We start from the raw sequence: 133,888 nt of genomic DNA on the forward strand, positions 1-133,888 counted from the left end.
GAGCCAGTCTTTGGGGTCATGGAAATGTTCCTCACCCGGCATATTGAACTTCTTCCAGAATGCCTCGGACTCCTTGGGCCACTTGCCGAACGGTGGATCGATGTCAGACTGGCAGAGTACGCCGACTGGGAATCGTCCGCCATGAGCAACAAGGGCTCACTACAGAAAACATCGGCTTGGGAACTGCTGTGCTTTCTTGACAAAACAAGGAGATATGACTGGATTCACACTGGAAAAGGTGAAGAACAACCGGTGCAGAACATGGACTACACTGCGTATATGCGACGCAAGATCCGCAGCATCTTTGTGTCGTTCAACCCGCGGATGGAGCCGCACATCTTAGAGTGCGATGGACACCAGTACCTTTGCCTCGTCCCTTTTAAGGATCTGAGTCCGACAGACCGAGCTTGTTTCAGCTCAGAAGGAGTCTCACACACAACGTTTCTTCAAAACTTGATCGAGGAGTACACTACTCCCCCGAGCTGTGAAGAAAAGGCTTCTATATCGGCCAGGTTCTCGGATATGGAGGCTTGGCCTTGTAGGCAAGAACCAGGAGATCCTCACGACGACACTATCGAAACAGCTACGGCCACTGAAGACACATGGTCCATGAAACTGAAAGTCCTTGAGTTTACTCGGAGGACTATAATGAGCGACGTAGTCTCAGGTTTTAAGCCAAAAACTACAGAACAAACGGGTCAAGGATGTAGAGATTATGGGGATATTACCATTTCACATGAGATCTCTTGGCGACTCGCCCATGCGATGCTCGGGATGCCGTTTACTAACACTTTGGCAGAACTTTTGCATACATGTGGTGTTGGTTTCACAGAGCAGGTTGAGGATCGAGAGTTTGTCTGAAGTTTGACAACCTCGGATGCGATAGCTGGAATTCTTCGTATCTCTCAATTGAATTTGTAGGCTTCAAAAAGCCATAACAATACACGTAGAAAGGATGAATGTTCCTCTTTTAGAAAACCGCAAAATACTTGGCCGGCCGCAATGTAACCGCCTGCATCTCATATCTCGAAATCTGGATTTGGCAATCAGTAAGCCCACTATCTCTCAACATTTCGCAATCGAACATAGTTCTTGATCGGTTTGTGCGTGACAACATCCCTCCCTTCGTATCCAGATATGGCCTCTGGACACATGAGTATTTCAAAGTTCCACACAATCAAACTGACGAAGATTCGCAGCTCCACGTACGCAAGCCTTCTACCAAAGCAACTTCGTCTGCCTTGGCCAAAGGCAATTTGAGGTCCAGCTGTGGAGTCAAACTCCAATTGACTACCATTGTCTGTTAATGCGCCGCCGAATTGTTCCTTGTTCGTGTTTTGATCATTGTTTGGCGGGCTTCCGGAAGTGAGCCACCGCTCAGGCTTGAAGTTAGCGATGTCCGCGGGATCCCATTCTGATACCCTCCCTTTGTTCTTCACCGCGATTCGACACGTTTCGTTTCGCCTCATCTCATCGATAGCATACGCTGGCTTACGGAGACTTGCGCCCTGTGTGAGACAAAAGATCTGAGTGCCTTTTGGGATGGGATGACCCAGCAGAACGGTATCGCAAAGAGCTTCTCGCTCAACCAGGGGCGCAGTGCCGGCGCAACGAAGAATCTCCTCCATCGTGGCGTCAAGGTAGGAAAATTTGATTCGCATGATTTCCTCTACTGAAGGTGTCCTTGCTTCTCTTGATGCTTCTTGGTATCGTGACTCCATGCAGGTGCGAAGTTTCGACTGAGCCGTCGGGTGGTCTGCTAGCAACTTGAGGCCCCATAGTATGGTCGTGCTGGTTGTATCGTGGCCTCCAGTAAGGATTCCGAATAACTAGTTATCAAGATTAGCGCTATTTGTAGAGCTCCCTAAATGTGTATATCTACCTCGTCTCTCATTGTAGGCGAAAGGAAGTCGGGCACCCTCCCGTCATCTTGAGCTATCTTTCTTTCTCTTTGCACCATCAGGTCCACTGCCGACCGCATCCATGTGTCGTTGTTGCTGTTTGCCAGCTGCCTAGATGTCGCCTTATTGAGTTCTCCAACAATGAACTCGTTCTTGAGCCTCATGGTTCGGCTGACCGGTGGGAGCTTTTCTATGATCTTCCACTTGAGGACGGGCCAGGGTGAGCCATGTAAACGTTCAATGGCGATAGTGACATCAAGGATGGTCGATAGGACCTCGTCGCATTCCACAGTAGGAAACTCAATCGGATCGTCAATGGTTCCGGACGCCCGCAGTTCGTTCAATCTTTTGCCATCGAGACCTTGAATAAGATCTGCTACAGGTTTTGTAGCGTTGTGTGGGAAGTCGCCACCAAACGAAAAGGCTGTAACGGCATCCAAAGCTGCGTAGAAGATATCTTCGGACACGTCAAATGGTCTACCGTCAGCTATGCGCGTCTTGTGTCGCCAAAGATCGATCAGATTCGTCACGTTCGAGTAGATGGCTGGTGCCGCGACGTCTTGTAGAAAGGGGGGCGACATGAGATCCTGCAATAGTCGTCGATGCGCTTTCCACTCGTCCCCGAGTTCCAGAGTAATTTGGTGGTTCGGCGTAGGACCTTTGAAAATGTTCTTGATGATTCGTCCGCGATCGAATTCCTTCCGCCGCATGCAGAGATCCTGCATCTCGCGGAAGTCACTCAGTATCACCACGGGTGGCGACATGGGACGAAGGAAGATCTGGCATACTGGCGAGTCGTGCTGGTCCGCCTGACGTTGCAACCAAGTAGCCAGGTCGCCCGTCTTCAAAACCTCGCTGGCGAGCTCTGGTAGGTCACCGAGGATTCGGCCGAGGGCTTTTGGGTTATACGGGATGCCGGGGATAGGCTTCGGCAGGGCTTTCCGATAGAGTCTGTACAAGAGGTAAACGGAAAGTATGCCCGTGAACAGTAGGAAACCATAGGCTTTGCTTGGAGAGATCGTCTCCCTCATGAGATGAGCCGTGTCAGATGAAGTTACGAAAGGCATTGTGGCTATGGTTCTTCCAGAAGAATGGCTGCACGAACGCCAAAGTGCTAAACCGGCGTGGGAAGAACCGACAGTTTATACGTGACGTCGCGAAAGTCAGTTTGTCACAGATGGTGATGCCCAAAGAGGCACGCTGTAGTCATTCGGGTTTGAGGACTCGAACTCCTTCTGCAGACTCCCGAAGGAACCCAATTTGTCGGGTCTGGGAGTTACCGCAAACGGCATTCGCTGTGGTGATGGGAAGTCGGTAACTAGAAGCGGTTCCCCACGTGCCATGGAAGCTTCCCACCATTGTGCTACGACGTGGATTCCTAATAAGGTAACTAGCTCATTGCGAGCAGTCTTAGCCGTCAGCTCTATGGGGTGACACTCAGACCACCACCACCACCACTTAACTACTGGAAGTTGAGGGCAATCGACGAATCTGTAGCAACGATGCTTTATGAGCCTCGAGAGTACGGCCACCATAAGCCTCGTTACACATGTGCAGCGACAAGAATACGCAAGACAGAGATCGATAACGACTAAATGGCAGGTCGTCTGCACAAGGTTTAGCTATGGTTGGTCCCGATGACCATATGTACTTTGGCCTGATGAATGAGTGAGGCAACACCTATATTGGCGATTATGGATATTGTATGTAAGATGATGTTTAGAATCGTTGGTTGAAAAAGTTGAGCTGTTCAAATGATAAAGTGCCAAGCATGCGGTGAGTGATTGATCTGCTTGTGAGTTCACGTTACCCCAGAGTTCCACGTACAATCGGGCACCTGAATGCAGGTCAGTTGACGGATGCACATCAGCGACCGAGGGAGTGGCAAGAGTCAATTTCAGGATGGAATAAGTCATCATGGCTTGTTCACAAATCTCTCAAATGGTGTCAGTCAGTATCGGCAACGCAGAATTCGTGTGATCACTTGAGAGGAGACTTCCGGGGATGCAGAGGGGCGAACTGAAGAACTCGGATGAGCATCATCATCATCAGGTCGAATGATTGAAAAGCAACGGCACTCCAGTAGTATATGGAGCATATTCGGGTCCGATTGGGCATCGCAGCGCTGTTGTTTCTAGCAAGTTCATCCGCCCGCGAAAACGAAGTTCAATTCCTCACTCTCGCAACACTTGCCGGAAAGGAGTCGGACAGAAATAGTGATCTATGTCTTTACCAATAGAGTGAGATGTGCTCGATAAAACTGGTACCTGGCGATTCAAGAACCCGCAGAAACTCTGTTCGGTAGAGTTTCGGTGGCGGCGGTGACCACAGGAGCCGAGGGGTTCACCGAGACCGCCGAAAACATGTTCATAAAGGCCTCTCGTCTCTGATAAGCTTTCTCCTTGGAGGTTGCTCCGATAGGTGACCCCCATGTCACTGTCAGAGTTCATTCAAGAATCAGTAGGTCGGCTCCGATAAGTCATCATCCGGCCGGTTGTGTCGCCCAAAATTCAAAGTCTGAAGGTTATCAAGTATCGTAAGACTTACATCCATAGTTGCAGGGATGCGTATAGTAAAAAAACAGCAATCTTGAGGAATGCGCCGACTCGATCAGATATTCTGGGAGTCTGGAGTTTCCGTCAAGCAGCTCACGGGGCCGAATCACCGTAGCGTCCTAGTCAACCGGTGACTGGATCTGCCAATCCAAACACTCCTAACCTACTCATCTTGTCAACCTTTTTCTATATTAACTACGACTGCTAAGTTATGGAGGAAGACATTCAATGTAACGGGTTACAATCTCGAACTCTTGAGCATGATTGCCAAACGAGTAAGCAGATATCCTAAACATTGCCCACCTGTCAAAAGCTTCAGAGTCATAGGCATACTCTAGAGGTCTCCTCACTGTTACCTAGATGATAGACAAATAACCAGCGCATTCCAATATTTCGCAACTTTTTAACTGAAACCAATACAATTAAGCCGACTGGTTTAGTGCCCAACATCTCCGTGGCCCCCTCCTATCCACATTTGGGCATGATCCACATAGCACTCTGTTCCACTATGAGCATTACTTAGTCCGATCTGGTATAGTGGTCAAGTTGATGCCCTCTCATACATGATTAGCAATTTGAGAGGATAGGCATAGCCCCGAAGTCGATTGTCGGTTTCGGAAACGTGAACACGCGTATTGCGCGGTTTCGCTTTGGATCAGCATTTTGTTCAGAGCTGGCAAATCCAGTCTCGTGCACCTTTTGCAAATGGGGACTCGCAACACCCTGCTCATTCTTTATCTCTAATCTGCTTTCGAGTACTTTTCAAAGCTAATGGAGAGGAGATATCTGGTATTTTGGAAAACGATGTCACGGTCCTGCCTTCTGTGGGACGTAGTCTGTTCGTAGTGAATGACTTTAAATATCACTTTCTCCGCCCCTTAATTGATATAGATTAAGCCATCTCCGGCAAAGATTCTCACAAGTTCCCATCAGTTCATCATGTATTTCCTCTGTGCTCATTCACAGGTCTAAAACTCATAATTCCGGCTTTTCCTGAACCTTTACTGGGTTTTGCGCCACCAAGATTGGAACAGATGGCCAGTGCTTATGGCTGTTCCATGTCCTGTACGGTCCACACCTCTAGGCTGCCGGACCGCTGCCTAGCGCGTCCCTGCTTTGCACCCTTGTCAAGCCAGATGATAATTAGAGGCAAAACCAGCGTACAGAGTCCTACTTCCATCCAAAGAACCAATTCTCTAGACACTCTTCCGACCTCGACGAATCGCGATACCTATGTAACTTAAGGAAATAGCCAATGAGATCCTCAATATGATCATCGGGCAACTATTCCGACTGAAAAGTCCCAGGGACCCCGCGAATATTCGTGAAGTTCGCAAGCACCTTCTCCCCGCTCGCCTCGTTTGCCGACGATGGAATTCTATTGTGACTGAACACCTGTATCAAACCCTGGAGCTAGCACACACTGGAACCGTCAACGGCGACGAGACTGGGTTTGAAGGCTGGAACAAGACTCTCGATATCGAAGCCGCCAGGAATGCTGCTGAACCCGTCATCATCCAGAGCTGCTCCGAGAAATCAAGGCAATTTGGGGACTGGGAAAACTGGAAGAATGGAGAGTATGATGCTTTCACATCAGCCATTAAACGGATCAAACAGTTGCCAAACATCAGAGCTATCGAACTGCACTTCAGCGAGAAATGCAAAGGCCGGTGGTCCAATCTCCATAACCCGTGGAACGACGTTGAGCCTAGCGAGACCCGACTACCTTAGACACACTCAAGGCAGTTTTCGAGGCCATTCGGGAACGTGCAGTTCAGCCTAATGCCGAAGTCAGCACAATTCAGTCCTTGACGATTCATAACCTCCAAAACATGCCGCATCAAGAATTCGTCAACTCTGGTCTTTTCAAAGACGTCGCCAAGGACATCGATCGTCTTCACCTGTTGATCACAGAGGAGTATGATGAAGACGGCCCAGACCGCGACATATTGATGGAAGAGCGCCTGGAGTTTGAGAGCCATCTGCAGCGACAGTTTCTTCCTCGCTTCGCGGCCAATCTCACCGCTCTGACTTTGAACTTCCACGAGTGTTGGGGCACCATGCCGGGATACTTCGACGGGGCAGGCCTAGTGTTCCCTCGCCTAAAGACGCTGAACCTGGGAAACTTCGTCATCAGCAACAACCGTCATTTTGACTGGGTTCTCTCACAGAAATCGCTTAAAACTTTGCGTCTGGACAGCTGTCATATTGTTTCTCACATTCAGGTTGACACCGAGGAAAACAAGGATTGGGATCTTCACAGGGAAGATTGGCAGCGTCTGCCCAAAGGCTCGTACGGCATATTTCATGACAGTGCCGAACTATACAGGTTCGATGGCACGTGGGAGTCCACTTTCGATAAGATACAGAACAACCTTCCCCACCTCAAGGACTTTCGATTTGATAGGCAGTCTTACAGACTTCACTTTCTCAATCCTACGAGGATCGGCACCGTGCTGCACCCGAGTCGATACATCAACTTCGACGCAGGAACCTTTCCTAGTCCATGGTTGACTTCAGATAGTGAGACTGGTGAGATGTACTTTGGAGATTACGAGTGTTCTATGAACCGTTCTGAAGAAACAAAGCAGGGCGACGCCAGAGCGTTCAGAGATCTTCTCAGTGCCTGCCATGAGAGGCATGAGTAGTGTAAGGTAGAAGTGACGGCGGGGCGATACCTACCTTACATCGTGCTGAATTTAGAGCAGGCAACAGATGCAACAAATTGGAAGGATCACATGAAGACTTAAAACTTTCCATAGCGTACCTAGATTGATCTGGGTTACAAGACTCTAAGTGCTGTTCTTTTTCGATCCAAATACACGCTGTTACATATGCAGAAGCAAAATTTGCAACATGCATTGCATGTTTGTCACAAACACCACCATCTAGCTTAGCTGTACCAAACAACATTGGCCGGTCCCGATGCCAATGCCAGGTGCGCGACAGCTGCCGCAGTCGTGGATGAGCCAGTAGCGTCGATCTTCCATACTTCTACGAAGTTAGAGCCGCTGTCCGTAATGGCAAAGTAATCCTCGCTGAACTTGGCGGGGGAGACGGCATTGGCGGAGCCACCGCTGTTCGTGGTGGGAGTGAGGAACAGCTGCTCGGTAATGGCACCGGTGGCGCTGTCGAGAGAAAAAGCGGAAACGTAGCCCGGAACACCAACGGTGCGGGAGCGGGTGGCAGCAATGAGGTACTTGGGTGCAGTAGCGCTGGCGTTGCTGCTGGGAATGGAGAACATGACTTCGTCGGCCCAGTAGGACGACGTGTTGGTGTATCCTGAAAAAATGTTACTCATTGGCTACAACAATACTTTTTCTTTAGCACATACCTGAGGGCAGGAGAGAGTAGGTGGTGTTGGTGAAAATCAGCTTGCCGGTAGTCGTGTCGCGCTTGTAAGACGCGATGGAATTGGCCTCCTCATAGACGACATAGACCCAGTTGCCATTGGGGTGCACAGTCAAGTGTCTGGGGTTGGATCCCTCGGCTGCGGCAAGGTACTGAACTTCTGTAACCTCTCCAGTGGTGTTGTCATAGGAGTGTGCCCAGACGGCGTTGCCCATGTCATCGGCGGAGTAGATGAAATCGTTGTTAGGGCTCATCCATGTTCCGTGGACACCTCCGGCGCTGTCATATGTGACATTCGCAGTGGCCTCCTGAAGCACACCAGCGTCATCGACGGTGATGGCCAGGCTTGAGCAGCCACCTCCATAGGGAGTCCCGAAAACAGTGTAGGGAGAGGCAGAGGAAGACGTGATGTAGTTGGCGTTGCTACCTATTCACTGTAAGCAACATGCTCATCTCAAGACATTCCACTTCGGGGGTGCTCACAGTCTGAAGACAAGCTGACGTTGCTGCTGTATGTCAAGCTGAGGTCGTCTGTGATGGCATAGCTCTGAAAGTAGCCAGTCGTACCGACATACAGGTTCTTCAGGCGGGACTATCGTCAAATTGTCAGCATCCGGCCTGGTTGTCGCATTCTCAGGCATTCTTACATCGATGTGAATCCACTTGGAGCCCGAGCTCGCGTCTGTGCTGATATTGTTCTTCAAAGTGAGCGACTCTGTCTGGTCATCGAATTCGACACCGACAATAGTGCTGCCAGAAAAGAAGCCCGAGAAGAAGTAATGACTGTCGGCTAGAGCCGGAGCAGCGGCTGCCGCGAACGAAAGTAATTGGAACGAGCGCATGTTGTTGGGCTTTGGCAGATCTGCAGATGGGATGAACAGGCATGGAAAGGCAACTACAGACGAGACTGGTACTTGGCATATTTAAACGTCAATTTGTAGAAACGCCTTTACAGCTAAGATGACGACTCCCGAAGGCCTCTATCCCGCCGGCGGGAGACTGTCCACATCACGAAGATGCTAAGCCCCATATCAGGGGGCCGTTGCGCGGCTCGATAAAGTATACCAAGCTTTTTGTCATGGGGGACGTATGCCCAGGGGTTAGCAAATACCGCTATGGAGTATGGAGAACAGCAGCCAGTGGCGGTGGAGAAACAACATGGAGTTATGGACAAAGGGTTGACGTTTGGAGCGGTAAAGAAGGCCTCGCGTTCTCTGCAAATGCCAAGAATAGTTTCAGAGTGTGGCTCAATACCAGAGCTGACGAAATTCAAGGGGCCGGTCCTACCGTCCTATGAGCGACTACGCCTATGTTCTGACAGGCGCACGCGTAATCCCGAAAAGTCGGCCAAGCCGTATTCAGTAAAAGTCGGGTCGGGATCTCCATTTTTGATGGGGGAGAAATTCGTCCCGCGGCTAGGCAATGCTTGTTTCAATCTAAGTGCCGCTGGTGGACGAGTCCGGGCTCAATGTTTTCCCTAATTTGTTAGAGTTCATCCTGTGTACTGCCCACATCCCGTGCCACGGCTCTGGTAATAATTGTCCGGCGGGATCCACGGAGCTGACCCCTACAGAAAGCCGGAAGTGCCGACTTTAGATCATCTCCAGAGAACCTGCTAGCTACTCATTCAGGATGTATTCGAACCGATCTAAAGATTGGAAGGGCATTTATGCCGCCTCGTCTCCTGTCATAGTCAAACTCATCTTGAGTAAAAACCTTTTGTCTATTAAATAAGGTCTAAGTGCGACGTGCGGACATTCAGGATATCAACCAAGCCTTTACTTCAGCGTCCCGGCTCTCCTCTTAGTAAAATTACATGTCAATCCCGTATTGATAACAAGCACTTGGCAGCTCAATTTTACTATCCCGATCCCGTTGGAAAGAACTCAAGATCGGCGCACTTCGTTCAGCTCATCCTCTACAGGCTAAATACTGACTCTTTAGTTTCCAGGCCGCCTGGATGAGGAATCCAGGAAATCTTCAGGTGAACAAACGACTAGAATGCTATCATTTCTTTCGGTTTGACTGCAATTCCCAACCGAAAGATTTGAAAAGTCATAATCGAATGTCGGTTCAATAGCTAGCTCGACCATCCACGCTGATGCCTTCGAAAACCTTGAACGAACCAGGCTCTACCGGCTTCAGTAACCATTGATTCAAGGCCACCTGGAATCAACGCGCAAAAAGTGGAATACCCCCGCGGATTGAACGTGACAATGGATATGATACCTCAAAACTTGACATTTTCCCACGTCTCAGGTTAGTAAAGATCGCTACCAAAAGCCTTGCTTGATATAAGTCCCGTAGGATCGGACAGCCTCATTATGTTGGTCGAGGCACACCAACTCTCAATTGTGCATAACGATTCGTCGAATCAATAAAATGAGCATGCGCGTTGCAATATTTCGGCTAGCAACATGCTGCATAATCATGGATCAAGCAGCAATATTGCATGCAATAAGGTCCATCCGGAGTGAAAGTGCACTTTTGTCAGCCTGGTTTTGGTGTACCCCTGTTATGCAGTGAGCCCGATCCGCCATGCCGCTCGCCATCATCATTGGATTTCTTCTTCTTAAAGTCCAAGATCTGGGTACCCCCAATCCGTTTGATGGCCATGAGCTTCTTGCTAAGCCTTGAACATTTGATAGAGCAATGGAGGAGTGCATGTTCAAAAAGCACTTGGCGAAATGTCGCCATGTCACTGAAGCAACGACTTATCTCACGCTCTACAACTACACAGCAAGTCATTGTACCCATTGATTCGCTTTCTTGCAACAATATCCTGACCGTTCTGGCTTGACTTAGGATCCATCTTTGAACGCGTTAAAAGAAGGAGATTTGACTCTTGACAACTTCAATGACTTTATATACGAGCAGGTGAGACTTTTAACCCCCTTTAATTCTCTGACTACACTTACCAGCCATCATTTTGCTACAAAAAGATTCCTTAGCACTAAGACTATCGAAGGGCGAGTTCCATCCACCGGTCGTAGAAGAAGAAAGCAAACTTTCGAGCAAGCTTCGTTTAATGTCAGGACAGACTTCGAATGGTGAATGCCACAGTGACTGACATTTCGAGATAGCATTCAGAAAGATGCCAAGGATTTGGAAACATTCACACCGCTGAAGATTCCACTGCCACCAGCACATTATCAGCAAATGCTCAAATGCCTACGGCTCCCACTGCACGCCGTCGAATTGACCACCTTTCTTGGGCCTCTCTTCTGGTACAGATATGTTCTTCTTGAAGACGATGATCCTCACCTTCGTAAGCTTTCACCACCTGATACTCATAGCCTCAAAGCTCTGAACTCACTTCGTATTTAGAGATGGTCTTTGGAAAGCATGATAGCCGTAAGAAGACCGGAACCCGCGGCTGGGAACTGATTCTATCATATTCTTTCAAGCGACGCGAGACCACAGGCTTCGTCAAATGGACACCTACCGCCGATATCGTTGAGTGCTTGTCAAATTTGCGAGATTGTGTTCTTGACATATGCCATCCACTTCTCATCCCCAGCATCATCATGTCTGATCTCGTAGCGACATCTGACGAAGTGAAACAACGAGAAGCCCGAACTAGCATTCGACAACTAGAAAAAGCAATCAGTGTCAATGACGATACAACAGGCTTTTACTACTCAAAGGACGGCACCATCGACTTACGCACAGTCGCAAGTGATCTCACAGAACACCACAGAAGAATTCTTCATAGACCACCCAAACTTTACTCCAAGGTCATCGATGCTTTGGAAGCTGCCACAGATTGCTTCTGGGCACATATTGACCCTACTGATAAGACCAAAGCGTTGGATCGGCTCCATGCGACTTTGAAGGACCGTTTTCATTGCCACAGAGTACGACTCGTCGGGTTGGAGAAATACGTTTCCATATCCGTGGAACGCTTGAATATCCAAAGAAGCATGGTCAGAGATATACCTACTCATTATGTACTTTTAGCTAGTAAGGGTCGCGAAACGTTTACTAACTAGAAGTAACTTAGGTTTCTTTCATTACGGCCGAAATTGCACAGAAGGATGCGAAATTGAACCTCAAGATAGCAGGAGATCAGAGAAAGATAGCTCATGCTAGCAAGAGCGATAGTCAGGCAATGAAGGCCCTTTCTCTTCTCGGTGCTGCTTTTCTGCCTGGCACATTCATCGCCTCCATTTTCAGCATGTCATTTTTCGACTTCCAGACTCGTTAGTATCAGCGCCCTTTTAATTGTTTCCGTATTGTTCAATACTGAGACTTTCATATGATAGAAGCTCATGTTTCGTCCAAGATTTGGATTTACTTCGCGTTTATGGTCCCGTTGACCACGGCAGTCCTTCTTGGTTGGCTCTTCTGGGATCATAAGCGAAGAAAATTGCAACACTTGACAAGGTCATCTTCCAATAACAGCGGCTCTGACACAGAGAAGGCAATCATGTTTGAAATATCCAAGAGAGCGTGAACAGACTCGGCAGTTGTGTTCACTAGCTTCTAAAGGTCGTTATTTTGTTTGCAGGCTGCGAGAAACCTACCCTAGTCCAAAACCATTTGGGAATTTCCGTATCTTTTCGGTCGCATTTGTCCGATTTCTCCAATACAGTCACTCAGAATTTCAAGCTCACAGGTAGTTCACTCTGCGCCTCTCTTTGCGACTGAACATAAACTTCAAGGTCATCATCAATCGAGACCCGGAGCCGAGAGTGGGGCTGGCGGGTGACTTCGGGCCCATACTGAAGTTTGAGCCGAGAAGGCCGGCTGGACTTTGCAAGTAATGGATGGGGTCTTGCGCTGTACATGCCAGCTCGTGCTGCCTCTTCTGGCTGTAGGCATTGAACATTCGTTCACATCGGGACATGCCATAACAGTGGAGACTCGGCGTAGTAGCATAGGGATGTTGCATGACTGGGACGCGCAGCAGTGGCGACGATAATGAAGCAACAGAAGGAATACCTTATTTCATCAAGGTTCCCCGTTACCTGCGAACAGATACGTCGTATCGAATCGAGCTAGTCGCCGAAGCATAAATAGGAATATGGGGGGTTCAGTTACAGAGAAGGAGCTGAGAGTATTGGGATAATCTGCCCATTGTCGGTGGGCTTGTAGGCTTGTTCGATCTTGGCGATGAAGACAGCAGTCTAGCACAGCCACGATGATTGTTGGTATCTCTATTACAGGGTAATTGGTTCGAACCGTGGATTGACGAAGAGATCAATTGAACTATATGAATTTCTGCGTAGGTGTAAAAAGGAGGTTCCAACCGTAGGTTGGGCAGGCCGCGATAATCGGAAGTAGGGGCCGTAATTGGCCCCTGCCCGGTCGGCCGTACGCCGAGGTCGAATTGGACTTCCAATCCGACAATGATTTCATAACCGCGTATGCTGTCCGAGAGACGAGAGGAATCTCCACGCCTATCACATGGCACTGACCCCTTCACTTCTGTCTGCCCTGAGTAGAATATCTGACCTTTACGCAGTACAACCTGCCAGTTTTTGGGATAATACTCTACAACATTCTTATCTATAAGCCTGAAGAAGGTAAATTCTTTGAATCGCCCAGTCCAGCTCGGCTGCCGATCGTATTGGAGTCGACTTCTGAGGGTTGGCATGAATAGCGAACAGCAAGAGACGGACTTTGGGAATCGGCGCAGCTTTCGGACAAATAACACCTTGGTTCATTGATTGAGATTCGGGCAACCCGATGTAGGGGTAGCGGAATTTTATCTCAATACCTTCAAGTTTCCACAAGGAGTTGTTCTGGCAAGAATCTTTCCTGTTTACCTACAGCGGCTATGAAAGACGGCTGCAAGGATCTATGCGGTCGTCCAATTGGGAGGCCATTCTATGCTCGATTCACCTTGTATTAGGACAAGTGGGCCGTTGCCAAATGCAATACCGAGCGAACTACCGCGCTGATATGTTGAACTAAGCTTGGGTTGGCATATGCTTAAATTCGGAGGTGGGTACGGCCTCGGTCCGTTCTCAACCTCGATGGCACCATCACTATCAGTGGACAAATGATAGAATCACAACTTTGGGCGTTTATCATTCGTCAACAAGAACAGCTACTGCTGCCGCGTCATGCCCATACAGACGTTGCTATGCTCTGCAGATCATGAGCCTCAAGTTGAGTTCCGAACCTCCGAGGACAAGAGCCGAATAGACCGAGGTTTGTTCGTTATTTAATCCAAATACTGCCTGGCTTGAGGGCTGAAAATGCAGTTCAATCACCATTGTCAGTTCCTTGACCTCGAGAAAACGTCTAAACTTGGACACTATGTCGCTTAGCTTTCTCAACAGCACCATGCGCGCTGCCGTCATGACGGGGCCGTATCAAGTTCATATTGATCAGTTCCCAGTGCCACGCATCATCAATACGACTGGCGCAGTAGTTCGGTTCACAACTTCGGCGCTTTGTGGTTCAGACCTGCACCGTTATCATGGGTTTATAGGAGGGGAGCCACCGTGTGCGCGGCGCCACGAAGCTAGTATGAACCTACTTCTCGGGCAAGAGTATGTCCTACTCAACCACATGAAAGCTAACAGTTATACAGTGGGATATATTGAGTTCATTGGTAGTGGTGCATCATATTTAGAGGTGGGGCAATATGTCATCATTCCAGATAATGGCGCTACTTGACACATCGATATGGGAGTTGTGACTGGACCTCGCATGGGCCTAGCCTTCGGAGGTCTAAACGGAGGTCTCCAAGGTTTTAACTCAGATTCTCCTCAAAAGTTTTGATTCTTCGTTACTAATGATGCTTGACCAGCTCCTTACGCCCGAGTACCGTTCGCCGACATGGCGCTTATCCCCGTCCCCTTGACCGCCGAGACCACCAACACCAGCATCGAACAAGACTACCTGACCGTTTCCGATGTCTTCTCCATCGGATGGATTGCTGTCACTAGATCCGGCTTTGAGCCCGGCGACACTGTTGCTGTATTTGGCGCTGGTCCCGTGGGCCTGCTTGCTGCGTACTCCGCCATACTTCGCGGGGCATCTCGGGTGTACAGTGCAGACCATGTCCCCATGAGACATGAGAAGGCCGCATCCATCGGAGCCGTGCCCATCAACTTCATGGACAGTGATCCTGTACAGCAGATTCTCGCATACGAGCCCGGTGGTGTCATCCGAGCCGCCGACGCCGTCGGTATGGAAGCCATCACTGCCAACGGTACAATGCAGCAAAACATCGTGCTGAATCAGATGGTCGAACTCGTCGCTGCAGGGGGCGGAATTGGCCAGATTGGAATCTACCTGGCCCAACCAAACACTGGTTTGGCTCCGAATGCAGAGAGAATCATGCCGGAAGTCTCGTTTCCCTCACCCAGTTCTTTTCGAAGGGTATCAGATACGAAGGTGGTATGGCAGATCCCGAGACTGTTGCTGGGGAGCTCGTCAACTTGATTTCCAGAGGTATTTCGTGGCTAGCGCATCTATCGACATTGAGGAAGTACCTACGTACTATGAGCGATTGAGCAATCAACAGGAGCTCAAGTTATTCATCAAGTTCCCTTGAATAATGAACTCGATGACCGACTAGCCTGTTTAAATCGGCTGAGTGCATCTGCAGAATATCCAAGCACCCTTTCTGGTACTTGGAGTCACGGGTTGTATCCATCCTCGCGACATGTAGACTCAAAGAGTTTACTTGCGAGGAGTCGACGGGCTTTGCGGAAGCCCAAATTTCAAGAGCACGGTATATCTGACTAGACTTGGCTCTCACTAAACTTCAACTCCTTGTACATATTACGTAGTTGGAATAACTTGAGACTGGCTGCCTGTTCTCATCAAGACTTGTCCATGACCAGATCCAAAATCGTAAGATTTGGCCCAGTCCATCTCTTCCCTTTGATGAACCATAGACCTACTGCAACCAGCAGGACGAAGACCATGACTGGTCCGCAATAATTCATGTTCTCTGCAGTTACAGGAATCGTCGAAGGGAAAGGTAGGAATACAATGACATAAAGGGTGTAATCAAGGCAAACGAGTTGATATAAAGACCGAACCGACCAAGGTTCCACTCTCCTAGTTCAACACCTCCTTTGGATGAGAAGCGAGCGTACAACATGCTGCTGATTGCGATCGCATAGCTGAGGTAGAGAGCCATGGATGAGAGGGAAGTGATAGCGCCGAAAGCAACGTAACTCGAACTTCCAATGTTGAGAAGACAAAGAGCACAAACAATGAACACCGTGACGATAATGGCGCGAATCGGTACGCGGTGCTTTGGGTGGACGTATGCCAGATAAGCAGGCATGCCTCCGTCCCTGGACCAGGCCCAAGTGAGACGGGATACCGATGCGATGTTGGCCAAGTTGACGCTAAACGAGACGACGAAGAGGCCGGTGATCATGGCCGTCGTGGCGCCCTTGGAGCCGGTAATGCTGAGAAGAATGGTGAGAATTGGACTAGCCGAGTTGAGGGCGTCGTCGATTGAGCCCATTGAGACGAGAATGACGCAGACCATGATGAATCCAAGGCATCCGTTCATAAAGATGGACCAGAACATAGCACGAGGTACCGCAGACTTGGCCTTTCGGGTTTCCTCGCTCATGTGAATGGCACTGTCGAAACCTGGACAGATTGTTAGCCAAAACGTTGGATTATCTTTGGATGATCGGCTCATACCGGTGAAACTCCAAACACAAGTCAACATGCCGAGATTCCAAGCAATGAAGTTATCCGTCCATCCAGACGCAATGTTGGTTTCCAAGAAGAAGCTGCTCGAGTGTCGAGTCCCCATCACGGCCAAAACCACGACAAAGACGACGAACAAGCAGACATGAAGAACTCCAGCCACAAGCTCAACCCACGGGATCACTCTAAAGCAGTACGTGTTCATCAAACCCTGAATAACGCACATAGCGATGACGAGCACCGAGGTGTGCCAACCTCCCGGCACATAGTTGGGGTGATTCAGCTCAATCATAGACTCCAGGAGAATGATGGTGACGTTCGCAATGCCAGCAAGGAGCGACACATAACCAAACCACGTCGACCATCCCTGGATCCAGGTAGCGAAGCGCTTGACACGTGCGGGGGCGAGGTGGAACGTCCAGTGGTACTGGGCACCGGCGACAGGTTGGATTGAGGCCATCTCGCCCAACGAAGCGGCTTGTGCGATGGCTCCGCAAAACACTATGACGAAGCTGAAGATGAATGTTTGAGGACCGCCGTTGTAGAGTGCAAAGTACATGTTTCTTGGGATGGAGTCAGACCAAGCACGGCCATGAATCTTTAGAGCGGATCGACAGTATACTTACGTGCACATGCCTTCCCATAAGGCCATGTAGGTCAACGAAAATGCGAAGAGCTGGGAGAAGGAGAACACTCTCCGCGTCCGCGTCTGGTTGTAGACTTCGGATCCATGTTTTGACTCGTTTGCGTCAATCTGACTGGCGTTTTTGGCGGCGGGCTGCAGCTCGATTGCTTCTGCGGGAGCCATGACGAGATGCTCGAGAGACCAATTGAGGCAGTAATAGAAGGGAAGTCAACAACAAGAAAGCGTTCTGAGTTTTCTTGATGTAAAAATGAGGATGAATGATATGCTTTCGATCCGCGGCACATGTAAGAGTCTCTTCAAGGAGTCGAGTTGGGGAAGATTAAAAGAGCCGGGCAGCACCTCCACAGCCTTGGCCAAATGCTGCACCATATGCACATAAATATCAGCAGGTGTAGCCACAGACGAGAGAGATGTGAGACAATGACCCCAGTAGCCGCAGTAAGCTTGCAGATGGATGGGCGACTCTGAACCTAGGGAATGATTGGCGAAGGGAGTATCCGGATCATCTCCTTTGATGCAGCTACGGCTGGCGGTTGGAAATCAGTACCAACGAGGATTTAATCAAAAATTCGGACTAGGTTCCGCTGAATATGCATGTTGAAGCAAACACTGCTTCCTCGATGGGAACTATTACCGACCAACAGGTGGCCTCCGCGGTGGGTTCGAGCCGGGGTTCCTGCATGCCGGGAGGGGTTCGACCACACGGACTCTAACCGTACCGTTCCCGGAGCTACTTGGCATCACCGGACCCTCCAAACTTTGCAGTTGGATCGACCACATATGGTCTCTGCCGGTCAGATTCCGTTGTGGCCATCACTTCGTTAGTCGTGGGCTGAAGAATACCCGGGTACCAGGGTTACGCTGCTTTGCGCCCATGTATTCGTCACTTCTCCGTGCGATCTCCCAGCGCGACTCAGGGTGAGGGAATCGATATCCAAGGTACCTGCAAATATTCTAACTCCGATCCTAGGTGAATCTGGTCCGGATGTCTGAGCTCCTCTGCAGAGAATGTAATCCGACTCATTGATCGATCTCACAACGATGGTCTGGATGCTTGCATGTGGCTGGGGTTTAGGGACTGCTGTCTTCTGAGAGGCATGTGTCCGAGCCAATGAACGCAGTGAACACTAGTTGGGCATAATCAAGTTGGAGAGCAAACTTTGCCAGGTTACGCGCGGAAGCTTACTACTTTACGTGTCATTTCAAAAAGTACGCACTAGAGTCTGGATACGGACACATGAAGTGTGATGTTTCCAACAGTCCCAACGAAGCCTGCCATGTTGACCTTAAGGACCAGACTCAAGATGAGTTCAATTTAACTGCTCGACATCTCATTTGGTCTTTTGACTCCACATCATATGTACCACGAAACTTCTCGTCACATCAGATGTTGGCCCACAGGCAAACTTCGCTTCCATCCTTGCAACACGTAACAGAACCACAATGGAAATTTCACCCCGCGCACACAGAGAGGGTTTTTTGAGAACCCGACGGAAGGACTCAAACTATGTAATAATCTCAAAGATTTGGTAGGCAGTCTGTCACCCTTCTTACGCACGAAAGACAAGGCTCCGTCATGTGGGACTTTCAGACACATGTATTACCTGTACTTAGCAAGTGCACATGTATGTTTAACTCACTCAAGACATGACGGAGTTCACACACTAGCATGTTTGGGCCTAGCAACCCTACTTCAGATTCTGTGTTGGTTGATTTGCTCGACACATTGCACGGAGCTGCTGTGTAGATCTTCGCAAACTACTCCGGATTCTGATCAGAACGCCGGGCTGTTGGATCGATGATGAATTGCCCACACAATTACCATGGGCCTGCCACCCCCCCCCCCCCCCCTTGTAGCTCATGGTGCTTATTGATTACAAAGTTCAAACACTCTGCAACCCCATCAAGGAAACAGTAAAACCACGAGGATGAGGCTCAACTAAATCCTTTTAGCGAAAATCATGTCAATGGACCAGCCGAGTATGGCAGTCGACATTCAACCAGATCCTCCATTCTACGCATTGACGGAAGACGATCAAGCTGCGCTAGTCGTTGTTGCCTCGCTCATCTTCCTCGTTTACGCCATCGTCGGAATATCTTTGAAGCTTATCATTCGTCTCAACATCACCTCTTTGAAGAGCCACGATGTAATACTATTAGTCGCGACCGGATTACTTCTCTCACAGACAGTCTGCATCATCATTGCTTGCAACCACGGACTAGGCCATCATCAAGATATAGTAGAGCCTCATAATCTCGAGGCATTTCACAAGGTATGCAGCCATATAGCAAGAGCAGAAGTAGAGACGAAATTGACCAAAAGTCATAGCTCTTCTACGCTTCCTCCATACTCGCGATTGCGATTGTCGCTAGCACGAAGATTTCACTATGCCTCCTCATTCACTCCATCAATAATCACGGACGACTGAATCTTGCAAACAAAGTACTCTTCGGTGCCATCGTTGCTTGGGGCATCTCTGGAATAACGATGACGGCCTTTCAATGCTCCCTACCGCAGCCGTGGCTTGCCACTGCTAGTAAGAAGTGCCCAGGCCGAGAGGGTATTTTCCTCTACAACGGCGTGATGGACATCTTTACGGATGTTTGTCTATGTCTGCTTCCCGTCGCTATGATGTGGAAAGTGCAGACTGCGTTGAAGAGAAAGGCAATGGTTGTTGCCCTTTTCACCACGCGCATCATGTAAGTTGCTCCGATATTTCAATTCAGCGATGTATCAGTTGACAAATCTTTCGCACAGCATTCCTATAATCACGATTCCGAGACTGATTCACACACATATCATGGTAACAGACTACACTGACACGACATGGAACGCTGTACATCACATCATATGGTTACAAGTCTCACTAGGCATGTCAATCCTCACAGCATGCATCCCAAGTCTGAAGGGAGTCATCGACAGCCTCCTCGGGTCCACCTCCGTGGCCGCCATTCAGGCACCTTACCATTTGTCCTCGTCAGGCAAAGACGGCGGTAGGCTTCAACCAACGACTTGGCCGATCGGCAGCGGGTCCAACACGAGACCGGGGTCTCATCTGGCGAGCGGCGCAGGAGATTCGAGGATCGCGAGGGCTGGTTTGGCTAGAGTACCCGAGTGGTCGATCGGATGCAAGGTTCACGGTTATGCAGAGAACGTAGCTTCCGGTCGCAGCGAGAGTGTGAGGAAATTGACTGAAGATGGAGAATTTGGGGCGTCTTCTGATGAGAGGCGGAGATCGAGCTCACAAGAGGGGTCCATGAAGTCTGCTGAGGCTGACTTGCGATTGTAAATTGAGATCATCTGATTTATTTGCATAAGTTACAAGAACTATGTTAATTGAGCTCTTGGGGGAAATCATCTCGGTTTCGAATCACAGCTCTGTGTATTCGGATAGTCTTCGGAGAGAAAAAGCATTTGTGACTCATCTCACTAGATTTGGAGATAGAATCAGCCATGAGTGAGCTTGGCAAGACAAAATCTCACAACTCTCTGGTCCTGCCTGTACAAATCCAATTAGATGAGTCAAATATGACCTGCAAGACGCTGAAGATCCGCGACAAATCGTTCTAATTCATTCGCGTACACGAGCACGGGAACTTTGATGAGAGCGAGTGGGCGAATGAGATCTCACACCAGTAACCCGAGGTGGCGCGATCCTACATAGTGCTGCGGGTTCGGGGATCCGGAGTAGTGGAGATGTATCCACCAGATTGATCCGCTTAGAGTACGTACAGTATCCGGAGTCGACGGGAATCGGAATGCATTGCCGGCGTGAAAACTTTCTCTTCTTGTTGCAGTCGCACGGACAGTTGTGTAAGCTGGCAGGGCTGTGTTCCTGACCTTGTCCTTCCCATTTCCATCCCTTATTATCCCTCGCATTCGCGGTGCAGAACGGCCCGATCCCAAGACGCGTTTGACACCACCCAATCCAGACGGAGAAAGTAAAGGAAAAGGAAGACAAAGGCAGACAACCATCCTGGAAGAACACACAGACTCCCTCTGATGCACCTCAGCTTTGGGCTAATCAAAGCAAACCTTACGGGAACCTAAAATCCTCAGCTGGGCCCCTGGCTGCTACCTTGAAGACTTAACTGAAAACCCAACACCTGCCACCTCACCTTTTCTCCGCCCTACCCTTCCCGTGTCATCTCACACCCTCGTTCTGCGACCGAAAGTAGAGCCGTCCCCCCCGCCATGGACCCCCGCGACCGAGACGACCGCACCGGCGAGACCACGCCGCTGCTGTCGGATCAGCCGCATCACAAGCCGGACATTGAACCGGCGGGTAGCGGTGGTTGGCTGTCGGAAGCATGGCTCCTCTGTCGATACTCATTACCGCTCATCGCCACCTATCTGCTACAATACTCGTTCACCGTCATCACAACATTCGTGGCTGGCCACCTCAGCGCCGATGACCTCGCCGCCGCTAGCATTGGTCTGACGACCATGAACATCATCGGCCTAGCTATCTACGAGGGCATGGCTACCGCCCTGGATACCCTTTGCGCCCAGGCCCACGGCTCTGGTCGCCTTACCGCCGTTGGCCTACATGTCCAACGCATGCTCATTCTCATGGCCCTCGCTACCGTCCCCATTGGGCTCTTCTGGGTCTTTTCGCCATCGGTTCTCTCCCTTTTCGTCAAGCAGCACCACTTGGCCGTCAAGGCCGGCACGTTCCTCCGTGTCAGTTTGATCGGCATGCCCGGCTACGCCGCCTTCGAAGCCCTCAAGAGGTTCCTCCAGGCCCAGGGCGATTTCAAGAGCGCCATGGTCGTCCTCATTATCTGCGCCCCCATCAACGCCCTTCTCAGTTGGCTGTTCGCTTTCAAGCTGAACATGGGCCTGGAAGGCGCTGCCCTGGGCCAGGCTCTGGCCAATGACCTGCGTCCCATCCTTCTGCTCATCTACATCGTCGTCTGGGGCCAGTGGTCGCACCAGTGTTGGGGTGGATTCTCTCGCAAGGCCTTCACTGAGTGGAGCGTGCCGGTGCGACTCTCCATCGCCGGATCGGCTGTCAACCTGGGCGAGTGGGCTGCCTTTGAAATCTTGACGCTCAGCACATCCTACCTGAGCACCGAGCATCTTGCCGCACAAACTATCTTGACGACCATCTCCGTCGTCATGTGGCACATCCCCTTCTCCATCTCGGTTGCCATCAGCACCCGCATCGGTCACTTGATCGGCGGCGGGCTCGTAGCGACCGCTCGGCGAGCCACAACCGTATACGCCATCGTCTTTACCGTCGTCGGTATCCTGGACGCCATTCTAATCTTCCTATTCCGCCACCAGCTCGCCCTTGTATTCTCCGAAGACGCCGAGGTCCAAAGGCTCACGTCCGACTCCATGCTTGCGGTTGCGGCTTTCCAGCTCATCGACTCCATCATCAGCGGATGCAACGGCGTGCTGCGGGGTCTCGGCCGGCAGGCGGTCGCGGCTTTTGTCGTATTTGCCGTGAACTATCTGGCTGCAGTACCGCTCGCGGTCTGGCTCGAGCTGGGATCACCAGGCCTAGAGTTGGATGGTGCCTGGATAGGCCTTGGTGGCGGCATGGTTGTCATCGCCATTATCGAGTGCATTTACATGAAGGTGATCCGCTGGCAAGACTGTGTCGAAAGTGTGAGAGATAGAGAAGGCATGTAATGGATTCATTCCAATTCAACAAAAAGCGGACTAGCATAAAAATACCATAGACAAGTTGATTAGACTTTATTATTCTCACGATACCTCGGCCCCCCAACTGTAAGGAAACTTCATCTTGACCGCACCGCTATCCCTAGTTCCCTCTTGAGTGCGCCGCTAAAGAACACTATTTCGGTGACGTATGCAGCATGACAGCATTTGACATATGGTGGTGTTGAGACGGAGTCGCGTAAAAGAGAGACCACCTGGCAGGGGCCACCTCAGCCCCTTTTCAGTGGGTCTTTGCCTTATGTCAGCGAGACTCCATTAGAACAGTGCGATGCACAGTCTTCGCATCCAACCGTCGGCATGTTGAATGGACGACTTGCACCTTCACGTCTGCAACTATCTACACCCTGAAAGCACAACCTCAAACAGCAACCTGCCGGCTTGCCCTATTCCGACAACAAAGTTATCCAGGACTTCTAATCAATATCGAAGTCTTTTGACCACTGCCGCCGTTCAAGGCTGCCCAGCCAATCTCGCATCGCCACTAAATGGCGGTCCGTCGACGTTGAGAATAAGTACACGATGCCCGGCACCGGGGTCCAAGCCCATCCCGATGCTGCCCAGGAGCGGCCGCCTTGTACGGTCTGCTGCGATCTCGACAAGGCGCATATGCCTGGATCTGTCGACTCCAGGGATTTTTCCCGCGATCTTAGGAGCATTATTAAGGCCGGTAAGAAGGGATGCCAAATATGTTACGCCATCAAAGTTGCTATCTTTTGGGGCAATAATGTCAACGTTCCCAAGAAGAGGCTGATGCTTGATGATTCATACGCCGTCATTCACCTGTACGAGGCTATCTCTATCCAATCATTTGTCAAATATCGGAACTTCGCGAACAATGTCATTCTCGTGAAGGGCATAGTCGACTTGTTCACGAAACCAGGTGAGAAAGTGATGAACCTTGAGGGGGCTTTCAGGATGGATATTGACACATTCACAGGCAAGCCGCTGCCGTGGAAGTCTATCGGAGTCTCTAATGAGGTTCCTCTCAAACTACACTCTAAGCATCGGCAGAAGACGATCCGTGGATGGGTCGATGAATGCAATGCAACACACAAGACATGTGGCACGAGGATGTATCCGTCTGATCCCGGTCTTGCTCCTCGGCGGTTTCTGGATCTTGGAAAAAGCCCGCGGAACGGTATCAAACTGGTCGACTCTTGTTCAGTCTCCGGGCCCTACATCACCGTCGTCCATGGCTACACCGGCCCGTTACCGGCTCCTTCATCGTTGACAACCTCGGAAAACTTCGACCAGCGCCAAAAGTCTTTGCAGTGGTGGCAAATACCTGTGGCCCTGCAAGAGACCATGACGGTCGCTAGCGAATTGGGTATCCAGTATGCTTGGGTCCAAGATTTCTGCGTCATTCAAGACATCGAGGAAGACGTAAACTGGCACTTGGCTCGAGAGGATATCATCTTCGGACGGTCATACCTCACTATCGCCTTGACAAGCGTTAAAGATCTCAGGCTGAGCAATTTCGGCCCCGAGCGACAGAACAGCATAGCCGGCGTCGAAAACGCGGGTAGATCCGTTGCCATTCAAGTCAGTAAATTTGGCCGCACACACTACATTTATGCTCGGCAGAGTATGCATTGGTATCACGTGGCATTCGCCAACAAGACCTTGTTGCGGCCCATGGATGATGACGAAGAATCAAATGTCTTTGAAGAACACCATGGACTCTTCCAGCATGCCCCTGCTTTCCAGCGCCTTTTGCTGTCTCGCAGGGTGCTTTATCTGCACAAGTCAGAGCTAGTGTGGGACTGCCTTGAACGGCCCAGATGCGAGTGCGATGACCCAATGTACTTTGGACAAGGACACAATTTTGTACAGAACATCCTGAAGAAACCCACCTGGATCTCGCGCGGGGCCGTCGGGCCTCCCGACTATGTGCTCAAACTTTACAAAGCCCTAACGCCGGCCGACCCCGAAGAGAAGCTGGCAGTTGTCGCCGGCCTCTTTCGACACATCCTTCGTCTCAATGGAAGATCCCACTTCGCCGGGATCGCAGTAGACACACCTGAAGAGCTGTCGCTTGACCTTCTATGGACCACCCTGCCGCCTGAGAGGGCGCAACTGAACCAGCTTGACCAAGATTCCCCATCTATCCCAGACGCATATCGACATCACACCAGTCGCATCCCGTCATGGTCCTGGGCATCCATGGTTCTGAGCAAGGGAACTACATTTGGAGGAGCCTCACAGCTATCGCCAGGCTACACATTCGACTCGTTCGATCGCAGTATGTCATTCGGCTCAGTGGGAATGTTCTACGACGAGTTGCCCGGATCCGACGATGGTCTGCTAGCCACCAACTACCGCATAAAAGCCAAAGCGGCGATTCGACCGATCACTGCCGTGCCACCGATGGGCAGAAGACCCCTAATTCCACATCTGTTTAGCTGTTACGACGGTGATCCCTTGGATCGCAATTCTCACATGATCTTCCGGTTTCTGCCGGATTGCGCGAGGCTTCGCGGTTCGTTCCAAGCCAGTGATGGGTTCAAATGTTACATTATGCTGCTAGGCGTCGTGACGCCAGTTGGGCATGACCGGGAGGGACCAATCAACCAGTCTTGTACCTGTGCAGATACTGAAAACCACATGCAAGTTGGCTTGGTCCTGCGAGAATCGCTGCGGAATGAGGGTGCATTCGAGCGGATTGGGACGTTTGCAGTACCGGAAAGTCGCGGCATGTTCTTGGGAGTCGTGCCGCGTGACTTGACCCTAGTCTGATGCAGAATGGATGGCTTTTTTTTAGCTGCTGGGGGGACTTTTTGTTATGCCAAGGTCGGCATAGATCAATCCCAATCTCCAAAGAATGACAAGACAACCTCGATGATTGTTTCCTTCATGGAAAGAAAGTAGGACGACTTCTAAAAATGCTAGATATGCTGGTAGTCGAAGGTCGTCGGAAGTGGGGTACAGCCCGGCCATGAAGTGACATGTCCGGCTCTCTATTGCAAGTGATAGGAAGCACGCAACAATGCAAACATTGATAGGCGTCTAAATTCTTTTAACTTATCTCAAGTGTTGATATTTGACGTTTCCGTTATGCCTTTGAGCACTTGACACTAGGCACACAGTTACAATTCGATGCACATGCAGAGCCTGACCACGCTCCTCTCCATGCATATGCTAGTAGCTGCCAGTACCTACTGCCAACTGCCGGACAGTCACAACACCAAAAGGGAGGACACTGCAAGCGAGAGGTGAAGTATCTCAAAATGCAAAAGAAGAGACGCGATCGGTGGGACTCGAACCCACAGCCTTCCGATGATCTTTTACTCGTAAAAGTCGGACGCTCTGACCAAATTGAGCTACGAAAGCAACCGCTGTTGGATGACGATTCCCGCTCAGATTGGGGCTTAGGTATTGTTTGCTGTAGACTGGTGGAGCAGCCCCTCCAATGGGTCCATGTCCGTCCCGGTCAAGTCCGTCAGCCGAGAAGCCGGTGTCTTTGTTCGTTCTACTGTTGACTCATCTTTCCAGGTGACACCAGAGTTTGGGTGTGAGTAATTTCGTTGCTATTGTTGTTATTGTCAATGACTCTATGAGACGTCAGCATAGTTTTTGTCAACCAATCTCGTTGCTCGGAACACGGCGAAAGTGGCAAGTTGTTAGCCCGATTGTTTGTGGGCTGGAAATCCTCCCTTGCAGAAGCTTGCAGAAGATTAGCATCCATGAATCCAACTACGAGCCACAGACACCAGCAATAACCACTTGGATCGATAGCTCAGTGGTAGAGCGAGAGATTGCAGTTCCTCAGCTGTAACTATCTCTAGGCCCCGCGTTCGAATCGCGGTCGGTCCTTGGATTCCCTTTTGACATTTGCTGCAGATTGACGGTGAGCAGAAGTGAGAGAGTTTGCTACGTTTTTGTTGTGTGTGTCTCCGCAAAGGGATGGGACTCGCTTCGCGTGCATTTTGGGGTTGTCCACTTAGAGTTGAGCTAGGAGGGTCCACCGATTATGTAAATGACTCGGTCGGACCTCCCGACTAGAATTACTTCGTAGAGCGGGGATGAATGAGGCGGAATCAGTCTTCATAATTGTACTTCAATGCAAGTATGTAATGAGATGTATGCAGGTTCATGAGAAAGAGAGTATTTGTGTGATCGGCGGATTTGTCAATATCAAAGAGGCACCATGAGAGCGGCACCCGCCATTACCGCAACTCCCCAAACAGCCATCATAACGCCATTAACTATAGACGAACCGGCGGCCTTAGAAGAAACTCCAGAACTGGGCGTCTCAGTCGGGCCCGTAGACGAACTCTCTCCAGAACCAGCAGCCGAGGTCTGAACTGCAACCTCAGAAAGACCCTTATTCACAAGCGTGATCCCAGGCGTGATCAACGCGCCAACGTAACTCGTGCTGTCCTTTGCCTCAATAGTCACTGTGTTCGGTTGCAACGAAACAACCGAGCCCTTGATCGATATGGAGCTGCCTGTAACGACTCTCCCGTGGAAAGTAAACGTGCGGTCTACCACTTCCACATCGTTTACATTGTACAACTTGCAACCTGTAGACGCAGTGTAAACCTCTCTGGCGGTGGAGGAGTAGCAGTTCCCATATAGTCCCGCGGTATACCCACTAAGAAAAAGAAGAACACATCATCAGACCTTTCCCAGCTTTCGAGAAGGAGAGCTCACTTCAAAAGGGTGCTGAGCTTACCTCGGACAACACGCGATCACAGTCTCCGAAGGCTCCATCGCAGACATGAACAAATCCGCCCTCAACTCAAACGTGGGGTTAATCTCCGACGCAATAGACGTGGTCGTCCCGGCGTCGAAGGTCAGCGTCGGGTCGGCAAAGACGCCGCTCAATGAATGCGACGATGTCTCATCGCGGATACCGTAGCCTGCGGTGACCCATCCGGAGGGACACTGGCTGCCCGGGGAATAATGGAAGAGGAACCGCTCAGTAGAGGTCCGGCGTGAGTGGTATTCTGAGTTCATGGCATCGCCGGAGGGGATGCAGTCGTCGTATGGGTCGCGGTCGACTTCGCAGGTTTGTTGCCAGTATGCCACGCCCGGATCAAATTTGCGAGCTAGCGCCGGGGTTGGGGTTGAGGTTGCGCATGATGCCGGGGCTGTCCATATTGTCGTTAGAGGTCCTAGGTTGAGGAGGACTGTCCCGGAAAGAGTAGGCGTCGGCATGGTGAAGGTAAATGGTAACTGGATGTGTGACAAAGATCCTGAATTGGGACTGTCATGGCGCGAAAAGTCGAGGGAATCGCGGAATTTTGGGTGGTTTTCATGTTGTTGCCTGGATAAGAATCTAACCTGATGGTTGATATTAGCTCCGGCGCAGCCCAATCATCACGCAATATTACTCTAGGTTATAATATCCTTGAGAAAATGGACAATTTTGATTGCTGGAATCTGCCGATGCAACCGCAATCTAGGACAATGATACATGGATCTCACGCCAAAGGGACTTTGGTAAGTGCCATTTGACCTCGGTCACACGAAGGATCAACATAAAGCAAATTTAAGCTTAAAAGGTTGACAAATGTCTAATATTGAATAGCAGCATCAACTCGGACCAAAATTCCATCACTCACTTGGTGGCAAGTGAAGCTCAATCGCTGCAACCGATCTCAATACCCTTGGCAAACAGCTTGCCTCCAACAGGAATGAATCCAGCAAGAGCACCAGCAATGCTCCCAACCCAGCCGCATCCACCGCTCTCCGAGTTGGCAGTAGCCGAAAACTCAATAATCAAGTCATCAGGCTGCAGCTGACCGTCAATGTACGCCGTCACCCGCAGCGACGACGGCACCTTGTGGCCCCAAGTATGGTTCATGCACTGCGCCAACCCGGGCGAGTTCTCCCTGCGGCACGCGTACTGACAATTTCTCGAACTCTGGGGACCACACGCCGCGTCGGGCGTGTACCCGACGCCCTCCATCCACGTCAGTCCCCGGCAGCCGTTGAAGACCTCGTATCCGTAAGGGTCCGAGACTCTGCTGAGAACCTCCCACATGGACTGGACGAGGCCGTCGCGCATCTCGTTGCCCTCGAGGCCTGGCGTCTTCCCCCAGGCTCCGTTCATCTTGACTCGCACCGTCACGTCCGGGTCGTAGTCGTCGGCGTGCGTGCACTCGTTGGTCTGGGCGCCGGCGGAGCGGTCCGTCATGATGGCTCTGGTGTTGCCGGTCTCTCCGTAGATGGTTTGCCACGTTACGGCGAAGAGGTCGAGGTTGCCGACGTCGATCATCCTGTCGCTGAATCGCACTTCCATCTGGACCGCTGCCGAGGCCTGGCTGGCCAGAGTGGCGAGGAGGAGTGTACCGATCGTCTTCATCTTGGTTCTTACACTGGCTTCCAGGGCATGATGTCAGCTTTAACGTCCTAGTAAATCAATATTGTTGTGTTTAGGGCTTACAGAAAACTGCAGTAAAGAGATTAGAGAATATTCCGATCACAGGACTCTAGCGATGGCTTCCACAGATGTCTGAGGGTAGCCTGCATTCGAATTTGAGCCAAAAGATGGGCTTCAAGCCCCTATTATACTTATGCTCACATCAATTCATCGAGTGGCTCCATCCATCTCACGATAATCCGAAGCCTGCCTAGTTATTGAACTCAATCTGCCATGCTCCAGATATCATACTCGAAAAAGGGAATGCAGTGTGATGGCCTGAGAGGCAAATACCCATAACCTCCATAAGTCTTCCATTCACAAGCGCCTCCTCGGAAGCTGATTGGAAGCAATTTAAGCGTGCCCGACAAAAGTGCTCCTGAATTTCTCGTTACCAACTTTGAAGCTACCTAAAAAGGTGCCCCGGTTGCTCAGCCGGTCACAGCATGGGAATTGCGCACCTTGAGGAATAAGGATTTTACGGCACATGCATGCCACGTTTCTGACATGTCAAATCCCATCGGCTTAAGATACCAGGAATGAAAGGACCCTCTCCACGTTGGAACCAGGGGCGTAGCTGGGGAGCATCCCATAAAGGAAGCCTGGAGTTGCATTGACGTACAAAATTGGGAAGTCTTCCCCATTTAAACCACTATTTACGGTCCAAATGGCAGGAGGCTCAATCCAAAAGTTCCCCCTGACAGGTTGGCCAAGAATATCGAGGGCATGCGCGTTTCAGTTGTTCAAATCAGCACCCTCCAGATCAGGCATCTCGAGTCATGAAAAGAAGCAGGTGGTGAGCAGGTTTGCTAAGAGCTTCTTCGTTGTTTCTTTTGCACAGCACTACTGCAGTACGATGGATACTCAAACGACATAGAGTTCATATTCACAATTGCTCGCTGAAAACTGCGAGCATTTCCTAAGGTCAAAGTCTTATACACAAAGTTCATCGTGACAAGGCAAGCAAAAACTGGCGTTCCAACGTATGGCGAGACTGCAGACTTATTGCTCCTCCTCCAACGAGTTCTCGTTGTCGTGATATCCAGGAGCAGACCCTTATCAAAATGGCAATCTTCAACCGTCACACGGACCTCCGGCCGCATTTCCAGAAATGTGCTGCCCACCACATGCAACTGTGGGCACCTCGTCCCATATCTCACCTAATATTTACGCTTATCCGCTTAGATCCGTTCCTGAAGTGGTCTTATAAGGAGCCGGACCCAGTCTCCATCGTGGCATTCCGATCCCAAGTCCTCGCCCACTCGGGAACTCGGTCTTGGTATGCCCAACTACCCGCAAGGGTTGAGGGGCTGCGAGTCATTCAGAGCTCCATAGGGCTGACTCGTGTAACAACGGCGGCGAGATCCGATGCGATGTTGGTTTGAGTGGAAGGTGATTATACTCCATGGGTTCCTCTCTGAGTTAGTCGACATGTACCTATGTTGCTGTGTCCAAGCAAGTGTGCAGCACAGTATCTATTTCGTATGTCAGTACTTCTTTTATCAGTTTCCTTTTGGCCCTACTAAAGCAAAGGCAACTCCGACTGCTGCTGCTATTATAAGTGGTCTTTCTTCTAGTCTTCCACATACGCTCTGAAGAGAAGCACGCGGTGATTCTAGTGCTAGTGGTTCTCAGAAAGGGGTCACTCGTGTGTAAGCCGGTCTCATTATCCATCGCCCGCTTGCTACGATAAAATAGATGAAGCTTGGTCTTGAAAGGGCCAATGTCTCAACGGCGGGGCTTGATCGAAGGCCGAAGTCATTTGCCTCATGAGTGACGAGCAAAACAGACCCTTTCTAAGGGCTAGCGCTCACTCTGCAACCTTAGTAGGGCGCCAAGTCATTGTATTTTTATTGGGGGTATTCGAGATGATCCATGATGAACCGCCTCCCTCAAACCAGTAGATTTACGCATAGAGACTCTTGTGTCTTCGAGTGATACATCTCCATCAAGAACCCTAGGAAAGATACCAGCTCGATGATTCTAGATACTTCATGATTCTAAACATCCTGACTTTCTGTCAATGAGAGCGTTTAATCGACCACCAATCACCAAAACTTGAGGATTAGGCATGTAGCAATGACTTACATGATCTTTCTCTATCCATGTTTCACTGTCGTCTCTCTGTATTCATTGCATTCCGAATTACTGCCTTGGCTCAGATATTCGTAGAAAACGTTGGCAGATGAAAGCAGCGTGAACTTTATGCTCTCGCGTGGCTTGGGTAGGCGCACTTTATTGGCGATTTGACTTTTAGTATGTAACGGCGAGGAGTCATCAATTAAGGAGGCATCTTTCTCCGGAACGTGTACCTTTCTGATGTTGTGGTCGTTCCCATGGTTCAATGTTCTTTCCTTCTGTGTATATGTTCAATTCCGAGGAAGGAAAGAACAATAAGACAGCAGCCTGTGATCTTGAATACATCAAAGCCACGACGAAACAAGAATCAGTCAGACAACTTTAAAATATGTCTCCAGCAAAGAAGAAGCCCGGCAAAAAACAGCCATCCCCCGATCCTCCCGATAGCGATGACTCTAGTCTACCCGTCTTCTTCCACATGCCGCAAGAGAAGTGGCCATGGCACCAATTCTGTCAATGGTATCCCTCCGTCTTCACCGTCTCGAAACAAGAGATTTCCACCCTTTGCGGCCGCGAAGTTGACCCCGCCGACCCGTACGGAAGCATCACCGTCACCTGCGCGGAACAGTTCATGATGTACTGCAAGGCAGCCTACTTCGGCGACACGCAGCGACAGGCGCGTATCATGCAGGAGAAGGACCCCAAGGAGCAGAAGAAGCTCGGCAAAGGCACCGTGGGCTTCAACGACGCGAGGTGGGATGAGGTCAAGAGCAAGGTCGTGGAAGTGGGCAGCATTGCCAAGTTTGGGCAGAATCCGCACCTCAAGGCGATTTTGATGTCCACAGGGGAGAGGTTGTTGGTCGAGGCATCGAGGACTGACCGCATATGGGGCATCGGGTTTAAGGCGGATGAGGCTATGGTGAACCAGGCGAATTGGGGCGAGAATCGCTTGGGTAAAGCGCTAATGGAGGCGAGGAGGACCCTGAGAGAAGAAGAAGCTCAAGAGAGAATGGGAACGAAATCAAAGAGCGAGGAAGATGTGGAAGAAGAAGAAAAGACTGGGGGTATGGCTCACGCCCAATACCTGCCCTGACAATATTGCTAAAGTCTACACACAACAACTATCTCTGGTTCCAAGCAAACAACTCTATACTTGAGCTCCGTTCGACTCCGCAAATCCGCTGTCACCCTTGGCTAGCATTCTCCTCGCATACACTCTCTTCGCCCACTTATAGGCTTCGACACCAGCCATGAAGATGAAAACATCGACAAACACAATCGCCCACTCCCAGCTGATTCCATGATGCATAAACACCACATGATCCAACACGGGTATGTACAGCGTCGGAAACACAACAAAAAAGACAACTGTCACAGACAAAAAGAGAAACTTGTTACCCCACAGATGCTGGCCCCAAGCCTTGAAACCCGCTGGCATGTAGAAGAGAGACCGGCGTGAATCAATAAGCTCCCATGCGAAGAGGAGGAAGATCCAGGTCATGGTCGTATAACTCGTGGCACGAGCGCGGAATACGGGCTCGCAGGCTGTAGAGTAGGCGTTGTTGCACTCGATACCGAGGTTGCCGCCGTTGAAGCCGAATACAACCAGGGTGAAGGCTCCGAGGACGCAGCCTGCCATAATGAGTCCATAGACCACCATGTCGAGGATGAATTCGTGCGTGAAGACGCCGTATTTGAGCTAGGATATCATCGTCAGTATTCAGTTTACTACTTCCACCAACACATCAGAGTAGGATGCTCACATTTTGTGGCGGTCGTTTAAGAATGTCTGGCACCGCCTTCTCAAATCCAAGTCCAGTCTCACAGAAAGCACCCGTACCAAGTAACATCCACAGAATCTCCACAGGCGACAACAGAAAGACCGACGTATCAGTCTCGTCCTTGAACGCCAACCCCGTAAGCAGCGCAATCACAAATCCAATGTTTGCCGCCAGGACGTGGAGGATAAACTTTTGGATATTGTCAAAGATCCGGCGGCCTTCTTCGATGGCGTTCAGAATGGACGCAAAGTTATCATCCGTCAAGACAATGTCGGAAGACTCCTTCGCCACGTCCGATCCGGAGCCCATGGCGATGCCAATATCGGCCCGCTTCAGACTCGGGCTGTCGTTGACTCCATCGCCAGTCATGGCTACGTACCGACCGCGGCGGTGAAGCGCTTCAATCATTCTAACTTTGGTACTCGGTGCGCATCGCGCCACCACTAGAGGCAACTGCGGCAGCTCATCGATCTGGGCGTCAGTCAGGGCGTCAAAATCGTGTGCGGGCATGACCATTGCCTCGGCAACATCGACAGCGAGGAGCCGGAGCTTTTCGGGCGGCGGCAGGATGCCAACCTCTGTGGCGATGGCTCGGGCGGTCTGGGGGTGGTCGCCGGTGAGCATGTGGACGACGATGCCAGCTCCTTGGCACATCTCAACACTAGGCCGGGACTCGGGACGGGGAGGATCGTAGATGCCGATGAGGCCGCGGAAGGTGAGATCAGTCTCGAAGTTGTTACGATTTGGGGCTTTGCCATCTGCAAATTGGGCTTCCGAAAGGTCACTGCTAAGAGTTCGATGTGCGAGCGCGAGAACACGTAGACCTTGGCCGGCCAGCACCTCCATGTTGGATATGATGTCTTCTCTATAGCGGTCGGTCAGAGTGCGGGTATCGTCACCGTACGCGATAGTGCTGCAAGAGCTTAAGACGCGCTCGACAGCGCCCTGTAGGGTCATGTTAGTCTATTATAGATATACGTTGATTGATGTGTGCAGCTTAGGCTCACCTTTGTGAAGATATGCATCTCTTCCGAGGCCACATCCTTGAAGATGACAGACATCTTTTTGACATCCGAGTCAAAGGGAAACTCTGCAATTTCTTTCCAAGAAGCTTCTGAGCCTTGGGACAGCTGCAATCTGTTCCAGCCAAACCGGGACGCAAACACCTCAATAGCAATCTCAGTGGGTGCTCCGCTAGCTGTCCACTCCCCAGAGCTGGCGGGATCGTCTACGGCCTGCTTCAACGTTGCCAGATTTGCAAGCGACGCGACATTCAAGAACCATTGCAGAGCAGGCTTCGTCGCAGGCTCGTGGTGCGTATCAATTGGCTCGGCCCGTAGATCGTGCTCTTTCTCGGAGACGGAGCCGATGTCCTCTGGTTGGCCAGCCGCAAACTGGACTTCACCAGCAAAAGGATTGTATACGTCGTTCGTGGTGTGGACAGAGTACGTGCCGCAGCCCGGAAGCCATGCCTTTCGGACAACCATACGTCCTTGGGTAATCGTACCGGTCTTGTCGGAGCAGATATCTGAGATGTACGGTGGTTAGAGATTAAACGATGACGAGGCAAGATAGTCTCCACCGAGGTCAATAGGAGATGGATTACTGACTGCTAACTCCACCAAGCGCTTCCAGACTGGACAGATTCCGAACAATGACGTGTCTCTCAAGCATCTTCTTGGTGCCAGCAGCCATGGTGACAGTCAGGACCAGTAACAAAGAAACAGGAATCGTCCCAATCGCGGTAGTGACTGCGTAGATAATCACATCCTTGCGAGAATCAAACTTGTTGACGCCAAGAACAACGATGGCGCAGATAATAGCAAACAGAAACAGCCACAGAAATAACTGAGAGAGCTTCCTTTGCAATGGCGTGCCGATGGTAAGTCCCAGGAACTCACCGATCCACGATTTGGTAGCCGTGTATCCAGCGGCAAAGTACGCAAAGATCGAAGCGCTCCCATCCTCGTTGCGCTTCACCCGGGACTTATCTCCCGAGCCGCCGTTCAATGCACCAGCAATGAGGCCAATCTCGGTGAACATGCCAGTAGCAAACACGACGCCGCGCCCGCGACCCTTCGTGATGACCGTGGAGCTGTACACCACATTGAGTCGATCCCCAGGGCCCATATCTTCGTCAAACACCGAGTTGGGCATCTTGGAGACAGGTGCGGACTCTCCCGTAAGTAACGCTTCGTCCGCCTCCAGGTTGACTGCCTCAATGAGTCTGATATCCGCCGGCACCGAGTCACCCGTGTTCAAGTCGATGATGTCTCCAGGTACTACGTCGGCCGTCTGTATCTCGATCGTCTTGCCGTCCCGTACAACCTTACATGTCGGTTTGCCGAGGTTCTTTAGCGAGTTGATTGTCTTCTCGGCTTGGAGGGTCTGGAAGAAGCCGATGAAGATGTTCAGGACGATGATGCCGCCTAGAATGCCGCCTTCGATCCAGGCTTGGATGCCGAAACTTGCGCCGAGTGCTAGTAGGAGGACCTATTTCAAGTTTCGATGGTTAGCTCGTGTTGTTTTGCATTTCCACGAGCCAGACAAGCGAGATTCTGGCTATTGTAGACTCGAGAGACAACTTACCAGAGTCATGGCGTTGAAAATCTGCTCGAGAAAGATTTTCAAAGGCTGAACGCTCTTTTGTTGACGAAGCTCATTGCGCCCCAATTCGGCCAACCGACGGATGGCATCGTCGGGGTCTAACCCTCGGGTTGCGTCGACATGGAGTTCTTCGAGAACCTGAGCAGCCTCCAAAGAGTGAGGTGGTCGAGAGAGAGGCTTGTTGGATTGTCCTGAGGCATGCTCCTGGAAGGAGTCTGCCGTCTTTTCGGTTGCTTTCATAGCTCAAGATCTGCTCAAGTTGCAAGTCTGCAATCAACTTTAAAGTCTGATGGGAAGGGAGCAATGCAACTCCGACTTTGACTGTACGCCGTGATATTTGTAAAGCGGTATCTTTTCGACATCTTGGCCTCGACGCAAAATTCCTCGCTCTACTGGAAACTACGAAAGTCCAAATGCATCATAACGTTCACTCTGCTGGTCCCGAAAAGGCAACCAAGACTCAACGGCAACGACGTAGAGAGTTGAGGGCCCATTCTCTGCTTTTCTCATTCGTTGGTAGACTTTACTGGTGCTACCCAGCTGATGGAACCTGCGAGATGAGTCCGAATGTCCGGTTGCCATTACGAGGGCTGTACGTAACAAAATCCCAAGTCATTGGCTGGTTTCTAGACAGTATGAGAGAGTATAGAGTCAGTTGACTCGATTGTAGAAGGTTTGGCGAAAGACAAGCTGTCTTGACTGGGGCTAGAAAGATTACAAAGATGTTGCTGAAGTAGTCCGGGAGAAAGCCATTTTGCGTTCCATCATAGTGGACGGGAGCGACCCGGCAAGTGCATGTACGGCATGTAATTGACTTGCCTAATCGGGCAATCAACGTTTGAGCGCGGCTGACTCATGTGGAGTGCCTTCCCGCGCACGCAATGAGAATAAAGGTCTTGGGAGTCGATGATCTCCGGGTTGTGGGACATGAACGTGAGGCCTTCTTTTGTGAGGCCCGTGGAGGCGGGGAGACGCTAGGCGAAAAGAAGCAGCCAAGACGCAACCCAAGGCTTGTTTCCGCTTGATTCATGTTTGCTCCGAGATACTAAAGTCAGCAACACTATCCAGATCAAAGATCGTTAGCCTAAGCGACGGAAACATCGTAACTTGCAGGCTTGCTACAGCACATCCCATAACATCGACTGAGAGTTTCCAGATTCTACCACGAATGATCGAACTAGCATGCCAATGATCAAGTCTGCTGAGGAATCCAGTATACGTCCCGGTTTTCGTATTCCGCATCATCCCTGACCAGAACTTTATAGGTGTGTATTACCAATCTCAAGGAGAAACGCCATCAAACCCAGCGAAAACCCCCTTCACTTCAGCAACTTGAAGACGGTGATGGATCACACCCCCATCAACCGCCTCATGAGCGGCGTAAACCTCCCCTCCCCATCCATAAGCTGCGCCGCAGGACTCACAAAGTCATCAGCGCAGTGTGCCATACACCCAAACCACCCATACTCGTCGATCCACTCCTTCTCGTCCATCCACCCGCTCAGTTCCTCCGTAAACGCCTCCACCTCGCCCGGGTCCCGACTGATAGACGCAATCTCCGACACGTTGAGCGGCAGCCCGTACAGCTCGTACATGGACGTCAAGTACCTCTTTGCATGCTCGACATCGCCGCTGTAATAGTGCACCCCAAGGAAATCTGGCCTCATTTTCTTCTTCTTCTTTTTCTCGTCCTCGTAGACAATCGTCATGAACTCCGCAAGCCACGCCTCGCCCCCGGGATCGCTAGCACACGCCGGCCCAACAAGCTTCTTGCCCCTCTTCTCCCGCAACTCGGGCACGACTTTGTTCAGCCACCAGGCCGCGGCGTCCGCCGGCAAGATCCCCTGCCGCTCCGGTTCGTTGAGGTAGTGGACCATCTCGGCGTCGGAGTCGCGGATCCAGTCCCACTCTTCCGTGTCCAGCTGCGCGCGCGTGCGGATCATAGGCCGGAAGGGGAGCCGGCCCTTGAGTTCGGGCGGGTACCATGCGTTCCAGTTGTGGACAGATTTGAACGGGGTGACTGTAAGCGGCGCTCTTGCTTCTCCTGCTGCTGCTATGGGCTTATTGGCAGGGTCTGATGGTGATGTGGTTGTGAAGAGTTGATCGATTGCGTCTGGGCGGTCGCGGGTGTTGGTGTAGTCCCATAGGAGGCAGCGTTTTGAAGATTTGGGGGTTGCCATTTTGGGCAATTAATTATGCTGAATAGACTGACTACTGATCTAGGTATTGTGTTCTCTTGAGAAATGATTGATTTCTGAAAGAAAAATCTCGTGGAAATGAGGACTAGTGCTTGGCAATTTGTTGTTGATAATTGGCAGTCATCACCCGGAAGTGCAGTGCCGCTGCCTTACGTCACGGCCTCCCAAAACAAGTTCGCGACCACCGGCTCCGATTTGGCAGAGACTCCGCCACGGCAACTTCGTCCACCTTACGCGTCCCCCAGAGGCTACTGACACCGGGGACATCGGTCATCAGTTATATCCAATGTTTTGGTCCATTAATATGATGACAAGAATTATTCAGTAGCCTGGACGAGCACGGAAAATACCGCACAAGTTTTGAACAAAACGCTTTTCTCTTCCTTGATATATTTTGACAAATGGTGTAAATCCCCACACGGAACCGGACGCCCTCTACTTCCTGTTGCGCTGCGGTCTCGCGTTCTTCTCCATGCGCTTCTGCTTCTCCCATCTCGCCTTCCTGATGTCCTCGACACCCTTGATCTCCTTGCGACTGCCCGCGCCGTCCTTGTACTGGCCGATGCGCTTCTCCTTGGCCTCGGCGATCCTCTTCTTCCGCACCTCGTAGTCGTCCCGGAACTTGTCGGCCTGCTTCGGCGCCTTCTCCTGCTTGTGCTTGTACTGCCGACCGGACGGCAGGTCCGGCAGGTTGCCCTTCTCCATGCCGCCCACCTGGATGCGTCCCAGCCGGTTGGCCTTGCGCCAGCGGTCGAACCGCCCGCTCTGGAAGCTGGCCGCGATCTTGACGCCGCTCTCGCCGCGCACGAACTTGGACCCCTTGGAGCCGTCCTCGTCGTTGGCCCGCGCCACGTACTTGTTCTGCTTCTTGTCCCAGCGCATGCCCGCCGCCCGCGTCGGCTCGCCGAAGCCCTTGGCCGTCTCGTCGTTTGTGAGGTCCATTTGCACGTCGCGCGCCGCCTGCACGAAACTCGACGTCTGCGCGCCGGACGTGACGCCGTAGCCGCGCTCTTCGGCTGCGTTGATCGTTCTCGGGGTGTAGGACATGAAAACGTCCGAGTCGCGCCAGGAATCCGGCTTCTTCTTCTTCTCCTTCTCGCCTGTGTTGGTGATTGTGACCTCGAGGCCGTCGTTGTCGTCGGAATCGTCAGAGTTGTAGGCTTCTGCGGCGCCGTCGTCCACTTCCCCATCGAGTCCGTCATTTGAGTCGTCCTCGGCACCGTTCAGACCATCCATGTCGTCGTCTGAGTCTAGCTCCTCCTTCTTGTTGCCGCGGTGTGGTGTGATGCGTTTCCTCAGCTGCTTCATGACTTCGACTGCCTCACTGCTCGACCCCTTGCCTCCCTTTCCAATCTCGAAAATGGTCTCAGCAGGCCTGAAGCCACTGATCTTGGCCATCATGTCGTTGCGGGCTTGTTCCACAGCGCTGGCGTCTTTACCAAACAGAGGATGAAGTTCGTGCCATCCCTTTGTACCCACAAGCTCTCTGGCTCGTTTTGCGCTCTGGCTTGAAGCGGAATGCCTAGTCTTCAGGTACAGCTTCTCAGCTTTTGTCGAAACTCTACGCAGCGCCTCCAAGTCGCCCTCCTCTTTCAGAATCTTGTCCATCCACTCCATGTTGATCTCGATTCTGTCTCTCTTCAAACCACCCACAACGACGTCTTCGGCGTACGATGGGTTTTCGGTCTCGTGGCCTGCAACGAGCCTGCGGCCGAGAAACAGCTGGAGATCCAGCAGGTAAGGTGTGTCCAGTTCGCGCACAATACTGTATGCCCAACCTCTTTGACCGGCACGAGCCGTACGTCCGACACGATGGACAAAGACTTTGGGTTGCGGAGGGAAATCGTAGTTGATGACGTTTGCGAGAACGGGGATATCGATACCTCTGGCGGCGACATCCGTCACCACCAAGATGTTTGCTCGGCCGTTTCGGAAGTTCTCGGTGTTGATGCGACGCGCTTCCTGGTCTAGTGAACCGTAGACGTGAGAAACTGCGTAGCCGGCCTTTGTGAGAAGCTGCGCCAGATATTCAACGTGATGCTTTGTTGCTGCGAAGATAATGGTCGAGTGTTCCGTCGGTTTGCCAGTGCCGCCACCCTCACGCTTCCGCTTCTTTGACGGTACGACATCCAGGGGAACGCCGTCTGGTGTGCCTTGTGGCATCTTGATGAGGTCATTGAGAATATGCAGCAGGGAAGCCTCCTTTTCAGCTCCCTTGACGGAGAAGAAGGCACTCTCGAGATCAGGGGAAACCTTGGTCTCGGCGTCCAATCTCACCAGGCTCGGGTCTTGCAAACCGGCCCGCGCAAACTCAACTAAGGATGCTGGCAGTGTGGCGGAGAACAGCAAACTCTGTCTCGACAACGGAAGGGCGTGGAGAATCTCGGTAAGCTGGGCAGCGAAACCCATTTCGAAGAGACGATCGGCTTCGTCGAAGACGACGTACTTGATGGACGATAGGTCCAGACCCATTTCGACCTTGAGGTGGAGGAAACGACCAGGGGTGGCAATGACGATATCCGGGTTCGACGACATCATGCTGAACTGGTCCTCCATACTGTCACCACCGACGAGCAGGATGCACTTCAGGTCCGTCCCCTTGCTGAATTCCTTGACGACCTTGAGCGTCTGGAGCGCAAGTTCACGAGAGGGCGACATGATGAGCGCGCGCGTGCCGACCTTGGCGCTGTGCGCGCGCAGGCGCTCAATCATGGGAATCACGAAAGCCGCAGTCTTTCCGGAACCGGTTCTCGCCATGCCCACGACATCCTTGCGGTCCAAGATCAGAGGGATCGTCTTTCGCTGAATCGGCGTGGGGACGGAGAATCCCTTCTTCGTAATCGCGCGCAGGAGACCGGCATTCAGACCTGCATGCCACAAGGATTAGCATCTCCAGCGAAAGGACCAAGGTCGTGTAGGAGGGGTTCGGCAACTTACCCATGGCCTGGAAACCACCACCTCTCTTTACCGACTTTCCCTTGATGTTGGACGACTTGCGGAACGAAGCAGCCTGCTTCAGCGCAATGAAAGCTTCGTCGCCATCCTCATCTTCCTGCCCCTCTTCGTGGCCGTTCAGGATCCCGTCCATGTCAAAGTCAATGTCTCCCACATCCTGACCCGCGTCGCTGCCATTGTCGAACAAGTGATCGGCGATGTCGACCTCTCCGTCGGAGGGAGTGGGGGATGCGGCGCGACGAGGCATCTTGGAGCTCTTTGTGGTTTTTCTGGCGAGGCTCCGGATTTTGCGGTCGTAGGTTTGGGCCCGTCGAAAAAGTTGATTTTCCCAAGGCGCGGGTTTTGCGAAACGGCAGAGCATCCAAGAGCTGGGCGGCGTCTTTTCGAAAATTTGGGCTTGGGCGGGACGAGAAATTTCTTATCGGATGGTCTTATCTTAGCGTCGTGGGGCAAGCGTTCGTCGGCAAGGGTCTTTAGCGGGTCCAAGTGGCTGTCACTGAGCCTCGTCTCGTGCTCACCAACCGCACGCGACTATCGACCCTTCAACTACCTTACATCTCCAGTTCTCCTTGCCAGTCTACCGAGGTACAGCTGTCAATTTCGAATCTTTCTCAACAGACACTCGGTCATCACCATGGCCAGCGAAGACGTCAAAGAAGAGAAGGACGCTCTCGACGCGCTCGAGATCGAGGCAAAGGAGTTCGACAAGGTAATGCGACCGCCAGACAAACCACGGTGCACACCTTCCAAAGCCAAACGCTAACAGTCTTCCCCTTCTCCCGTTTTATAGGATGCAGAAATCGACAGAATACTAAAAGCCTTTAGGCTAGACGCCTACGCCGTCCTCGACCTACAACCAGGCGTCCCCGAATCCGACATCAAAATCTGCTACCGCAAAAAGTCCCTCCTCATCCACCCGGACAAGACCAAGAACCCGCTCGCGCCCGACGCCTTTGACCGCCTGAAAAAGGCCCAGACGGAGCTCATGGACGAGAAGCACCGCGAGCGCCTCGACGAGGCCATTGCCGACGCCCGCATGCTCCTCATCCGCGAGAACAAGTGGACCGTCGACAGCCCCGAGCTCAAGACGGACGACTTTGCGAAAAAGTGGCGCAACAAGGCGCGCGAGGTGCTCATCGACAACGAGCACCGCCGGCGGCGGCAGATGAAGGCGCAAATGCAGGAGGAGGGCCGCGAGCAGAAGAAGGAGGAGGAGGAGATTGAGCAGCGGAAGCGAAAGAGGCAGCACGACCAGGACTGGGAGGCGACGCGGGACCAGCGCATCAGCAGCTGGCGGGATTTCCAAAAGGGAAAGTCGGGCGACGGGAAGAAGAAGAAGAAGATGAAGCCTATTGGTTGAAGTCTGGCATCACCACGAAAGGGGAAGGGGTTTGGGCCCTACTATGGGTTTGCATTGGTTTCTTATTACAGGCGGAAAGGGGGCTGGTGTTTTAAGGGGATCGTTCTTCACTACAGTTCGACAGGTCTCGACTACGGATTTTCGGGCACAAAGCATGTGTACAGCATGGTTTTATCAGCAAATCAGTGAGTTTGTTGTTTATTGACCACCGCGGTTATGTCCCTAACCATTTCAGAAGTGCAATGCTCGTGTCTCCTCCCCCAAAAGTTCCCCTTATCCCCTCTCGGGGGTCATTTTTATCTACTAGGTAAGCACCTTTCCCTCCCGTTCGTTGTATCGTGGCTATGATTTGCTTCATGATTTCAGAAACATGTACTTTTGACACCTCTGCTTGAAAGCTTCGTGATATGTTATAATCCCAGGAGTTGCCCGCCCTGCTCTTTCGAGATTCCGGTACCCAACCTCCGGATTCCCCCTCATGCCTTGTTCTTCTTCTTGTACTGAATGAACCGTCCCAGGTTCAACACAGCCTCCTCAGTACGCGTGCGCAGCTCAGGAAGAGTCCTCTTATCAATCGTCTTGACCAAAGCCTTGACCTTGGGCTGAACCGTCTCGAGGTGCTGGATAAAGTTATCCTTCCAGAACACCTCCTTGTCGCACGGCATGTCCTCGTCTCCATAAATGTCAAACAACTGGTTCAGGGCCTCGACGGCGTCGGCCGCCGGGGTCTCTGGCAGGGCAGTCACCACCGTGATCAGGAACACGCCAATCTCCCTGTTGAGCGCAAGGGGCGCTGGGTCCCGCGCCAGCTGGCCCAGGACGCCGATGCACTTGACGCCGAGACCCTGGAAGGGGTCTTCGGGCTCCTCGTCCTTTGCCTTGTCTCCGTTGGCCGCCGTCTCGGCCGCCTGTTTTGAGGGCAGGTTCTTGGTCGCGTGGTACAGCGCCATGAACTTTGTGTGCTCGTCGCCGCCGAGGGGTAGGCGGCGGGGCAGGCTGCGGGACACGGCCCACGCGAGGCTGGTGACCTTTGTGGCGAGCTCGACGTCGGCGGTGTTGGCGGCCAGGATCGGGGCGATGACTTGGCCCCAGACGGCCTTGCCGGACGGGGCCCAGGCCTTGAGGATACCGGCGTTGTGGTCGTCGGAGAAGTCAAAGACGGAGATGGACCAGGCGATGTTGCTGAGGGCGGCCAGGGCGTGGGCTTGTACCCGGACGTCGTCGCCCTCTGCTTGTGATGATGACGGGGTCGCGAGGGTGATGAGCTGCGGGATGGCCTGCTGGACTAGCTCGCGCAGAGTGGGCAGGTCGTCCATGGTCGCCTCCTCGTCGACGTCGTCATCGGCGCCGGTGACGAGGTCCATGTCGGCCTGCATCTCGTCTTCGTCCATGGAGTCGTCGTCATTCTCGTCGTCCTCACCCTCGCCAATGTCTTCATCGCCGGAGCCGTTGTCCTCCTTGACGTCCTCGTCCATGGCGGTGTCGTCGTCTTCGATTCCGTTCCATTCCTCCTTCTTGGCCTTCTTGCTGTCGCCTCCCTGGAGGGACTGCTGCAGCGTGGTTCCAACGTCGGCCAGGATCTCCAGGGCAAGCTGAAGAACCTCGGTCGGGTTGGACCATTGGCTCCTGGGTGGCAAATCAGTTTCCGGCGTGGTGTTCTTGAGTGCCGATGACAGAGTCGGGATGAGTGAGGCGTCAGATAGGTCCTTGGGGCCCGGCGTGCTGTCGAACCAATGCAAGGTGGTGAAGATGTTGTGCAGAATACCGCAAGCCAAAACGCCCTTTGCGCCAGCGACCTCTTGCAGCTTAGTCAACGCCGTGAGCGGCTTGGGGCTCTCGTCGGCGACGACATCCTGCGCCAGACGCTGGTTGTCTTCGGAAAGAGTCAGGAGGGCAGAGAGAGCGTCGAGGCAGATGCTTGACGGTGTGTCGGGGTGAGCGATGACGGTGAAGAGCAAGTGCTTGATACCCTCGATGCCCACAATGGCTTCGAGAACCTCATCCTGGGCCTCGGCGAGAGCGGACAAAAGGCCAATGACGGACTCGGTGATGGTCCAGGTGACCTTTGTCTCGCCCTTGCTCAGAGATGAGCCCTTGGCAAGGTTTTGGAGAACCTGGGTTTGTCATGTTAGCGCACGGTAGATACTCACACTCACTCACATACACGGGTTCTTGTTAGTGAGTTTGAAATAAGTGACAACTTGACTTACAGTCTGAGAAGCAAAACCAATGGCGCTCAACACATCTTGACGGTACAGGTGAATGCAAAAGTCGGCCTCCTCCTCCTCGGCGAGAACCCTCAAAATGTCCCAACCGGCGGCGCGGCTGTCGAGGCTGGCGTCGGTGAGGGTCTCGTTCAGGACGATGTGGACAATCTGCTCACGCAACAGCAGCTTCCGGCACTTTTCGTTGGAGACGAGGTTGGAGACGGCCTCGGCGGCGGCGGTGCGCGACTTGGGGTCGGCGCTCTGCAGGTCCTTGATGACGGGCAGGATGGACTTTTCCCTGAGGGCGGCGAGTTCGGGGTCGGAGGGGGGCTTGACGGTTTTGGCGATGGGGTCCTTGCGATGGCTTGGGCCGCCTCTGTTTCGTCTTGACTTTCCCATTTTGTATGAGTATGATTGGTTGTATGAGTGAGATCTTATGTAGTGTGTTGTGGATGTGAAGAGAGTGAGGATGAGATATTGTGAGTTTTGGAGATGGCTTCTTATTCGGGGTTTGGACCAATGTTCGTGACCGACCCTATCAAAAAAGTTCCCAATGCTTCACTTCCCGAAAAAATAGAGTGACGAACAAAAAAAAATTTCAAAAAAAGGTGTTGCTATGGGCAGCCACAATGTGGCTCGTGTTCCCGCCCGGCATCCCGTACCACCGATCTCCATTCGCCAATCACCAGTCGTCTCACCAATTGGTCCCATCCATCGACCAGATCTATCAGTACGTACTCATTTTTCTCACGTTGACTGTGGAACACAACGTGGAATAACGGCCCATGGGATAAAGAGTACAGCAGGGATGGCATAGTTAGTGTGCTATACATAGGCAGACGCGGGCAGATACATGGCTCGGATGCCCGATCGAGGGAGAGAGTCCAGGCTTGTTTTCCGGGCCGGAAAGTTCAAGCTTCAGTGTTCAAGGGACGGGATACCTGGGCTGACGGGAGCCTGTAAGGTACCTTTCCCCGCCTACCGCGTAGGGGCGCCACGCTAAGGTCAGGAACAGTACATTGCGTTCCCCAACCTTGTGAGACATCGGGAGAGACAGGTTCAATTGACGTTGAACACCTCTTAGCTGTCAAGTTAGGCATTTGGCAGTCGCGTTTGATGGAACTCAACCCAGGTACGTAGCATACGTACTGCCGCAAGTACGTACTTAGAATGATGGATGACATTGCTGTCACCGTGTCACACGCCCATTCCTTGCTTGGGACACCACCAGACGGACGCCGAGCCGGACACTTTAAACACCTTTTTTTCAACGGTCCCCTTAACGGACCTCACTTAATGCCACTTTTGCTTTTTTACCTTTGTGTCTCTCCCTCGATCCCTTTTCGTGCAGCTGTCATTATCGGCACTATGTACGTACAGATACGAATACTCCGTAGTCTGTACAGTCTTCGGATCCCCGCTGGCTCTCGCTCGGTCTCTCTCGCACACGCACACGTACGACCGTGACCACCGCCTCTCAAATCCTCGAGTCCACGTCAACCTTGACCTATCACGGTTCACTAGCATACCATCCAAAGCAAAAAGCAAGAGCAAGAGCAAAAGCTTCGAGATCGTCCGTCCACCCCCACCACGCGCATCTTCCTCCGGGCCACGTCCGGACCAGCTCCACAGATCCACCACCCAGTACCCACCAAAGCTCGCGTCTGTGACATTGCACCACGCTGCACAGCCCAGCTGGAGCAGACAACCCTGGGATCTCAAATCTCTCGTCAAGGTCTGGCCCATCTAGGTGATCAATTGCCGGCAACGTTCCAACAGGGGAGGAAAACGAAGGGGAACCGCATGGGAAAGGGGGACCACTTGTTGTTTCCCACACTTGCGCCGACTTTCTTACCTTTCGTGTACGGAGTACGAACGACTACCTTGCGCATCGCATCTCACGGCATCTCTCATCCCATCCCGGCCAGTTCCCATCTGATCCCGTCCCGCTAGCCCGCTTCAGCAACTGCGTCTGTTTCAACTGCTGTGCTGTCCTGCACGCTCGCTGCTGCTCAGCTTTAGCCTCGACCTTACTCGCCCTCCTCCTACTCCTGCGTCAGTTATCCTTCAACTTTGCATCTGGAGCTTTCCAACGGATAACGCAGCCCAGCCAGCTTCTCTACCACCTCGACGGGAAGATGTGAGACGCCCAACCCTCGGATCACCGCTCCCCCCTCCCTTGCAACTTTCAGTCCTTTTTTCGGTGAACGTGTACCATCCACGCACGCTTCGTCTTACCTTCGCTTCCACCTCTCCCTTGCCCTTCTTACTTTCTCTCTTCCCCTCTTCTTCCTTTAAACTGTCCTCAGGCCCATCGCTGCTGCACCTCTCCGTCCCTCCCAGATAGAGAAGCATGCCGGATCCATGGCGCCAATTACGGTCCTTCGTTTTCCTCAGCGATGAAGAGATGGGGAAGAAGGACGACGACCATCACCGCCCTGGCGGCAGCGCCATCAAGAACCCCATGCTGCTTCGAAACAGGAACCCCCAATGGCAGCCCGCCGCCAAGATGCCCTCCCGCCGCCTCTTCCGACGCATCGCCTACCTCCTCGTCATTGCCGCCGGCCTCTGGTACCTCTTGAGCGACCTCTCCCTCGGTTTCGGCCAACGGCCCCCGAACTACATCTACCCGTACCCCGAAGACGCTTCTCCGTCCCGCGATCCCTCCTCACGAAAGCCCGGCCGACTAGCTCAAGGTCAACCCATCCCGCCAGCCACGGAACACGACTACAATGGCCCCGTCAAGTTCCACCGGCTCGCCAACTCGCTGCACGCCATTGCTGCTACCAAGGGCAGCCAGCCCATCAACCAAAATGTCCTCTTCGCCGCCTCCAACTTGCGCAGCATATCGAGCTTGCTACCGTTCGCTTGTAAGATGGGCACTGAGCTGAGGAGCTACGTACACTTTGCCGTCATGAGCAGGAGCGACATCAACCTCGACGAGCTCAAGAAGATCAACGGCGTGGACGATACCTGCTACATCATCTGGCACGATGCCCGAGCCGACTTCTCCCCCCTCTCGACCGACGCTCGACTCGAACAATCCGCGGTCCGCGCGCTGCGACACATAAGCACATACATGCATCCTCAAGCTATCCTCATTGACGGTTCCGACGACGAATACGTCCCCTTCACGAAAGGAATGCGCGACGAGACGGGCAGGCTCAAGACCCCGCTGATTGAGCTTCCCGCTGGTGCCTGGACACATCTTTCATGGTTGTCGAAGCTTGACAGTGCTTCCCTGGCTGCGTGGAACCAGGTCAGCGTCGACATCCTGATCCAGGCCCCGGCGAGCGGGTCAGGCAGCCTGTTGCGGCTGCTCAAGTCTCTCAATGACGCCGATTTCACTGCCTTCTCGATCCCTCACCTCACCATCGAGCTACCGCAAGACATTGAACCTGCGACGGCCAAGTTCCTCGAGACGTTCCGCTGGCCGCCGCCACACGTGCATAACCCCGGGCGCGTGCAGATGCTCTCCCTAAGGCATAGAATCCCGAGACAGCGTATGACGGAGGAGGAGAGCTCCATACGATTCCTTGAGTCTTTCTGGCCAACAACGCCAAAGTACTCTCATATTCTAGTTCTTTCGCCACAGGCGGAGCTTGCGCCTGGTTTCTTCCATTGTAGGCATACTCCATGTCACAAGAACTAGAACATCTGATTAACGATTACCAGACCTCAAGTATACGGTGTTGGAGTACCGCTACTCTCGCCTGACCACCCTCCAGAAATGGGACCAACGTTTGCTCGGCATCAGCATGACCACGCCTTCCATGTACCTGAACGGCAAGAAGGACTTCATCGAGCCGACGGCAGAAGGCGCAAGCGATCTCGAACCCGGAACTTCCTACCTGTGGCAAGCTCCCAACAGCAACGCCGTTCTCTTCTTCGGTGACAGGTGGATCGAGCTACACGGCCTCGTATCGCAAGTCGACGCGCTACAACACGCGCGGGGTGCCGAGCCATCGCCGGCGCTGATTGCCGAAAAGCAGGTCAGCAAGATGTACCCCTCCTGGCTGGAACATATGCTGCGCCTGTCCCGGCTCAGGGGCTATTTCACGCTGTACCCCAGCGCGGAGACGGCAGCCACGATCGCGACAGTGCACCAGGAGCTCTACCAGGCTCCCGAGGAATACGAGAAGGAAGGTGGGGAGGGTAAGAGGACGGCGAGTCTCTCGGAATCGAGGTTTGGCTCCGGGTCCCTGGTCCAGACGATGGACACGCTGCCGAATAATGGTAGTCTCAAGCCCGCCAATGATCTTCCACTGCTCGGCTGGGAGGGCGAGGGAACAAACCTAAGGCACATCTATCAAATGGCGATAGAGTACATGTTCACATGGCGCGAGCAAGTCGGTGGCTGCAGCAAAGAAGAGTCTCAGCGGGACCACGTGGATGGGTCCGCGAGGGATCTATTTTGCACACCAGATGGTAAACTCAAGGCTTAATGGAGAATGAAGTGAGTGCGGAGCAAATCCCAAGGAGGGACAGCCTGCTGGTTAAGATGATTGAGAGAATCTTTTGCCAAGTGTATACTATATAGACCCTTTTCATATACCCACGGGATGGATGGAACATCAGCATGGACTGACACGGCGCGACGAAGACAAAGGCACAAAAAGGTGGGATACAAATAAGCGAAATGAGATTTTTTTGTTTGCAGCATATTCACTTCAAGACTGGTCCTGCGACGAAAGCTGCTGCTGCTGCTTCTGCGTTAGTTGATGAGTTCTTCTGTCCCTCTTGAGAGTTTGCTGAAATCTTTGTAATGACGAGTAAGACGACGCATGTTCCTACGATGCTGAGAGCCACCACGGCAAGGACCTAGGGAATTTGAGTCAGCATGAAGACAGCCTCATGATTTGGCATGAGAAAGAGGTGGGGAGATAATGAGAACTTACGAGCTGCGTCCTCCACCCGGTTTGCACGATGGCTGCTTTGCGACTATACTTGTTGACGGTTTCTTACACATCATCAGCCTTGTGCGCGTCTTGTTGGTTCCGCAGTGAAGAGGCGGAGCAGTGGAAAAAGGGGAGAGGGAGTGGAGGAGAAGAAGACTCACTAATGTAGTTACCGATCCCGAGACACAGACACGCGACGGCCAGGACCCAAAAGATGATGCCGAGGGGTTTGGCCATGCGCAGCTCGAGCTGGCTGGGTTCGGACTTCAGGTGGAAGGAGAGGACGATGGCGACAGCGACGATGGACATGTAGACTGAGAGGCGGAGGTAGCTTAGGAATGCTGTGTGGTGAGTTGGTGGGTGGTTAGTGAGTAGTTCAACTGATTTTGTCGTGATGTTTGAATCAAGCGCCGACGGGCCGACGGGCCGAAGGGAGTGAGAGGATGAGCGAGGGGACGATTGAGAGAGATATCAAAAGTACGAGTAAGAAGGCGAAGGGTGTTGGACATACTCCTCTCATTTGCACAGTGGTCGCGCGCATCGCTTGTTTCGTTTTGGAAGAGGAGGGGGCCGAAGATGGGCCAGGCGAGGAATGTTGATTTTCCTGCGTGGCCTGAGCCGCTGGTTGTGACGGTGTATGTTAGCTTTCAAAGAATCAATTTACAAGTGAGATCAACCTGAGCAGAGATTGAGAGGTGAGTAGGAGAGAGTGAGTGAGTATCGTACTTACCCAAGGTCGCCGACGTCAATTGGTCTCAAGAGCTCTGAGGGCCGGAGGGGCGCGCAGCAGTGGAAGGTTAGGTCTTCGTCGTCCATGTCAAGTCGCGAAGCCATGGTTATGGAAGATGACACTTGAATGAATTCAAACTGAATTGAATCGGTCGATAACGAATTGGAGGTCCTGCGCGTAAATGTGAAAGTGAATGAAGCTGTGAGTTTGAGGATTTGAGTGACGGGAACTTGGAAGTCTGGGCACGGCAGCTTTGGAAATGGCAACCGGATTTGATCACAAGCGCCATGTATGGTGTCATTTGAGCACTGTGTAATTTCTCATGAACTAAGGGGCCTTGCCAAGGATTTGGGGCCGGCGCGGACACTGTACGGCAACGGTCATCGGCGATCGGGCTCCACCTCGGCTCACCCGACTTACACTCTAGCCGACCTCGCCGGCGTTCCGTGGAACATCGTACTCATTAACAACAGTGAAACAAAGAATGATTTTCTTCCTGAGTACATATTAGACTACGACTTCCTATGCTGAAATGCGGGTTTTATGACCTTTCCCTCGCGGCTAAGTCTTCTTCACCTTGCACAAGGGCCTCTCCGGATCGTTCACCCAGTCACAATACGATATCCAGACCTGTACTGCTGCCAACACCGTCGCAAGAATACCGAAGATGGCTGCAACGATGAATGCGGCGAGAGCGCACTTGTACATGTGCCGAGGGGATTTTCTCTCATCTGCGTAGCGCTCCCACCTTGTTGTCGGGGTTGGGTCGTCGACCTCCTTCAGCAAACAGGCCAGCCGTGGGGCCCAGTGCGGGTACTCCGTGTACAATGCGTGAAGATCTTCTGGTGTCTCACACTTAGTTGATATATCAAGCAAATGGTCGCACGGCTCTAAGATGGCTGGATCAAGATTTTCCCGCTGCACCCATTTCTCCAATATCCGCCGGGATCGTCGGTCATTGAATGTGGGAAACAGAAGGTCGAGGGTTCTGAGTGTCTCCTCGAGGAGCTTCGGATGTAAACAGCCACTATATTAAAGTAATTGATGAGCAATATTTCTTCAAAAGGATTCTCAGAAATCAGGTCTCACAGGGATACAGCTTCCGAAAAAGAATGACTCAAATCCTTCCGATCGGCCTTCAAAGCTTCTATACTGTGCTCAAGGAATGTACGATGGTTGAATACCAACAATGTCTTGTATCCTACCCCTTGAATCAAACATAGGTGATCCGACATCGTATCGGCGGATCTAATCTCGATCCCGGCTTTCTTGGAAAGGATATGGGCGCTGAGATTCGTCGTACTTATTGGTTGTTCGGGTACTCCTCCAGCAAATACCTGTCGGTAAACTCGTCCGAGGAAAGCCACCAGTGACTGATCTTCCTTCCATTCGTGTGTATAGTAGCTGCCGAGTGCGGTGCTCTCAACCTGGCATGCAGTCATAAACATCAGTCGCACGGTACAGTCGAGAACCACTTCGATGCCTCCATGATCGATTAGAATTGACCTCTTCGTTGTCAATGGATCTGATTTGAACTGCTTGATTGCTCTCCGTACTTCTGCATCGTCGCATCTAGGTCTGCCAGATTGTAATCGATTTGCGTAATATTCTGAAAGCTTTACGCTTCGCGACCGATGCGTCGATGAAGCAGTCTCTCCAGCAAGATTTGCCCAGATGATGTTCGCAATGCCTTGGTCAGCCGATTCAGTCGAAGGATCCATTGCACGAATCTTCGGGATTAACATACACCAGCTTGAAACAGATCTTGAAAGAGAAACCTGATGTTTCGGTGGATGTTGCCAGACTTTAAACTGGCTGGTAAGGCTGTGCCGCTTGGAAATCCGACGGATGTGATCAGCCTGAGCACACCGAGTATTCTAATTGGTAATACTTGGAACACCGCCACTGCTCCTCCTTGCCAGCCATGAGGGGGTGCCAAGCAGTCAAATCAGCCCAACCTGCAAGTCAGCCTCGCCAGGTTGAGCGATCCAATTGTTCATATGACCACCCACGCCTGCCCCTTTCCTGCCTGCTTTCTGTATCCCAACAACACGATCTTCTGAAGTGGCATTGTCATGCTGCCATGATATCTCGGAGATACGCAATCATATCGATCATGGTAGATCTACTCCAGGGCACTCCGAAGTCCTCTCGGCCACGCGATTCTCGATATACCCTTGTCTGGCCAGTAAAAGTCGCAAGACGCTTTCCAGAGCTGGTTGAATTCATGAGATTGCTTAGAATACTTCAGCAATCACATGTTTCGCTGTCGATAGTACACAAACACAACGAAGACCTCGCGTTACTGGTCGCCATAACGATCACTGCTTGGGTTGGGTTCAAGCTTATTGCAAATGGCTATGGGTTCCAGAAGCAGACACACGAGATCGCCGACACCGTGTTTCTTGAGTTCTTGGGGAGAATTCTGCGATGTAGATGCAATCTGAATCCAGTAACGTCTTCCTGTGCGCCCAAACAAAAGGGGGAGTCGATTGCAAACGCAGTCACCAGTGATACAAAGGCGACATCGATGGTCACCAGGAGCCCTGGAAAGATCGACCGGGCACACCGTTCTGTGGGTTGCAATGAACAGTCCAAGTCGAAAGCACCTCTCAAGCCCGAAGAAGATACCGAACCGACAAACTGCCTAACCCACGTTGACATGGGTGTAGAAGGAGTGTCTGGGGAATCGCGGACTCAGTCACGCCAGCAGGAATCTTATATCACAATTCACCACGGGGAATCAGAGGAGCTACTTACAAACGAATTGCAAATCGCTACGAAGTTAGAAGGCCGCTTCAAGGTTGCTCTCTGGCGTCAAAGTTTGAGGTTGTTTAAACCCGACATTGTTTGGGCGAATCCCAATTTCGCTTTCACCAAAGAGGATCGATATATGTTGAGGGCCTTTGATTCAGGGCTGAAAACATGCACTGATATGGTCTATGCTCGCCTGGGATATCATTTTCCGCTGTTAAATCTCAGCTTGGTGTTGATTGAGTCTAACTCCCGAAAATTGAGTGCACGTATGCGCTCAGTGTCGATAACCGAAGCATACGTCTGCATTTCTGGCCTTGAGAGTCTAAACGATATTCGAACTTTTGACATATTCATCTCGAAGAACTGTTGCAAACATTCTTCCGGACCTTGGAAGCTGTGCTACGAGGAGAGTCAAATTAAACGCTCAGCTGGGCCTCGCTCATGCAATATCTTTCCTGCAACGACGAGGACACTGTGCGGTGGTCTAGTTACTTTTAGTGACGCAGATGGCTCAGAGAGAAAGTCTACCATCGGGGGAATGATTGAGGTCGATGGTCAGACGTTTGCTTTAACGACTAGTCATGGTCCCGAAGACGAAATCGCCGCAGGAGGTGACAATGATGCTCCGTCTTTGGCAGAGCTCATCAAAAGATTCGAAGATGGAGAACCTGAGAGCCCTAGTCTTTCTGAATCTTCGTCACCGACGATATTTCCAGTGTCACAAACGCTTCCAGAATTTGATGAAGCTCTTGACACTCCCACCGTTTTAAGACAGCAACATGTTCCCGCGGAAGACTCTAGCTGTGAGATTGTGGAGTCCTGGGACCCTCTTGAAGTCTGGGACGATTGGGAACTTGTTCTTGTTGAACCAGCACACCGGCGACCGAACTTGGTTCTGCAATCTGAACCACATGCTGACACGGAAAACACAAAGACAAGAGGAGAAGTTATCACCTTTGTAGACTTTGACATTGCGAGCTTCGATGGAGCCCTGCCTTGGTCTGTTTTGATCATTTCGGGTATGAGTGGCACTATAGAGGGTTTGCTATCCTCGAGTCCCTCATATACGCTCTTTGGAGGAAACAAGACCCAGGAGTTATGGAATGTTAGACTTCTTCAAGGCGGTACGTACCACGTCCCAGATCTCCCATATTGCAACGAATTGAATTCATGACCCAGCGTTATGCAGATCTTCAAGCAGGCGACTCCGGTTCCTGGGTCATTAGAGAGAGTGATCACTGCCTTCTGGGTATGGTGATAGCGCGATCCGCTGGCTCAGCTTACATGGTATCTTTTAAAAGGCTGCGACAAAGCATTGAGGAGGCCAAGGGGCTGGCACCAAACTCCATAAGACTACCAACTTTCTCGAGAGGAGGGGTTTTTTCGCGTTCTCATGCTTGTCCGCAACCAGCAAGCCAAGTCCCTACAGACCTTCCGCTGCATCGTCAACCTACTTTATTCACTCGTCTCACCAACGAAGGCGGCATGTTGGGATTGCATGTCCTTCATACTCTACTTGCATACGTTATGCTATGGTTGCGCTCGATGAGCAACATGATCAGTTTCAAGGAGGACCGGCTGATCCTAATCAGAGACAGCAGCGAAACCCAGGCCCGATTCAAAAGCAGCAGTCACGGCTCACAGCTAAATTCTTATACCACGACTCTCTCACCCGCTAACAGCTCTATCGTTCTCATATTTCGGTCTTGTATCGTGTTTGTTCTCTGGCTCTTTTCTTCCGTTATGGTTCCCGTGTCGGTTGTGGCCATCGTATGTTTTTATTACTCTCAAGTATTTGCCCTGGAAAGTAGCGAAGTTGCTATCGGATTCTACATTTGGCTTCACATGTATATGGTCGCCATCCTTGACACTCTGCTGCCTCTTCCAGCGGACGCCTACAAAGACCACTATCTCAGCCCGAGGCGGAATTTTGTCTGTCAAGTCGGAGCTTTCTTGATGTTTGAGATCTTATCATGCTCCTTATTTATCTACATCTTTGCGGTTGACATTGGCATGTGTGGCGATGCTAGCGAGGTTGATCGTAAGTCTTCTTTCACGTAGGCGCGGCCAATTATAGCTAACGTTGTGAAAGCGCGGTGCCTTCTCCATCCCCAGATGGAACGAGGCACCAGTCATTCTCGAGCACGAGCGACTTTCCTACCGGCAAGAGATCCCGACTTTTTTTCGATTTTAGCCTTTCCTAATTTTGGCAACTTCGTAGCCTTTATGTGGATGTTCATGGTAGTCTTGTCGTGCTACTCCCCGGTTGCAGCCAAGCGGCCCAGAGATAAGTCACTTAACCATGAAGGATGCAAGAAAACATCTCAGACTGTTGGCGACAGTCCAGAGCATAAACCTCTATATAAATTTCTCATCCTTAACATCTCTCAAACACGCGATACAAGCCCTTCAGATCAGCAACCTCTAACACAGCAGCCTTCATCAATGACGTAGTCGCAACCAACCTCGCTTTGAAGGCAGGGAAGAACACATGCTCAATCGCGAAACGCACGTTTCTCCGCCGCTCCGCAAGCTGGTCATCGACCTTGGCCTCCTCCTCGTTCTCGTCAGCCTCCCCGCCAACCGTCGGCGGCAACTGCTCAGGCACATAGAAAGACGCCAGCTCTTTCAAAAAAGAATCAAAACACAGCTTCTCATCCTCCCAGTTGACACAGGGTCCGAGACGCAGGAGGAAACGAGGCAACTTGACCATGGCGGGCGTGTAGCCCTTGATCAGGAGGGGGATGGTGAGCAGCTCGCCCGCAGGGGAGACTTCGAGGGAGAAGTACTCGGTGAGCATCTCACGCCGCTCAATAAGCTGGGCTGCTACCTTATCGACAACGTCCTCAATCTCAAAGTCCTCCTCGGGAGACTCGATATTCGCCTTCTCTACCTCAGCGCCGATGCGGAGGATCTCTCGCAGGTCCGGGGGCGGCGTGAAGCGGATGGTGCCAAAGTTGCCAAAATCCGTCAGCCCGACTTGATAGCAGTACTCGTAACAGGTCCGACCGTAGTCAATAAGATACATCTTGACACCGCCCTGAATAGCGGCCAATCGACGGCGTTCGTCGACGACGCCGACAAATGTGTGATTCGCAAAGATTTCTGTGAGGTCGTTGTGCATGTCTTCCCTTACCTCGGCCCGGAGCTCCTTGACGCTAGTAAGCCTCATTGGCGCGAAGGGCCTATCGACCGTTTCGTACTGGATACGCTCCGAGGCAGACAAGGCATTTTCGTCAGCCGCCCCGGCTGCGGCCGCAGCAAGCCCGGGGGATGCCTTGGAGGGCGTAGCAGCTGTGGCTGAGGGCAGCATGCTGGTGATTTTCCGCAAGCTCGTATCGGTACGGACGAGGTTGTTAGAGTTCCTCCGTGGTCTTTTCGAGCCTGGGGTTTCTCTTGCCGGCGTCGCTGGGGTTCCCTCGCTCTCGGCCTGAGGGGATATCTCCATCATCTGGCCCCCCGGGAGCAAGCTCTGTGTCATGAATGTGCGACTTGTGTCCACCTCTGCCAGCTTAGAGCGTATGTGCTCGCATATTGACTGGATGACGTCATCTTCGTTCAGGAAATGCACTTCTTGCTTCGTGGGATGGACGTTGACGTCGACTCGGGCAGGGTCGATCTCGAGGCTGAGGTAGATGAATGGCCGACCGCCCTTGGGTAAGAATGAGGCGTACAGCTGCTCAAGTGCCTTTCTTATGGTGGTTGACTCTACACAACGGTGATTGATGAATAGGAGAAAGGTAGTCTTTTTTATGTTGTAGTTGGCGTTCGTAGCCCATCCAGTAGCCTTGAAGCCCCAACGGTCTTCTGAGGTTGAGAACTGCATTAACTCGTTGGCGACACTTGAGCCGTATATCTGCCGTATTCGGTCGATTTCGCTTGCTGTGGCTTGGATGGATACACTGGTACCCGATTCGCCGTGCTTCTTGCAGGAGAAGCCCACTCCCTTACAATGGATGGCGTAACGTCCAACAATGTCAATGATCTTATTGTACTCCTCAGCAGGCGACCTAAATGCTCTTCGACGTGTCGGTATGTTATAGAACATGTCTTCGACGCTGATCTGCGTACCCTGGCGGCCAGCAGTGGGCTTGGGCTCAGCCGACTGACCGGGCTTTGCAGGAGCCAGCTTCCCATCGAGGTATGTGGCACGCCATGCGCAATTCGAGTCTTTGGTCTTGGTAGTCACGGAAAGATGGGCGATGTGACTGATACTTGCTAGGGCTTCGCCTCTGAAGCCATACGTGGCAATGGAGGTGAGGTCCTCGAAGGCGGTGATCTTAGAAGTCGTATGACGCTCGCAGAGAATCTCCATGTCTTCTCTCTTGAGCAGAGTCAGAACGGATAGGTAGATCTACGAAGAGGACGCATGTCATGTCATACCTGAATACCGCATCCATTGTCGGTGATTTGCAGGAGTTTGAGGCCACCCTCCTTGACCAGTACCTCGAGAGCGGTGGCACCTGCGTCAACGGAGTTCTCGATCAATTCTTTCAGGGCATTGACAGGGGCAACAATGATCTCTCCGGCGGCGATTTTATTGACTACATTCTGATCGAGGGCCTGCATACGCCTGTCAGAAGTGTAGCACGCCGAGTAAGCGGCAAATGCAACTCACGCGAATTCGACGAGGCCCTTGAGAGTCTTCCAGGTCATCCTCCGCCTTCCGCTTCGTGCCAGCAGAAGGAGCGGAATCGACTTCCATGGGGTCAGCCATGGCCGTCTGAGGTTCGAGAAGGCTCAATGTTGCTAGTAGCTGTTGCGGGGCAGTGTAACACCAGTAAGGCGAGGCAGGCAGGCAGCTCAGTAGCGGTACATCTTCGCCAACAGCTTCATTCAGTTGGCTTGGGATATAGTGTGTATGTACGAATTGGCAAGGTTGTCGAATGGAGGGGAGAAAATGCCAGCTGCCGGCGAGGATGGAGTCGCGACTACCGCCACGGATTCCCAGAGTTTGGCGCGTCTTCACGTGAGCAGCTGTTTAGTCAGCCAAAACCACTTTATGGAAGGTGCTTGCCTTGGAACCACGAACCTTCCTCGGGCACCTCAGCTACCCGGGTACGTATCGAAGTCGCCGTTCTTACCCATCGCATCCCACAACCTAAGTTACCTTAATGAGCCCACACCCATCTGCACATTACTTCAACAACCTATCAACCTCCCACCCGGGTTGCTGCAACAATACACATCCTTGACAATGCCTCTAGCCCCTAATACAATTTACGGTTGCAGTTCTCGGACCCATGTCGTCTTCACCGTTATCCGACCAATTTGCGCCTGTCACAATTCTGCACAACACAGCACTCGGATCGACATTTCTGACGCTGGCACGAAACCCATCCAGATGTGATGACGCTAGAGTACCATCGAATTCGCAAGACTGGGACACCAAAAGATCATTTCTGATCGATCTTCGAAGTCGTGCTTTAGTTTCCAAAGGTTCCGGGCTCCGATCCTGGGTGTATCCGTCAACTCTGCGAGTATAGATCACCGGTGATCAAACCAGGGACTGTCGATGTAGTCCATCGATCAGATTCACCGAGAACAGCGTTGACAGTCCTGGTGTGGAGGCTGTGGCGGTGTTCGACACCGAAAGTCTCCAATGTTCAAGAGAGTGCCACCTACCAAGCTCAGCCATCAGGCACAAACAAAATCGCGATGGTATCCATTCTACTTGGCCGAAAACGCCTAGGACGTCTGTCAACAAAATCTGCTTCGCAGAAGCTTCGCAGAACCCCCTGAAGATGTTCATTCCTCGAAGGGTGACTCAGACAGCGGCACACTCCGAGACATGCCCTGACCTCTGCCCAACATAAACGCCTTTGTTGTTTGCTGGAGATATTTCCAATGGGATAGAGAAGAACAGACAGTTGCAATCTCTTGCACGTTCATCCAAAGCTGCGGATACCGAAAGTTTGGCCTCATCATCGTGAAATTTGGCGAGGCACCCCAAACCACGGCTTCTCACATGAAGTTGACATACAGGGCTTCTCGCGCACAAACCGGCAACATTTACACCATTTACAACCGGCCGGCACATGGCCATCGTTTGAGAACCGTGCACTTTTTCAGAAACTGACCAAAATATAACGACAAGCATCCGAACTGCCCGCACCAGCGTCGGCCGCCAGGCCATCTTTGCAAAGATTGCTGTCCCCTCTTTTTGGACCATTGTCAGTCTAACACTAACCAACTCCACGTACTCCGTACACTCCCAGCGGCGCCTGCCATGTGCAAAGACGAGCCAGCAGAAAGCACCGCAGGTGACGGCGTGGCCTCGACACGCGCCCATCTCTCGAGTGCGAGGTAAGTTGGCCCTCCCCCTGGTCCTTACCAGGCCCACCGCTGCCACTACGTGCATGGTTGTAGTGTCACGTCTGACAGCGGGTCCAGCGGATGGAGCTCAAGACTACCTTCACCAGATCCTATCATTTCGGACCCAACCATGACACCCGGCCGGCGTATCCCCCGAAGTCCTCTTGCTCCTCTGTCCCACGCGGAGAGCTTGATGGACATGCAAATTCCTCAACCCTCGGGGTCACTTCAGGTCGGCAGGAAACGGGACATTGATGAGGTTTTCGACGACAGCACACCACCTTCGCCCGATAAGCTGCAACGCGAGCTCGATCAGCAGCACGATGAGGCCAAGGAGGAGGAGGCTATGAACACCAGTCGCAACTTGACAACGAGTACACTCATGCCCCTTGACACTCAATTGCAAGCTCATGAGCCAGACAGCAAGCGGCGCAAGACACTCGCCTACCGAGTCAAGCCTCCTACTCGCAGTACTAGTTTGCACCACGGGCATGGCTCCGAGCATGGCCTCGCGGATGACAGCGGCCGCCAAAACACGGTCGAACGACAAGCCAGCCGCAAATCAAACTCTCCAAAAAACGGTTGAGAAGCGGGCGTTTGTTGCCGCCACCATTGAAGCATCAGCCTGTCCCATGATGCCATCCATGCAGGAACAGGACGGCCTACCGCCCAACGTCCACCGGCAACGCAGCATCGCCCCTCTTCTTATCAGAGTCTAGTATCCGTAGGGCCTCTCGGTAGACCTAGGACCCCAGCACCTCGCGTGGTTCGGATACTTGACGGTCGTCCTACAGTATCTTACGGAATGCTTTTCGTCCTCAGCAGACGGCAACAAACCCCGATTACAGAGGCTCACTAGCAACACGGCAGTGGAGAGAAACCCTCCTCATCTCTTGATCTCGACAGCGAGCATTGCGAAGACGTCTGGCAGCTGTCGACCGGTGTTGATAGTGCGACTAGCTTTCCCACGTTGTGGTTTAGCGGCCGGCACTGCCACTATCCGGCGCCCCTCCCTCATTTCCTCCCCCCAACTCCTCCAAGCAAACGTGCGCCCATAGGACCTGGCTGCCATGCGAGGCCCGTTTCGAAACAACCTTAACCGTATGCGCCTTTCCCGTTTGCGCTGCAAACGACAACTGCTCAGGGTGCCCAAGAGTCCATTTCAGGAACCTTCGCCTCCCCCTCGCGACCCTTTCGCGGTCTAGCGCGCTGGGGACGTCAAGAACGTAGAGGGCCGAATCCAGTGAGAATCATGAAGATCCTTCGGCAGCGCCTCTTTTGTTTCAGGTCGACGCTCTCAAGATGGTTTCCTTTTCGCATCGGAATTTGCTTCTTCTCCTCGTCCACATCCTTTCGCCGTTCTTTTCAAACTCTGAAGAGTCACTCGAGCGGCACAATTCAACGCCTCGTGTTTGCACTTGACGGCGTCTTCTCCCTTCCCGGAATAGCAAATAGACAATTACAAACCCCTGCCGCGTCTTGCCGCTTTCAGCTGTTCGCATCCACTACAGTTCCCAATATGTCCATCAGCGTTTCAACTTTGGGTGGTGGTCTCTGTCGCTTGGACGAATGCGAACATGTGGTGGTGTCCTCTCCCGCCGGTAACCCAAAGGTCTCAATTCTCAACCATTAGGAATACTGCCTCGTTTCTTTTCGCCAGCAAAGCACACCAATTCAAAAGCTTCTCGCATCCCTCAATCTCCTTGGATCCCGCTGATCAGCTGAATGGTCAAGGGTGCTGTCCGTGGTTTTCAATATTGGACAAGTATACCCACCCAAAGATGCACAATGACCGAATGAAAAACTCTTTTGGGCCACCAACAATCTGCCCGGCTCCGTCTCGGAGATTTTTCTCAACCGTAACGAGCAACCTCCAGTGCATCCCCCTGCACCTCTTCATCCCATTCCCCTGGCTGGTGCCTCGGTGGTTGGATCCACTGCAGGCCTGTTTTGTTTCGTTTCGTTTCCTCGCTCGTTTCCCTGTCCCTCCTTTCGGTTGGGCCTCTGGGGTAAAATAAAGGGACGCACGAACGACTTTTGACTACGCAGGAAGAAAGACAAAAAGAGAGGAATCCCCGGGGGGGGGGGGGGGGCGGACAGAAGACGACGGTCAACTCAAGATCCCCCTGAGCATCGCATCCTTTTTCTCTCACCTCATCTCTCGAGTCCCGCTCAGTCTGTTACTCTCTTACTTTGTTGGGGGATGCTGCCCACATTACGGCACACGGCTAAAGAAAAGATCTGCGGCAACGTTGGCGATGAAGAAACGGACATACATGTCCATCATCTGACGGCATAAAGGCAGCTCGCACTCTAGATCGAGTAGGCCAACGCTGCCACAGAAGCACAAAACCAAACACAAACCTCGAGCCAACGCCGAAGAAAGAAAAAGGACATGCAGCACAAGGAGAGACACAGAGATGTCAGAGACTATGGCTCGAGCCAATGGCAACACCAATCCATCCCGAACGTCCAAACAAGAACCATGGACCTCCCGAGGAAAACTCCCGATAATCCCTCCCCCCTCCACCATCCTTCTCTTCTTCCCTCCCAGTCTCCCACTCTCTTTCATCCTTGGCCCCATCTCATATCGCACACTCTCGCTTCTCATCACCTAAGACCATGGATTATATGCAATGGTTCATCGGCAAGAGAGGGGAAAATGGGACCCAAAACCAGACCGAGCGATTATCATTCATCCTCAACCAATGCTTCAAGCGGGCGGCAGCACCAATCCAATACCAGGGCCGGACTATACCTTCCAATGCGGATGCAACTAGGAGCCACGCGAAATGACACACACTTCCGCCTGCACCACTTGCATTGGACACAAGAGACGCAAGAAAGCAACGCAACGCAACGCACGCAGATCGGTTCATTAGGAAGCACGCATCCGCATCCGCATACGCATCCGCATCCGCCGGTCGTGGGCGCCTGAATAGGCACAGACGAGCTTTTGCAAAAGTCGCAGATTTGACTTGCGCCGCAGTGGACTGCAGAGAAGGGAGGGCAAGGCAGGGGTAGCCAAAGGGGGAAACGAAACGTTGGATGGGGGGCTCAAGTGAGTGACCAATCCTTTTCCATTGCAGTCTTATGAACCAAGGTGGTTTAAATTATCTACGGGCCTGTTGTTGCAGTGGCAGCCGAACCTCGTTCTTTGCTCTGGCCTCTATTTTCTCCAGTTCTCTCTTTTACAACAACCGCCTCTCTCTTTCTTTCTTGTCCACCCCCCTTTCCCTTCCTACTTCTCTTTCCTCTTTTCACCTTCAGCCGGGATCTCGCAATGTTTCGCTCTCCCGAGCATCTCGTTCCTATGTCACCTTACCGGTGCACGCTACGCCTCCACCACACTCCCGCAACATGAAGCATGGAACACCCCTCCATCAATGCTCCATGGCCATGGCTACGATAAACAGGTCCACGGGTCGACCTGCCAAAATTGCGGCAGATGCTCTCCCGCACTGACCCCTTCCCGATGGTCTCCGCAATTCCCGGACCTGAGTAATGGGGCAACTCTCCTGTCAAAAGTCTGCGGCCTCGCCCTTCCCCCGCTCGTTTGCCCATATTCTTCTTCAAGTAATAGAAGCAAACAAAGAGTCGTCTTGCCACGTCTTGAGTTGTTCGTCGAAGTATCGTTGGCTTCAGCCTGTTGTCGACATCGGACTTTTCGAAACTCTGGATTCGGTACTCATCATCATCCTAGACGCCATCGTCACCACGTCGGATATAACCCACCATCACAAGAGTCCGAGTTAGACGACGACGACAAAAACAACGCTGGGGCACTTCAGCAGCAAGGCAACGTGAACGGAGCAACGCGGTAGTTGGCAAGGAATCGCCGGGTGGGCCTTCTTTTCTTTAAGGGATATAACAAGAAAACGGTATCTGGGGACCCAGACAGCAACAAAGACACGCATATGACCGCCCCACGGCTCTTCTCATTCCGCCGCCAATCTCTTTGGAGACGACGGGCCATATTCCCACACTCTCCAACATCATTTAGCATTGGATTGGATGCAACAACAGACGCAACCAGCCCAGCCCAGGGAATCGAAGCCAAAGAGAAAAACGCCCAAACGGATGCCAAAATGCCCCAATTGGAAGCAGGGGGAAAACAGTATGTGCAGGGGGTGGAGCAAAAAGCAAGAAAAAAGTTGGTGGTTATACAAGTGGTATCTCGTGATGGCTCGTGGCCACCGGAAAAACAACAACGATGGACCCGAAGGCGGACATGGAAACGAAGGGAACTCGGTACAAATACAAGAGGCGAACGACGCGGAGACCGCCCACCTCAACACACGGTCAAAAATGTCAACGGACCAGGGATTCGGTCTCGAATGCAGCCTCTATCGTTACTGGGCAGGAGACGTACACCGAGCCGGGTGAAGGGAATTATTATCGACCACAACCGCTAGGGCGGCAGGAAGTCATTACTCATTGCGGACGTCGTTGCTGCGGGTCCGGCTTCTCGAGAAGGCCACCAATATCGACCCGTCCGGATCGTTCGTCCCTTTGCCAGGAAGATGACTCTGGTTGGGGAGGTTGATGGGGGCCAGCTCGGATCGGAGGCAACTGGAAAGATGGCTGCGGCGGCCGAGTGGTCGGCGGCAGCTCACTGCGAGGGATCTGGTATGACGAGGGTCCGCTGGCGTACTCGGGACGGCTGGGTGAGGCCGCATATGACGGCATGCCAGGACTGACACCGGGGCTTAGACCAGAAGCCATGTGCAGAGGTTGGCCAGGGGATGGGCGCGGCGCGAGTGCGCCTTCTCCGAATCGAAGTCTCGGCTGCTCGAACGTGGCGGAGACGGGAGTGTGCTGCGCGTATGCCTGCTGTTGAGGCGGATAAGGATACGGCACCTCGCGTGCATGCGGAGATGGCGAGGGGTACGGATACCGCGGTGCGGCATTGATGAGGAGGACGATGAAGTAAATCGATTCACGTTTGGCCAAACCCAGACGCACGGAATACGACCTCGGCTGTCCATCGCTCGCCGCGAAAACGAAGAAGTCTTGACGATCGAGCTGGAACCGCGAAATCTCATCGGCCTCGAATCGCAAAGAGTCGAAAATGCGCTCTTGCTCCTGCCTGCCGAAGATGGGAGGTAGGTAGACGGGGTCCTTTCTTGTTCGCTCCTCTTGTATCTGCCGTTGGTGGCTCTGAAGCTTCTCGCGCTCAGTGGGCGCCACAATGTCGAAGAGAGAGCGGCCTCTGACGTTGGGAATTCCGACGGCATCAGAAAAAGCCGGCGAAGCACGCGCAATTTCCAGCTCTGTCGTCAAGAAGATGACTGGCTCGGGCGCCCCAGACGCGAGAGACGGGGGCTGGCCGTACAGGTTCGCGTCGCCCATGGGAGCTCTGTCCAGATACCGAGGCGCAATGGGTTCGCTTGGTTGAGACTTTAGAACGCGATAGGAGTGACTGCCTCGGATGGGGTCATCGTACCCTGAGATGGGAGTGCCAGCTGAGTAGTGGCTCAGCGGCGGTCTCCTTGCTGCCGCGGCGGCGGCTGCGGCATCCTGAGGATGCTGATATGTCGAGGGGCCATAGCGGGCTTCTCGGTCGTCTCTCAGCCGCGGGCGGCCACGCTTCTTGTGTTGCACATCAACGCAGGCGTCTTCCTTGCCGTTGCTTGTGCATCTCGAACAGGGCCGCTGAGCTATTTGTCGCAAGCGCACGTCAGCGAAACTGTCATCCGGTTGTGGTGTTCTCTCTCCACACGCTAAAGAGCAAAAAGAAAACACGCAAGCGCACGATCCAAAGCTGTTGCAAGTGCAAAAGCCGCACCTCCACAACCATCCACCACAAGTCAAGCAAAAAAGCTTACATGACGTCTTCCAACGGGCACTTGCTCGTCAGTCGCTTGGTTGCTTTTCCCACCCCATCCGCTCACCAGCTGCCATGCGTCGCATCCGACACGTCAATGACACGCTAGTTCTGTCCACTTGGATCATCCCGCGACCAGACCAGACGGAGCAGCGATCGACCAGCCAAGTCCACCCAGAAAAAAGCTCTCGCGCAAGGGAAAATCGCCTCCGCTTTCTGTTTCAGAAATGGCACAATCGATAGCAACCACACCCGGTCCAACGGCACGCGATTGGCGAGTTCACCGCATCCCTAACCGTAATCAAGATTCGAGGGTCGCTCCCGGGGGTGCCGGCTGTTACCCGCCAATCTTCCCAAAATGCCGGGCCGACATTCCGGGGCGAACGGGTCCAGGAACCAGACGGCGCAAGAACCGGTAGTGGTTCGCCGATTGTATGGTTGTGAGAATGAGAGACGCTGGAGGAGCTGAGATGGCCGGCGCGGAAGTCCGGCCAAGAAAGACCAATGCTCTCTCTGCTGGGGTTGACGCCAGTCCAGTTGGGCCACACGGACACCCGCTCAACCCAAGTAAGACTTGGTTGACAGCCTTTGACGGCATGCGCCATCCCATTCAACACAACCATCTCAACTCTCCGTCCGAGTTTCTGCGAATGATCCTCCCAGGCGGGATCGTCTTCCCCTCAGCACCGGTCTCAGGTCCAGGGGTTGATCCCTGCGCTGCTTCGAGTGTCGCACGCACGTACGCCTTGCTAGGTTAATGCCGCGTCCAGATTCACTCTCGGAGCCTCTTGACCGGTCATGATGTCAAGTATTGTTCCCCCCAAAGATTTGGAGCCGCATGCGCCCGGAGGCTGCAGTGCTGGTTCCTTGCAGTCCGCGGGAGTTTCCTCTTTTGGTCGATCCCCCAGTCGGAAAGGACAATGCAAAAATGACAACCTAAAGAAAGCAAACGCAAAAGGAGAGAAAAAAAAACCAAAAATCAAAAATAGGCTAGCTAGCAAGCCAGTTCGTACGTACCGTCGCATCTAGACTAAATGTCAGCGTCACCGTATCGAGATACCACTTCCGCCCGTTTCACTTGGGATATCTACAGGGAGATTGGTAACCTACCGAAGATGGGCTCGTTTACATGGCACACAGGCTGATGCCACATGGCCCTTTGTCTTTCTTTGCGTCTTGGGAGACGTATAGGGACCGCTGTCCTGGGATGTCTGCGACATGGTTGTCGCGTAGCCATGCTGATGAGGCCCTGTTGGCTGTGGCGGCGGTGGCCCAGACATTTGCATGTAGGGCGGAGGAGGCCGCTGCTGCATGACTTGGCTTGCCAGATGTGCGTATCCTGAAGGCGTAGTCCGCAGGTGGTCGTCGGGTCGAGGGTATGAGTAAGGCATCCTGTCTTGCGGATCGGCGTGATATGATCGAGGCTGAGGTGGCGGCAAGGAATGCGGCGGAGGCGGAGGTCCTCGGTAGTCGCCTTGCGGTATCGTCGTTGGCGGCAGTCCTCCCCGGTAGGCATTTTGCGGACTGGTGGACGGATAGCTGCCATGCAGTTGCCCTCGGTCACCAGCCTCTGGATTTGGCTTGGGCGGGAGAGGAGGAGACCCTGACATGGGCGGGGAAGGATATGCTCTGGGTCGAGCAGGAGTCTCGGACTCTGCTCTTGTTGGCGTTGCCCAGGTCAGGTCGAGGGCGAATCGCGCCAGATCGGAAATGCCTCGGCGCTGGCCGAACGAGGTAGACGACGTATCGCAATCGCTACTTATGGCTTGCATGGATGTTGTGATGCAGCTTCAACAGGCACTCGGGTCGAGAGCTTCCCACGCCTTCTTTTAGACGACGCCTCGTTTCCCAGAATGTTGCGAAAGGCCGGAACTATTGCGTAGACGCTGCCGGTGCGTTGTATGCTGTTGACGATATCCGTGTCGCTCTTTTGCGTGCGCCGGGCCCAAATTAAATCACCCTTCTTTTTTCAAGGGATGTTGTACTCTGTGGCTCCTTTCGAATGATGCCTTTTCCTCTTGATCGAATCAGTTGAATTCCTCCTCTTGTCCACTCAGTCTCGAAACACCGGTTCCGATGGGGAGAAGAAAGCTCTTTCGTGGTTTCTGCAGAAATACTCGATATGGCGAATAGCAAAAGTCTGAACCAGCGGGTATTTCAAAGACAGTGCAAGCTCGCGAGCGTTCTTTAGTCACTCAACCGGGCGTTCGTGCTAGGTGTGAGAGTCGCAAGAGAAGACCGATTCAGCTATGCTAGGAAAGCAGGCCAGGAATGAGAATATGCAGCGCCCGATGCTGTAAGACGATGAGGCTGCTGTAGCAGGAAGCCCGCACAATGATCCTCCAAGCTCCAATGAAGCTCCTTGCGGCGTTGCTGGCGGGTCGTCGAGCGCGATGCTGATGCGGGCAGTTGCAGGAGGTACCACGACAGAACCTCAGGCACGGGATGCGGAGATGGATGGCTGGATACCTGCGTACCGGCGACCTGTCTTTGGGTACGGATGTATAAGTGATGGAATAAGAGAAAAAGAGAAGGGCGGAAGTAGAGAAAAGGGAGGAAGACGATGTAGATCTAGTCTACCCCTAGCCTCTTTTTGTCTCTCCGATTCTCTCTCCTCTCGGCGGCCGGAATAAAGCAGCGTTATTTCTCGAGGGCTGGATACGTTGGAGAGAAGGACCCATAGGCTTTTTTTTTTTGGGAGCAGTCGATCGGTGGCTCCCGGTCGGTTTTTGTGTGACTGGAGGCAGGCTTGCTAGACCTACGAGGGGAGGGGGCAATTGAGATGAAGCTAGGGTGTGGTTCAGGGTTGATCTGGTCGAGGGAAAGGTAGGCCAGGGAACACCCTGGTCGACGTCTTTAGAGTGGCTGCTAATCAAGGGTAGAGGGCTATGCCATCACGATCCCCTGTTCAACGACAATTCTCCGCGCGTCTGTGTGTGAGAGGTGTGTGTGAGTGTGTGCAGGTTGGGATGAGGTAAGGTACGATGCTTTCTGCGACGTATGCGTCTTGAGTGTGAGAGAACGTGAGGGGGGGCGTGTAGGAGAAAAAGGACAGAGTGAGAGAGTCTGAGGGAGTGAGTATGTGTGTGTGTGAAAGAGAGAGATAGATAGAGAGGGAAGAAAAATCATAGACTGGCAGCATTGCCAGCCGTGGGCAGCAAAAACAGAGAACCAGTAACTTGAAGCAGTCAGTACGGTGGCCAGGGAGGAGATGATAATATTGGTTGACGGTAGCGATGGCGATAGTAGCGCTGGGTCTGAGGGTTCCCGCATGAGATTAAACCAGGCACGTATGAAGCCACAACGTAATAAGACAGTGGGGGAGACAAGAGTCAGTTGGGTCACAGTCCAGTGAAAGGTGAGTGAAGGAAGAGACGCGGACACGGGACGGGGCCGCGGGCGTGGCCAAGGCCAGAGAAAGTTAGCGAGACTATCCGCAGAGAGCGAAAGACAGAGAGGGACCGGAGAAATAAGATGCAATAATAATTTACGGTGGAAATCAAAAGGGCTTCATTGCGTCTGCAGGCTCTCCCTCACTGTGTCTCTTCCCGACCGCAGTATTCACTTTTGCAACTTTAGCAGTGAGGGCCAGTATGCAGCGTGCAAAGTACCAAATTTGATTGGGGATGCGAAGGAGGGATGGTTCAGGTGAGAGTGGACAGGGAGGGGTGGACGTTGTCTCGAATGTCGGGGCCGGTAGCAGATGGCAGATGGCAGGATGGGTATTACAATGTAGCCGGGAGCCAGGAAGGAGGAAAAGAAGACTGACTGGTGGATGCGGATGGGGGATGGATGGGATGGGACGAATTTCGTACAAGGATAAGATGGGATGGATGGGTGGAGGGTACGGATACCTAGGCGAGGATGTATGTACAAACTTCGTAGATGGAGGGGGGGGGGGGGGGGGGGGGAAGGAAGGGGGGGGGGGGGGGGTGGGAGGGGGGAGGAGGGGGTGGGGGGGGGGGGGGGGAGGGAGGGGGGGGGGGGTGGGAGGGGGGAGGGGGGGGGGGGGGGGGGGGGGGGGGGGGGAGGAGACAGACCAACACCCGGGGGGTAACTCTCCAAGTCAAGGTATATGTACGGATACACTAGAAAGGGCAGAGACCAAGCCAGGATGAAGACAGGCAGCGGGAGAGAGTGGAGGAACTGTAAGATTGACTTGATATCGATGGTATTGAAGAGAGCGAGCTTGGAGGGGTGTGGAAGCGGCAGAGAGTGGGGAAAGAGAGCATTGAATCTGCGAAAGAAAAGAAGCAAGCAATGAGCCAGGAGAGTAAGTATGCGTACGGATAGAATACACAGTAAGATAGGTAATGCAGACGTTGAAAAGGATGATCGATCTTCCTGTGCTAATTGACTTTGATCTCTCGAGTACCTTGCAGATGGAAGAAGTGTAGCTTACCCAGGCACGCACGCCAGGACAAAGAACATGGACAACATGTTAACAACCCATGTGGCCGTGGTATGCTGTGGCTCTCATTCGGAGATGTAGGTAAGCCAGGACGAGACGAGACCGTTCGAGCCAGGTATATCGGAGTACGTACTGACGGAACGCATGGCAACGCTCGAGCCACCGTTGTAATCGCTGCACATAGGTTTGCGGCGGTGGCTGCTGATGCTCGTGGTTATGATGCCGGTGGTGATGGTGGTGGTGTCGGTAGCCCAGGGTCCAGGGGGTAAGGTAGCGGTAGGTAGGTAGGCACGTAAGTAGGGGGGAGGGGAGACAGATGAGCGGACGTGGGTGCGTGGAACTGGGTGAGGGATATGGGGGGAAGAAGAGGAAAAGACACAACGAGGAACGAGCTAGGGGTGGGAGGGTGTGAATGCAGCAATGTAGACGGGGTCGAAAGAAGGTTATGGGATATGTGGAGAGGCGAGCGGAGGGATCGACCTGCGAGCGCAATAGAGAGATGAGATGACGGGTCTGAGATGGTGGTATTGAATGGGACACTGTTTAACTCCATCGTTTTGCATTACTAGAGGATTGCCGCAGTACATATAGACGCTACCCTGCCCTCGAATTCCGTACTATTTAACCTTAACCCTTTTTATAAGTCTCCTATCCTTTCCTCTATTCTACCCTCTCCCTCGTTAAGGGATCGCTAGAATCATAGTTTTAATAGCTTATTAATAAGCTAATATTACTATTTAAAAATAAGTAACTTATTTTTATATATAAGTACTAGGAGTTTTATTATTACGGAAATAGCAGTAGATATACTAAAATATTTAAAAAAGCTTTTTAATAGACTTTTAATACTATTTAAAGTAATTATTTTTAAATTATAAAAAGAAGCCGAGGTATTATATTAATATAGCCCTATTTATCTTATTAGTATTAATAATACTCTTTTTAGCATAAGATATATTAATAATACTCTATAACTACGTTATTACGCTTTATAAATTATACTTAATAATAATAAGGATTCTAATATTTTTCTTTAGGTCTTTTATTAAAGTTATTATCATAGGGTTAGTTTAGTTATTAATATCTTAATAAGCATTTTAACTTAACTTAGAGGCTCTTATAGCTCTTAATAAGAGGCTTTTAAAAGATTTATAACTAAACTTTTTACTTATTACGGGCGAAGCTATTATAATTAAAGCTATAGTAATTAAAGCTATAGTACTACTTATAAACCTTAATAATAAGTAATTAGTAATATAGTTATTTTTTTCTTATAGTAAGCTTAAAAAAGTATTTTAATTTAAGTACTAAGTGGGTACTATACTGTTTTATTAAAACTATATTCTTATACTTGTGACTTAGAAAGAATTAACTTTCTTCGATAACAAGGTACTTAGGTATTGAATGGGAAAAGACGTACGCGTAGCCACGCACGACGAGATAGCCGTGGCACAACAAACCATGATAGGGGATATACGTAAGAGTTCTGGTGCTCATCAGATGTTGCAACTTGCGAGGCCGCTGGGGGAGGAGACTGGAGTTGACTGGAAAGAGAGGAAGTATCCGTATCCGTAACCACGCCTTGAATGGCGAGGTAAGGGAACCTGCCATCCCATCCTCGTCAGCTACACTACAATGCTACTACCCTTGGGTACCTTACCATTGGCATGGGGCAAGGACCACGGTATCCGTACGTGAGGTGCCGCCCTCGGAGACCGCTGCAGGGCAAGGTATGTCGGACGACGGGTAAGAAGGCAACTCACTGTGGTATCCGAACGGAGTACCAAGTAATAGCGTACGAATATTGGTAGGTAGGTGAAGGAAGGCAAGGATACCGAACATGCTGATGCTTGAGGGATGGGATGCGGCTATGGCAGCGTGACAGCGGAAGGAGAAAAGGTGACAGGGCGCCTTCTGGTCCCCCATCCATCCATCCATCCATCCATCCATCCATCCATCCATCCACGTTCGTTCTCTCCGAGCTTGGCTTGTCCTGGTCCCATTTCCTTTGTGAGTCGTTCCTGTACGTAGTATGGTTCTGCCATGCCCTGTCCTGTGCTGTGCCGTCCGATGTATTATCCGTCCGCGTCCGAGCCCTGGCCTGTCATCATCCTTGAGCGGCTCGAGGCACGTCCGTCCTCCTGCGCGTCTGTCTCGGATGGTCCTCTGAAGTGTCGATACGATGAGAGACATGATTAAGGTATCCGTGGACTGGGCAGGGAGGATGTCTTACAGTCTTAGCGGCCACTAGGTGGCACCTCTCTAAAGACACACGGCACGTTGCGCCCTAGCGCTGCGCCAGCGAAACGGAGACGGATGTATGTAGTCATGTACTACGCACCTAGACTGTGGGTGCGGATGCGGATGCGGGTGTCGATACCTAACTAAAGCACGGGTAGCTCAACGAGCACATCAATACCTACGTTAGCTAGGCCGAGGCCTGTCCTCGATCTGGACGAGCTCTGATGTCCTGGCGAGATACTAAGTTGTCACTGCACACAAGCTCAGCTAGGTCGGCATCAGTGTAGGATCTGTGCCTCGCCTCATTTCGGGCTCTCCACACAGCAAAGCCCATGAATCCACGGTGCACTGTGGCGTAGATGCAGTGTCGTCAGTCTCCGGCGGATATTTGATCGGTGCTCGTGCAATTTTGCCGTAACCCATGGCTTCGTAGGTTCGCCAAAATATCCAACTCGGTATTCTTACGGATACAGATCCCGTTGCATTCGTGTTGCTCAGCCGGTCAGAAAAGCAAAGACATCAGCAACGATTTCGTAGGGACGTTGTCTAGGAATCTCGGGGCTCGAGTGAAGTAATCGCCACGTCCAATTCTCTCTTTCAGCCGCCTTCCATGGGTGGCCCTTCTTCAGCGCGGCCGTTCTCCAAATGAAACTCTACCTGCCCCAGGGTACCCATTCTGTGGCTGACGGCCAGGCCGGCCGGGCAGGGCGAGCTGACTTTGACGGGGGCAGAAGGCTGAGATGGGGATGCAACTGGAGAATGAGAATGAGATGGAGCTAGAAGCCACTTCGTGATACCTAGCGACCTAGCTTATAGGCAAGCCGGGTTGAAGGGTCTTGGAAGTCGAGGGTCAACGCTGCTAGTGGAAGGGTGGGCAAGACGTTGTTGGCATGGACCAGGTGTGCTCGTAGACGGGCGGCTGTGAGTGAGTAACCTTGAAGAGCCAGCTGTCACCGTTACTCTCCACCAACCATCCACCTTGGGCTTGGGCTCCTAGCTCCTAGCTCCTAGTTCTTAGCTCGCCGATTGACGTGCGGCCGTGAGTAGTGCGCGCGCGCGCGAGAGAGAGAGAACTTGTGTGGCTGTGGTTGTGGTCATGACCGTGGCCGTGGCCAGAAGCAGGGTCGTGCGCAGGTGAGAAGGAAATGACTTGTGGACGACAGTCTGCAGACAACCAGGATCGGGCGGCATGGTTGGATAGATCCGGCCACGATCCATCGAAAAAGAAAGCTGGGCCATTTGGTGACGGTTGAGGGTTGACCGCGGAATCCACGTCTTAATAACATAAGTTACCCATTCGTACTGAGCAACAAGTAGGGTAGCTAGACAACCTTGAGCCAACTGTTCGTCTCATTCTTGTTAGGGCAGATGCGCCAGGTATTTGCACCGTCGATATGCTTCCAGTTCGATGGGTAGAGAAAGGTGCCAGGTGTGGTCAAGATCGAAAAGGACCTCCGAGAATTTGTGTTCTCAACAATGATTGTTGTCTCGCGAGTTGCATTATGTTGGTAAACGCGGAATTGTTCCCAGCATTGCATCTTAGGACTCAGGCGTATCTATTCGTGAAATCTTCCTGTTCACTACATTAATCTCCATCATCTACACCAGAGCCTGTGGAGGAGGGAGAAGTGGTCACTCACCGGCTGGGGGTGACGAAGCTCAACCGAAGCAAAATTGCTGTGCAGCGGAGAAGACCAGACGTCACCTGCTGGATGCTGCCCTGCAGGGACAGGGAGGCACAATGTAGACATGACTTGCTCCAGGGGCGACTGAAGTGTTTCCAGAGAAGTTTCGACTACTTTGTCGGCATGGTTATTGAGTGCGGGTCGCATCAGGTCATCTCCAGTTTCCGTCCGAACTTGGTAGCAGGGATGTCAGTGAGCAGGTACGCAGACACATCAGGCCCAGGAACAGTCGAACAGGACCAATGGGCCAGAAACAGAATCAAACTCAGACTGCGGCATGGCTCCATCCCGTACAGACATCTGACAGACAGAGATCCTGGATCCGCATCCGTAGGTAGACTGATCAACTCGGTCGACCGTCCACCAAGCATGAAGTTTGAACACATACTCTCTCTCATTCTCCCCTGCTTATCCGCCGTTGACGTCGCCGAAACCCACCAGCAGCAAGCAGCACCGGGACCATGAACTCAGTCTGCAAGAGAGGCGGTAAGCCGATGAAAACCAACCATTTTTCGGTGGTAACTGGTGCCCGTCTTGTCTCTCTCGGAGCTTGAGGCTGTTGCTCCCACCGTGCCGTATTGCATACCTACCCAGCGGCCCTGTCCTGTCCTCCAATACGACTGATTGATTTGGGAGCCGCTGTACTGGTATAATACCCACAACAACCTGCTTCTTCTGCCGGTTGTTCCCCCTAGGTTTGACGAGGTCGAGGTACCCGTACGCTGCCAACACGGGCACTAGCCGTTTTGCATGCGTTACCGGTCCGAACAAGGTCATGCCTTTCAAGTCTGTTGCTGGCCCTCTGCTCGTCCATTCATCCACATAGTCGTGTGCGCTCTTCGCTTCGGAAAGGAAATCATTCTGATGGGTGCCAGGTGCGATATATCAACTGGGCCAAGGTCGCAACGGTGAACTACCAGGCCTGTCCTGGTATGTGCGCTGCCCACCCGGTTCTCGCCAAAGACACCCTCGCCGCCACCGCCTCCCCTACTCCTCAAAAGTCAACAGTCTGGCACCCTACCCTGCCTTAGTACGGCACCGGGGCTGGGGGCTTGGAGTTCACTAAGGCAGGTCGCCCGAGATGGAAGCCTCCGAAAGAACAACTCGACGTGATGATCCCCCCGCTGCCCAACCCAATAATCGTACGCCGTGGTCATCAACTTGGCATCGAACACTCCATGTTGCCTCGCAGTCGCTGGACGGGTGATGGTCTTCGTTAGTCTTTGCTCGCCACGTGAGAAAGACGTGTTTGATACTCCGTACGCAGTAAGTATTGTGAGTAAGTCGCCAGATTGGTACATGGGCCACGGACCAATCGAGTCGTGAACTTCATCGGCGTCGCTTTTTGGTCACCTACCTCTTGCATCACATCCGCAGAGAAGACCTGCCTAATAGATCCATCGTCTGCATCTCGTCCGACATGCATCGTGATTACAGAGGTACACAGCAGACCATGAAAAATGTCACTTCGGTATGCCTTTGTCAAGATGGCAATGAAGCACGCAGAGAGAAGGGGGAGTTCGCGGTATCCCTGTGTGGCTCTGATACCACTCAATACTAGCAACGTGATGCTAGATGTCGGATATGCGATTCCAATCTCCAGTCCATAGTAGCGTGGCCAAGTCGATACCGTGGCCCTGGCCTGGTGCCAATGCCACTTACCATTGAACTTGGTTGTTTTCACCCAGGAATCGTGCAGCGCCCCACGCTATGCGGGATGAGCCCAATTCGGTTTGGGAATTTTTTTTTGCATGGGAAAGGCAAAGCCCAGAGGCGGTGCTAAAGCCGTAGCAAAAGGGCCGGTCAATGTCGAGACCACACCATCAGGAAACAGTGCATCGTCAAAGCTGCTCTACTGCCGCCGCCGCGTTCGCGCTATCCTGCATCATTGGCACTCGCGGTAGCCCAAGTTATTGCTCCCGGAGTCATGTTCAACGAGAGCGGGCGAGCTGACCGTACCGCACATAAGGTAGCGTCGGTTCATTCGTAGCGTGAACGGCCCCAGCTATGTCTGAGTATGGGTGTGTGTGTGTGTGTGTGTGTGTGTGTGTGTGTGTGTGTGTGTGTGTGTTTCTGTCAACGTCAAGCCAGTGCCGCTAACCAGGGAATCGACGTGTTAGTTCTTCGATTTCTTCTGGGCCCGGCAACCCCCCTCTAAAAAGGAATGGTAAATTGCCCGCAAATGCTCATGTCGGTCTAAGTGGATGTGGCTGTCGTCCCTCATACATCTCGTCCCCATCTCCCCTCTCTCGCAGGGCCAGGGCAACCTGCGAAGTTCAGGTGGCCTTGCCACGAATCTTCTCGTGCCTTTTCTTTGCCTTGCGCCCTGTCTTGCGGCCTGCCATGTTCTGGAACCTGCCCACTTGCCCGACGCGGCTCGCCCTTCGCCTCAAGGCCGCCTCAAGGCCGCCTCGCTGATTGGCAGCCGCCGACAGAGAGCAATGGGAATCGATTCCAGCAGGCGGTCTGGCCTTGTTTGCTAGTCGTGAATGTCCTGCCACTCCTGCCTGCCTCGGTGCAGCTTTCGGCTATGCGCGGAGACCAGATGACTTCGCCTCTCCACATGGCAATCCAAGTTTTGGCCTGTGACCTGGCCACTCAGTCTCTCGAGGGCTTGATAGCCGATGGTCGAGGTTGCCGGATCCGTGCTCAACGGCCAGATGCCAAAGACTAGGCAGTCGAAAGTGCCGGCATCGCGGAAGCATTGCGATGGAGACTGTCCGTCTAAGGTTTCTTGTCCGCATAGCATCCGAGCTGCAAAATTCCAGCACAACAACTCTGAAGCGAGTTGGGGAGTTGCTTGCAAGGGTGTGGGAGCTGAGTACCGATTTCCACTACTCATGCAGAAAAACCTCAACACCACTTGGGGGCGAGACGAAGCGTCCATGCATCGGTCGTATGCAGGTTGTTCGCGTCATGCTTCCTCATGTCCTCCCGTTCGCCCAATCCTCTTGGCAACCATTGGATCAATGGGCCCCGTACGACGTATCTTTTCCAACCATCTGCGTGGCTGCCCAGGAATCGATGAAGTCAGGCATCTGTGAGCCCAGCGAGCCGTCAGATCAGTAGCCTTCTCAGAGACGTGCGACACGATTGCCCCGTCGATACTTTCGCTGAGCAGCTGTTGTTAGTGTCCTTCGAATTTTGGCCTACCTGGGGGTTGTCGCGAAAAAATTCCACCAACGAGATGCGAGCCTGGTTCTCGCGCAAGGCCCAACCCTCGGCCTGTTTCGGACGTGTTGATGTTAAAGTTCCCTCCCGAATAGGGACCCTGGCACATAGGTGCTAGAAAGAATGACCGTTGAGATTCGTACGGGGTAGGCAACACTTGATAATTCACAGCTTGCTGGCTTTGATTGCGGCATACCTCTCTGAGACCGTAGTCCGAGAAGAACCTTGATTCGTGCCGCTAGCAAGTCTTCCTGCCATCGTTACTCTACACCGGCGCATTGCATACTGTAGGGCTCGGTCAGTGACAGTATGATCAACTTAACTGCCGTCCCTGGTCCAACTCTGGGAAACCTTGTGGACATCGTTCCGGCTGTGTGAGGGATCGGTCTATGTCTTCCATGCCACGCAGAATGGCTTATTCGGGTTCGTATAGTGTGCATCTATCTCCCCTTTTCCCGGCCGTTCATCTGAAGGTGTCTAATTGCTTCTCTCATTGCCATTGTGGTCGTCGCCATCGTCATAACCTTGCCTTGGTACATATTCGTAATACACGAGCCCTCAGTATCGGCAAAGTGTATCTGTACTGAACAATTAGAAACCCGTTCTTCGGTGAGACGAAGTCCATGCAGTTGAACAAGATTGGCTTCATTCGAGGAACGAAGGTCGGCCAGGAATCCATGCGGCTCGGCTTTTTTGCCTGCTTCTACGCACACGCAGAACACCGGCAGCCAGGCCAATATGGAGCCGGTGAGGTCACTCACTATTAGGTTGCATCTTGTTAGTGGACGACTGAGCCACACTGAAAGGTGTGTCAAGTCGATATGGAGTCATTTGCTCACCCAGAAGGTGCCCGTAACTGATTCGGGATATTTACTCTCACCACCGTGGTTCTTTGGGATGCTAGAATATAGACGAGCCTCGTTCTCCTCTTCCTTCTCATCCATAGACGAGATGTCCTAGCACAGGGAATTCGGACGTCTGGATCCGGCCTTGGTGCTCACCGAGCTTCACTTGGGGCAAGGTAGGAATGCCGATCTGTAGGGCTCTCGGCTGGCATCTGCGTCCCATTGTCAACACAGGCGCTAGGTTGGCCCTGGTCGGTCGGCTGCCGCACACGCCGCAGGTGGTCTATTCCATCCTGACCCCGGTCCGTATGCCTCCCTGGGTTTACGTAGTAAGGTCCCCTTCTTCGTCTGATGGTCCAGTCGGAAGCCCTGGTCATGCCAAGCCGCGCCTGGATCATCGAGGTCGGTCGCTTATAGCTCGAAGTCGATGGCCGGGAAACTATCCGTACCTTTGAGGCGGCACCAGCCGGAATCCGGAAGCACAAAGGTATTGATTCCACGGGCCGGCAAGCTTACTACAGACAGCTATCCGTACGAACAGCCCGTTAGTAGTGGTGTAGAAACACCAACATATATTGAGCTCGGTGTTCAGAGGTACTGAATGGTGCCGCTCTACCTTGAGATGCTTCGGACTTGCGAGCGACGATCCAAGTTCCCGTGACGTGTGTTTGATCATCTGCATCCCCTTCGTTCTCTTTCGACTGAAGGTCCAGAGCTGTTCCTGGAAATCAACCTGTATCCGCAGCTCTGCTCAGTCGCACAGTTTAGTGGATGTCATGTAGAAACTAGCGCCAGCGGAGTCGGTCCAGTTTTATCCATGTTACAGACGCTCCAGGAGGTCGGTTATGACGATGGATGCGGCTTCCAGCGTTGTAGCCCCTACTCGTGCGCGCTGTGACTCCCGACAGATTGACGCTTCCATATCAACAGGAGATCGAACTTTGAACTTCTGACCATTGGGGCATTTTGAGGAACGGCGTCCTGGCTCTTTTTGAGACTGACCCGCTTTCGAGGGCGACTCGCGGTTGTGTCATGTTTGAGCCGAGGTGTGTCTCAGCAAGTATCCCGCGACACTGGACGGCTGCCACAGCGAAGATCCAATGCTTACTGTCAATGCGACCGGGACCTTATTTCGGTGGCCTAGTCCCTAAGTCGTCTGAACTCCAGACGTTGGGAAGCTTTTCCAGAGCCACGGGATTCAATTTCCAGTTTGTACCGGGGAATAACCCTTGCCAGACTCTGGGTGTTCTTCCTCCACGCGTTCCGTGCTCTCCGTGGTTCTTCGCTCACAGCGGTAAATACCCATCGATCGTGGGTTGGCTTTTCACATTAACGGCTGGCCCGCGGTAGGCACACTGTCGTGACGGGATAGATGTGGGCAGCCATGTTGGGCGCCGAGCCTGTATTGTAGTCTTTTAGCACGTGGCATGTCATGGCAGTTGTCGCCACTGGCCAGCGAATCGAAGGTGGTGCAGGCCGAACGGTGAGCTGTGGATATCTTGCCCGTCGTGCGTGGCAGCGTGCTACAGTACCGTACGGGAAAGGCGGTGGCTCCTACACAGTAGGTAGTGAAAGCAGTTTCAATGGGTATCAGTGGGTTCCTGTTCCACTCGGATTCTGGCGACTAGGCCAGGGCTGCCAAGGCACACCCCTCCGCCATGGACCGGACATGGTGGAGGTCGGACGGAGACAAGGGTAGGGATTTGGCAAGCCCAGGTAGGTCAGGCCAGTCCCTGGCTTGTCCGTTAAGCAGCGGGCGGGTTGTCCAGGACTCCAGACGTGGTTCGTTGCGACGTTGTTGAAGAAGAAGCTGCAGAAAACCCCGGGTGGCCAGCAGACCGTCTGCCATGGCTCGAGTTGCTTGATTAAATTGGGTTAATATAACTCAGGGGATAGCCGACTTTGCGAGTCTGCATTGGGGTGGTGAACTGCAGGTGTTGGTCTCAATCATGCTCGCGAGGATGAGGGACTGAGTCAAAATCCCGACGGCGATGAAGAGGCAGAGTCTGGTCGGGCGGGTACGATGCGATGCGGTGCGGGAACAGAAACGCAAAGAAGTCAGATGCTCCGAAGCCGAGAAGGTATCCTCCCTGGATGCTTGATTTTGCTTCCGCTCCGGAGAGTTCCCCCCCCCCCCCCTTCTTCGTGTTTTGACTCTTTTTTTTTTCCCCTTCCTCTATTCCGAGCAGCCCATGTCGCAGTACGACATGCATCGAGGGCTCAGTTGAAGCACAAGGCCGGAAGTGCCGCCAGTGCCCACAGCGGTCCGGGACCAGGCTGATAATTTATCGATAATGGAGACGATGTGCGGCGACGGCCGAAGACTTTTAAAATGCTGGAGAGTCGAAACAGATTATGACAAGGAGCTGTATCGAAGGTTGGCCAAAGAACGGCCTGGTCACAATGCGATCCCTCACTCTGATTGTACTTTGTGTGTGCATTATGGGTCGGACACGGACGGGAAGACCGAATTTGAACCGACAAACTAGGAGGAAAAGGACGATCGTAGGCTCGCCGTGGCGATTGTGCCTAGCAAGCTGTAGAATTCTCATGTGCAGACAAGTCTAGACGAAAGGCCACTTGCAAGATATGGCGATCGCTCTGTTGTTCCAAGGAACCCATGGAGAGAGGAAGGGGAACGATGCAGGCGGGTCTGGCGATGGACTATCGATATTCCTCGTACAGGTACGGTACGGTCTTGGAGGCTGAATATAGAAGTGGGCGTGTAAGAGTGAGTGGGCTGGCGGTTGATAACTTTTGACGATTTGATGATGTTGGGCCCAGTTTGCTTCGGTGAGAGTGGCGGGGTTGCTAACACACATGGATCCGACCCGAGGAACGCCATGTACGAGGTTGGAAGACGGTAGACCCAAGCAGCAAGCTAGATTTCAATGGAGAATGTCGGTAGGCAATGGGAGATGAGAAATGACATGGGACGGCGATGGCGATGGCAATGACAGGCCACAGGATGATGGCAGAGTGATGATGGATCAGGCCAAAAAAGGGCTGGACGATGGGTGCTGGTGAGCCTTCAGCAGCCAGGTAGCTTAGGTACGATGCAATGTTGGCTAGAACATCCGAATGGAGAAGGAGCACATATTGAGCCGTGTTGCCGCGCCTGCCTCACCTGAGGACGCCCACCTTCCCGTGATGCCCTGTCATTGACTTGCTCAAATCTGGATGGAAGGTACAGGTTCCTACCTTCCTGCTTACCTACCTATCTACCTACCTACGTGCCTGCCTGCCTTGACCAACGGGACTGGTGAGGCTCGGAAGGAGCACCCAGGAGGTAAGATGACCACCTCACTTTCATATGTGAGACGGAAGATTAGGTAAGACAAGGAAGGTACCTGGGAATCTGGCTTCCAATTGTCTGTGTGCCTGGGTAAGGTAGGCACTTTCCCATGTCTTAGCTTCCCGTCGGTTTGGTGGATGAGCGCGGGGCTGCTCGGGTGCGGCAAGTCAACCTAGAAGGCACCTCCCCCAGTGCCGTAACGGCTCTCCTGCCAGACTGCTTGACTGCGTGACTGCCACCTTAGGTAGTCTTGCCAGTCGGTGGTCTTGGAGAAGGTACGGTGTAGATACCCAAGATACCTGAAGTGCCTTATCTAAGATCATGGAAGTCTCCAAGGTACGGCATCCGGAACATTCCATGGTCTTTCGCGTGCTCACAGCTCGACTGGCGCATACCTTGTTCCCACCCACCATCGACATCGACGACGAGAATTCGGCCAGAAACGCATTTCCCATGACCAGGACTAGGCCGGTTTACACTTCAGTCGGTACGGAGTACGGATACTAGTCAGCTAATTACCTCGCCGATGAACCCTACCAAGACCTCAACACCTGACAAGAGAAAAAAAAGAAAATAGAAGAACAACTCGGAACAATAAAAAATGGCCAGGTTCTCCCATTCGGACGTCGGACAATCCCAATCCAACTTAATGAAATGCTCCGAGAGAAACACCCCAGACCCGGTTTGATGCTGGCCATCTCGGACACAATTTGCGCTCCGACTGGGGTTCTGGGGCAAAGCCGCAAAACATCAGGGAAAAAACTCCCCGGTGCATCTTTTCCGACACCTTGCTCATCCCTCGCTGACTGTCAAGCTTACTCAGGCTCTTTCATCAGGCCGTTCTGCACTCCGTTCAGACAGATACCAGCCACACATCGTCACTTTTTGTCGTCACACCCAAGCCAGCTCAACCATGCTCCCAACCACCATCACCACCACCGTAGACACCATCGACACCGGCCATTGCGGCCGCACGCCAACATTCACCTACCTCAAAGACTCGAAGCTACTTTGCCAAGCCATGCTTTCGTAGCAGCCAGCAATGCAGCATTCGTCATGGACTTTCCGTCCCCTCTCCCGATGTCACTTGCCATCAAAAATAGCTTCCTCGCCGTATGGATACAGAGTACGAGTACCTACTAGGGACTACGGTCCACGGATGCAGATGCAAGCACCTCCCCGGCACTCTCACTCTGCCCGAACGAGCCCTACCGGGAACCTTGGGGTGCATTCATCTCGTCCAATTTCCAGTCGCTGCCGACAACGAGCTCTGAATCGTGCGCCAACGGCCACGACCCCCAACTTTCTCCACCTCACCTGAATTCCTAACAAACCTCACCACTCGGCCGAGTACTGAATTATCTGCACGACGGGGGGTGGTCAGCCTGGCTCGCTGCTCACATCCTGCAATCAATTAAACACCGCTGCCGCCTTTGCCTGCCTTGCCCTGCACCTGTCGACTCCTCACAGGAAACCTATCTTTCTACCACGCTCCAGCCTCCAATCACTTTGTCATTCTACTCCCTACCCACGGTACGGAGTAGTATGGGTTACAAAGTGCCCAGGCAAACAGGGTTATCCGAGTCCGATAGTCCGATTGACCTTGGTCACCATCAAGACGAGCATCATGAGGTACTCCGTACCCATGGCCAAGCTCTACCTTTTGGCTCGATCATTTTGTACGGCGACGACTACGCGTACGTCCACCTCAACAACGCTCACGCCCCCAGGTCCGACCTAACCCTTGCATGGGCAAGGACGAAGCCCCAGGTCTAGGTCTCGGCCCAGGCTCAAAGATTTCTGGCCCTGCCAATACAACGGGTCCCCTGTCAAACTTGTCATCCCATCTTTTTTCTCCGGTACTCGATTTCCCCGACCCGCGGCACAACAAGTCGCAGCCTCTAACCGTCGTCGCCAAGCCCCATGTCGGGCTCGCCCTCTAGAATCTGCCCTGGATCATTTCCCCACCGCTCTCGCAGTCCGAAGCCTCGCCACAACGCCCTATGCGCAAAGGACCTCGAATAGTAGCCCTGATATCCTGATCTTAGCTATCATGGCCGAGAGTACCCCTCCATTCGTCAGCTCGTCAGTTGACTGAATACCTTGCGGGGTATGCCTTGTTCCGGAAGAAGAGCTTCGTCACGGATCGAGAAGGAACCCCTCGCGATGTCTTGCAGCGTCTGTACGACTCTGTTACGAATACGGCTACATCTCGCTGACGTTGCACTTTTGGCATTTCCGGAAAACGCACTAACGTCCTGTCCACCAATACCAGAATTCATCTTCGTCAGTTGCCTAGGGATGCAAAGGCACTGAACGGCTGTCTGAGAACTGGCAGAAACAGCGATTGGGGAGGACGATGGGTCGGATTCGAGGCGGCAGTCAAACCCACCAGGCGGGCTGGCCAGTCTCGAGGCATCCAACCCATAAACTATTCAGACGAACCGGTCGCCTTTATTCATGCAATATCCCCTCCGATCTGACCTACCCTATTACCCCACCTAGAGAATAGCGCTGGGTGAAACATTACAAGCGCCCACGGACTCCAGATCAAGCCTGTCAAGGCTTTCTTGTCAATGTCTCTTTACACTCCACGAAGACTCGGGCTGCTACAAAGCATCAAGTAGTACCTACCGTCTCTCTCTTGGGTGTCCAAAAGGCGTGGAGGTGGTTCCTGCGACGACTGAAGTTGACGGTGCTCAAGGCAAGCGGCAACTTGAGTCGCAAACTTCAAGCCAACTTGATGCAACTGAGCCGAAATGGTAACACCGCTAGCGGTTCTGCTGTCTTGCAGATACCGTCTTTCAGGTTGACCGCCATTCACCCGAGTCAAGCAAATGACAAGGGCTGTCGCCTTGTCAGGTATTGTTCTCCATCGCGACCTGCGTTGTTTTTTCCCGCTCTTGTTTTGTCCACTTGCCTGCCCTAGGGTAGGTACTCGTACGGATACCGCCCAGTTGAAACTTACTTCTTTGACCCATTGCAATACTGCTCAAACCTCACAGGAAGCAATGTACCGGAGTGGGTAGGGCCAATGCATGATAGAGGCGCGACGTTCACACGGGGGATATCTTCTACTTGCCACGGACCTCTTTGTGATCCCTCGCAGCTAAGAGTTCATCCATACCTGTGCACGCGATCAGGGCAAGCGTCATATGAGCAAGATTCATGCGCAGCCTTGATGCAACCAGCCGGAGAATTTCTCGCGTCCCAGGAGCCGTCTGAACCTGGACAGCGATGAAATACCTGGCCGTCCTATTATTCTGATCAGACGTTCCTAGCGCCACGATTCTAGGGCGATTCGATTTTGGAAGCCGGACTACGGAGTACCAGCAGCAAAGGGCTGCTGTACATGAGCCGTATCCGTACAATAGGAGTCTGGGATATAGTCGACAATGGAACCTTCAAGGACTTCGTGGCGGTCGCTGTGACAGTGTCTGTTACGGTCTCGCTCATAAAAGACTCAATAACAGGGTCCATGCAGCGACCCTGAGGTTGTTGTATGACGGATACAGAAGCCAATACGACCGCACTTGCGGGCGACGCTGCCGAAAAGGGCCTTCGCCTAATCAGCTACCAGTACCGGCCAGCTGGGAATAGCGACAGGTTCACACACGCTACGGTCCTGCTTGCCTGCCGTATCATGATGCAGATCGCCCGAAGGTGCCCCGCCGCCCCATTGCGAGCACCGAAGACGAGATGCACTAGTTCTGACGGAGGCGCCAATGCCAGTTGCGAAATCACTAGGTATTATCCTTCCTGACGATACGGGACTCGGGAGACGTCAAGAGCGCTAGTTATTACCTACCAACACTGTGATTGGAGAATCGCAGTCCTTCAGGTATTGATTCTTACCCACTGGCAGGTGTGCCTACTAGGGAATACATGGGGTGAGCCTCATTTAGGTTTGTGGTAACATCCTTGTCATCTTGGTTGGCTGAGAAGATGGGACGAATTTAAAATTGAGCGACAAGGGACTGCGTAGAGGGGCCTGGAGAGGTTGGTACCGAATGGCCCCGTGTCGCTACAGTATACAGGGAGGTTTGAGCCGATCTTCATGCTTGCTGTCCTGCAGCGGAATCCTCAAACCCGGGCCCCTATATCTGATCTCACCCTGGTGATAATACCCAGAACTGTCTGCGGGAGGCGGTCAACTGACTTCTCATGGAACGCACGTCACATGATGGCTCACGGTCGAGATGGGTGAGCTACGGTGTACTTCGAAAAAAGATGTAGGCCGAGTCTTTCGGCCTGCGCGCAGGTGGCTGCAGTGCGATGCTTCCTGAAGCTCCCAAGAACACGATATCCCTGATGTCAAGCTAGATATTGCTTCAAGCTTGCGGGCTCAGAGGTCGTGCTGTGCGTTGGGAAGGGGCCCCACGTCGTCATGGGTGCTCGGAGAGACCGTTAATTGCCTGCACTAAGGCCTATCCACGACGAACTCTCCGAAAACTTCAGATTGATGGACTCGTGGGGTTCGGGCCAAAAGCGCGCTTATCAGACGCCAAAGCACCTCATCAGTGTCATTTGATGTTGCATTGAGAGCGGTTGCGCCGAAATCCCAGGACTGCGGCCTGCCACCAACATCCGTATCAACAAAGTTTGCTACGGATAGGCCGCCTTTTTGAGACAAGCAAAATGATAAGTCCTGCATCGACCGAGCGAAAGACGAGGAATATCCATTTCGTCAATAACGATGGGCAGAGCGCAATGCCATGCTGGGGTCCGGACAGAAACATGACGCACATCCGACTTCACCAGCGTCTAGACTTGGCCAGGAAGCCTTTGCTTCGTAGACCACTCTTTTTCTTTCATGGTCGTACACTGTCCATACCCGGCCACGAACGGTTCATCATTCAAATGCAGTTCCTATACGTACGAACGGGCCAGCATGACCATGGCTCGAATGCCACTGGCAAACTTGCCAGAGTTCTCTCTCTCTCTCTCTCTCTCTCTCTCTCTCTCTCTCTCTCTCTGTCAAACTCTGGACTGTTCGGTCCGTGATTATCATCCCGCGCGCGCATGGGCGGTGGGGATGTTACGAATGCCTGCGACGGCTCCACCGTCTTGACATGCGCATCTGAATTCTGATGACCTGGCTGGCTACAATTGCGGCCGGCCAAGGGACCAGCGGGAAGGAAAATATCGAGTCCTGCCAGACAGACATCAGACGAACCTTTAAACCCTTGTCTGACGCCGCAGATTCGCCCGAGCCGCGTTGGATGTGCTTGCAGACGATACTTACTCGGTGCCCCCCCCCCCCCGGCCTCCGGCTCTCAAGAGTACCTGTACATACAACTGACAATAGTGCCCGCCCGCTGCAAGGGAAGCTCTCAAGTTCTCTCTGCATTTACAACCCGGCTGGTTGGCATTGGCGCCCTGCTCCCATGCTTACCCCTCTTCAGGTTCATCCCATTCCCTGGCAGAACAAAATGACGCGACCCATTCGGTCGAGCGATCCCCTCATGATCGTTCGCAAGGTTACCACATCGGACCAAAATGGGGTAGTGGGCGGATTGCCAAAGGATCTTGCGCTGCCACGGATATACGAAGAATCGTGGGTCTCGCGGCTGCACGGCAGTCGGAAACCCAGCTGCCAACATCTTGAAGCACCATCTGTCGCGAAGACGATTTCCCCTACCGGGCGGTCAATGCGACGTAGACAAGCTATCGAGACCAACTCACCACGCAAGACGTATTCACAGTAGTTTCTCTGAGACGAATGGACAGTCGAAGGCGTCCGGAACGACCCTGATCATTTCCTTTGAATCCTCGCAATTGCAGCGGCTTCGAGTCGGTCTGCGCTGAATTACGCCTTAGTTTGCAAGGGTCTTGGAAACCGGAGATGCTGAGTGGAAGCCGGCTGGGCTCCGCGTTGATCTCATTGGCAAACCCTGTCGGCGAACCGCATCGGACAAGATCTCAACTGAGCAATGATTTTGACGATTCGAGGCATTTTGGCAACGTGGCCACGGTGGCTAGATACATCAGGTCATATTCATCAAGCATTGCTTGATACCCAACCGTGCCAACCAACGGCCTCTCCATCGAACCCCCCCCCCCCCAGGACCGGTAACCTGAGAGGCAATCGCCGTCCAGCCTCGGGGCACCGATGCCCGGCTTCCACGTCATCGCATCGGTCCCTGCCGACGAGGCTGAGGGTCTGCACAATAATCGGACACACTGACCGTAACTTGGTTCCAAATGATCTCTGAAAATCATGGCCCAGGGCAATATCAGAGTTGGACAAAGAAGCGAAGTTAGGAAAGAGGTTCGATACCAAGAAGCAACCTTTTAATTTCTCATTTCCACATGGCTCCGGTACTTTGATATAGCTGCCCCAAGATCTGCCGCCATCGTTCTTGTTAGTGTCCGGGCAGACGCGCAATGGCAGATGGCAGCGGACCTAGAGGCTAGAGCCAAAGAACGGCAGTCCCTTGATCAGTAGAGTTGGGCTAGCCAGCTCGACTGGTCGTCAAAATTGCACACTTCAGCCACAGCGACAGACTTCCTACTAGCCCGAGCGGGTGGCGGAGGCCATGGCAGAACTATTGAGCCGCCCGGCTGGTATACCGATAAAAAGCCCGGATGCTCGAGCTGGTCTTGATACCTCGTCATTCTAAAAGTCCCGAGAGAGATAAAGAACCGCCTTGATGATGATGATGATGATGATGATGATGATGATGGGGGTTCTAGCGCGCGCGATCTGAGCTAGATCATTCATTTCCCGGATTCCGTAGTCTTCGGAGAATAAAGAGCCGTGGAAGAGGAGGGAGAATTATTTTGTCATGAAAAAAATCCCGACTGCAACGGCGCGAGGCTGCTCCCGGCCGTCGTCACCCGGACCCGTTGATTATCTTCAATAGTTCCGGACCTAGCGATGCGAACCCAGCTCGGGTGCACGACTGGCGCCTGCTGGTACGGGGCCTCGCCTCACGGCTTGAAGTGTAATGCACATACCCAATGCGCAACTCCTTGAGGTTCTGCGATGACGGCTGAGCTTATTTCATGCCTTTCATTGACCTAGTCGAGCGCAAGACGTGGTTTTAGCACCTTTGGCATGCTCAAGAGTCTGTCTGTGCTAATACGAGCTTCCCATTTCCCCGCTAACAAACACCATGCAGGTTTCGGTCAAAGATGGCATGATGATAGTCTCGAACCATGAAGAACATTGAGATGGAGCCTTTTCAGCCTACTCTCCAACTGGTTTCATCTTCACGCCCTCTCTATCGAGGAAGTTACCATCTCGGAGACTTTGTCCTCATCTCCATCTTTCTCTCACGAGCCTCTCCGCTCGACTTACACTATCGTCAAGCCACCTCCGCGCGACGGCGTGGCCAGCATGGCAATACAACGGGCAGGATTCTACCCATGGAAAAGGAACGGGACATGGCGTGCGAAGGGGGGAAACCCAACCCCCAAGGAGAAAAGTAAAAAAATTCTCCGTAGCACATTGTCCCCCAGAGTTCCCACGCCCCTTTTTCTTTCCATTTTTTTTCCTCTTTCTCTTCTCCGTGTATCAGAGAAGGATAGCGCCATCCTGTGGAACAAGAAGATTTCGCTAATCGAGTCCCAGTAGATTCTCCGTTATGTCGTGGCACACGAGCGGAGGGGATCAGATGGTGTAGAATAGAGGGGGAGGGGGGTGTACGCCATGTAAGTCGTTGTGTACAGAGCGCTCGTAGTTGTCAAGTTGACGGCGTAACAAAACAGGCGCTGTCATGAATACTACCCAGCACTGGCCGGGCGATTTCCTCCCCTTGCTCTGCGTTAGCTTTTTGTTCGTGGCAGCTGGAACTTGTTCTCCGTCGGGGCTTACACGGATCAGGCACCGGTGGTGGTGGTGATGGTGTTCGGCATTGCTTGCCACTAGGTCCTTCGAGGGCGTGGTGTATGGTGCCTGGCCCAGGGAGGCCTCATTCGTAGTGTAGAACAGACATATCGACATTGTCATGTCAAAATGAAGAAAGTGAAAGGTCCTAACAGTTATGTTTTCGTCTTATCACGGTCTTGGTCAGAGGCCGCACGCTGAAGCTCCCCTCCACTTTGTATAGTCCCACCCTGTTCACTTTCTACATTCTTTTGCAAAGCTTCACTGTAGTTCGACGGCAGACTGGCATCCGAAGCCAGAGCCGAAGCAGAGGAGGGTGTCAAATTAAAATGTTGCGAATCTCTGTGGAAGAACCCAAGGGACGACGAGAGAACGAGATGTACCATCATTCTTTATCTATTTGAAATCGCCCCTTCCACTAGTCTGTCAACCCCCCGACGAAGAGTATCTCGAGTTCCCAACACCTGCGGGTAGCCCCGTCTTGTTTCGCGGTCGGTAAAGGGATGTGGAGGCTAACCCCCCCGTCTTACCAACGATCTGGGAACGAATTCAAACGCAGACGGGGAAGCGGGATGGCAATCCCCATCCTCCTCCGTTAGGGAACACCTGCATTGCCCCCGAGTTGAAGCGAGAAGGAGTGAAGAAGGGGAGGAGGAAATCCTATCCCTCACGAAGATCATATACATCCGTACATATGATACGCCAATGTGAACCGTTTCTTCAAAGAGTTTCGCAGTCTCATTGACTTGAGAAAGCTGAACAGAGTGCAACAATATTTTGATTTCGCAAAGCTACAAGACCTCCACCTGATCATCAAATACAATGGAGGGCCCCTTCTTTAGGTTCCTCATCATAGGCATACGCCATAGAGAAACACCTCCCGATAGCCCACGCTATCGTCCCTCGCCGCATACCGCCAGAAATCATGCAAGAACGTGAAAATCAGACCCGTATGTACTTTCAGTTGTCTGCCTCATTTCCGAATTCTTGGTTCTTATCCAAACCTCAAGAGACCATTCAGTGTTTACACATCACACAGCATAGCTAAAGCGAGCGAGCACTATATCCGGGACATGTCCCAAGGTGGTGTCGTCGATGCTGCAGACTATGGAGAGTGAACAAGAGATCATCTTTGCCCGAGGCACATGTTCCTACTTCCTAGGTAGGGAAACTAGCACTTGGTAGGCTAGTAACCCATCATCAAACACACATGTACACCGTCACGAAACATCGTGGCAGAGCAAAAGGAGTCACTCCAACATTTGCATACGGTTTCGCGGCGCTAGCCAACTACGACGTGACGCGCGGTTATCAGAACTCGAGTCTCTGAAAGCGAATGCCATTGAAGAACCTATCAAATAATCCAAGAAGAAACATGTACACGTAGCATTCTCCTTTTGCAACACGCATTATGAACAAAGACAATACACGTCGCGGCGAGACGGGACAAGTGAAATGTCTTGGACGCCCGTCTCGCGACGCCCCGAGACACCTATAAAAACGCCGAAACGAAACCGAATGGCCATACTACCCAGTGTGTGATGTGTGCAATGCCGCTTCCCTTCCCCTTCGTTACATACAGTCTCAGTCGTGGCAGGGGAGGTCGGCTCGGTTGAGAAATGACCGTAGTGGTGATGATGTTGAGTAATACAAAACAAGTGAGTGTTCGCGGCGTGCATGGTCTTGAGGGAGCATCACATACACCTCCACCCCTTATTTTGCCAATCTACAATCGGCTCTCGATGGGAGGGTATGGCTCCGCGCCAGGCCACTGGGAATCAGGCCAGACGAGTCGGATAGCCTCCCAGACATGACTGGAGTAGGACAAGAAGGTCAGTCACACGGCACATTGTGAAGAACGGTTCCAGGACCAGGGATCATAGCGGCAGGCAAAGGGATCACCGCGTCGGGAGCACGGCGCCAATGGGAAACGGGGTAGTTGGTGAGAGGGTGATACGACTTCAGGAAGCGAGAGAGACACAGAAATGCAAGACACTTTGGGGAGGGGGTGGGAGAAGACTTACTTGACGTGGAGGATCTCCAAGCCATCCTTGACCTCCTGGGGGAGATCTTTCACATCCTTGCGATTCTGCGCGGGGAGTAGCACCGTCTTGACACCAGCTCGGAGTGCGCCAATGAGCTTCTCCTTGATGCCCCCGACGGCAGTCACACGGCCGCGCAAGGATATCTCGCCCTGTAGTACAGAATGTTGTGTCAGTGTACCGGTTTTCCGATGGTCGTCCACTTTGTCACTCGGGAAAGACATACCGTCATGGCCATTGTAGGAGGTACAGGCTTGCCGGAGAATAGAGAAATGAGAGCAATGGCCTGCGCCATACCGCTGCTGGGACCGTCCTTGGGGATCGAGCCCGAAGGGCAATGGACATGGATGCTCCGCTCCTTCATGATGTTGGCGGCCGGTTCCGACGTCAGACCCAGCTCGTACGCGTGCGCCTTGACCCAGGACAGAGCGACCTCAACACTCTCCTTCAACACGTCTCCCAGCTTACCGGTAAGCTGCAAGCTGCCATTTCCAGGCATGTCGGCAACCTCAATAAACAGGATGCTACCGTTGCCGCCCGAACTGTACGCCACCAGGCCGGTGACGATACCGGGCTTGCTTGTTTTCTCGGCAATTTCCTCCTCAAACTTTTCGATGCCCAAGATTTCTTCGATGTCGTCGACTGTGAGTTGTGACTTGTAAGTCCCGAGTTGTCCTCCGTCCTTGGCTTCGGCGAACTCGACAGCCTTAGCACGACAGACAGAGCCAATCTCGCGCTCCAGGTTACGAACGCCTGATTCACGGGTGTAAGACTCGATGATCTTGGACACGACTTCCTTGTCAAAGTTGACCTGGTCGTCCGAAAGTCCGTTGACCCGGATTTGCTTGGGCACGAGGTGCTGCATGGCAATGTGGCGTTTCTCGAGCGTTGTGTATCCCGGCAGATAGATTGTTTCCATTCTGTCAAGGAGGGGGGCTGGGATGGTGTCTAGGCTGTTGGCCGTGGCGATGAACAACACCTTGCTCAAGTCGATGGGCAGACCGACGTAGTGGTCAGTGAATGAGTTGTTCTGCTCGGGATCCAAGACCTCGAGCATGGCTGCAGACGGGTCGCCGTGAACATTGGACATGCCCAACTTGTCAATCTCATCGAGAAGGAAGACGGGGTTTGCCACGCCGACCTTTCGGAGCCCCTGAACAATCAGACCAGGCATGGCCGCCACGTACGTCCGGCGGTGACCACGAATCTCAGCTTCGTCTCTGACACCGCCAAGCGAGATCCGGTGGAACTTCCTGCCCAGCGCCATGGCGACAGATCTTGCCAAACTTGTTTTGCCAACACCAGGAGGGCCGGCCAAGAGCATGATAGGCGACCGGTCCACCATCCGCTTTGATCGCAGAACCTCGATCTTGGTGTTTGCCAACTTCGCGCGCTCCTCCAACTCGGCGTTGGCTTCCTCCGTTTTCGCTTTCTCAGCGTCCTCTTCCTTCTCCTTCTCAGGTTCGGCTGGAGGAGCCGCTTCCGCCTCTGCCTGCTTGATCTGCTCCTCAACATCATCATTGATGGACTGCTTGAGTCTCAGCACGGCCAGGTACTCGACCAAACGCTTCTTGACCTTATCCAGGCCGTAATGGTCCTCATCCAACTGCTTGCGAGCTCTCGCGAGTGTGTCGGGTCCCAGTCTGTCATCCGTGGTTGCAGTCCAGGGAATCTCAGAGAGCACATCCAGCCAAGTGCGAGTGACTTGGTATTCTTGATTACCGGGCATCATCTTCTTCAGTCTCCTCAACTCCCTTTGGGCCATCTTGGCGGGTTCGGGCGGGAGCTGAGCCTTGTCCAGCTTCTTCTTGAGTTCTTCCAGCTCGTTGGGCTCCTGGTCGTCGTCTTGGTTGGGACCCATGACGCCGTTGGGGCCTGGAGGAAACATGGTGTTGGGTGGCAGCGGAGCGCCGTTGGGGCCGACACGACGTGATGTCTTATCGTTGATCTTGTCGAGGAACTGCACGGGTACGCTGGTGAAGGTGGTGATTTTGAAGTTGTTCTTGATCCCGCTGACCTGTCGGTCAAGGAGCTCAATGACTTTAGCAAGGCGAACCTTGACGTCGAGGGCAGCCAAAACTTCGAGTTTCTCCTCGTATGAAGCCTCAACAATGTTGGCCATGAAGTCGGCTAGTTGACCAGCGTCTTTCAGCTCCTTCTTGTTGATGAACATTTCAAGTCTCCTCGTCAACAGGGGAGACAGACCGCCGGGACTGTCTGGGCTTCTGGGGAGGAGTGCGGATATGCGAAGGATCGTTACGAGTTCTCGGGATCGAAGTTTAAGGAGGGAGAAGAGTTCTTGCATCTGGGCATCCGTCGTCACTGCACGAATTGTTAGCAATCATCTACGGTTTATTATGACTTGGGCAGACAGAGGGGCAGGCGAACCTTCATCGTGGAAGTACTTGACCTTGGCCTCAAAGTGCGGCCTCTCTTGCGTGACCTTCTCAACCCGAACTCTTGCAACGCCTTCCACCCGCAGGGCGAACTCGGCAGTCCCCCTTCCTTCGATGCCTGTGATGCGGGCGGCTACGCCATAGTTGTAGAGATCGGACTTGCGAGCGGTGCCGGGGTCAACCTCCTTGATGAGGGACTCGTCCATCTGGTCGGCATCCTGGATGAGAAGCTGGCCATTGGGGCCGACGAAGGGGGAAGAGACGGGGACGCAGGCGATGGGGACGGAGTCGATGCGCTCGTTCGGGGCCGCAGAGGCGGCGCGGGTGTAGACGTTCGCGAGAAGGGCGGGGATGTCGGGACGGGCGGCGGTGACGGGAATGCGCTGTGCGACGCCCGGCAGGAGGATGGTGCCGCGGGCGAGGGGGATGACGGGGAGGGTTTTCGTTTGAGATCGCGCCATGTGGGAGTCAGTTGTTGGCGATGTCGTGTGATGTACAAGTTGGTTGTTGATTTACGTGCACCTTGCCTGGCAACGGTGACGATAGCAATGGGGAGGGTATATCGGATAGCGAGATGGGTGCTCTGAATGACAAGTTCGAGGTATGGGAATACGGTGGAAGTCGAAAGAAATGCTACTTCAATGGCGTGGCTCTGACGGGTGGGATGTTGTCACAATGGAGATGAAAGACTGGAAAGGCAAAAGGGGAATTTGGGTTTGGAGGTGCTGGGATGGTTGATGTCAGAAGCAACGCCCGGCGCCAACGCTGGACGTTCGCCCACCCCCAAAGTCCCGAGAAAGAGGAGGAGGAGCTCCCTGGTCGCGGCACTCCAGGCGTCGGACCACATCCTCCAGGCGGTCCAGCTCCAGTGATCCAGTCGCTGTTAAAGGCGTTGTGGGGGCCCTGGTAGTGTGGGGCCCTCCGCAATCGCCGTCAGCCGAGGCTAATCGGAGCAGTGACAACCGCCACATCGGTCAGTCACCCTGGAGAGAACCTCATGGAACCTCACTTGGCCTCATCTAGAATTCATGTGATTCGTATTCTTATTGTGCACTAGATTCATCGGTTAACAAGGTCGGAGAGTCACTAGATTTTTCGAATTGTTTCCCAATGCAAAATAAGCTGGAGGTAAGAGACATATGCTGGGTCAGGAAGATTGTTTAGCAGACATCATGACATGTCGATACCTTGGATTCATACCTCAGAATTAAGGATCTGTAATCAGTGCACCGTTGGCACTCGAGCCACTGCATCCATTCTTACAGAATCTCAGTAATACATTGGTTCCCAGTACTCAATCTTTTCTGATTGCTCACTAATAACGCCTAGGTGAAGTGAGACACTCACTCACTCACTCACCGTCACCGTCACCGTATAAACTTACCTATCTCGACTGAAGACCACAGCTGATATCAGTCGGCTCCCGATAACCGGTGCCATTGAGCACAGACCATTTTATGTAGCTTATGTCATCTCGAACCTCAGAGCCCCCCACCCTCAGCTTTCATCCAGTCATGGTCCCAACGCGGGGCACCAGCATTCCACAGCGGGCAGCGGGTGGCACTTTGCACGTCGTGCACATCAATTAAACCCCCAGTCGCGTCGCCAGGCAAAAAGACGCGTTCCCGTTCAAAACCACCCGACCTACCACCACCACACATCCCACCACAACCACCATCCCGTCGTCCTCTTACCCCCAAAAACACAGTCCCCGTCAACCCTAACATATCCACGACAACACATAGACCTTTTCTCAGAGATACCACATACACAATGAGTACATCAGCTCCACTCCCCTAAACCTCGAAAGCTCCACAACTAACCACTCACCCTACCTACACAGCTTCCTACGGCGGCTTCACAAAAACCTCCTACGGCGCAGGCGGCGGCGACGACGCAGGCGGCTTCGTCTACGGCGGCTCCCAAGGCGGCGCCGGCGGTGGCTCCCAGGGCGGCGGCGGAAAAGCCTACAGCGAAGAATCCCTCCGCCCCGTCACAATCAAGCAGGTCATCGACGCCGAAGAAGCCTACCCGGGCGCCGACTTCAAAATCGACGGCGCCACCGTCACCCAGGTCACCTTTGTCGCCCAGATCCGCCAGATCTCGCCCCAGCCCACAAACATCACCCTCAAGCTCGACGACGGCACGGGGCTCATCGAGGTGAAGAAGTGGGTCGACACGGATAAAAAGGACGACGCCGACGAGAAGCTCGAGCTCGAGGGCCACGTCCGCGTCTGGGGCCGCCTCAAGTCGTTCAACGGCAAACGCCACGTCGGCGCGCACTTTATCCGCCCCGTCACCGACTTCAACGAGGTCAACTACCACCTCCTCGAGGCCACCTACGTCCACCTCTATTTCACAAAGGGACCCCTCAACGCCGACGGCAGCGGTCCCGCGGCGAACGGCGGTGCGGGAGGAGGTGAAGATGGCATGTTCGTTGACGGTGGAGATGGATACGGTGCCGGTGGTGCGGCGGCGGGCGGCGGCAACCCCGCGCAGGCTTCCAAGCTTAGAGGTGTCTCGGCGAACGCGCAAAAGATGTTCAACTTTATCAACAATGCCCCCGGCGGCAACGAGGGCGTGCACCTGAACCAGATTTCGAGCGGTGCGGGATTGGCCATGCGGGCCACGATAGACGCGGCGGATGAGCTGCTCTCCCAGGGTCTGATTTACACCACCATTGACGACGAGACTTGGGCTATCCTCGACTATTAGATTTGGAAGCCAAGAAGTGTGCGGAGATAAGAACGGATGCGGATCGAAAAAGCATCAGGGAAATGTCAGAATTGCTAAAGTAGGGAGGACAAGTCCCTTGGGCAGAGGGGGAAAATCTCAATGGTGGCTTCACCGGGAGTGTTGAGTCACGCATGGTGTCAGCAACCCGGTCGGTATGCTGTCACGAGTGAGGTCTTGAAAAGGGACGAGGGACCAGCGGAAAGACCGCAAACCATTGATATGATTGAAATGAGTGAATCGGTCAGTATTCTAATGAAGGGCTAGAGCTAGTCGGTAGATACAAGCAAACTAAAAGGACGGAATCCAAAAACATTCGTAAAAATCGACACAGACATCATTCCATCGCTGCTACAGTAGGGACAGTGAGCTTCAAACGCATAAGCGTCGGTGTTGAACCAGACGCGCCCATTCAGGTCAATGTTAAAAAGTCGAGCTGTGGTCAGCATGAGACACAGGTGGCAAGCATTGCGCACAAGGACCGCAGCCATGAATGAAGGGATCGTCAACACAAAAGAGGCAGGTAACACTACACCACCTCCCGACACGCAGAAACAAAACGCACAGCACACACATCACATCACCAGTTTTCCAGGTCGAAAGGAAGGATGGAGGATGCTCACAACTTCAACACCCTCCGCCATTCAGACCCTGGCCGTCTCCTTCATCACGGCATTGATCTGCAGCTTGATGTTGCTCGAGACTACGGTTGAGTATGTCTGACCTCCCCCGCTCTTGTGCGCGCGTGGTTCGCGGACCATGATGAACAGGCTGACGGGTGTGTCTCCACGCGTCATCCGGATCTCGCGCTTAAACTCGAAACCATACTTGAGATAGTACTCGTTGTTGGACAGAGAGCTGGACTCGAGGTAGACGGCACGATTTTCCGCGTCGGCCTGTTTCAAGAGTTAGTCAGGACACAGCCAAGATACAATGCTGTTACAAGGCTGAATGTTGTTTGCCAGATGCAACAGTTGTGGAAAGAATCCAGATGGCGATCCTTCAACGTACCCTCTCAATCATGTCGTTGATCAGCTTCTTCGCATACCCCTTGCCCCGGGCGTTGGGCTTGGTCCCTAGGTAGACCAGGTAGTAGCAGTCATTGTCCCGCTCGCCCATGACCTCAAGCTTGGTGTCATGCAGCAGAGGCAGTAGCTCGTCGTAGTATCGACGTCTAGCTTCCACAGATAGCTGGAAATAGAGCCGCCACAACCCGCTGCGGAGGATAGTCAACCATCCATCAGTGTCCTTTCCAGGAGGCATCCTATTATGATCCGTCTGATGTTAGTCCAATGTTGCTTTTTGACAGGGAAAGCCTCTGAGCGGGACAGGGTCGTCATGAGATGCCATGCCTCCATGAGTAAAGCAGGAAAAAGGCTGAGACACAAAACTCACCACAGCGCAACGGCATCGTAGTCTGAGCCAATGGTGGTGACAATACCGTTAAGAGAGTGGGCGGCTGCGATGTACGTCATGATGTCGACGTGCAGCTTCCACTTCGACTCGGCCGATAGGTTCGCCATATCGTCGGCATCAAGGAGATACTGGCTAAGATCATCAGCAGCAAAGGCGTGGGCCAGCGAAAGGCCGGCCTCCTTGCACTCCGACATGCCAATGACACGCACGGTATCCTCCCATTTCGGGGGCACGAGAGAACGTTTGAGCTCGACAAGGGTGACGCTTTTGCTTACGGGCTCCATGACGGGCTTCAATTTTCGACAGGAGAGCCTGTCTTGTTCACGAATCTGTGTGGTTTCTTGTCAGCGCTATTACGGGCCTCTCTATCTCACTCTGGCGGTGGGACACTCCGGAGTGGGCTTGAACCCGACGTACTTAAATTCTGTATACTATCACCCGTATGGTCTCTCGAGAGTTGTGTTCTCGAGACGGGCATAAACCTGGATGGATGGCGAAGGCAATTGAGGCTTGTACGAAGGTCAACCGACATCAATAATGATTTTGACGGGTTACGTCCTTTGGCTAGGTAGGCTTGTTGAAGTTCGATGTTTGAGGGATGGGGTCGTCAGCAAGACGCGGGAGACAGCAGTGTCTTCACGATACGCGATATGCGATAAACGGGCAAAGAAATTTGGTGGGTGGATGTTGTCAGGCAGATTGTCAAATGACGTTGATTGGAGGAGTATCGTGTTGAGAGTTTGAGAGTATGTGAATGGGTGTTGGTATTGAATGTTGGTCGAGACCAGTGAGTAGCAGTCTAGCAACAAAGCACAGCTCGCGGCTGTGATCGTGTCCAGAGATCTGCCCCCCTATTCTTGGGGCCTTCGAGACGAGGAACTCTCGATACAGAAAGGACTTTGATCCTTATCCTTGTCTTGGTAGGAAGCCAAACAGTGTTGTTGGTGAGAGTCTATCCAAAGCGTATTACGATAAGATGAGGAGAGGAGAGGAGCGGAAGGGGGACCAGGTGAGGAGCGGAGAGGAGCTGGGGGGTTATGTAGCTTGGGGAGTGTCACTAGATACACTAGGGGTAGGCTGGCAGAAGTCTGAGAGATAGTGAGTGCGAGGGATAGGGATAGTGGGAGTGAGACCACGAGCTGGGATGATGGGGGAAGTGGAGGTTGTGGAGAGAGTCGAGGAACTCCTGCGCGGGATGGTCTCCAGATAGCTGAGAAACCTTGAGACTGTAGCGATTGTGGGATGTAGGACGTTGAGGGTAGGTACGGAAAGATAGGCACAGGGCATTGGATCAACACGCGCCTGTGAGACTGCGGTGGCGGTAGTTGATAGGTACTCTACATTGCTTGTTGATTCCGACAAGGGCGAGGAGCTGAACACGGCGAGAACTATGGATCGACCATCAATGATGCCCGCACGGCATAGAGCAGAGGGGGGAGCCAGTCGTGCCATGCTGCTTGCACCGACAGTATGCGGGCAAAGTTACCTTTGCACCTTTGATACCCGGCTTGGCTTGCCTCAACACTAGCCAGAACCATGCTGATGGGATTCAAACTATCAGGATATGCCGTAATAGTAGGTGGCACGAGGACAGCGGCGTAAACGTTGATGAGGGGGAGGGCGGGCTGGGGTGACCTGGGCTGCAGCTTTCAAGCAACAGACCAGGCCGTTGACCGTGGAGATTTGGGCATGTGTTCGTGTACCGCATCAGGACTGGCGGTGGCCATCCCGACCTGGTGTGTACGGGTATGCAGGTCTAGCCAACGCCGCTCGCCTCCACCTAGTGCAGAGGATGATCTTGTAGAAGCGGCCTGATTAATAACAGTGTGGTTGAATGGTTGAGGAGCATCGGCGGATGCCGCAGAGCAAGGCATCCTCACTGGAGCATGTCTCGGTGACGAGAGATGGAGATGGAGGAAGACAGCCGGTGTGCGGGGCAAGGCAGGCTGGCGAGACCCTGTCGTTGGGTCAGGTATCCTAGAGATCGTCAGTCGGGAGTGGCCTGTGGCCTGTATCTTTGGATCAACCGTCACATAACTCCCGAAGTCGACCAATCGCAGCGGCTGTACATGCCAATAACGGCATAGTACGTTGTGGCACTTCCTGCGGCCAATGCGTCCCACTGATCCCCATCAGCTCCGTTAGGGTCCACGGCGTTCCCGGGTTCGGTGTCCGGATGTACCGCACACAGTGGCGGGTTCCGTGTCCCGCGACCGCTCCAGCTTGGGCTTCAGCCCGGGAAAAAGGATTCATTGGGAGGGTGGGAATCAGCTCCCATTCCCAGGCTTGACCCAACAAACACCTGCGTGGGATGAGTTGCAGTGAGTGTCAGGCGGATAGTCTTGGCGTCTTGGAGGCTCTGCTGGTTTGCGTTGTGTGGGCAAAGGCAAGGAATGTTGCCGAGATAAGAGGTGCAGATGCAGTGACGAGTAATGAGATAAGCCAGCTGGACTACCGCGCCATCCTTCGCACGTGGGGTGCATATGCAGTGCTCTGCCAAGTATGAGGAGTGATGTGAATATCGTTCAACCGTTGGTTGGGCACTGCTGCATCGTACTACTCGGCGCTCATCGTTGATAGATCGATTGTGTGCCTTGCTCTCGGGAATCTCGTGCTGCCAGGCTGGCCTTCGTTTACATCGTCTGTGGTTTTTGAATGATGGAGAACAGGATCTCTCCAACCTCTGCTCCGAGTTAGCTGTGAAGAACGAAGTTGAAAGCGAATGGCATGTATACATTCGAAACCCCAGAAGAGCTTCTAGGGGTGAGACCAGCCCCTTCTAGACGGCCTTTGAGGGCATTTTCAAAAAGTAGAGCGGAAACCTTGTAGAATTGAGTTCGCCGTTGAACAGCAACGTCGTTGCTGATGTATGTTAAACGAGATGGAATGGAATGGAACTTGTCAGTCCAGAACAGCGGGTTGATGTCACTCATATTACATCATCGTGCTTGCCTGGCCCAGCATCGAGGCAAGATGCGAGTGAATGGAAGGTGCAACTCATCACCTGGGCAAGTCCGAGGACATGTACAGGTTACATGTCGCGCTCGCGACGTACCTACCTTTGCGTTGTTTTGGTACCTAAATTAACGTTGTTTCTGACAACAAGATACCTGGACACCTAAGGTCAAAACATAATTCCTTTGAGGCACGCCAACCGGTTCATGTTGTTTTACTTACAGTATGTCACTCGATGAAGAATCCTTATTGGGCGTTCTCAGCAACCTAGATGACGACAGTTAAGCTTTGTGATGTACAACGTATCGAGATAGCTCTCTTTTAATCTCTGGTAAACATGAGACTTGGATCTAGATGTTGCTGCCATGACAGGTACAGGTGGAGGCTCCTGATTCAAACTGGGCGGAAACATATTCAATTCCATCGATTGACGTACATGTATCTGTTTGTGATCATGAATATATGCTAATTGTGTACTTGCACAGACAGGTGCGCTTTCACCTGTTGACAACGGCAATGTCTTCACTGAGGTCTATTTCAAGGTTGTCAATACTATCGCCCGCCTTTCCAGTCTGTCCATGATAAGCCCCAATCGCTCAGTATGATATTATAATGTTTACTTATACTTGTCGAACTTCAAATCAGCGATGGTGAAGCTCACCTGAGCAGTGCCTAGCCTCTGTACCAAGACCCCCGACATAACATTGCGTTGCTTGGCCCTGTAGCTATGACAATTACGATAATAACGTCCGAAGAGGAAGCTGCTGCCTCCTTACAAGCGAGTAGCACGTCTAACATGTGCGTCTAGGGTCACTGACGGACGTTCTGGTTATACCCGGAAGCACAACTCAGACAATAATCACCTGGCGTAAGAGGCGCAAGGTAAGTGGGCATCCAAGACAGGAACCATGGACTTATCAAGCGTTCTCGTCTTTAGAATCGGGCTCCTCGAAACATCCTGGCCCTTGTATACCGTAGCTGTTCCTCTTATTTGATCTCAGGTCATTAAGATTATCCGAGAGGTTTTGAAAGACAAAGGAAACCGTTCGAGTAGGCCAAGAAAGTAGCTCACCATTCTGGAATGGGTCGATTCCATCACGACTGACTCCCTGCATACGAAACATCTGGTGACAAGCCAAAGCAGATCATCCATGCTCCTCGTTTTCCGGATTCCTCCGGATTATGAGCAAAGACCATCAAAATCCATCAGTAGAAACATGATGTAGGTTCTGTACTCGCGGCATTGATAGAGTAATTAGGAAGTCCCGCGGTGAGGGTCTTTTTCAAGCTTTTCGAGTATCCAGCGATACGGAAGTCTGAATTGCAATTGATTCCCAAATCCCCAACTACAGTATAATGCTAATCTTCAGACGTATCAACCTGCTCTGCTATCTCGCAGATATCAAAGCACTGCGGGAGCTTTTCCCCATTCTCATGGAGCACTAACCCGAGGATGAACGAAACCAAAGCTGCCCCATGATCATCCACAACGGCCTCATTCAGCAACTCCAACGTATAAATAGCGTACTACGCTCCCGTTGTAGGGAAAAGCTCCTCCGGCATCCATAATTGAGCATCAAATTAGAATCTAGAAAGCCCCTCTTAGTAAGGTAGCCTCCCTCCAGCTGCATACTCAAAACAAACAGCCATCCCGAGACAAGGCTCCCTAAGCCCAGAGGACTCCGCGTTGCTCCTAACGACTCCTCTACCACCGGTCTTGGTGTTCCACGAGAAGGGACGAAGTAGAAATCTCCGCCAGCCCGTTCTCATCAACAAGCATAACTTGAAATCCCCTCCGCCATCATCGATCACCAGGCCACATTTTCCATTAGAACAAAGTTTTTCAATTCAACGTGGCCAGCAGCCAACGCCCCAAGTCGTATTCATATGATGAAAAAGGGGGGATATCTAGGATTACGAAAATTCGGAAAATAAAGAAGGGCAGGGAACACTTCAACAGTGTCTGTTTTGTTTTTTACCGCCACATGCAAGAGATAGGGAGAGGGAGACAGAGAAGAAAAACTGCAACGACGAGACAAAACTCCACGTCTAATGCTCTCTCATGACGGACCATTGGGGTCCTTCCACGTTGCCAGGTCTCTTTGCCATCAGAAAATCAGTCATCCGTTCTCATTTACATGCGACGAATCTCCTGCTCGTTGGTGTACTTCTCCAGCCCAGAGTCGAGGCTCTCCCACCACTGGAACAGCATCGAGTTGCAAATGAGCTTGAACCAGGGGGTGAACTTGAGCTGGGGGTCCTCAAACAGCTTCTTGAGCTCGTCGGCGCTGACGTACTGCGTCGCGCGGACCTCGTTCTCGTTGGGCTTGAGGTCGACCTTGGCCTTGATGAAGAGAATGTAGTCAACTGTGACCGAATTAGCAAAGGTTATACATTGTCTTCTTTACCCAAACTTCCTAAGAGAAAGGGAATGGGAAAGAAGGGCAAAACATACTCTCGTGCTCTCCCCACTTGCCGTCGCTGGGCGCCTTGTAATGAATCCTCGTCAAGAAGTGGAAGTCATCAAAGGGCACCTGCTTCGGGTCGATACCGAGCTCGTGCTCCAGCTTCCTCTGCGCGGCGCGCTTGACGCCCGCGACCGAATCCTCGAGGTTCGCGCCCGTCTCGCCGGGGATCCCCAGCGGGTGGGAGCAGCACGTGTTGGTCCACATGTCGGGGAAGGTGATCTTTTCTGTGGCGCGCTGCTGCAGGAGCAGGCGGTTGGTTTCCGGATCGAAGAGGAAGACGGAGAAGGCGCGGTGGAGGAGGCCCTTGTCGATGTTGGTCATGAGATGGCCTGTTGTTTTGGGGAGTTCAGTGTCAGTTGACTGTGTTGTCTTGTAGTTCCCCCTTCTATTGCTTCCTCTCGCGCGCTCTCGTTCTGTCCTTGTCACAAGGTGGCAGCGCTTGGCTAGTCACCGCAACAACCAACTCGAGGGAGAGGGTTTATACACAACGCGGAACCGGCAGACGGCCCAGGAGGACAGGAGAAACTACTCACAGGCCTTCTTGCTCGCATTGCCAATAGGCTTGTCGTTCTCGTCCAACACAATGCACACCTCGTCCATGAGCCGAATCTGCTCGGCATCGTGACCGGAAAGGGCCTCGGTGCTCGTGTCGATGTCGGGGAACAGGCGCAGAATCGACTCGGCCGTAATGCCCTCGCTGGCCGTCGTCGTGGTCGTCGTGGTAGTAGACATCTTTATTTTTTCGTGTTTGCCCGTGGAAGAGGAAGTCTTGTTGTGTACCCCGTCTATTGTCGCGTGTTGTGTCAGCTTTCCAATTTCGAAACTTTTTTTTTCTGTACAGCTAGCTATAGCTACAAAGATAGCTTTTGCGCATGCGCACAAAGGGGCGGGAGGTAGAGAGGCTTACTGCTCTTCTTATAAAGTTGCACAAAGACCGATAGGCAATTATGTGAGAGAGCAAAAGAGTAGCTTTGTTCGGAACTTCCCCCGTCCGAAGTTGCGAATGTGCGAGAGTGGAAAAGATAGAGGTTGCGCAAGAACGAGAAATTGGTACCAATGTAGCGATTCGCAGAAAAGGAGGGGTCTCCCCTTCTGACCTTCTTCTTCCCCTTCCCCCTCCAATCCTCCCAGGCGGGAAACTGTTCGAAAATGATCAGTGCCCCTCACACCCCTGCACCCGCCATTCGTTCCCCCGGTGGCAGAGTGAGCAGGCGGGCCACCTGAAATCAGTTCCAATTCGCACTCACAGAGCTGACTATTGATGTTTGTCACTGGTTTTCGCCGTGGCCCCAATTTGCCAATCTCCCGCATCCCTGTCTTGTTGGCTTAGCTTGCCTTTTTGGAGGTGTGGTTCTCTGCGCTGCCCAGGCCGCAAGACGGTCCCTGAGTTGGAGAGAGCTTCCGCACTGGCACCATAACTCAAAAGTTTCACTTGGAGGCCTGGAAACTTTAACGGAGAGAAATGGGCTTCTAATTCCACCTTTCAGGGCTTCTTGGAGGGGAAGGATTTATCAGCCTAATTGTCGAACGGGGGATTATCCAGGTACATCTCTGCTCTAGTTGGACCTGATGCGTTTTCGTACCGCTAGAAAGAACTCGTTGGGAAGTTTCCAGCTTAGACTCTTGCAAGCCGCTTCTCTGCCTTGCCCTACGTGGTTCTGACAGGTCGCGAACCACCACGGACGTCCGTCAGTATCTGAGCGGACACTTCCCACAGACGTCACAGGATCACACGCCATGCTACCAGAGGTTATGGAACGAAAGGATGCACCAGCTTACCTGACTTGGTCTCATCGAGCGAGGGCAACGCAGACACTTTGACATTGGCATTGCAACGGCCGAGCCCGCATTCGTATCAGCTGTGCACCATTCTTCTCTTCTTCTCCCGCTTCCGTCAATTACTTCCAAAGTTATGCTGTGCTTTGCGATGCTCGCTCGCTTGCTAGCTAAACATGACCAAGCCAGAAATTCAAGGCCTACTAGATGTGAATCAGGATATATCTGATATATCCAGACGTACATCTTCGACAGTCAATCATTAAATCACCAATTTGTAGCCAAACAATTATCATGACCCCGCTGACCGATTCCGGGGTATACGTAAAAAAGTCGTGACCAAACTCTTGGCCAAGGACGTTTCACTCGGCCTGGTTTCTCGACTCCGCCTCTTTGGCCGCCTTGTGCCAGTCCGTGAAGTATACAAACGAATACTCGATAATAGCGACCCTATGACAAGATACATAAGTTAGCCAAATTCCTCTCATACGCACTTTGCACGTCTCTTATCCCATGCCCGGAGAATCGAGAAATCTGAAGAAAGAGATGGAGTAGAAAACCAAATAAGAACGGGGCACTTACAAGGCAAGTCCGATCGTGACGCCCAGCCACAAACCCTTGAGCTTCCAATCAAGACCAAACGCGGTCCCAAAGGAGATTGGCATCGCAATGAGGTAGTACACCGTCAAGTTCGCATAGCCACCGATGGAAGGGCGGCCAATGCCACGCAGCAAACCGTGTGCTCCCGCGGATAGGCCGTCAAAGACCTGCATCAACGCACACAGCGGCAGCACGTTGGCCACAATGGCAATGACCTCTTCATCATTGGTAAACAGTCTTGGCAGGTGGAATCTCAAGCTGCCAAAGAGAATGACGTTGAACACGCCCACAATCAGAGCTGCTGCGAATGCCTGTCGAATCAGTCAGAATATGATTTTTGAAACTAGGTTTTCCTGGAGCGTGTGATGGAGGGGGGGGGAGCTAATGAACTTACCACTCCGCCGGTAATCTTTGCCGCATCCACCAACCCGGCACCAATGAGGTTAGCGATTCGGGTGGACGCCGCGATGCTGACGGGGAATGGGATCTGGTAGGTAATAGCACACAGCGTGACGACGACACTCTGGGCCGCCAGGTATTCCGGACCGAACTGGCTCGAGAACAGAGTCAGGATCTCAAAAGCCATGTACTCGGCCTCAATCATAATCATGCCGGGCAAAGCCAAGCGAAGCATCGGGCCCCAATTTGACAGAGCTCGTTTGCTGAAACCGCCCCAGCACTGGTATCCGTCGATGAAGCGCACGTAAAGGAACAACAGCAGCGGAAGCAGGTTTTGGGTGCAAACAACCGCAGCAGGAGCTCCGATGAAACCCCATCCCAACCTCCAGACAAACAGCCAGTTCAACAGGATGTTGATGGGCGCAGCGACTAAAAGGACCCAAGTGGTGGCCTGAAACAGACCCTGCGCCTGCACAAACCGCTTCCCACCCTCGAAGAAGACGAAGGCCGGTCCGCTCAGGATCAGCATGCGCAGATACTGGCCAGCCAGCCGCGCAGACTCAGGTTCCGGGATGACGAGCCGCAGCACCGACTCACTGAAGAACCACAACACGGCCAGCGGGACAAAGCACATGAGCAAGAAATATGTCATGCGCTGAAATTGCAGTCCGACGAGATGGCGGTGTCCGGATCCGTACGCCTGCGCACAGAGAGTATCGAGACTCGTCGCGAGACCCTGGAAGGGCGCGTAGACGGTGATAGTCGCTGTCATGGTTGCCAAGCTCACGGCGCCAAGTTCAATCTTTCCAATGTGTCCTACGGCGAAGATGGAAACGACATTGACCGAGTACTGCAGCATAAAGGTAACAATGAGCGGACTGGCATACTGAATGATGGTCTTGGCTTCGCGCTGCCAAGTAGTGCGAAGTTGGCCCGTCGAGACTGCCGCTTCCCACTGCTCATTGAGAGTCCCATGGCCATCAACATCTGGCGCTGGAGCTCCGGACAATAGAGGGGTTGATTCGGAGGGCCGACGAACGATGGCCTGGGGTGCCTCTTCATCGTGAGGCTCGAGTGGAACCTTTGTGCTGAAGAGACGTCTGTAGGCGCGGCGATAGAATGGCTCGTTTTCCTCTCGGGCATGTTTGGGAGGCAAAAGATGATTATCACGCAACAGACTCAGCTCGGCATCGCGCGACTGCTTCTTTTCGACTCTAGTGAGGACTGGTGGTTCTTCGGCGGCGTATATCGGTTGCGGGTTCATAACGGGGCGGGAGGTGCCGAATGCGACACCGCTCGGGCGGCGGTAGAAGAGAGGGCCCTCGGCGGACACGTCCTCGTCGTCGGAGCCGATGGCATCCTCATTCTCGTCGACGTATTCGTCTTCTGAGCATTCTGCCAAATCTCTTGCCAGGAGCTCTTGTGCGGGCGGGGTTCCCGTCATGAAAGACGAGCTGAGCTGGGCGACAAAGTCGCGGCTCGAAGAAGCCGCCTTGATGGGAATGCTGCGGTCGTCCCCCATGACGCAGTTGTCGCTGACCGAATTTCAAGTGTAGGTGTAGAGATGCGGAGGTCAGTAACACCTTGTTCTCCGCCGTACTATAACGTCGTCCTCTCGCCTTTGCTCTCAATGCGAGTTGCGCAATCCGCTAGGTAACCCCAACCAATAATCTGCACGTGTCTTGGTGCTTCGAACGGGGAATCTCAGGTAAGACGACGTCGCGCAGTCGGATGCGACGAAGGATTACTCAGGCCGGTGTCGGTGTGCAATGGTTTGCTTTGGCGTGCCTCCGAAACTCCAACGTCCGATTTGCGCTTCTCCAAAAGAGATATTGGACAAGCGAGGGCCAATCTAGTCTGTTACGCGGGAACGGATGCCAATGTTCGGATGGTCGTCTCGTACGATTCGGCTTACTTTCTCCCTGGTCGTAGGTTGTTTTTGAAGAGAAAAAAGAAAGAGCTTGCAAATAGGAGAAAGCTCGGCGAGAAGAGAGTAGGCGGAAGAGGCGGAAGAGGAGGAGAGCATGAACGTGGGCGGTGGAGGGGTGACGAGGAAGTTATTAGTTTAAGGCATAGATAGGAAGTCGGAAGAGTCACCCGCGCCCTTTGCTGAGGACCTGGACTGGAGCTGGCTGGGTGGGCTGCGCGCACTTCCCGAGGCGAAAGCTGGGGAATGAGACCATCTTGGGCTACGGAGTACGGTGCCACTGCCAGGGAACGCGTACGAAGTAACGAAGTACGGATAGCGCATCCATGGAAAACAAGCATGGATGGGAAAGACAGACGGGAGAGAGATAGAGGAATTCCCAGTCCACAGTCAGCCAGTCTCGCTCTTGCTTTCCAGGATCTCTCCGTTGTTGCCCGCGAAGCGCGAAGCGGCTAGATTCGCCTGGATATCCACCCAGTAATTGCGCGATCCACTGCCTCGCATGGCAGTGGCGCCCTTTGCACTTGTATCCGTACTACGTACTTTCCCAAAGGTAACTAAATGATATCCGAAGGCAAGTACTCCGCAAGGTAGACTTAGCTTCACTTGCCTTGCAGCTCTGACATTTTCTCTCCCGTTGTCATTTGCCATCCATCTCACTAGGCAAGTACCTAGCAGCCGCACCAATATGGCACGAGGTAAGGTAGGTGCAACTTACAAGTCGTGCCTTCCTAGAGCTTTCTTTCATCCCACCAGGGCACGTTGTAAGCGAACCGCTGCTTGCCAATCGCCTGACTCATCCGGCCAATGACACACCAGGGAATCTACATCCCGTAGCATCTTGCCTTTTCAAAGCTTGGCATCCCGCATCCTTCTTGCCATCTCTTTGCAGATCTAACCAACTTTTTATGTTTTTGGCAGTTTACCCGCCGTTTGGAACCTTTCCAGCGGGTGGGAGCTACTTCCAAGTCTGTCCCTTAGTTCTGTCATCGACACTCAGTACCTATACTCCGTACTTACCCGTATCCAATGTATTTACATCCCGGAGCTGATAAGAAAAGACGAGACAGAGACGAGCCCAAATGCGACGCATCCCGCCGAACCCAGCAAAGGGGCCCGTCGGCCGCCTCCCCGGGCTCCGCCGTCGTGACCGGGACCCCGGAATCTTATCCATCAACAATAACATCCGACCAACGGACCCCAAACAATCAACACACGCAATCCCATCGTGTAACATTCCGCCGCATCCTCCCACTCATACTCAAAGAATCACAGGGCAGGCTCGCAATCTTCAATATTCTCTTTTCGCGTGCTATTAGTGGTAACTGCCACCCTTGAACTTCCCATCAGTATATCCACCTGTGCTCCGTAGTGTTATGGCTTTGGTTCACGACATCCCCAGCCCAGAACATCCGTTTTCTCTGCCCGGCCCATTCCCATCCCCTCCACTTCCACCATCCATCCCCCAGCCTCCACCAGCGCTAGCAGTTTTGCCCCTCCTCTCTCTCCATCTCCCCTCCGAAGTTCCGCCAGACTGCCAGTCTTTTCGCATAAGTATCAGACAGGGTTACAGCGCGGCAACGCGGTCAGCTCAACTCAGCCTGGTTTAGCCTTTTGTACCCATCCCCTATCTATCCCATCCCGTCCACTTCCCCGTTGTGCCCGTATCGCTTTACAGGCAATATCCCACCATGCAACCGTTGTGACGTCCATTACGTACAAGCAAGACCTTTCTTTCGTCCATGGTGTAAAGTAAAGACATATCCCCCATGCGCATGCGCATCTGGATGCACATTTGTCTTTAATTGCCAACATCTATCCGTAAGAGGGTAGCGGTGGCCTCTTTGGGCTGGGCCAGAAATGGATTACTTGATGTGATAATCTCATCGCATCTCGGATCGGGTTGAAATCCCAATCTCAGATCTCCCCCGGGAAACGAAGGCTATTGGTTCGCACCGGCAAAAATTGCTGCATGAGGCAAGCGGAGTCGTTGTGTCAGCATCTGCGAATACACACCTTCGTCTGACCGAGATCAGATTCAAACCGACGCCGCAGCCCACTTGCTAGCAGACATCATTTCATACTAGGTAGCTAGCAGGCCGTTGCTCTTGTCGTTGGTGATGTGCCTGGTCACTGTGTTTGCTCTGTTGGTAGTTATGCGTATAATAACCAGGTTAGCTTATGAAAGTCCTCCAAGAACTTGGCGTATTACGAGGGCTGGAGGTTGACCGTGATGAAGAAACGGTAACCCTTAATCAGTAGGAGTGTCCACTGATGCTATGTGTATTTGATTTTATATTCTGCCTTTGCTGGCTGCTCGGGCGGTTCTCGATATCGTTTCTACAGTATTAATACACGGTATCAGTGGATACTCTCACTGTCTCGATAGACTGATGCTATGTGTATATACTATATAGAATAACAAGAATCGCCTGAGCAATCAGTAACGGTAGAACATTAATCGAATAATACCTTTTATGGCGAGCCCCCAAACCTAGCCATAATACTGTAAGAGTGTTCAGCTATGCGAACGTCTCCGAGCTCATGGAGAAAGTCCTTGGTAGTAGACTGGAAAATGCCACACTTCCTTTACCACGTTCATTTGCGTATCAGGCTCAAAGATGATAGCCGGCATGCTGGCCATCGCATCGTCGGGCTTCGGCCTGACCTGGTTGTGCAAATCGAAACCGTACAAGGCTGCGGCTCGCATATTTGCGTTCGGTTAACCGGGGATCTCAAAAGATTTAGTTGCATTCAAGAACATTGTCACTTTTCGAAAATGTGTAAACGTTAAAACGCCTCTTCATTGCAGCTGATCCGTCTATTGATGTGGGATCTCATCTGTCTGATGACATTTCGAATGCCACTCACAGACGTAAGATTACTATACAGTGTATCGTGTCCCAGTTCCATGCCTGAACCTACGATCCCAGGTCCCCCCGAACACCCTGAAATCATCTATTTCTCCTCTACCCAGTCGGGGTTCTGCAATTAGTTAGCAACGCACGCCTTCACATTAATAACGAATCCTCAAACGTACCTTCTTGAGGATCACCAATCCCTCTAGTGTGCTGTTCAAGCTGATGTACTGCTCATCCTCAAGCTCCGCACGCTCGCCGTACGCCAAAACAACCGGCGTGCTCTGTGTTTGCCAGCCGGTGATAGTCTTGGGCCGACCCGCTTGGCCGACAACATCAACCGCCTGACCAACGCGGACGTTGACCTTCAACGGCTTCAGGTCCTCGTCCAACGTCACCAAGAAACGGGGGTGCATAGCCGTCACCAGGAAGTAGAGCAGATAGTGTGAGTTAGATGTGATGAACGACTTGGCATCGATCATGGCGACCAGCACGGCGAGCAGACCACCCGTAGACACGCGCGAAAGAACGTTGCGGTCAGTGTGGAAGGGGTTGACCGACATGGTACCCTTGCCCATGTGCAAAAGACCTTGAGCAATGCGCACCATGAAGAGAGACTCCTGGTCGCGGTGGTAGAAGCTGGCCAGCTGTCTAAGAAGCTGGGCAAGTCTGGCGTTGTTCGTACCCGCACCCAGGAGACCCATGGCGAAGATGGCATTGATAGCAACGTCGTTGTCGTTGTCGTGGGAGTATCTGGAGAGCGTGTCGTAGACCTTCATCTGGGGGTTGCTGGGGCTGATCAGACCCATGGCCAGAGGAACTGCTCTCCTGATGTTGGGCTCGCCGTAGTGCATCAGATGGCCGAATTGCCGAAGAACCATCTCCTGGCCCACATCTTCGCCCATGGCAACGAGTGCGATACCGATTACTGCGTATGACTGGAGGAGCTCGTCACCCTTCTTCTCGTCTGAATCCTCAATATGCTCGTTGCAAATGTGGAGCAACTCCTGGATCTTCAGGACAGCACCGGTGCCTGCCCAAGCACAGATCTCAGCCAGCACGGCCGTCGGCTTCGCCATCGGGTGGTCAACAGCCTTGAGGGTCTCAAGGATGACGTCGACTTCTTCCTGACGGCCAAAGAAGAGCAAGCCAAGACCAAGTGCCAGGAAACGAGTCCACTTGTCTGTAAGCTGGCTCTTGCGTTCATCGTCCAGCAGAGTTGTGACGATAGCCTCACTGATTTCGGGGTTGGAGGAACCAACAAAGATCAGACCACAGGCCAGGGCAGCCATGGCGGAAATTTGCATATCCTGGGAAGAATCAGTGATGATGGGCAGGAGGAGCTCCAAGGTAAAGTCGTTGTTTGAGCCGGCGTAGGAGAGACCCAGGCCCATGATGCTGGCGGTTCGGACAAGAGGGTTCTTGTGGTGCAGCTTGTCCTCGTCACCCAACAAAGCCAAAGCGGGCTCAGAGTCAACACGCGCTCCGGAGTTCATGATACCAATGGCAAGCATCGAGCCAGCCAAGATCTCGGGCTCCGCGGCATAGGTGTACTTGTCGATCTTGTCCAAACCAGCCTCAACGTCCCATAGCAACAGAGTACCCAGAGAGGCCACAGTCGACATCATGCCGTCGCCTTTAGTCTTCCATACCCAGCTTTCCTTGTCCTGCTCAACCAGCATCATCTTGTCGTTACCGAAGCCGGCGTTTACAAAGGCGTTGACAAAAGCGGCTGCCAGGTTGTGGCGAGCTGAATCAAGGTTGGTCATGCCAGCAACACGGCTGCTCTCAAGGTGGCTCTTGTAGATGTCTTCTGTAGTCTTGGGGTCCAGAATGTTGAGCTCCTTACCCAGGGACTTGAAGTGGTCGGACAGCTTAAGATTCGACAGGCACTCCACGACAGCCTGGGAGTCCGCGTCCTCTGCGGGAAGATCCAGGACAATACGTTGCCGCGCGATGAGAAAAGCGAGCTGCTTCTTCAATGCGGGATCTTCGGCCTTCTCAAAATCGGCCTTGATGAGTTCGACGTCGTTAAGGCGAATGGCAAGGGTCATTGCCAGGGCGTACTCCTTGTATGTGAGGTAGATGTCGTGGGCGGTCTTGAGGAAGAGCTCGTTGTCGGGGTAAGTCAGCAAGTTGACCATGCTGACCATGTAAAGGCAGACGCGGCCGTATGTGTCCTTGTCGAGGTGGTTGGGGATCTGATCGATGATCTCGAGCTCGCTCATCAAGTCCACAGCATCTGCCTCGGCGTTGCTCTGCAAGAAGAGCGGAATGAGAATCAAGGCAAGGTCGACCAGATCCTTTGTCGGCTCGTCGGCGTTTATCCTCTTTCCGTACACCTCGCCAATCTCCAGAGCCAAATGCCGGGTGTACTCGTGGCCCCATGATCCAATGTCGGATGACGGTGCAAGTAGGCGGTACTTGAGAGTGTCTTGTCGGTCCTCGTCGGAATACGTCATACCAATCACTGACAAAACATCTGCAAGTGACGTCTTGTTCTCTCCCGTCGGCCAATCCTCGAATAGTTTTGTCATCGTCTCGTAGTGTGGTCTCAGGAACTTCAGCGGTTTGGGCACAGCCGTCATTGATGAGGTTGACGTCTTGATGAAGTTCTTCATGGCCTCGAGGGCCGGCTTGTAGAGAGAGGCATCGGATTCCTAGAGCCAACGTTAGCATTTTGCACACGATGCTAGCATTTCAATCACGCAACGCACCGTGAGGCGCTCGACGAGCATATCCAGCTCATTCTTCAGCTGTTGGTCCTCTTCGCTGAGCTCCTCCGCAGCTACGAACAGTTAGCCCCTCATCAATATCGCAAGACAACCCGTATCGCTCACAATCGATAATCTTCTCGTCGTCCTTCTTGCCATTAACCTGGGCTTTCTCCTTCTTGCTCTCCTCCACGGCCTTTCCCTTGCCCTTGTCGGCAGCGGTAGGCTTCTCGCTGTCCTGCGCCATCTTGACGTGTGTTTGTGGACTCTGTATAGGTGGGGTAGGTCCTCGGGAGTTTGGTCAAGAATCGGCGCGTACGTCTGTGCAATTCGTCAAGGAGTGGACGTCGGATCGATGGTGTGCGGTTGAGAGAAGGATAGAGTGGTGGATGGTTGTGATTCGTGAGGGAGATGGAAGGTGATGGTAGCTTTGTAAAGCTAAGCAACAAGTCGAAGCTCCCCGGTTGCGTACGAGCCTGGCCTGCCTGCCGCACAGACACACCTGGGCTTGGAGTGTTCAGCCTGCCACGTGACCGCCGGAGTCGATGACCCCATCCCGGCTTATCTTATCATATCTTGTTCACCTTATCGATAGCGCACATCCAAACCCCGGCTGCTTTTTTTCCAATGGAGGGGTTCTTGGGCACCGAATTCAGTACCTTGAGATCTGGGGGAAGAATTTCAACTCCAGACCAATTTTTCCAAATACGTATTGTTGCGATCGCACTACTTCCTAGATGCATTTAGATACCAAGGCACTGCGGCACTTGGCCGCTGAGGACTGGAAGGTCCTCGCAGCAGTTCGTTCCCTCACCCTACCCCTCCATAACCCCTCCAGGCAGCCCACTTACAGGATCTACAGGTTGAACAAGGCACCAAGAACCACGAGCTGGTCCCGACGTCACTGATCGAGAAATTATCGCGCCTCCGTGGTGGCGCAAGCGGAGTTCACCGCTGCATCTCCAATCTCGCCAAGGTTGGCCTCATCGCCAAGGTCAAGGAAGCCAAGTATGATGGATACCGCCTCACCTACGGCGGTCTCGACTATCTCGCGATGCACCAATACTCGACGCGCAAGGAAGTCTACAGCGTTGGCAGCAGAGTCGGAGTCGGCAAGGAGAGCGACATTGTCATGGTTGCCGACGACAGAGGCGTGCAGTGCATTCTCAAGATCCACAGACTCGGTCGTATCTCTTTCCGGACAGTCAAATCGAACCGAGACTACCTCAAGAACAAGCAGTCAGGATCCTGGATGTATCTTTCCAGGCTCGCCGCAATGAAGGAGTTTGCTTTCATGAAGGCACTGAAAGATGAAGGATTCCCGGTGCCCGAACCTATCGCTCAGAACCGACACACCATTGTTATGTCCTTCATCGATTCGTTCCCTCTCCGCCAAATATCCAACGTCCCAGACCCTGCGCTGCTCTATTCTGAGCTGATTGATCTGCTTCTCCGCTTGGCTAAGCATGGACTTATCCACGGCGACTACAACGAGTTCAATATCCTCATCAAGGAAGAAGTATCCGTCACAACAACAGAAGAAGGGGATGAGGAGACCGTCAAGTTGGTACCCATCGTCATCGACTTCCCCCAAATGGTGTCGATGGATCATGAGAACGCAGAAATGTACTTTGACAGAGATGTCAACTGCATCAAGCGCTTTTTCGAAAAGAGGTTCAAGTTCACCCCTACGACACCAGGACCGTTCTACAAGGACGCAAAGAAGTTGGTTGGCAAGGGCGGTGCCACAAGAATTGATGCGACCTTGACGGCATCTGGCTTCACAAAGAAGATGGCCAAGGATCTGGAGAAGGCCATTCAGGAACAGGCCTCTTCCAAGAACGAGGAGGGCGAGTTCGTGGGCGAAGACGACGACGAAGAGTACGGCTCCGAGGAAGACGACGAAGAGGAGGAAGACTCAGGCGATGAGGCGCCAGACGCGGAGAATGCAAGCGTCCCAGCGGCAAATGGAGATGGAAAAGAAGTGCAGACAGGTGGAAGAGCAGAGGATGAAGTTGATACCCAAAAATTCTCAAAGTTGACGGTGGCCGACGAGGCCTGAGCCGTTGATGAATCGAATAATAAGCACTTTACTACTTCCAGAAATCCTTCTGTCGCTTGGTGATACACAATCATTTACTGCGAGCATGGATCTTCTGTGATTGGAAATTTCATGTTATAATTCCCGACTTCATGATTCTGTGGCCAAAAAAAAAAGCGGTACGCCGTCCCGATTTTGATCTGCCTCCCAAAAACTAAGGTACAAGAACTAATAGCTGGCGCCTTTCATACAGAACGCATCAAGAGTATGAGCTACCTCAGAGCATAATATGTTCCCTGATCAAAACCATACTGCCATGTGTGCTGAAACGCAGAAACTCCGAAATCTGCGGAACAAGACGAGGAATGATGCACCCGGAAAATACGCTGACGCTCCTATTCCATCACAACTCAAATTCACTTCTTCTCCTTCTTGCAAATCGGGGACGACTGGGTGCTGACAATGATGGGCGTGGCCGAGTCGGCGTGGATAGTCACGCCTTCGTCGCTGTCGTTGGACGAGATCTCGGCAACGGTAGTCTCCGCGGGTGATCTGAACAAGCAGGTTAGTCAAGAAGAATGCTCCAATGGCGAGAATGGTCACCGTACTGGGTATTTCCCTGAACAGTGCCCGCCTGGTAGTCATCAGACTTGACCCCCTTGCCCATCCGATCGAGACCGCCAGTCATGGAACGAGGGGCGTAGCTGTTGAGTTTGGTTAGCGGCTGAAATCACAGATGACCTGAGTGACGAGTGCTCACCTGTTCGGTGTGGAATGCAGAGCACGTTTCCAGGCCGGCTGATTGTACATATTGGGCTGGATGCCAACCAAGGGAGTACCGTAGGCGCCGATGTTGTACTCGTTGGTACGGAACTGGCGGCGCTCAGCAGTGACCCGCTTGAGTTCCTTTTGACCAGCAGTGTCGGCATAGCGAATGTTCATCACCATGCCCTCCTCGCCGATGGGGATGCCGTTGAACTGCTTAATGACGGCATCGCAAACATCGCGGGATTCAAAACTGGATCAATTAGAATACGGCATTCATGAGTGTTCGGAAGCCGCTTACCGAGCGAAGCCAACACCACGGCTGTTGCCCATGCTGTCACGCAGGATCTTGGACGACATGATGTGGTAACCTCTGAAGATATCGCCGAGGTCCTGGAGGTGTCAGTATTGAGCAAATCAACATCACAGAATATGTCAAGTGCAAACTCACATTCTCCGTCAGGCTCTTGGGGAGGTTGGAGATGTAGAGGTTGGTTGAACCCTCATCGCCCTCGGCCTTGAGGCGAGAGTTGAAAGATTCCTGCAAAACAGGTCAGACAATGGGGTCTGAACAGTGGGTAGTTGCAGATCAGAACATACACGAGCAAAGCCGACCTCGTATCCGAGACGATGGAAGCCCCGGATACACATCTCCGAGTCGCGGACGTCGAAGAACTTGGCAAAGCCAAACCTGCTTGATCATCAGCGAAGAGTAAAGAAAAGGGAACTCGAACCAATATACCCTTTGCAAGCACCAGTAGACGTGTCAATGATGGCTTTGGATGTCTCCACCTCGCCAAAGCGGGAGGCGAAGCGGTACAAGAGCTCATCATCAGTAGTCGGATGAAGACCGCGAATGTAAACATTGCGGTTGCCCGGGATCCTATTCTCTAAACTCTGATCCAGGGTCTTCATCTGGGTGGCAGGGGTGAAAACGGCAGGAACGGCCTTGGGGACGGGAGGGTCCTGCTTGAGGATCTCTTCCAAGTTGCGGTCGACCGGGATCGTGATGACGCCGTGCTTGGCAGCAGGTTCAACGAAAATGTTGCCGCCAACAAGCTGCTGGGGAGAAGGCGTGGTGTAGGTTGAACAATCAAGGGCAGCAACGCGGGGGCCCTTGTCATTCTTACCGGCACCGCTGTAGAAAGGAGTCGTAGGAGCAGATTCGGTGGTGGTGTAAGAACCACCACTGTGACGACGATTCTCAAGACCTGGCACGTCGTTGCGACCGCGGTTGGTGCGGTCCTGGAGAGCCGAGTTGCCACTCACAGCGCGACCGGGGGTGAAAGGCATCATGGGGTAGGGAACGTAGGGACTGAATTGCCCAGGCGCAGCCAAGTAGCCACTCGGTCCGTACGGACCCTGAGAGAGGTGGTCCATACCCAGAGCAGAAGGCAGATGAGGAGCCAGAATGTAGTCCTGGGGAATCATGTACGGATGGCCGGTCGCCATTTGTCCCATACCGCCAACGTTGTGGGACATGCCGTTACCCAAGGTCATGTTTTGGAATTGACCGATGGCACCATTCAAGGCGTCAACGCTGCCCATCATGTTGGGCATCTGGTTCTCAGGGAACTGGCTGGCGTGATTGCCGGGCCCAGCATAGGCGACGGAGTGCTTGGGATCCATGGTGTGAGTCTGATAAGACATAGTCAAGTCCGAAGTCTTGAACATCAGTCAGAAGGGTGCCAAAAGCTTTCGCCTGCGTCAAAAAGAAGTCGCAAGGCACTGGGGCGAGTGCCATGATGGGAAACGGACGCGAAGTCCGCGTTTGGGAAGGACGCAATATCGTACTTACAGGAACGATGTCAATGGGTTCCAAGGGTTGAAAAGAAGAGTTGGATCGGGATTACTGCGAATCGGGACTGTGTGCTGGTCAGCGAATGAAGTTTGCGTAAGGAATGAATTGTGATGAACAGGCTGGCAGAGCTGAGGGAAATGGCGAGGAAATCTGCAAGATCGGAATGACCTCCACCAAATTGGGTGCATGCAACCAAATGATCAGACCGCCAATAGGTGACACTATTGGAGAGGGAAGAATGTGATGCTGTCAAAGACAAGCAGGGCATGGGATGGTTTGCGTGGAGTGTGGCGGTAAGGCCCAAACTTGCCTTTGTCGTCTGGATATTGAACAGCGGCTTGGAACCACAGACGTAGACTCGAACAACGTCAACAATGGGAAATGTTGTTACCAAAGACTCTGTGAAGAAGCGAGTGATCAGTAAAAGGATGGAACAAGCTATCGGGAGCAGTCGGAGTCAAAGAGACTGTGTGGTGGGTTGAAGAAGTGTGGTGGTGATGCTGTGGTCAAGAAAAAAGAGAGAAGAAGATGGAGGAAACGAAAGCGAAGTTGGGCCATTGGCAGAAGATAAAGGACGAGTAGATGACGAGACGTACCTAAGGATGCTTTCCTTTCCTTTACCTTCCTTTGCAGCCCAAGTTTGTTGGATCTGTTGAAGGCTGGAAGGAGAGGTTGAAAAGGCGTCTGAGTGTGGGAAAGAGATGATGTGCTTGAGAGGAAGAACAAGACCAGTGACGATGTAAGCAGAGAAGGTGATGACACCCGGGAGGCAAAGAGGTGGCCCCGTCAGTTCGGACCGGGGGGAAAGGCCCGGCGGGTATCAGCTGCCAGTACTAGAAGATGTGCCGTACTACTTTCCCAATGTTAGCAACTTCCTCGTAGCAAAGAGGTAGAACTCATTCCTGCCTTCCAGCTTGGAACATCTTGTCGATAAGGGTTGACGGGGTTCAGGTACCCTAGGAAGAAAGGGGACGTACCTAAAAGTGTGACTGGAAAGATGCCCGGACGTGGGGACAAGTTTCCTTTCCTTTTACTTCTTACTGCTTCTTCCTTCTGTTCGAGGTCTCAAGCCTTCCAAAAAGTTGTTGATCTGACGACGTTCTCTCCTGAATTGAGGAGGGAAATTACACAGCAGAGGGAAACAGTCGACGATGATCTACAGCGGAACGATTGCCTCGAGCAAGCCGTGGCGATGACCGATAGACAATACCACCTTGCTCTTCCTTCGTCGGTTGAAAGCCTCGCACAATCTTGAGTGATGTTCCTGCTTTGCTGAAAAGTGGTTGACCCTGTCTTCTTGCAGAAGATAATACTCGGTAGCTGCTGGTTGACGTGCTGCGGGGGAAGATACCGAGTTGGTCCCTTCTTTGGATCTGCGAATAGTCTTCCTTCGGCTGCCTGGTTCGCTACGCCTATTCTCGATCAACCAAAGGTGCTGATACCGTTGAGAAATCTGTCGCCAAGGATGTCGCTAATATTTGAGCGAGTCTGCAAGTTGTATTAGTATCTCTAAGCAGTGCGAATTTATGGGGCTGACCAAACCGTGTTTCCAGAACTCCAGCCCAGGCTGTCCTTTGGATTGTCGAGAACCAACGCCTTCAAGCTGTCACTGGCCGACGATATCGATGTCTGCGGGGGAATTCGCAATGAAGTGACTGCGTTGAACCGGTTCCTCAACGAATGCCTCCAAAGACGAAGCTGCAAGTACCCAAACCGACAAGGAAACTCCGATATCAAAATGCAACCGTCATGCACCGTCCGTTTGTCCTAAGAATACCAGGGTAACGATTCTACCACGAAAAAAGTCGTCGGATAAGAGGAGAAGATCTATCTGATTGCCATTTCGAAAGAAAATAGGGGCGATTCTCCGGCGGCTGAGAGGGGATCTCTGCTCGTCTTTATGGAAGCTGCTCTTTCGGTTTCTGTGCAGTCCGCTATCCTTGCCCTGCAGCCAAGCGTGGTTGTCATAGAGTGCTGATCCACTCAACTTGTTTCTTTTCTTCCCACTGATCTCTGAGACAGGGTTAGCGTCGAGAAGGAGAACCGTCCGGCCGAGGGTTTAGAAAAAGTCGGGCTGCCTGATGTCTCTCTTTTTGAAGCGGCCAGTCTTAGGCCCAGCGGGTGACCTGATGTGCCTGAGTCTGAGATCGATACTCATCATGGATGTGTGTGTTCGACGGGGGGGGGGGGGGGGAATGGCTGCCGGCAACCGCGACGCACTCGGCACTCACTTTGGCAGACATCCCGATGCTCACCACCCACCACGTCGGAGGTGTATACTGGGCGTTGACTGGCCAGCTGACTTCTGAAAGTCTCGGTGCCCCAGGATCAGGGATCCATAGCACTTCTGAGATGAAGCATTTGAACCAACTTGTCAAAGAAGGTGTTGGATTCTAAGCAGAGGATGTCTGCAGTTTGGGGAACGGAAGACGGCGGTTCGTCCACAGCCAGCGAAGCGGGACCTGGCTTTCCTTTTTTTGTTGAGAATCACTCACTTGGAGACGAAACAGAACCTAGCCGGGTTCGGATTAGAAAGTGTGCGGCTTGCATCTCACGATAGTCTGTGGCTGGCGTGATCTGGAGTGTTGGCGCGGGCAGCAGTGTCGAGTAACCCGACGTGGCGTGGCGGGTACCTGAGACCAATTTCGATACGCAGGGCATACTGTCGTTGCCATCTCCGAGGTTGTGCGAATTTCATATCTTCTCTCCGGGTGTGTCTTTCTTGGTGTTTTCGAAACAGTGCTGACGAACGACCAGCCAGGGAGGCTGCCTGCCGTTGCCCGTTGACGGCATTCCGAGAGATCACAACCCGGTCGAGCCACGAGGCCCCAGTGCTGGCGTCAACAACCAACGGTGAACACCCACAGAAGGAGCAGAAGAATACCTATGGAAATCACATCCAGAAGGCGAAGCGTGTTTGGCCCAGAACCGAGGACTAACATGCTCGTTCCCTGCTAGTGCCGACGAGGAAAAAGCAATGTCGTGGGGTGGGTGGCATAAGACCGCGCCGCTTTTTCACGCACATGACGAGACGAACTCGACTCTCAGATTTGCAAGGGACCCTCCTCTGGTTTCTTTTGCGGCCTCTTGGTGGTTCATATCCATGGCGAGGAACACTCTTTCTGTGAGGTCGCAAAAGAGTTGAGGCTGAAGCTGTGGTGATGAAAGCCTCCACATTTCCGCCGACCTGCTCCTCATCCCGGCTCTCCTGACAATTTCAACCGCGTCGTCTGGTCCGAACTTTTGGACTTGCCCAGAGGAATCGCTTCAGAAAATCAGACCCAGGCTCGGGCGGGTAGTGTGAAGCTCAGAACGAACTGCCTGCTCTTGTGGCTGCCAAGCGGTGTCTGGACTCTGGAGTCGAGGATCGAGCAGCCATTTTTTTTCTGCAAAACGACAATCGATGTGACTGGATCCTTTGAGATCTCCGTCGTCCAAAATGGCGGTAAGCAAAGTCCGGGCTGTCAAGGACAAAGGTTGCAGGTTGGCTGGGGCGGAGATCGGATCTTGCAGCGGCAGACCAGGACCAAAAGGCAAACATCGGCTTGTTGCTGCAGCCTGCAGCAAGCAAGGCGTTACAGGCGTACGGAGCATTTGATTCTCGAAAGTTGTTCCCATTTCGCACCAGCCTTTCTGCTCTCACGAATCAGACGATTTCGACTGCGCAACTTTCATTAAAGTACACTCCCTTGATGCCCGTTTCAACTCAGACAATGAGACCGATTGGTGACTGACACTCATGTCGTGGAAAGACGGCAAATTGGGCTCAGACATGGGCGATGATCCGAAGGAGTGCAGGCCAGTCAGTCACTCACGCCGACTTGAAAGTGCCTTTCTGTTTTTGCGCCTTGCTTCGGCCGTCATGCAGGTCATGCCGGCTTGTCATGTCTCGATTCTTTCCTCCACCACCAAGACAAGTCGCGGCTTCTGCCGAACCTCTAAGAACCGGCAAAGCGATGATGAAATTTAGTCGCACAAACACTGCAAGATGCCCCGGCCGGAGGAGAATATTGAGAGGGGGATGCGATATCACGTTTCTTTGTGAGCAGATGGAGAGAGGATCTGGCCTCAGCCGTCTTATCACCCCCCTCCTTCCAAGATTCTGCAGGCGAGTGATCCTCCGAGCCCCCCCCCCCCCCCCCATGTTTGCTCATTGTTTGTCTTTCCTTGATCGTGTGAGATACCCGAGACGCCGCTGCCGCCGTTCGGATCGAGAAAGTCACCCGTGGGGAGCAGCATTGGCAGCAGGTGTGTTGGTCGTCATCGGCGCCCTGGCCCTTGACAACGACTCTCGTGTGGTTGACGGTATCCGTAAAATAAGGCCGTGGGGAGACGGACGGGAAGGGGAAGCGAAAGCTCGCACTCGGAGAGCAGTTTCTGGCTTAGTGCCATCGTCCGACCCCGGTCACCGAGTCGATCCTCCGCTCGGCAGGCAGTGCCCATCCGTATCTTGGGATGTTTGCGGGGTGGGGGGAGGGAAGGGGGATTGAATCACGTCTCTGCCCCGTTCCTGGTTCACCACCTCAGTGTCTCTTTCCTCCTCCACTCCGGGTTTGTCTTTGTCGGAAGTTCAGATTGGTCCAGGGAAACCGGGGGAGGGGTTATGACAGGGTGTTCGAACCTGTTGTTGGATATGCTGACTGATTGCGAGGTAAGGATTATTTGATTCTCTGCCGCACGGCGGCACGGGAGGACGGCGGCTTGGTGTTCCCCGATCTGTCCAGCTTTTCCGATTCAATTATTGATTACTGACCAAAAGTGACGGGGTCCCAAGTTTGCGTCAAGAAGAGGATGATATATTTCCCTGCTCGATTAGGAAGGGGAAGAGAGCAACCAACACAAAGGCAAATCACGCCATGGCGACGGTAAAATTGCTGCTACTACCCGTGTCACCAGCATCTCGTCACAGATGGCCGCACCGGATGGCCTCGGTTGAGTTTGGCCCGACCTGGTTGGATCCCGGTAGTCATTCCCAAAATACCACAATGCTTTTCAATATAAAGACTTGGGTGTCTGGGCTCATGGTACATCACATTTGGCACATCATGAGAACTTTGGAAGATGAACTGTCTATACTCTGAACGAATCATTATCTGCAGTACAAACTCCAAAAGAATAAAAGACCAACTGACAGTCCAACGGCATACACGACGAGAGGATAACGGCATAGGAACAAGAAAATAGACAAGTTATATGCCAAGTTGAAAACCCAAGTCAAGCAACCAAGCCAATCCTCTTGTCCGCTCGTCATCATGCCTGCCTGCCCAACGTTGCTTTAATGTAGAATAGTTTCAAAGAAGAACCCCGTCTGCGCGATCTGCCTGCAAAGAGGTCGGTGGGATGGGTTTAGGTAGGTGTGGGTTTCCCCGAGACATTACTCCGGTCATCCCGATCCAATATGCACAACATACGCCGCCCTATGCTGATATAGAAGACGTGCGCACATCTATACACACACATCCCACGCACGCACAAAGTTTCGCGCCTCTATAAGAGGGCGTAGATGCCTTCTCCGTTTTCCGTCTAGATCCCATACTCCGTGTCGCATAACACAGACCGACTCTATGACCAGACATCCTCCTGAGGTATTTGTTAGCATTGGTCACGAAGCTGTTGTGAGAATATAGAATCCGGCGTACCTGGTATTGGTTGGCTGCTCTCATGTTCTTGACAATCTCCTCGGCCTTGGCCTCAGAGATGCCACGCTGCTCCGCCAGAATCTGGCCCAGAACGGTGTTGACCTCACGAGCCATGTTGGCGGCGTCACCACAGACGTAGAAGTAGGCCTTCTTCTCGAGAAGCTCGTTGATCTCCTTGGAGCGCTCCTTGAGACGGTGCTGAACGTAAACCTTCTTGGGGCCCTCGCGGGAGAAAGCGGTGATGAGCTCGAACTTGTCGCCGAGATCCTTCTTGTATTGCTATTACAATGGTTAGCCTCGCGTCATGGAAAGTGCAAAAGCTTGCTTGTGAAGTTTGCTTACCTCCCACTCATCCTTGTACAAAAAGTCCTCGGTCGACTTGCGGCATCCGAAGAAGAGAATCGTCTGACCAACATCGGCGCCATCGCGAGCCAACTTGGCTCTCTCCTGAATGAAACCGCGGAAGGGGGCAGCACCGGTACCGGGACCAATGCAGATGACGGGCTTGGAGGGATCGGAAGGCAGCTTGAAGTTGGAATGGCGGACGTGGACGGGCACGTGGATACCGTCGTACTTGTTTCTGGGGCCAGTAATCTCGTAGGTCAGTCCAAAGGCGGTAGGCTCGGGGTCGTTGTTCTGCTTCTGCTTCAGAGCGAGGAGATAGTTCGTAGCGACACCACGGAACGGATCGCCGCGGCCAGGGATCGTCTGGTTCTCGACCACGGCGGTAATGGAGATCTTCTTGGGCTGGACCAGGGACGAGGAGGAAATGGAGTAGTAACGGGGCTGGAGCTTGGTGAGGCCTTCAATCCACGCGGAGAAGGGGATGTTGGTCCACTTTTGACCGCCGCTGACAGAGTCCAAGAACCGAACAATGTTGTAGAAGTGAGCACCAGTCTTCTCGTGGAAGAGCTCCTTGTCGCCTCCGAGCTTGACCATCTCGGCCTTGATGTCTTCGCTGGGAGCGAAGGCGGCGAGGGTGGAAATGAACTGGCGGGAAACGGGGGCGCAGATCTCGAGGTGGTAGCGAACAATGGCATCGTAGGTGGTGGGCGTGGGGAAGGGGACCTTGGCGGTAGGCTCGAGGGCCTTGACGCTGACGACCGAGTGTCTCTGCTCAGTAAGTCCGACAAGGTCAAGGAAGCGGTCAACCTCTTCACCGGGGTTCGTGGGCCAGATGGCAATGTGGTCGCCGGTCTGGTAGGACAAGTTGGATCCGCTGATGTCGACTTCGAGGTGCAGGCAGTTTCTGTCCTTGACGCTGAAGAGCTCCTTGGACTCGGCAATGGGGGCGATGTAGGGGTTGTGGGCGTTGAAGGGACCCTTGGCGGTACCCTCAAGATGCATCTTGTTCGGCTCTCCGACGTAGACCTCGGCGGACGAAGCGTCGAGACCCTCGCGTTCGAGAATGCTGAAGGTGGGCTCGTAGACAGCCTCGCGCTCCTCCAGACCCATCTTCTCGGCGAGAGCAGCCCACATGGGGTCCTTCCAGGCCAGGAAATCCTCTTCCATGGTACCGGCGCCATCGTCACCCTCGCCAGCCTCGCCGATCTTGTGTGCGCCGAGCTTCACGAGAGCCTTTGTGACGTTGCGAACCATGGAATTGTAGTGCTCGTAGGTGTTGTTACCGAGACCGAAGGCGACAAAGTTGAGGTTGTCCAAGGCGGGGTCGTTGCCCTCGGAGAAGGAGACGTCCTCGCCGGTGATAAATTCGTAGAAATCGACGGCGTTATCGGTGGGCTCGCCCTCACCGTAGGTAGCGAGAACGAACATGACGACCTTGTCGCTAGGGATGGAATCGAGGTTATCGTAGTCGTAGTCCTCCAAGTCGGCGACCATGGTCTCGAGACCGAAGCGGCTCTTGCCTTCCTTTGCGAGTCTCGAGGCGTAGTCCTCGGCGGTACCAGTCTGGGATCCATAGAAGACGATGCAGTTCTTTCCCGACTCATCCATCTTCTCGATGATGTTTCTTGTCTTGCCGGCCTTGGCGCCATTGGCGTTGGCAAAGGCGTTGGCATAGGGGTCCTTGACTACTCCCCAGTATTTGCCCTTTGTGAAGTAGGCGGCCGTACCCAAGAGGATGACGGCCAGGACGACGATGTCCAGCGTGTCGAGTTCCGCCATGTTGGGCCGTCGGACTCAACTGGACTGCTCGGAAGGGTTGCGGCTCGGAAGCACTGACAATTCCGAGGTGATGCGCGACAGCGAGAGGTGTTTGTGTTGCAGTAGGGAGGTTTGGCGGGGTTGCTGCAAGGAGGTAAAAAAAAGTCGCAAGCGAGCGATGAAGATGAAGAATCACCGACCCAGAAATGCGAGTGGGATTGCCGAGTTGACAGCCGTGAATAGGCGACTATTTAGGGGGGGATCTAACAGCCGCGGGAAGTGGCGGTTGTTGGAGGAAGTTGGAGAAATTCAAGCCTCGTGAGGTAAGGTGAGGTAAGGTACGGAGCGGAATACTGCAATCGTGTTCACATGAGATCAGCGGGGGTGATTCGACAATTGGCCGGGAGGAAGAGATGGTGGATTGCGGTGGTGGAGGAGGAGGAGGAGGAAGATGTGGGTAAAACCAGAAGGGAAGTCTGGTCAGACCGTCAGACCCAGGATTTAGCCCGTCGGTCGGGGAGAGTGGAAACAGTGTGATGCCGAGTTTCGGACACGCACCAGTGCCAGCAGTTCCGGCGCCGCCAATGACGGCCTGACTTGACCTTGCACTGTACACTACTTATACACAGTATGTCGTATCCAGTCGCAGCGCAACCGTTTTGGTAGTGTAGTGTACGTAGTACAGCGTGGGACCAAAGGCTGACACCTAGGTAGGTAGACCAAAGCACTGGGATGGGGTGACGGGGGTTTAGGGTCCACGGGCAAAGGAGAAGAATACTTGGGCTTACCGGTCTGTGCAAAGGACGCCGAGACCCCCCAGTTGGGAAAGGCACGGGCGGAAGCACACAGGCAAAGTTGAGCTTGGGAAGACTGAATGGTGGGAGAGCGCGGGAGGAAGAATAAGTGAGGTGTGAGAGTGTCGGGGAGTATTGTGTCGACTGCGGTACGGAGTAGAGGAAAGAGAAAGGATAGTGAATAGTAAGCGGATTCGGGACGAACAGTCAGCGGGAAGAAATAGGAACGGCGGAGGCTGGAGGAATTTGAGAAGAAGGGCTTAGAAGGAGGGAGTGAGAATAAGAGTAAGAGTAAGGGTCGGAGAGGGCAAGGTCAAGAGAAAGTAAAAAGAGACGACGGGGTTTGTTGGTGCGCTGCAGAAGTCTCTCGTCTCGTTCGACGGGAGTTGATGAGGACACTGGGACAAGCAAGCAGGCCGGGGCGGGTAGGCCGCATGGAGCACACGAGGAAACGGACGGAACTTTGGATCGGAAGTGCGATAAGGGACCGGCGGGCATGTTGCATTCAACGGCATGGCTCGGGGATGGTCATGGCTAGTGGACACTGCGCTGGGCTGACTTGGTCTTCTTCCTTGCTAACAACCGCCTAATGGAGTACCTTAACTTGGGGAACAATGTTACTGTGTAATAATGTCATGTACGAATATTCGTAATGAGGCAAGGCAAGGCAAGGCAAGGCAGGGTAAGGAAGGCAAGGAAAGGTTCGGATACTTGGATGCATTCCGCGCCTCAGAGCCTGGAGAGAGAAGCATGGAAAGCCCGAGGCAATCTGGAAGGAACTTACGGCAGTAAGGGCTCTCCACCTTCTAGTCGGGTCGGTTTTGGCAAGCTCTGGTTCCAGGATTTGGCAGGGCCGTTCCGAGTCGAAAGCGAGCTGGCCTTCCTTCCATTTTCTGTCCCACTCTCAGCGCAGCGGAAAGCCATTGCTCAATTTCCTCCCGTATGGTCCTCTGTGCAAGGGAAATTCCTCTACGTACTGCTGTACCTTGGTAGCTTCCATAAGGTAAGGTACCTAGTGAGTGTCCCTACCGCACCGCTTCGGCGCGGACTGTCAGCCTTTTCTTCCTTCCTCTTCCATAATTCTTGGTAGTCCGCCCCAAGACTGAGAACGAGGAAACCACGGGTCAATTCCTGGGCAGGTAATAGTTCGCACCTTCCACCGTTCTCTCTACACAGTACCTACCCCGTACCTTCTGCGTGGTGTTAGGTTCTTGCCGCTGCCATGTACCGTCCCCCGCCAAACATTCGATACGTACACGCCAGACGCACGGTCTTCTCGGCTATATGCTTAGTCATTTTGGAGTAAACCACTCAGAATGGAGAAGACGGACTTGGAGCTTCGACCAGCGGATCCCGAGGGGTCGGTGCCGAGATATCTCCACGCCTGGGTCCCACCGCGGAAACCTTATGATTTACCTTCCACTCACTGCTTCCACCTTATTGACGGTCACGGCAGTCTTTTTTGCATGGTACGGCAATCGTAGACTGGAAACCGGCAGAAGTTTACCATCGAACAAGCAACTCTCTTTTGCTGCCAGCCACACCACATGGCCGTAAGCTCTCACAACCATACACTCTCACACCGTCTATGGTAAAGAACAGACCGCTGTTCTCTACAGACTACAAGCTTCTGAAAGGTGGTCTGATGAGGCGTCGACGGACCGCTCCTACGTCCATAATAAGAATTCAGGAATCAGGACAGCTCGCTAACACTCCAGGTAGGTAGTGGACTATCCTACTCGTACGGAGTACATCCCACCCTGCGGTATGCCAACAAGGGGACGGTGCGTCTGACTCGGGTGGTTCGTTGAATCATTCATCGTTGATGACACCGCAGTAGCAGTCCCGTTCTCCCATTCTCTTTCTCCGCTTCTACACCATTCGATTGGGTTGGCACACGAGAGACGACGGTAGCCCACATGGTCACTGCCACAAGCCTAAGCTGGCGCAGGGAAACCCCGCGAGACCGATAACGAGCCCAGCCCACACTTCATGCCGCCTCGCCACGGCACCACGGCAGTTGTTGTATCATGTCCTCCAAGCCTCCAACAGTTAACGACTCCAACAGGCAACGACTTTACTCTAGGTGCTGCGGTCAGTTCTGGCACGAGGATACCCAAGTGGTTATCTACTGCGTTCAAAACTACGAATACGCCGTTACTGTACTACGATCTACTGCATACGGATGAAGTATGGATGCGGACGGCTCCTTGGCATCTGTAGTGTACTCGACACAGTACTCTGCATCACCTGTCTCAGTCCTTACACCGTTGACCTCTCCCATCAGTCTACATACATGAGTTGCCTTTAATGCTGGCCCATTCCGCGGCTGCCCGGTGCCTCGGGTTCCGTCGCAAGGAACTGACGCAGTCCATTTCAGGCCACGTCTTCATCAATGACAGCCACATTTGTTTCGGCCGAAGCCTCCGACGACCCAAGCTTTTGCTTAATGACACGGCGACTCGGCCTAACAATCTCAGATCACTCCGAGCGGCGCCAGGGCGCAGCGGTGATCCACGCGGGCCGTACCTCGATGCTTCTCGAACACGTTTTGTCCAAAGCCTTCATCTCGGGAGTCGACGTATTGTGTTCGCGTAGGTATGATGATCATCAACGGCGAGGCGTTTTACTGTCAACTGGGATACCTATCGGACTGGTAGAGAATCCAAAACCGAACACGAATACGCGGAATCTGTGTGCCTCAATAGGCCCGCTGTCTCAACCACCCACCACCCCAACTCTCCCGGCCGTCCTTGTCTGCACACTGTCCGTGGAGTGGAGCCCAACAGTCGACGGCATCACGGTGCGCCGGGCCCGTCCCAAAGTCCGCTGCTTCCATGATGCCGGCCGGCGATAACATGAAGGAGAGAGAGATCGCCACTGTCTGCCTCAGCTTAGCCCTCTAGCCAGGGTGGTGAGCCACGCCGTCACTGCCGTAGTGAGACCGGATCAGCATCCGAAACAATCACCGGACCTCTTTGCTAGCGATCCAGCATAGGCACCGGGCCTAGATTACGGGACAGCTGGCCTCTCCGGGCGGTTTGGAGGGTTTCACCGCAGCTTCGGTCTCGGACCTTCACGCCAGTCCTGGCTCTCCACCACCGGCGGATACCCACTCTGATCCTACCTGGGCCGCTTCTTTGTCTGCAGGCGGCGTTCCACCCCCATGCCCGTGTTTGCTGATGAAAATAGAAGTGAAATAAGGCTTTCAAGCGATTAGCATCATCAAATTGTGGCCAGAGCCAATGTCCTAGCGTTCGAGTGGTACTCGCGAGAATGGCAAGCGGTGCAGATTCAACCGAATAATGAGCCAACTTTGCCTCCTTAAAAGGGAGTCAGTCTCTGCGAACGACTTTGGACTGGCAGTACCATTGATTTCTTCGCCATGGCTCGTTTCTCGTACAAGCGTGGCAGAGTTGGAACCCTCGACAAGTTGTCTTTCAGTCACCTGCTCTCACCACGAGTGCCGAGCATTACCGTCCATTTTTTTTCTTTTCTCACCTTCACCATGACCTCACCTTGGCAAGCCAGGCTGGGGCACCTGGCGTTGGTGATTAAACCCACGTATTGAATGCGATGCCATCACGCGGTCAGGGCCGACAGGGTCAACGGCGTCCTCGATGCCATTCATTTTCGTCAAATGGTCAGGAATGGTCAGGGATGGTCAGGAAAACCTATTACAGACGCTCTCGACCACTGGCTGCTTGCAGAAAAATACAAGACGCCATTGCGACGGTTGCGAGATATGACAGCGTTAAGTCGAGAACTGCCGATCGACGGCATTCGATGCTGGCTCATTTGAAGCGTGAACTGGGATTGATGTATTCGGATATTTCCAGGCCACACGTGCAGCGGACAATACCAGCGGCAACCATCCTGCATGTGCCGCAGCCTGCGGGCATCAGCATCGGGAAGCGAAATGGTTCTCGGGCAGCAAGTCTCGCCCATTCTAACTTCAGTTGCTGCCCGTTGGTCGTCAACACATTTCCACGGTAACATATTATGTATGGATATTTGGGCCGCCTGGCGTCGACGTGACACATCGTCCGTTTCTTTTGGTCGGCCAACGGAGTCAGAGAATGCCATCGGGGGCCGCACGGCAGCCCGCTGTTGCGTCTGCATGAGCATGAATATGACCGGATCAAACCCCAAGGAAGTCTGCACGTTCAAAGACGATGCGACGTTTTGCTAGGCGACAGACTGTGCTCATATTTGCGGACTGCTTTACAGTATCACACGGACTTGACATACTAATCATTTATCTCAGGAATCAGGAGCAGCTGAAGATTAAGAGACCAGATTGTGATGCACGAACGGAGCTCTGGGTTTATCAAAGACTGTCGATTCTTATTCTACAAAGTGCGAGCCAACCTCCTGATACTGCTCGGCCTCGTGGGCATGGCAATATTAAGAGTGTTCAGCTGGATGGGACCGTGACAATCAATGCCCGCCTACCCGCATTCCCGCCGCCGCCGCCGCCTGCCTCACAGATTCACAGCTCGGCCAATGTTTCCGTCCCTGGGCCATTCCCAGCAAGCTTCAGCGCATCCAGGGGTTCAAGAGGAGTCGTCCGTTATTCAGCCCTCGAGTCGAGGCTTGGCCTTCCCCGTCTCAGGGACCCTTCAGCCTATCGTGCCTGTGTGCCTGGGACCTTTCAGCTATCGGACGGTGGACCAAGCAATGCTTCCCTTGGGTGCCCCTCGTCGTCGAGTGGTTTGTGGGAGAAGCTGATTGGGCGTGGCCCTTGCATAGATGCCCCCCTTGTCGCGTGGCCAGTGCTATGGAGAAAATTTGTGACGGACTGGCGATTTGGCCTGGCAGCGAAGGTTTCTGGGCTAAAGAAGCCACATCTCGGGTCACTTTGCTAGTGTCTGACAAGAAGATGGTGATTGGCGCCGACAGTTGGACTACGGCGAAGACGGTGATGTGCCAGTGGGCGAATCAAGCGAGGCACTATGGATGTGCATCTGAGAGATGAACATCGACATCATCAATGGCCTACCTATCCACGAATACAGGTTACAGCCGAGCAAGAGGGCCACGAGGGCCTTGCAGGTTCAGGTTCAGGTTCAGGAACTGGCAGGGAGATGCCGATGAGAGGTGCAGGTCTCAATTTGAAGAGGGACTCGAGAAGCCATTTGTGATCTCATAGCTCGCGGTGCCTTGGGCAGCGGATGGCTCAGGACCAGCAGAAGGAGGGGAAAGGCATGACATGGACCGGCACGAGACCCTGTTGACTTTCTTTTCTTCTGCTGGTCCTGTGAGACTTGGGACTTGGAGAGAGAGGAGAGACAGGCGGGAGCAAGACAAGGCATTTGATGGCTTGTTGGATTGGTGAAGTTGCATCGGGTAAGTAAGACTTCGTTGTGGTCATGGCTGACGAGCATGAGAAAGAAAACATCATGACCTCAGAGGCTCTGAGAAGCGACAATACATAGTACATAGCTTACGCAGTACTCCGTACTCCGTACCCAAAAAGTAGTGGGACGGTACCTACGGAGTTCGGATGTGTGGGCGCTGTGTGTGATTGCGGCGAGCAAGGCACCCAGGCACTACCTTGCCTTATGCTTCTTTTCGCAACCCCTGGGCCCCTGGCCCCTGGCCCGTAGTTATGCACAAGTACGGGAGCATGGTAAGGAATGGTACGGTAGGTATTCGGTGGTTTCCAACGGCCAATGGCGCCCTTTTCTTCTTCTTTTGCTTCTTCTGCTTCTTTTCTGGGTTGGTCTGGCGGGTTTATAGGCTCGGTGGCAGCAACCCAATGCAGCCATGGACTCGTAGTCAAGCCATACAAACCCCAGCAGAAGAAAAGGGCTGTGTTGAACGTGGTATCCAGTGGCCAATGGGTCAGAATGCCATGTTCGTATGAGGAGGAGTTCTGGAAGAGAGGAAATGGAAGAGAGAGAGAGAGAGAGAGAGAGAGAGAGAGAGAGAGGTTGGTGCTTCAAGCTTGCAGCTTGGTACCAGGTTTCGATTGGGGTCGATTCCCACTTGGTTGGTATTAACTGGCACTGACTGGGCAGACTGGCTAGTAGATTGATTGATTGATTGACTGGATGGGCATGTCCGACTTTCTCTTCTTGGGTTGCTTTATTGAACAAGATTATATTGGATTTGAATTGGGATTAGGATTGGAACAGGCTGGTCCTTTGCCTTGTCTTGCTGCTCGGCCTCCTTTCCCGATTACCTACCATCCCCCCCCAAAGGGCCCCAAAGAGCCCTGCCTTCCCCAATCATCATGATGAACGTGCTCTTTCATCATTCATTACCCACCGGTTTGAACTTGCCAGCACCATCATCATCAAAATACTCCGTATACCCGACCTTCCTAGTATACGGAGTAACCCCCAATCCTAATCCAATTGCCGTCTGTCCTATTCTGCCATTCTGGTCCGATTTCAATCTGATCCGATCCTTTTTGTCTTCTTCCGCTGCCACGTTTATTTGATATTCTTCATCCGTCATCCTTCATCATCCACGCCACCCACCAGCTCACCACCACCCGATTCCGTCCATCTTCGATACTTTGTGGCGGCCACCAGCGACGGTGCACAAACCTTCGAATGCCGTAAGACCCCGGATCATGGGACTCGATCCGTCGTAACAATGGGTGAGTTTACAACTTTTTCCATTTGGGAATGCTCGCTATTATATCTATATTCTTTCCTTGGTCCTTTCCCCCCTTCCCATCCCCCTCTCGCATAGCTGCGTCAAGTAAAGCCTTCATCCACATCACAACCGAAGCCAAGCATCTCGAGCTTTGAGCCTTGCTTGCTTGCATTGCTTGCATTGTTCCCCGGAGTTCCATCCCACCCGCCCCTACCTAGCCTTTCACCCCTCGCTTGGCCCTCTATTTTGCCTTTGGTCTCATGCCATGCGGCGCCGCATCGCCTTACGTACGACGTGACGGATACTCGCTCGCCGACGAACGCGCTTCCCTCGTCTTCTCTTTTCGTCTCGTTTCGTCCCGTCTCTATCTCTCCCTGGCCCGCCATGAGGTGAATAGGCAAGGTTACGGATTAGCTTAGTCTGGCCTGACCTTTTTTCTCGCCTCGTCTTCGTCTTTCTCGGCCCTCCTCCGACGGCTATCAAGGGTTGCTCATCGTCCCGTGCTACACCACCACCACCACCACCACCACCACCAACGCTATCACGTCCACCGGCAACACCACCTTACCTTATTAGCAAACCACACGCGCGCTACCCATCCGCTACACACACAGCCAGCTCGCACGCAACACACAGACATTGGGTCCGTAAACCCCCAGCCTCGCGCGGCTTCCCTCTGTGCGCTCTGCTCCCACCCAGGCCCAACTCGAATCAGGTCGACGACCCTGTGAACTGTGGTGCGGCTCTCCTGGCTTCCGCTGGCCGTTGGCGTTAGGTTGCTTGTGCGGCTTTGCCCTGCGTTGCTCTTCGACCCTTGGATTTTTAGCGTCGCGCCCTCCCTACCTAATCGCGGTCCCCAATCGTCCCTCTCCTGTCCCAAAGTGTATTCTCTTCGTCGCATCTATTCTCCTTCTGGTCTGCACTGGTCTCCCCGTGTGTGCTAGACCACACATCTGTGCACCTTCAAAACGTCCAACGCATACAAACCTCCACCCCGTCTGCGTCCCTACGCGCAGTCTGTCGTTTCACAAGAGAGGGGAAGGCCTGTCACTAACCATAAGACGTCGTCTCGTCTAGCTCCGTCCCAGGCGACGCTGCCCGATCTTTTACAGGACCCGCCATTAAAGTTCTCTCCGCGATCCGTCACCACCCTCGACGAAGAAGACGAGGACGACGCCGATTGGGACCGAACCCTGCGACCCGCCGCCCTCGAACCCCATCCTCATCCTCCGCTGCCTCGCTCCGTCACCCATTCCCGCGATTCCTCCTACGAAAAGCTCTCCTCACATCCGCTCCCTCCGATCTCCGGCTCCAACATCTCCCCTCGAACACATACCCACGCCCACGCTCACGCTCAGTCTCGAACAGCAGCAGGAGGAGGAGGCCTCGGAGGCGTTATCGAACGACTCATTGATCCCAAGAGCGCATCATACGGTCACCATCGTCAGACCTCCATAGTTCACGGCATTCAACACTCTAGAAATGGAAGTCACGCCAGCTCGTCTTCGAG

General features: G+C 52.9%; 44 protein-coding genes across 44 annotated transcripts in view; 16 read left to right on the plus strand and 28 right to left on the minus strand.

Annotated features, from left to right (window-relative positions):
• Positions 1-1,058: 1,058 nt before the first annotated feature.
• On the minus strand, positions 1,059-2,968 carry CTAM01_10821 (cytochrome P450; the record flags this gene model as incomplete). Its single annotated transcript, XM_060526833.1, has 2 exons — positions 1,059-1,829; positions 1,883-2,968. The coding sequence occupies 2 exons, from the start codon at positions 2,966-2,968 to the stop codon at positions 1,059-1,061; spliced, it is 1,857 nt and encodes a 618-aa protein (XP_060378481.1).
• Positions 2,969-5,725: 2,757 nt separating this feature from the next.
• CTAM01_10822 (uncharacterized protein) lies at positions 5,726-6,187 on the plus strand (the record flags this gene model as incomplete). The annotated part of the gene is made up of 1 exon (XM_060526834.1): positions 5,726-6,187. The coding sequence occupies one exon, from the start codon at positions 5,726-5,728 to the stop codon at positions 6,185-6,187; it is 462 nt and encodes a 153-aa protein (XP_060378482.1).
• A 101-nt stretch (positions 6,188-6,288) lies between these two features.
• Positions 6,289-7,104, plus strand: CTAM01_10823 (uncharacterized protein; the record flags this gene model as incomplete). Its single annotated transcript, XM_060526835.1, has 1 exon — positions 6,289-7,104. One exon carries the CDS (start codon positions 6,289-6,291, stop codon positions 7,102-7,104), a length of 816 nt encoding a protein of 271 aa, XP_060378483.1.
• Positions 7,105-7,349: 245 nt separating this feature from the next.
• CTAM01_10824 (uncharacterized protein) lies at positions 7,350-8,649 on the minus strand (the record flags this gene model as incomplete). The annotated part of the gene is made up of 4 exons (XM_060526836.1): positions 7,350-7,738; positions 7,791-8,234; positions 8,291-8,399; positions 8,455-8,649. 4 exons carry the CDS (start codon positions 8,647-8,649, stop codon positions 7,350-7,352), a joined length of 1,137 nt encoding a protein of 378 aa, XP_060378484.1.
• A 1,810-nt stretch (positions 8,650-10,459) lies between these two features.
• Positions 10,460-12,263, plus strand: CTAM01_10825 (uncharacterized protein; the record flags this gene model as incomplete). The annotated part of the gene is made up of 6 exons (XM_060526837.1): positions 10,460-10,556; positions 10,729-10,837; positions 10,891-11,075; positions 11,135-11,733; positions 11,811-12,009; positions 12,073-12,263. 6 exons carry the CDS (start codon positions 10,460-10,462, stop codon positions 12,261-12,263), a joined length of 1,380 nt encoding a protein of 459 aa, XP_060378485.1.
• A 1,811-nt stretch (positions 12,264-14,074) lies between these two features.
• CTAM01_10826 (alcohol dehydrogenase GroES-like domain-containing protein) lies at positions 14,075-15,208 on the plus strand (the record flags this gene model as incomplete). Its single annotated transcript, XM_060526838.1, has 2 exons — positions 14,075-14,216; positions 14,571-15,208. 2 exons carry the CDS (start codon positions 14,075-14,077, stop codon positions 15,206-15,208), a joined length of 780 nt encoding a protein of 259 aa, XP_060378486.1.
• Positions 15,209-15,728: 520 nt separating this feature from the next.
• On the minus strand, positions 15,729-17,252 carry CTAM01_10827 (uncharacterized protein; the record flags this gene model as incomplete). The annotated part of the gene is made up of 3 exons (XM_060526839.1): positions 15,729-16,381; positions 16,436-17,007; positions 17,071-17,252. 3 exons carry the CDS (start codon positions 17,250-17,252, stop codon positions 15,729-15,731), a joined length of 1,407 nt encoding a protein of 468 aa, XP_060378487.1.
• Positions 17,253-19,051: 1,799 nt separating this feature from the next.
• CTAM01_10828 (uncharacterized protein) lies at positions 19,052-20,380 on the plus strand (the record flags this gene model as incomplete). Its single annotated transcript, XM_060526840.1, has 3 exons — positions 19,052-19,363; positions 19,420-19,790; positions 19,849-20,380. The coding sequence occupies 3 exons, from the start codon at positions 19,052-19,054 to the stop codon at positions 20,378-20,380; spliced, it is 1,215 nt and encodes a 404-aa protein (XP_060378488.1).
• Positions 20,381-21,285: 905 nt separating this feature from the next.
• CTAM01_10829 (MATE efflux family protein) lies at positions 21,286-22,731 on the plus strand (the record flags this gene model as incomplete). Its single annotated transcript, XM_060526841.1, has 1 exon — positions 21,286-22,731. The coding sequence occupies one exon, from the start codon at positions 21,286-21,288 to the stop codon at positions 22,729-22,731; it is 1,446 nt and encodes a 481-aa protein (XP_060378489.1).
• Positions 22,732-23,301: 570 nt separating this feature from the next.
• Positions 23,302-25,518, plus strand: CTAM01_10830 (uncharacterized protein; the record flags this gene model as incomplete). The annotated part of the gene is made up of 2 exons (XM_060526842.1): positions 23,302-23,662; positions 23,720-25,518. The coding sequence occupies 2 exons, from the start codon at positions 23,302-23,304 to the stop codon at positions 25,516-25,518; spliced, it is 2,160 nt and encodes a 719-aa protein (XP_060378490.1).
• Positions 25,519-26,916: 1,398 nt separating this feature from the next.
• Positions 26,917-27,942, minus strand: CTAM01_10831 (uncharacterized protein; the record flags this gene model as incomplete). Its single annotated transcript, XM_060526843.1, has 2 exons — positions 26,917-27,376; positions 27,458-27,942. The coding sequence occupies 2 exons, from the start codon at positions 27,940-27,942 to the stop codon at positions 26,917-26,919; spliced, it is 945 nt and encodes a 314-aa protein (XP_060378491.1).
• A 424-nt stretch (positions 27,943-28,366) lies between these two features.
• CTAM01_10832 (uncharacterized protein) lies at positions 28,367-29,092 on the minus strand (the record flags this gene model as incomplete). The annotated part of the gene is made up of 1 exon (XM_060526844.1): positions 28,367-29,092. The coding sequence occupies one exon, from the start codon at positions 29,090-29,092 to the stop codon at positions 28,367-28,369; it is 726 nt and encodes a 241-aa protein (XP_060378492.1).
• Positions 29,093-31,616: 2,524 nt separating this feature from the next.
• Positions 31,617-32,321, plus strand: CTAM01_10833 (uncharacterized protein; the record flags this gene model as incomplete). Its single annotated transcript, XM_060526845.1, has 1 exon — positions 31,617-32,321. The coding sequence occupies one exon, from the start codon at positions 31,617-31,619 to the stop codon at positions 32,319-32,321; it is 705 nt and encodes a 234-aa protein (XP_060378493.1).
• A 54-nt stretch (positions 32,322-32,375) lies between these two features.
• Positions 32,376-35,856, minus strand: CTAM01_10834 (potassium/sodium efflux P-type ATPase; the record flags this gene model as incomplete). Its single annotated transcript, XM_060526846.1, has 5 exons — positions 32,376-32,927; positions 32,992-33,954; positions 34,017-34,537; positions 34,620-35,502; positions 35,599-35,856. The coding sequence occupies 5 exons, from the start codon at positions 35,854-35,856 to the stop codon at positions 32,376-32,378; spliced, it is 3,177 nt and encodes a 1,058-aa protein (XP_060378494.1).
• A 1,109-nt stretch (positions 35,857-36,965) lies between these two features.
• CTAM01_10835 (uncharacterized protein) lies at positions 36,966-37,796 on the minus strand (the record flags this gene model as incomplete). The annotated part of the gene is made up of 1 exon (XM_060526847.1): positions 36,966-37,796. The coding sequence occupies one exon, from the start codon at positions 37,794-37,796 to the stop codon at positions 36,966-36,968; it is 831 nt and encodes a 276-aa protein (XP_060378495.1).
• Positions 37,797-38,249: 453 nt separating this feature from the next.
• Positions 38,250-41,016, minus strand: CTAM01_10836 (DEAD/DEAH box helicase; the record flags this gene model as incomplete). The annotated part of the gene is made up of 2 exons (XM_060526848.1): positions 38,250-40,681; positions 40,752-41,016. The coding sequence occupies 2 exons, from the start codon at positions 41,014-41,016 to the stop codon at positions 38,250-38,252; spliced, it is 2,697 nt and encodes an 898-aa protein (XP_060378496.1).
• Positions 41,017-41,403: 387 nt separating this feature from the next.
• Positions 41,404-42,129, plus strand: CTAM01_10837 (DnaJ domain-containing protein; the record flags this gene model as incomplete). The annotated part of the gene is made up of 2 exons (XM_060526849.1): positions 41,404-41,478; positions 41,560-42,129. The coding sequence occupies 2 exons, from the start codon at positions 41,404-41,406 to the stop codon at positions 42,127-42,129; spliced, it is 645 nt and encodes a 214-aa protein (XP_060378497.1).
• Positions 42,130-42,605: 476 nt separating this feature from the next.
• Positions 42,606-44,735, minus strand: CTAM01_10838 (uncharacterized protein; the record flags this gene model as incomplete). The annotated part of the gene is made up of 2 exons (XM_060526850.1): positions 42,606-44,243; positions 44,340-44,735. The coding sequence occupies 2 exons, from the start codon at positions 44,733-44,735 to the stop codon at positions 42,606-42,608; spliced, it is 2,034 nt and encodes a 677-aa protein (XP_060378498.1).
• Positions 44,736-46,689: 1,954 nt separating this feature from the next.
• CTAM01_10839 (uncharacterized protein) lies at positions 46,690-48,781 on the plus strand (the record flags this gene model as incomplete). The annotated part of the gene is made up of 2 exons (XM_060526851.1): positions 46,690-47,959; positions 48,012-48,781. The coding sequence occupies 2 exons, from the start codon at positions 46,690-46,692 to the stop codon at positions 48,779-48,781; spliced, it is 2,040 nt and encodes a 679-aa protein (XP_060378499.1).
• A 220-nt stretch (positions 48,782-49,001) lies between these two features.
• On the minus strand, positions 49,002-50,068 carry CTAM01_10840 (uncharacterized protein; the record flags this gene model as incomplete). The annotated part of the gene is made up of 5 exons (XM_060526852.1): positions 49,002-49,157; positions 49,235-49,296; positions 49,396-49,575; positions 49,746-49,855; positions 49,965-50,068. 5 exons carry the CDS (start codon positions 50,066-50,068, stop codon positions 49,002-49,004), a joined length of 612 nt encoding a protein of 203 aa, XP_060378500.1.
• Positions 50,069-50,525: 457 nt separating this feature from the next.
• CTAM01_10841 (uncharacterized protein) lies at positions 50,526-51,685 on the minus strand (the record flags this gene model as incomplete). Its single annotated transcript, XM_060526853.1, has 2 exons — positions 50,526-50,991; positions 51,054-51,685. 2 exons carry the CDS (start codon positions 51,683-51,685, stop codon positions 50,526-50,528), a joined length of 1,098 nt encoding a protein of 365 aa, XP_060378501.1.
• Positions 51,686-53,259: 1,574 nt separating this feature from the next.
• On the plus strand, positions 53,260-54,782 carry CTAM01_10842 (protein PNG1; the record flags this gene model as incomplete). The annotated part of the gene is made up of 2 exons (XM_060526854.1): positions 53,260-53,845; positions 53,911-54,782. 2 exons carry the CDS (start codon positions 53,260-53,262, stop codon positions 54,780-54,782), a joined length of 1,458 nt encoding a protein of 485 aa, XP_060378502.1.
• Positions 54,783-55,098: 316 nt separating this feature from the next.
• CTAM01_10843 (DNA mismatch repair protein MutL) lies at positions 55,099-57,684 on the minus strand (the record flags this gene model as incomplete). The annotated part of the gene is made up of 3 exons (XM_060526855.1): positions 55,099-57,045; positions 57,105-57,284; positions 57,340-57,684. Coding segments are annotated over 3 exons (2,472 nt in total), but the record flags the coding sequence as incomplete, so codon positions are not given.
• Positions 57,685-58,488: 804 nt separating this feature from the next.
• On the minus strand, positions 58,489-58,761 carry CTAM01_10844 (uncharacterized protein; the record flags this gene model as incomplete). The annotated part of the gene is made up of 1 exon (XM_060526856.1): positions 58,489-58,761. One exon carries the CDS (start codon positions 58,759-58,761, stop codon positions 58,489-58,491), a length of 273 nt encoding a protein of 90 aa, XP_060378504.1.
• Positions 58,762-58,950: 189 nt separating this feature from the next.
• Positions 58,951-59,622, plus strand: CTAM01_10845 (uncharacterized protein; the record flags this gene model as incomplete). The annotated part of the gene is made up of 2 exons (XM_060526857.1): positions 58,951-59,027; positions 59,106-59,622. 2 exons carry the CDS (start codon positions 58,951-58,953, stop codon positions 59,620-59,622), a joined length of 594 nt encoding a protein of 197 aa, XP_060378505.1.
• A 2,041-nt stretch (positions 59,623-61,663) lies between these two features.
• On the minus strand, positions 61,664-61,915 carry CTAM01_10846 (uncharacterized protein; the record flags this gene model as incomplete). Its single annotated transcript, XM_060526858.1, has 1 exon — positions 61,664-61,915. The coding sequence occupies one exon, from the start codon at positions 61,913-61,915 to the stop codon at positions 61,664-61,666; it is 252 nt and encodes an 83-aa protein (XP_060378506.1).
• A 1,555-nt stretch (positions 61,916-63,470) lies between these two features.
• On the minus strand, positions 63,471-66,635 carry CTAM01_10847 (uncharacterized protein; the record flags this gene model as incomplete). Its single annotated transcript, XM_060526859.1, has 3 exons — positions 63,471-64,696; positions 65,881-65,888; positions 65,974-66,635. The coding sequence occupies 3 exons, from the start codon at positions 66,633-66,635 to the stop codon at positions 63,471-63,473; spliced, it is 1,896 nt and encodes a 631-aa protein (XP_060378507.1).
• A 2,316-nt stretch (positions 66,636-68,951) lies between these two features.
• CTAM01_10848 (uncharacterized protein) lies at positions 68,952-69,095 on the minus strand (the record flags this gene model as incomplete). Its single annotated transcript, XM_060526860.1, has 1 exon — positions 68,952-69,095. The coding sequence occupies one exon, from the start codon at positions 69,093-69,095 to the stop codon at positions 68,952-68,954; it is 144 nt and encodes a 47-aa protein (XP_060378508.1).
• A 2,687-nt stretch (positions 69,096-71,782) lies between these two features.
• Positions 71,783-71,938, minus strand: CTAM01_10849 (uncharacterized protein; the record flags this gene model as incomplete). Its single annotated transcript, XM_060526861.1, has 1 exon — positions 71,783-71,938. The coding sequence occupies one exon, from the start codon at positions 71,936-71,938 to the stop codon at positions 71,783-71,785; it is 156 nt and encodes a 51-aa protein (XP_060378509.1).
• A 591-nt stretch (positions 71,939-72,529) lies between these two features.
• On the minus strand, positions 72,530-72,754 carry CTAM01_10850 (uncharacterized protein; the record flags this gene model as incomplete). The annotated part of the gene is made up of 1 exon (XM_060526862.1): positions 72,530-72,754. The coding sequence occupies one exon, from the start codon at positions 72,752-72,754 to the stop codon at positions 72,530-72,532; it is 225 nt and encodes a 74-aa protein (XP_060378510.1).
• A 10,044-nt stretch (positions 72,755-82,798) lies between these two features.
• On the minus strand, positions 82,799-83,434 carry CTAM01_10851 (uncharacterized protein; the record flags this gene model as incomplete). Its single annotated transcript, XM_060526863.1, has 2 exons — positions 82,799-82,942; positions 83,129-83,434. Coding segments are annotated over 2 exons (450 nt in total), but the record flags the coding sequence as incomplete, so codon positions are not given.
• Positions 83,435-90,068: 6,634 nt separating this feature from the next.
• CTAM01_10852 (lon protease 2) lies at positions 90,069-93,241 on the minus strand (the record flags this gene model as incomplete). Its single annotated transcript, XM_060526864.1, has 4 exons — positions 90,069-90,156; positions 90,367-90,536; positions 90,611-92,706; positions 92,773-93,241. The coding sequence occupies 4 exons, from the start codon at positions 93,239-93,241 to the stop codon at positions 90,069-90,071; spliced, it is 2,823 nt and encodes a 940-aa protein (XP_060378512.1).
• Positions 93,242-94,553: 1,312 nt separating this feature from the next.
• Positions 94,554-95,495, plus strand: CTAM01_10853 (uncharacterized protein; the record flags this gene model as incomplete). The annotated part of the gene is made up of 2 exons (XM_060526865.1): positions 94,554-94,557; positions 94,624-95,495. The coding sequence occupies 2 exons, from the start codon at positions 94,554-94,556 to the stop codon at positions 95,493-95,495; spliced, it is 876 nt and encodes a 291-aa protein (XP_060378513.1).
• A 662-nt stretch (positions 95,496-96,157) lies between these two features.
• On the minus strand, positions 96,158-97,213 carry CTAM01_10854 (acetyltransferase; the record flags this gene model as incomplete). Its single annotated transcript, XM_060526866.1, has 3 exons — positions 96,158-96,409; positions 96,525-96,777; positions 96,909-97,213. 3 exons carry the CDS (start codon positions 97,211-97,213, stop codon positions 96,158-96,160), a joined length of 810 nt encoding a protein of 269 aa, XP_060378514.1.
• Positions 97,214-99,196: 1,983 nt separating this feature from the next.
• Positions 99,197-99,412, minus strand: CTAM01_10855 (uncharacterized protein; the record flags this gene model as incomplete). Its single annotated transcript, XM_060526867.1, has 1 exon — positions 99,197-99,412. One exon carries the CDS (start codon positions 99,410-99,412, stop codon positions 99,197-99,199), a length of 216 nt encoding a protein of 71 aa, XP_060378515.1.
• Positions 99,413-102,018: 2,606 nt separating this feature from the next.
• CTAM01_10856 (isopentenyl-diphosphate delta-isomerase) lies at positions 102,019-103,084 on the minus strand (the record flags this gene model as incomplete). Its single annotated transcript, XM_060526868.1, has 3 exons — positions 102,019-102,251; positions 102,340-102,681; positions 102,886-103,084. 3 exons carry the CDS (start codon positions 103,082-103,084, stop codon positions 102,019-102,021), a joined length of 774 nt encoding a protein of 257 aa, XP_060378516.1.
• A 1,406-nt stretch (positions 103,085-104,490) lies between these two features.
• CTAM01_10857 (MATE efflux family protein) lies at positions 104,491-106,649 on the minus strand (the record flags this gene model as incomplete). The annotated part of the gene is made up of 3 exons (XM_060526869.1): positions 104,491-104,578; positions 104,711-105,039; positions 105,123-106,649. The coding sequence occupies 3 exons, from the start codon at positions 106,647-106,649 to the stop codon at positions 104,491-104,493; spliced, it is 1,944 nt and encodes a 647-aa protein (XP_060378517.1).
• A 3,363-nt stretch (positions 106,650-110,012) lies between these two features.
• CTAM01_10858 (proteasome/cyclosome) lies at positions 110,013-112,873 on the minus strand (the record flags this gene model as incomplete). The annotated part of the gene is made up of 4 exons (XM_060526870.1): positions 110,013-110,039; positions 110,095-112,572; positions 112,630-112,700; positions 112,753-112,873. 4 exons carry the CDS (start codon positions 112,871-112,873, stop codon positions 110,013-110,015), a joined length of 2,697 nt encoding a protein of 898 aa, XP_060378518.1.
• A 490-nt stretch (positions 112,874-113,363) lies between these two features.
• Positions 113,364-114,688, plus strand: CTAM01_10859 (RIO1 family protein; the record flags this gene model as incomplete). The annotated part of the gene is made up of 2 exons (XM_060526871.1): positions 113,364-113,426; positions 113,489-114,688. The coding sequence occupies 2 exons, from the start codon at positions 113,364-113,366 to the stop codon at positions 114,686-114,688; spliced, it is 1,263 nt and encodes a 420-aa protein (XP_060378519.1).
• A 395-nt stretch (positions 114,689-115,083) lies between these two features.
• On the minus strand, positions 115,084-117,061 carry CTAM01_10860 (RNA recognition domain-containing protein; the record flags this gene model as incomplete). The annotated part of the gene is made up of 7 exons (XM_060526872.1): positions 115,084-115,219; positions 115,276-115,371; positions 115,428-115,685; positions 115,734-115,825; positions 115,884-115,973; positions 116,033-116,123; positions 116,175-117,061. 7 exons carry the CDS (start codon positions 117,059-117,061, stop codon positions 115,084-115,086), a joined length of 1,650 nt encoding a protein of 549 aa, XP_060378520.1.
• Positions 117,062-122,795: 5,734 nt separating this feature from the next.
• On the minus strand, positions 122,796-124,996 carry CTAM01_10861 (NADPH-cytochrome P450 reductase; the record flags this gene model as incomplete). The annotated part of the gene is made up of 3 exons (XM_060526873.1): positions 122,796-122,813; positions 122,873-123,151; positions 123,215-124,996. 3 exons carry the CDS (start codon positions 124,994-124,996, stop codon positions 122,796-122,798), a joined length of 2,079 nt encoding a protein of 692 aa, XP_060378521.1.
• A 980-nt stretch (positions 124,997-125,976) lies between these two features.
• On the minus strand, positions 125,977-126,267 carry CTAM01_10862 (uncharacterized protein; the record flags this gene model as incomplete). Its single annotated transcript, XM_060526874.1, has 1 exon — positions 125,977-126,267. The coding sequence occupies one exon, from the start codon at positions 126,265-126,267 to the stop codon at positions 125,977-125,979; it is 291 nt and encodes a 96-aa protein (XP_060378522.1).
• Positions 126,268-126,859: 592 nt separating this feature from the next.
• CTAM01_10863 (uncharacterized protein) lies at positions 126,860-127,992 on the plus strand (the record flags this gene model as incomplete). The annotated part of the gene is made up of 4 exons (XM_060526875.1): positions 126,860-126,908; positions 127,254-127,322; positions 127,353-127,487; positions 127,856-127,992. Coding segments are annotated over 4 exons (390 nt in total), but the record flags the coding sequence as incomplete, so codon positions are not given.
• A 4,646-nt stretch (positions 127,993-132,638) lies between these two features.
• The window catches only part of CTAM01_10864 (cell morphogenesis protein PAG1), a gene marked incomplete at both ends in the record, with an annotated part of 8,677 nt that continues 7,427 nt past the window's right edge, over positions 132,639-133,888 (plus strand). The window contains 3 exons of the mRNA XM_060526876.1: positions 132,639-132,733; positions 132,793-133,115; positions 133,456-133,888. The exon at positions 133,456-133,888 is cut by the window's right edge and continues 337 nt beyond it. Coding sequence (XP_060378524.1) covers positions 132,639-132,733; positions 132,793-133,115; positions 133,456-133,888 — 851 coding nt within the window. The remainder of the gene's footprint in view (positions 132,734-132,792; positions 133,116-133,455) is intronic.

This window comes from Colletotrichum tamarilloi, assembly GCF_030869305.1.
Source record: "Colletotrichum tamarilloi strain Tom-12 chromosome Unknown Scaffold_53.1, whole genome shotgun sequence".
Taxonomy (NCBI): Eukaryota; Fungi; Ascomycota; class Sordariomycetes; order Glomerellales; family Glomerellaceae; genus Colletotrichum; species Colletotrichum tamarilloi.